The 107,055-nt window shown below is 44.1% G+C and overlaps 3 protein-coding genes and 1 long non-coding RNA gene across 8 annotated transcripts; 2 read left to right on the top strand and 2 right to left on the bottom strand.

Moving 5' to 3' along the window:
- Nucleotides 1–282: 282 nt before the first annotated feature.
- LOC110496785 (ras-associated and pleckstrin homology domains-containing protein 1) lies at nucleotides 283–75,120 on the top strand. 5 transcript variants are annotated; one of them, XM_036952458.1, is made up of 17 exons: nucleotides 284–626; nucleotides 26,556–26,640; nucleotides 50,725–50,847; nucleotides 53,374–53,479; nucleotides 53,712–54,331; nucleotides 55,472–55,561; nucleotides 55,922–55,996; nucleotides 60,858–60,935; nucleotides 65,366–65,525; nucleotides 66,021–66,142; nucleotides 66,427–66,492; nucleotides 66,595–66,738; nucleotides 69,800–69,910; nucleotides 71,375–71,473; nucleotides 71,759–71,885; nucleotides 72,479–72,615; nucleotides 73,166–75,120. In XM_036952458.1, exons 3-17 carry the CDS (start codon nucleotides 50,725–50,727, stop codon nucleotides 74,978–74,980), a joined length of 3,873 nt encoding a protein of 1,290 aa, XP_036808353.1. In that variant the 5' UTR covers nucleotides 284–626; nucleotides 26,556–26,640; the 3' UTR covers nucleotides 74,981–75,120. The 5 variants fall into 5 exon arrangements, with proteins under 5 accessions (XP_036808354.1, XP_036808353.1, XP_036808355.1 ...); XM_036952459.1 differs by lacking the exon at nucleotides 26,556–26,640 and having other exon boundaries at nucleotides 283–626; XM_036952460.1 differs by lacking the exon at nucleotides 55,922–55,996.
- A 7,864-nt stretch (nucleotides 75,121–82,984) lies between these two features.
- LOC110495952 lies at nucleotides 82,985–84,935 on the bottom strand. Its single transcript, XR_002469493.2, has 3 exons — nucleotides 84,552–84,935; nucleotides 84,057–84,115; nucleotides 82,985–83,919 (listed from the first exon to the last, which is right to left on the bottom strand). It is a non-coding gene; the product is annotated as an uncharacterized LOC110495952 (long non-coding RNA).
- A 612-nt stretch (nucleotides 84,936–85,547) lies between these two features.
- alg11 (ALG11 alpha-1,2-mannosyltransferase) lies at nucleotides 85,548–94,322 on the bottom strand. Its single transcript, XM_021571497.2, has 5 exons — nucleotides 94,173–94,322; nucleotides 89,684–89,905; nucleotides 88,519–88,890; nucleotides 87,470–88,047; nucleotides 85,548–87,063 (listed from the first exon to the last, which is right to left on the bottom strand). The coding sequence occupies exons 1-5, from the start codon at nucleotides 94,217–94,219 to the stop codon at nucleotides 86,780–86,782; spliced, it is 1,503 nt and encodes a 500-aa protein (XP_021427172.1). The 5' UTR covers nucleotides 94,220–94,322; the 3' UTR covers nucleotides 85,548–86,779.
- Nucleotides 94,323–95,068: 746 nt separating this feature from the next.
- Nucleotides 95,069–106,716, top strand: cpb2 (carboxypeptidase B2 (plasma)). Its single transcript, XM_021571501.2, has 11 exons — nucleotides 95,069–95,224; nucleotides 96,092–96,167; nucleotides 96,387–96,511; nucleotides 96,830–96,938; nucleotides 97,292–97,393; nucleotides 97,555–97,662; nucleotides 97,902–98,012; nucleotides 98,540–98,630; nucleotides 98,887–99,089; nucleotides 100,418–100,502; nucleotides 105,321–106,716. Exons 1-11 carry the CDS (start codon nucleotides 95,148–95,150, stop codon nucleotides 105,515–105,517), a joined length of 1,284 nt encoding a protein of 427 aa, XP_021427176.1. The 5' UTR covers nucleotides 95,069–95,147; the 3' UTR covers nucleotides 105,518–106,716.
- The last annotated feature ends 339 nt before the right edge of the window (nucleotides 106,717–107,055 follow it).

Below are 107,055 nucleotides of genomic sequence, written 5' to 3'. Positions count from 1 at the left end.
AACCAGGAGGCGTGGTCGAAAAAAACATATTTCCATTTTGACCCACATTCGAAAGCGCCACACGACATACCCAAGCATTAAGATGTCCTGCTTGGAGGGGGGCCTTCATACAGGAACCAATGGGTATACAAGGGGGGTGGGGAGGGCAGTCATGCAGAAACCAATGGGATGATCGAGGGGGGTTCGTGAAGGAACCAATGGGATGCTCGAGAGGAATGTTCCTGCAGATGCAGAAATGCCCGCATGCAGGAACGCCCCTATTTGCGTGCTGCAGTTGCACACCAGTACACTGGGTTGGAGAGGTACTTGCTCACTCCCAGGATAGCGCTGTTGATTAGTCGAGCCTAATTCTGGGCTGGACAGGAAACAGGAGACGCTTGGCGTGCCTCGCGCAACAATCCTGGGAAAGAGAATGAGGATGGGAATATGTATGTATTTTCACGACGAGCGGTTAGTTAAAAAAAGATGAGGACAACGGGCACTACAATTGTTTCAACTGTTTCACAGAAGCGTGTTATTTGGACCATTAAGTTTTTGGAACAAATACCGTGATTACTGCGTTTGGTTTTCATCAATCATTGGTGGGAATACAGAAGAGGAGCCGCTGTTAAAATCCCAATTTGACTGTAAGTGGGTTGTGAAATCAGCTTTTCTCACCTATAGATGTGTTTAGGATTTATTTATTGATTAAAAACTAACAATCTACTAAACAAAAAATACCACGAGTTATGGTGTACCAGCCTATGTGATCCTTATTGTAGAGTCTCCATGAAAAAAGGGCCGAGAGACGGGAATTGATAGCCTGCTGGGTGTGAATTGTTTGTGGAGGAAGGGTAGTTTGTTGTATAGGACCTCACATTTGAAATATGGCTATGTTTTTAGTTAAACATTTACCTTTTTATAAAGTCTATGATGTCAAAACTAGTGGTATGTTTGAAAGAGTTATGCTTTTGCGGTGCTCTTATGCGGCCATTGAACACTCCTTGGATAAAGGGTGTGTGTGGCTGGCCAGATTAGGGAACACCACGGGCTGACCATGACCTATTGAAAAATATTACTGGACAACTGTTGTTAGGTCGTCATACTAGTGAATGTTTTTTATGAACAGGCCGGGGATACAAAGTAGCACTGTCTGTGTGAATTACTCATGAATGTCAGTTGATGATGGTCTAGGATGGGTAAAATGTTTTAATGCAAATTTGCTGACATCGTCTCTCATCAAAGTCGATTTGTGTAACGGAGAACAGCCTATACTGCGCAATGTCATGCCATTTTCAGCGACATATTATGATAGGCCTAGTGCCTCGTTGAACAGCTATATTGCTGCCAGTGTCCCCACCCTGTTCTGACTGGTCTCGGACTAGACATAATAGTAAACGTAAATTTGGGACACCAAATTTGTATGTTCTCTGGATACGTGAGGTTGAATTGCATTAAATTATATGTCTGGCAGAAATGAGCGTTTGAATCCGGGAAGTTGCTCTCACGATTTCTCCAAGCCAGAATGTTTAATACAATTATATATTAACATACATTTACCGGTTCTTGTGGCTGGTCCTTTCGGTGGTAGGAATGTGAGATGATACATCCACAGGAAAGTATAATTACATGAACTTTTCAAAGCATTGGTAGTGCATTCTGATTTATATCACCTGAAGCATGATCAGTAGATACAAATACATGCACACTTGCTGAGTTTGTGCACGTGTTTACATGGTTCTGCACATGCTTCAGGTGATAGAAATCTGAAAGCACTAACAGCACTTTGAAAAGTTGATGTAATTATACTTTCCCTGTGGATATATTGTCTCCCAGTCCTGGACATATAACGCGAACGTCTAGCCACCCAAAGGTGGTGCACAAATCTCATCATGGACAATTAGCAACTACTTACATGTTTAGCTACTTCGCATGTTAGCTAACCCTAAACCTTTTAGCTAACCCTAACCATTTAACTTAGCTCTAGGGGTTAACGTTAGCCAGCTATCTAACGTTAGCCACCTAGTAAAAACCTATTTAATCCATTTTAGCATTAGGCTGTAACGTAGCAAAAAGTAGTTAAGTCAAGAGGTCTGAATACTTTCCGAAGGCTTGAATGCCAAGCGTCAAGTCTGGAGGAAACCTGGCACCGTCCCTACGGTGAAGCATGGTGGTGTCAGCACTCAGGACCTCAGACTGGGGTGAAGGTTCACCTTCCAACAGGACAAAGACCCTAAGCACACAGCCAACAGACAACACAGACAACGCAGGGGTGGCTTTGGCATAAGTCTCTGAATGTCCTTGAATGTTCTTCAATCTGACTTGAACCCGATCTAACATCTCTGGAGAGACCTGAAAATAGCTGTGCAGCGACGCTCCCCATCCAACCTGACAGAGCTTGAGAGGATCTGAGAATGGGAGAAACTCCCCAATACAGGTGTGCCAAGCTTGTAGCGTCATATACCTCAGAAGACTCAAGGTGGTAATCGCTGCCAAATGTGCTTCAACGAAGTACTGAGTTTAGGGTCTGTAAATGTGATATTTCATTTATTTTTGTTAGCTAGCACGCAGGGCTTTTGATTTTTATTTGTTTAGCACATTTTTGGTGACTACATAATTCCATATGTGTTATTTCATAGTTGTGATGTCTTCACAATGTAGAATATAGTAAAAATAAAGGAAAACCTTGGAATGAGTAAGTGTGTCATTGACTGGTACTGTATGTATACGAGTGTTTCTTGGCTAAGTAGACTCTGGCAATAGACCCCAAGACAAACACAGAATTGAGAGTATGACTGGGTTTCTCTGCTTATAGCTTCAGACAGACATTCACACTGTAAAGTTAATGACCCTTCATTGAATGTAGAGTTCATAGCTTATTTTGCAAAGAGGAGCAGAGTGCAAGGCCTCTCTCTGGATGCCATATGTACCCAGGTTCCCAATACCTGCTACAATATCAAAACAAACATGTGTTGGGTGGGCATTTGTTACTCTAGTAGGGTGTGGAAAGCAGAGGTTTCTTTTTGATGAGCTCCTCTTGTGAGGGGGCACAAGCACTGCTGGCACGCTGTAAGATTGATAGTGAAACGAGGCCTACTGGGTGAAGCTGACGAGAACTTATGACGCCTTTCTATCTGTCCAACATTTTATGACCATATGGTATTTTTTTAGGCAAGCATATAATGTAGCCTACCTTACCTCCATGAGGCACGGAAACACCGAAACTGCCACAGTAACCTTTCCACAGTAACCTTTCTATAGGCAGTGAAGTCCTATCACTTATATTGGACACATACAGGTAGGTCCCTCCCCATTTGGGACTGTTTGCTTTGGTTCTAGGTGAATACACCTAAGTTACGGGCCAGATGATAACAACCAACTATCACTAGGTGGTTTCATAGTTTTCTTGTGAAAGCTGTTTACATTTACAAGGACAGCAAGCAGCAGGAGTTGTGGTTTCACTTTTGACAGAGATTTCACTGTCATGCCAAAAGAACAGGGAAAATAATGGAAGGAAGCGCATAAGTGAAGTGTTGTGCATATCACAACAAAGACGTATGCAATCTTAAGCTGACCCCTACCTCCCGTTCACCTTTGGAGTTCTGAAAGAACTTCTAGTAGTTCCACCTTGCCTTTCAATAGGCTAGATTTAATTTTTGTTGTTATTGCGTGCTCCTATCCAGTCCTCACAGATCTCCACAAGTGTCTATCTAGGGCAGTTACTATTTTTTGTAAGGGGGCACAGATTGTTGTAATTTTTCAATATCTTTTGAGAGCAATTTCAGAGCAATGGAGCACATGCAATTGTTTTGTTTTCCAGCACTTTACAAATATATACATACATTAAATAGGCTACATCACATGTATTTGACACATATTAAGGGTTACCTCAGTAGTTGGATGAGTGAAGATGTCCCTTCTGTTCCCTGGCTGAATTCATTTTAAATGTATAGTCTGTTGCTATCCTTGTGAGGCAATCCAGGTGTGCATTGGTCAGTCTGTTTCTCTGTTTTTGTTTCACAATGTTCATTGAGTCCTTTCTCTTTCCCTCGCATGTTTGGGGCGCCGGAAGTGCACATAGATACCAGATTTGACCAGTCAATATTATTAGAAAAAAATTGAATATCCTCTCGTGTTTGTACCTGAAGGGGCAGTAAACATAAAAGTAACTCTCTGAATGACTCATTTTGAGGGAAGCAGACCCAAACACACAATTTGGCAATTTCACTTAAATCAGTGCTTTTATCAAGTGCAGTACTAAAACACTGCTCCATGGTTGTCAGTAATCAGTTGCTTGCTGATGTCTTCTCTGCCTATTGTTATGGTCGAGTCTCTGTGAGAGTTTCAGTCCCTTAATCTTAAGGATGTGACCCCCCTTTTTTCCCACTTTTCGCCTGAAATAACATACTGAAATCTAACTGCCTGTAGCTCAGGACCTGAAGCAAGGATATGCATATTCTTGATACCAATTAAAAGGAAACACTTTGAAGTTTGTGGAAATGTGAAAGTAATGTAGGTGAATTTAACACATTAGACCTACTACAAGATAATACAAAGAAACAAAACTTTTTTTTTTGTACCATCTTTGAAATGCAAGAGAAAATCCATAATGTATTATTCCAGCCCAAGCGCAATTTAGATTTCGGCCACTGATGGCAGCAGCGTATGTTTGAAGTTTTAGACTGATCCAATGAACCACTGCATATCTGTTCAAAATTGTTTACCAAGACTCCCCAAATGTGCCTAATATGGTTTATTAATCCAGTTTCAAGTTCATAATTGTGCACTCTCCTCAAACAATAGCATAGTATTATTTCACTGTAATAGCTACTGTAAATTGGACAGTGCTGTTAGATTAATAAGAATTTAAGCTTTCTGCCTATATCAGATATGTCTATATCCTGGGATGCAATGTTTTGTCTGAGGGCAAAAAACATTATTTGACAATCTCCACGTCTGAAGGCCTTCTTGTTTCTTGCGAGTATCCAAGCAATCTCATATGTTGTCTGATGTTTTCTCTGCAACAGTGCTAGTAGATCTGTCCATTTGTTGTTCTTTGACCTGTCCTTTTGAGTTGCACTATTTTGTTGCTTTGTGACAGATATGTTTTGTCCAAGTGGCCATGGTGTGACTGGAAATTTGCTCGTTTAAAACAATTGACTGTCTTCTGGCAAATAAGACATTGAGCTCGTCCCATCATGCAGTACAAGAATACTTGTCTGTCCATTTCTCTTGGAACTTTCTGTGTTCTTCTTGAATCGACCGTATCCCTGCCTTAGCCACCGGCGCTACGTTAGCTAGCTGCATTTTCCTGCTGCCATTTGCAGATACATTTTTGTTTTCTCCTGGTTCTCTGATGGTTGTTCGTTCACAGCTGCCACGTCGTTCTCCAGCTCTTCCCCCTCATTTTCCTTGTCAATAGATTTACGTTTCTTTTTTTACAATAAATCGACCCATGTCTACCAGACTGTAAAATTAGCTGGTCGCAAACTGATATAGGTCGGTAGCTGTGCAGTTGCGTTCTATTTCGGTAAATGTTCTATTTGGGGATTTGTTCAACAGCTGCGCTATACTTCCATCTATTTGCCATCCAGGGAACAATAGATATATTCAATGAAGTGATTCAGGCCTGCATTAAACACATTGATTTGAAATTGTATCATTGTTATGAATGGAAAATCACTGTGATCTGCAAATTAAGGGTACCACTGGTCTAGGGGGTAGGGGCTGGTTGACTTGAGATGGCGGCTTGATTGTCAGTCTTGACAATAAATGTTATTAGGGTAGCTGTGTGGTTTTGTTTATGAAGGATCGCATTGCAACTTACATCGGCAGGCAGCTGTGTGGCCACATTATTTTGAAAGCCAAAGGACTTTGTTAGCTGTGTTCTTTGGGGCTGATGTAGCCTGGGTTGTGTTCATTAGTTCAAAACGTTGTGCAACAAAAAATGTAAATGCACTTATTATTTGACAAATTCAGGTATTCCATTCCCGTTTTACTTCATTCCCCTTCCATTTGGTGCCTACTGAACACGACCCAGGCTTTGTGTATGTAAACAGCACAGTCATGGTTTAAGTTTTCCATTGATTGTGGGGGACCATCTGTCAGGAGGAGCTGGGCAGCGTCCCAAATGGCACCCTATTCCCCATGTAGTGCACTACTTTTGATCAGGGCCCATAGTGCTTTGATCAAAAGTAGTGCAATATATGGGCAATAGGACGCCATTTGGGATGCAAACCTGGTGTCATTTTAGTTTCTCTTTTTTGAAGGGCAGATGTAAGTGAGTTCAGTGTTCCACTTTTTCCCCGAGGCCAGGGAGGGAGAAGAGTGGGAAGAAAACAAGAGAGAGACTGCATGTCTGAGAGAACTGCAGAGCACAACAAAAACCACATCTTACAGCCACTGCATGGTTTTCCCATTCACTACTTTTGTTTAAAAAAAAGTTCTCTACCTTGTCTGCTCCCATATTTATCTCACCCTCTTCCCTTTCATTTCACAGTGAAAGTAGTTTTTAGTGGTAAAAAGGTACCACCTGTTTAAAAAAAATAAATCCCCCTACCCCTTTCAAATATACAAAAATAATGGAAAGGCCTCTGTGTGCAAGGCGCTATACAGCAGGGACAAGGAAGCCAAATATAACTCCCTCTTGATTTTCATGTTCCAGTGAAAGTAGTGAAGCACATGTAGAAGGCCCTCTGCTCTGCCACCCACCACATGTCCCTAGGCACAAAAGGCAGCCCTCGAGCCACACAAAGAGCAGCAATGCCACTGAGATGACGGGTGTAGGCTTACCCAGGATGTGTTACACCCAGAGGGGGTGTGGGGGGCACTTCAAAGATATTCATAACTTACTGTGATAAAGAGCTGGTGGGGGGAGGGCAGGGAAACCTGTGACGGGGCCTGCTGATAAAGGAGATATCCCTGCTGCCAGTGCCTTGGGCAGGGTTGGGGGTTTGGTAGTGGGCGTGGTAGGGGCCTGCGAAGGGCAGCTGGCGCCATGGTGCCCGACCGAGTGCTACCCTCAGACAAACCGGAGCCCACCCTGCTTTCCTAGGCGTGAGTTTCCCCTATTGTAGTTTGCCCTGGTACATGGCCTCTGTCTCTTAGGTCCCTTAGGGTTCATATAGCATTTTCTTGACCTTTTGAGGACAGCTGCAGCTGCTATTTTGGAACAAAGGCAGCCAGCCACCCGCCTGCCTGCCCTAGATCCCCTCCTATGGACAAAGATGGAGAAGGACATTTTCACTGACCAATTGTTCACAGAAATGAACAAAATCCAAATCTAGATGACTCAATGAAATGAACAAGAACATCAATATTTTTAATTTACATAGTGTTATTTGATTGATACTGTAATCCACGTGTGTCGTTTTTGATTTCTTTGCACTAAGAAATGAACAGGGGTTCTTATCTGGATGTTTTAAATGGATCGGCAGCACACATCTGTGGGTCCATGTCTAGATCATGTTTTCAGACTGTTAAAGCGCTGGTGTTCAGACTCTCTGTTCTGTCTGTCTGATTGGAACAGGCAGAAGGAGGGCACCCTTGCCCGTGTTGAGGGGAATGCAGGAATACATCTGGGTTCTCATTTAGCAGGAGCGCTCAAGCGATGCCATGCAGGCCGCACAGGAGTGATGAACAAAGTGAGGCAGAGGCAGTGTTGCCCCACAATGAAAGGAAATGCTCTCTCCCGCCTCTACCCTGTACATCTCTCTTCTCCCCCTCCCCCTCTCTCTACCTTCTCTTTCCCTTCCTCCCTCCCTCTCTCCATATAGTGTCATTATAAGCAGCTTGTGTAGTTATTAATCAGTCAATAGCATGAGCACAATGGTGGCTGATTTTTAAAGCTTCCGCATGCTTAGGTTTGGCTGGTCTGATGTTTCATGCGTTGAAATATAATATATTTTGCGTACCCACAAAAAGCTTATTTCTATCAAATGTTGTGCACAAATTTGTTTACATCCCTGTTAGTGAGCATTTCTCATTTGCCAAGATAATCCATCCACCTGACTGGTGTGGCATATCAAAAAGCTGATTTAAAAAGCATGATCATTACACAGATGCACCTTGTGCTGGGTACAAAAGACCCACTAAAATGTGCTGTTTTGTCACACAACACAATTCCACAGATGTTTTAAGGGAGCGTGCACTTGGCATGCTGACTGCAGGAATGTCCACCAGAGCTGTTGCCAGATCATTGATTTCTCTACCATAAACCCCCTCCAACGTTGTTTTAGAGAATTTGTCAGAACGTCCAACTGGCCTCACAACCGCAGACCACGTGTAACCAGTCCAGGACCTCCACATCTGGCTTCTTCACCTGCGGGATCGTCTTGAGACTAGCCACCCGGACAGCTGATAAAACTGTGGGTTTGCACAACCAAAGAATTTCTGGACAAACTGTCAGAAACCATCTTAGGGAAGCTCCTTTGTGTGCTTGTCGCCCTCACCAGGGTCGTGACCTGACTACATGTCGGTGTCATAGCCGACTTCAGTGGGCAAATGCTCCCCCCTCGATGGCCACTGGCACACTGGAGAAGTGCGCTTTTCACGGATGAATCCTGGTTTCAACTGTACTGTGCAGATGGCAAACAGTGCGTCGGCGAACATTTTGCTGATGTCAACGTTGTGAACCGAGTGCTCCATGGTGGCGGTGAGGTTATGGTATGGGCAGACATAAGCTACGGACAATGAACACAATTGCATTTTATCGATTGCAATTTGAATGCACAGAGATACCGTGACGAGATCCTGAGGCCCATTGTCGTGCTGTTCATCCGCTGCCATCTCCTCATGTTTCAGCATGATATTGCACAGACCTATGTCACCAGGATCTGTACAAATTTCCTGGAATCTGAAAATGTCCCAGTTCTTCCATGTCTGGTGAGTATGCAGGCCATGTCACACATTGAGCATGTTTGTGGTGCTCTGGACCGGTGTACGACAGCGGGTTCCATTTATCCAGCAACTTCGCACAGCCATTGAAGAAGAGTGGGACAACATTCCACAGGCCACAATCAACAGCCTGATCAACTCTGAAGGAGATGTCATGCTGCATGAGGCAAATGGTGGTCACACCAGATACTGACTGGTTTCTGATCCACACCCCTACTTAAAAAAAATGTTTAAGGTATCTCTGACCAACAGATGCATATCTGTATTCCCAGTCATGTGAAATCCATAGAATAGGGCCTAATGAATTTATTTCAATTAACTGATCCTTTTATTTTTGTTCAGTGTAAGATAACACAAGAAATCTGTCATTAATTTAGACATTTTTGCATAGATCTTAGTCACACAATTTTACATCTAACCAAGATGTTTGGTGCAGTACTTCTCAAGTGAAAAAATGTGCATGGAAACGAGTCATATAGTTGGATGACAACAAAACACTTAGTTGAAGAAGCCCTACTGTTGACCAATGAAGGGGCGTAGACTTCGGCTCTGAACTTCAGCTTGCCTCGAGAGGAAGAAAATGCTTGCAACCACCCAAAAAAAAACCTTACCGAAGACCAAAATGTCGTCATCATATACAGTTGAAGTCGGAGTTTACATACACCTTAGCCAAATAAATTTTTTAAAAAAATCACAATTCCTGACATTTAATCCTAGTAAAATTCCCGGTTTAGGTCAGTTAGGATCACCACTTTATTTTAAGAATGTGAAATGTCAGAATAATAGTTGAGAGAATGATTAATTTCAGCTTTTATTTATTTCATCACATTCCCAGTGGGTCAGAAGTTTACATACACTCAATTAGTATTTGGTAGCATTGCCTTTCAATTGTTTAACTTGGGTCAAATGTTTCGGGTAGTCTTCCACAAGCTTCCCACGATAAGTTGGGTGAATTTTGGCCCATTCTTCCTGACAGAGCTGGTGTAACGGAGTCAGGTTTGTAGGCCTCCTTGCTCGCACATGCTTTCTCAGTTCTGCCCACAAAGTTTCTATAGGATTGAGGTCAGGGCTTTGTGATGGCCACTCCAATACCTTGACTTTGTTGTTATGCTTGGGGTCATAGTCCATTTGGAAGACCGATTTGCGACCAAGCTTTAACTTCCTGACCGATGTCTTGAGATGTTTCTTCAATATGTCCACATAATTTTCCATCCTCATGATGCCATCTATTTTGTGGAGTGTACCAGTCCCAGAACATGATGCTGCCACCCCCGTGCTTCACGGTTGGGATGGTGTTCTTTGGCTTGAAAGCCTCCCCCTTTTTCCTCCAAACATAACGTTGGTCATTATGGCCAAACAGTTATATTTTTGTTTCTTCAGAACAGAGGACATTTCTCCCAAAAATATGATCTTTGTCCCCATGTGCAGTTGCAAACCGTAGTCTGGCTTTTTATGGCGGTTTTGGAGCAGTGGCTTCTTCCTTGCTGAGCGCCCTTTCAGGTTATGTCGATATAGGACTCGTTTTACTGTGGATATAGATACTTTTGTACCTGTTTCCTCCAGTGTCTTCACAAGGTCCTTTGCTGTTGTTCTGCGATTGATTTGCACTTTTCTCACCAAAATACGTTCATCTCTAGGAGACAGAACGAGTCTCCTTCCTGAGTGGTATGACAGCTGCGTGGTCCCATGGTGTTTATACTTGCGTACTATTGTTTGTACAGATGAACGTGGCACCTTCAGGCATTTGGAAATTGCTCCCAAGGATGAACCAGACTTGTGGGGGTCTACAATTCTTTTTTTTTTCTTTAGCTTTTGGCTGATTGCTTTTGATTTTCCCATGATGTCAAGCAAAGAGGCACTGACTTTGAAGGTAGGCCTTGAAATTCATCCACAGGTACACCTCCAATTGACTCATTATGTCAATTAGCCTATCAGAAGCTTCTAAAGCCATGACATCATTTTCTAGAATTTTTCAAGCTGTTTAATGCCACAGTCAACTTAGTGTATGTAAACTTCTGACCCACTGGAATTGTGATACAGTGAATTTAAAGTGAAATAATCTGTCTGTATTCAATTGTTGGAGAAAATTACTTCTCATGCACAAAGTAGATGTCCTAAACCACTTGCCAAAACTATAGTTTGTTCACAAGAAATTTGTGGAATGGTTGAAAAATGATTTCTAATGACTCCATACTAAGTGTATGTAAACTTCCGACGTCAACTGTATGCACAAACTGTTTCGGATAGGAAGCATGCCTTTAGCCTGTGTCCTCAAAGGCCCCCCTCTGTTAGCTACAGGCAGATGGCCTCTGCTTGCTCCTACTGTGGTCCAATCAGTGTTGCCATTAGTGTCATGTGACAGGATGTTGGAAATTGACTGTAACCTGAACTCCGTTTCCGTTGCAAAACATTTTGCTAGGCTTTGCTCTAACGAGTATGATCCAGGTCTGAAGTACAGAATGGCTGCATTCCAAAACTGAAAAGGTCTCTCCTATGGCCCATCTCTTTTACCTAAATGATTCTTCAAGGCACGGAAGCTCAAGAAGCAATGAAGCATTGACCCATGCCCAAGTCAAAGTCAGAGTAAGCATTATGACTGCTTTCCCACCATAACATAGGCCTAATAACCTGAAGGTTGCACTCTTCCATATTGCTTTCACCAATCCAGTCCGGGAAACGAGATCACGTTTTTATTTTTAGCCTAGTCAGTCTATTCTATTGGTTTCAATTGGCCGTTTTGATGCCAAAGGGCGTGGATGTAGCTTTTGATGGCCTTTAGATTAGTTTCGAGACAGAGCACAATCTAAGAAGACCCAACGGACCAAATCAGTGGTTTAGTTGAGGTGTTTGAGCCCAGCCTGTGCTGGGTTCTCCGATCTGGTTGTGTCCCAAATGAGATCTATGGTGCCCGCAGGAAAGGTAGTGGGAGTAAGGTGCCATTTTTGGGATGCAGTATGTCCTCTTTCCCTCCAGTGAGAAGTTCTGTTCTGAGTGACTTCCTATGACCCCTGTGATGTTTTCTTCGTTGCCATGGAAACAGGCTGTCTCCCATCAGCCAGGTGGAATAGACATCATTATCCTTCCCATCCTGTGTGCTCGCTGCTCTCCCCTCCCAGAGTTCAGCTGGTTCTCATGGAACACTGAGAGCAGCACTGATGTGTGTTTATGTATGGGGTGGTAGAGAGAAGCCAAGATTGACATTAGGAGGTGAGGGAGATGAGGAGAAAGACACACCCTGTGAGGTTCTGACTGTTTGTTGTGTTGATATGGAGTGGTAGAGAGGAGCCAGGATTTGCCTGAGATTTGCGTTTGTCTGTGTGTGTGTGAACTCTGTGAACTCTAGTATCAGGTCATTAGCGGTGCAGATTAAGCTAGCTCTTCCATTCACCCCACTGTGAAAGTCCTCCGCTATTTATCTTGCCCGTAGTTTTTTGTTTTCTCTGTTTCCCCTGAGTGGTCTCTTGGTCACATTCCTTTTAAATCCTCAGGGAACTGTTTTTGTCCTATGAATACATGCATTTTTGTAGATGTGTTTTTGTTATTCAAGAAAAAATGAGTGGGCAATTGTCTTTCTTTGCGACACTCTGCTCTTTTCTATTGGGGTTGTGTGTGTGTGTGTGTGTGTGTGTGTGTGTGTGTGTGTGTGTCTATGCTCAGCATGTATTTGTCTTGGAAGAGCTGAATGGCTGTAAACAGCCTTTTGTACTTTTGGCACTTGGATGATTCTCTCTTACCATAGAATCTAGACATTAGCTATATGGGTGGTGTTCAGTAAAGTTACACTTTAGCAAAACTTTTTGCAAAGGAAATTGATAAGTTCAGGTGGTACCCTTTTCCATTTAATTAACTTTTAACCAGATTCACAGATAACACATTACAAAGGTTGAAGAAGCCAGATTTCAAGCAGCAGCTCCATACTTCTTGCCAGACAGAGAACTGATACTGGTTGTAAGGGTGGGGTTGGCGAGGGGTGTGTGGGGTCTGTAGGTGGCTATTGATAATTTTATTGGATTCCTCATGTCTTACTCATTGTTGGGAAGAATTACATGCTGACCAGACCGGACACGTCGCGTGCGCGAGCGTCGCAAAATAAATTCAGACATCCATGTTATTCAATTATTGCACCCACTCTGCTCGCGCGCGCCAGTGAGCGTCTGCTATGCCAAGGGCTAAAATAGAATCAGTTCTATTTCTGACGCAGATCGCGCTGCAAGTCCTGCCTCTCCCATCTCCTCATTGGTTTATAGAAGCAGGTACCCACATGCCATCTCCTCATTGGTGATACCCACGTGGGTGACTGAAAGACGAACGAGGTCAGTGGCGGTAATGCACCTAATTTATGAAAGTTGCCAATCGCATTATAAAGTCAAGAGAAGAAAAAGCCTGGAAGGAGGAGAGACTACTAGAAACGATTCAGTTGACCGTTTTATGTGTGGATTAATTGTCGGAGTAGAGGACCTTGTGCATTTCAGGTAAAATAACAACTCAATGTTTTATATCCCAAGACAAATTAGCTAGCAACAGCAAGCTAGCTAAATAGGACAAATTAGCTAGCAACAGCAAGCTAGCTAAATAGGACAAATTAGCTAGCAAGCTAACTAGCTAAATTGCCGTACATGTTTCATGCTTTTCGACCTGTCCCCAAATTAATATAATTGGTTCAGAGTTTGTTTTGATATTTTGACCTGCGTGTTATGTTATGTACTGTATTTATTTTAGATTTGATGAATCCTATACATTTTAAAATGGGCAATTTGGGTGCAATCAATCAGCTTTAATTTCTCAGATCAAATTATATTTCAACCAAATAAGGTTTCAGGAATGATGGTCTCATCTGTTTCTAACTACAGAAACGGTTTCAGAATAATCTTAGATGGTGGGTGACAAAATCCTCTTCTCCTTTTTGAGGTGGAAGGACTCTGGTCTGTTGTACGTTTTAGTTTTTTCCACGGAGTCTCTTATAGCATTCTCTATATTATGAGCTGAGACTGGGCTCAGTCTAGAATAGAAAACCTCCATTATCCATTAAAGATGTACAACTTGCCTTCACTTTCTTGGCTTTCCAGGCCCAGGCAAATATGACCTATTTAAAACATGCAAGATGCATTACACACATTAATCTCTTCACATCCGTTGTGGAATAGAATTCACTTTACAGATGTGGCGAATGGCCATACGGATGGGAGTGATTTATATTTTGTTAGGATCCCCGTTAGCCGACGCCAATGGCCACAGTTAGTCCTACTGGGGTCCGACACGCAGCGAAAACAACATTAGACAGAAGACTTTACAATTGACATGCATTTAAAAACATGAACATGTAGTGTGTGTGTTTTGCATCTATCAGTTACACAGGTCAGTACGTACACACAAAAAGTAGATCACTTGTGCCGTGAGGTGTTGCTTTATTTGTCTTTTGAAACCAGGTTTGCTGTTCACTCACGCTGTTTGAGATGGGAGTTCCCTGCGCTCATGGCTCTTTTTAAAAATCACATTGTGTTGGTCACATACACATGGTTAGCAGATGTTATTGGAAGTGCAGCGAAATGCTTGTGCTTCCAGTTCCAACAGTGCAGTAATATTTAACAAGTCATCTAACAATTTCACAACTACCAAATACACACAATCTAAGTAAAGGAATGGAATAAGGAGATGTGTGTGTGTGTGTATATATATATATATATATATATATATATACAGTGCCTTGCGAAAGTATTCGGCCCCCTTGAACTTTGCGACCTTTTGCCACATTTCAGGCTTCAAACATAAAGATATAAAACTGTATTTTTTTGTGAAGAATCAACAACAAGTGGGACACAATCATGAAGTGGAACGACATTTATTGGATATTTCAAACTTTTTTAACAAATCAAAAACTGAAAAATTGGGCGTGCAAAATTATTCAGCCCCCTTAAGTTAATACTTTGTAGCGCCACCTTTTGCTGCGATTACAGCTGTAAGTCGCTTGGGGTATGTCTCTATCAGTTTTGCACATCGATAGACTGACATTTTTTCCCATTCCTCCTTGCAAAACAGCTCGAGCTCAGTGAGGTTGGATGGAGAGCATTTGTGAACAGCAGTTTTCAGTTCTTTCCACAGATTCTCGATTGGATTCAGGTCTGGACTTTGACTTGGCCATTCTAACACCTGGATATGTTTATTTTTGAACCATTCCATTGTAGATTTTGCTTTATGTTTTGGATCATTGTCTTGTTGGAAGACAAATCTCTGTCCCAGTCTCAGGTCTTTTGCAGACTCCATCAGGTTTTCTTCCAGAATGGTCCTGTATTTGGCTCCATCCATCTTCCCATCAATTTTAACCATCTTCCTTGTCCCTGCTGAAGAAAAGCAGACCCAAACCATGATGCTGCCACCACCATGTTTGACAGTGGGGATGGTGTGTTCAGCTGTGTTGCTTTTACGCCAAACATAATGTTTTGCATTGTTGCCAAAAAGTTCAATTTTGGTTTCATCTGAGCAGAGCACCTTCTTCCACATGTTTGGTGTGTCTCCCAGGTGGCTTGTGGCAAACTTTAAACGACACTTTTTATGGATATCTTTAAGAAATGGCTTTCTTCTTGCCACTCTTCCATAAAGGCCAGATTTGTGCAATATACGACTGATTGTTGTCCTATGGACAGAGTCTCCCACCTCAGCTGTAGATCTCTGCAGTTCATCCAGAGTGATCATGGGCCTCTTGGCTGCATCTCTGATCAGTCTTCTCCTTGTATGAGCTGAAAGTTTAGAGGGACGGCCAGGTCTTGGTAGATTTGCAGTGGTCTGATACTCCTTCCATTTCAATATTATCGCTTGCACAGTGCTCCTTGGGATGTTTAAAGCTTGGGAAATCTTTTTGTAACCAAATCCGGCTTTAAACTTCTTCACAACAGTATATCGGACCTGCCTGGTGTGTTCCTTGTTCTTCATGATGCTCTCTGCGCTTTTAACGGACCTCTGAGACTATCACAGTGCAGGTGCATTTATACGGAGACTTGATTACACACAGGTGGATTGTATTTATCATCATTAGTCATTTAGGTCAACATTGGATCATTCAGAGATCCTCACTGAACTTCTGGAGAGAGTTTGCTGCACTTAAAGTAAAGGGGCTGAATAATTTTGCACGCCCAATTTTTCAGTTTTTGATTTGTTAAAAAAGTTTGAAATATCCAATAAATGTTGTTCCACTTCATGATTCGTTCCACTCCACTTGTTGTTGATTCTTCACTTTATATCTTTATGTTTGAAGCCTGAAATGTGGCAAAAGGTCGCAAAGTTCAAGGGGGTCGAATACTTTCGCAAGGCACTGTATACACACACATATATATATATGGATGAGCAATAACCGAGCGACATGGGCAAGATGCAATAGATGGTATAAAATACAGTATATACATATGAGATGAGTAATGCAAGCTATGTAAACATTATTAAAGTGACTAGTGATCCATTTATTAAAGTGGCCAACGATTTCAAGTCTATGTAGGCAGCAACCTCACTGTTAGTGATGGCTGTTTTAACAGTCTGATGGCCTTGAGATAGAAGCTGTTTTTCAGTCTCTCGGTCCCTGCGTTGATGCACCTGTACTGACCTCGCCTTCTGGATGATAGCGGGGTGAACAGACAGTGGCTCGGGTGGTTGTTCTCCTTGATTATCTTTTTGGCCTTCCTGTGACATCGGGTGCTGTAGGTGTCCTGGAGGGCAGGTAATTTGCCCCCGGTGATGCGTTGTGCATACCACACCACCCCCCTGAAGAGCCCTGCAGTTATGAGCGGTGAAGTTGCCGTACCAGGCGGTGATGCAGCCTGACAGGATGCTCTCGATTGTCTGTCTGTAAAAGTTTCTTAGACCTCCTGAGGTTGAAGAGGCGCTGTTGCGCCGCCTTCACCACACTGTCTGTGTGGGTGGACCATTTCAGTTTGTCTGTGATGTGTATGCCGAGGAACAAAACTTTCCACCTGTCCCAAGGATAAGAGGGGTGCTCCCTCTGCTCTTTCCTGAAGTCCACAATCATCTCCTTTGTTTTGTTGACGTTGAGTGAGAAGTTATTTTCCTGACACCACACTCGGAGTGCCCTCACCTCCTCCCTATAGGCTGTATTGTCGTTGTTGGTACTCAAGCCTACTACTGTTGTTGTCTGCAAACTTGATGATTTGAATTGGAGGTGTGCATGGCCATGCAGTCATGGGTGAACAGGGAGTACAGGAGGGGGCTGAGCACGCAATGTTGCGGGTCCCCAGTGTTGAGGATCAGTGAAGTGAAGATGTTGTTTCCTACCTTCACCACCTGGGGGCGGCCTGTCAAGAAGTCCAGTTCCCAATTGCACAGGGCGGGGTTGAGAGCCAGGGCTTCAAGCTTAATGATGAGCTTGGAGGATACAATGGTGTTTGAAAGCTGAGCTGTAGTCAATGAACAGCATTCTTACAAATGTAGTCCTCTTGTCCAGGTGGGATAGGGCAATATGCAGTGTGATGGCGATTGCATCGTCTGTGGACCTATTCGGGCGGGACCCAATTTGAAGTGGGTCTAGGGTGACAGGTAAGGTGGAGGTGATATGATCCGTGACTAGTCTCTCAAAGCACTTCATGATGACAGAAGTGAGGGCTACTGGGCGATAGTAATTTAGTTATCTATCTAATTTAGTTATCTTGGGTACAGGAACAATCTTAACCACTAGCGTCGAGCAATCCCGTATCCGGGAGCGTAATCATAGCCTCAAGCTCTTTACCATAACGCACCGTTTCCTATTCATGAAAATCCCAAATGAAATAAATATATTGAAACACAAGCTTAGCCTTTTGTTAACACCACTGTCATCTCAGATTTTCAAAATATGCTTTTCAACCAAAGCTACACAAGCATTTGTGTAAGAGTATTGATAGCCTAGAATAGCATTAAGCCTAGCATTCAGCAGGCAACATTTTCACAAAAACAAGAATCATTCAAATAAAATAATTTACCTTTGAAGAACTTCGGATGTTTTCAATGATGAGACTCACAGTTAGATAGCAAATGTAAATTTTTTTCCAAAAATATTATTTGTGTAAGAGAAATAGCTCCGTTTTGTTCATCACGTTTGGCTAAGAAAAAAAAACGAAAATGCAGTCACTTACAACGCCAAACTTTTTTCAAAATTAGCTCCATAATATCGACAAACGTGGCAAACGTTTAGAATCAATCCTCAAGGTGTTTTTCACAATTCTATTCGGTGAAAAATCATTCCTGGCAGTCGGTTTCTCATCAGAGGCAAACGGAAAAATACTGCAGCTGGAGATTACGCAATAATTGCGACGGAGGACACCAAGCGACCACCTGGTAAATGTAGTCTCTTATGGTCAATCTTCCAATGATATGCCTACAAATACGTCACAATGCTGCAGACACCTTGGGGAAAACGTGGAAAAGGTAAGCTGACTCCTAGCTCCTTCACAGCCATATAAGGAGTCATTGCCATGAGGCGGTTTCAAAAAATGTGGCATTTCCTGATTGTATTTTTATCTGGGTTTTTTCTGTAACATCAGTTCTGTGGCACTCACAGACAATATCTTTGCAGTTTTGGAAACGTCAGTGTTTTCTTTCCAAAGCTGTCAATTATATGCATAGTCGAGCATCTTTTTGTGACAAAATATCTTGTTTAAAACGGGAACGTTTTTCATCCAAAAATTAAAAGAGCGCCCCCTATATCGAAGAAGTTAAAGCATGTGTGGACAACAGACTGGGATAGGGAGAGAGAATATATCTGTGAACTCCAGCCAGCTGGTCTGCGCATGCTCTGAGGACACGGCCAGGGATGCCGTCTGGGCCGCAGCCTTGCGAGGGTTAACACGTTTAAATGTCTTACTTACGTCGGCCACGGAGAAGGAGAGCCCACAGTCCTTGGTAGCGGGCTGTGTCGGTGGCACTGTATTATCCTCAGTGGGCAGAGAAGGTGTTTTTAGCTTGTCTGGAAGAAAGATGTCGGTGTCTGTGACTGGTTTTCTTTTTGCAGTCCATAATTGTCTGTAGACCCTGCCACCTATGTTTCTTGTCTGAGCTGTTTAATTGCGACTCCACTTTGCCTCGATATACTGACATTTCCCTTGCTTGATTGCCTTGCGGAGGGAATAACTACACTGTTTGTGTTCGGCCATATTCCCGGCCAACTTTCTATGGTTAAATGCGGTAGTTCGCGCTTTCAGTTTAGCGCGAATACTGCCATCTATCCACGGTTTCTGGTTAGGGTAGGTTTTATATAGGCTCTGTATAATACTGTATGTTTCCTTGAATTTGTTCTGGACCTGTGAGAAGAGTTGGAAGGCAAAACAGCGGCTTTGTCTCAATATTCCATGCCTTCAGCCTTAGTGTGCACATGCACACTCCCCATCATTGATCTAAATGCATTGCATTGGTGTAAGCATTGGCTGGAGGGAGTTTCCACCATTGTTAAATCCATGAGGAGAAGTGTGCAAGTGTATGGTTTAGGAGAAGGGTGGAGAATCGGGATGCAGACAGCATCTTCCTGTCACATTGCCCATTTTACAGCGAGCCAAGGGAGGAGGGTCCGACGCACATCATTGAGCCAATAACCTCACTAGGGGTTTTCCTCAACCTTCAGCTACCAAGTTGCCACCTCAGTAGTTAGAAGACAGTGGTTGGGAACTGGGTCATTTCCAGTAGGGCACACTGTCACATTTAAAAAAAAAAAACGTTTTGAAAAAGAAAAGGAAATTGAGCGTTTCCTATTGGACATGTCCAAGTGGTCCCTCCCTCCCTGTTTCAATCTGTTTCCTTCAGTTTGGTGCCTAGTGATAATGAAAATGACCCAAGTGATCAGATGGAGAGAAGAGAGAAAGAAATTAATAAAAGCGAGATGTCTGAGCAAGACCGTGCTACTCTTAGTGTAAGTGATGTCATCCGGAAATGCGTGCTTTTGAACTCTGAGGTCATTCTCATCATTTTTCCTCAAGTCATTTGATCAGTTTCACACAGTCAACATCTGGAACACTTGGCCGTGTAGCAGTTTCACTTTGTAATGCTTTACAGCTTTAATACCAGTGTTCATTATGTGGTGTTCATTAGGGAACACTGAACAAATAGCTTTTCAACAGAAAATGAGGGTTTCTTATTGAACAAGTTCAGGTAGTTCCTCCCTGTTTGTCTGTATTTTTTAAAAACATTTAGTCCCTAATGAATGTGACCCTGGTATACCACTGTAGTCCAAACTTCAGAGGGAGTTATATTGGTCAACGTCTGAATGTTAAATGTTATGCAACAGCGTGCTGTTCCCTTGCACAGGGATGTCACTGGGCTTTGAATAAAGGTGGACCAGGCCAATAATGTCATTTGAAAAGGTTTCAACTGCTTTGGCTAGCCTACTGTAGATATTTCACTTCACCTTACGCCCCTCTCTCCAGAAAAGAGATGGTGACTCGTATCAAACCAACACTTGTTGCTTTAGTCACTCACACTGGAGGCACTTTACCACTCACACACAGTCATCGTGCGTGTGCATGCACTCATTTGTTTCTCTGACGTGTGTGTGTGTGTGTGTGTGTGTGTGAGTGAACACCAGCTCATGTTAAGTGTTTGTGAGTGGCTCACTCTCACGCACTCTCATTGACTAATACTCTGCCTTACCGAGTCCAACTCCCTGACTCACCCGCTGGGCTGACTGGGCTAATCTCTTGGCTGGGTCCTGGTTTGTTGTGTAGTGATCCTGATTACACACTGTCGTGCCAAATGTAGTGCGGCCTGGTTCCAGATCAGCTGCCGAGCTTATCATCCCTATTGGTTATATGGGGCATCAGAGGGCCAGCCAACATGAATGAACCTGTTGCTGCAACAAGTGAAGTTTACAGAGAGTGAGAGAGTCAAGGCCCATATTCATTAAGTAGGAGTGCTGCTCTTGGATCAATTTAGCCTTTTCTGTCATAATGGACCGGGAGGGCCTGATCCTAGCGCTCCTAGTCTGAGGGGTCTTTAACACCAAATTGGTTTGGTTCAGATTTTCTGAACTCTGGTGCGTTTACCCCTTTAGTGTTTTCACACTGAACTATCTGCACTCAGGAGTGAACTAAACAACTCACACTTTTTTGATAAAAAAGGGTGGTCTCAAAACTAACTTAAGATTGACGCAACTTCACCCTAATCCAGTGATGGCCATGCATTTCTCTGGTTATGATGACTCGTGCTCTATGGTCACTTGTGATTTGCTCTTCTGAAAGACTTAACCTACTCGTCCTCTTAAGCCTCGTTCACAATACCCTTTACGTTTACACAACATGTGAAGTGTTACATCTAGCAACTTCGCACTGCCGTTGAAGAGGAGTGGGACAACACTCCACAGGCCACAATCAACAGCCTGATCAACTCTATGTGAAGGAAATGTCGCACTGCATTACCTTAAAAAAAAATAAAAGGATGAGTGACCAACTGATGCATATCTGTATTCCCAGTCATATGAAATCCATAGATTAGGGCCTAATTTATTTATTTAAATGGACTGATTTCCTTATGACTTGTAACCCAGGCTGTTGCGCTTGATCATATTACCGCCACACCATATAGTCACGGTAATTAGGCTTCTCCAAGCTCTGATGCTGCTGATGGTCATTAGTAGCCTACCAAACTTGCTAACTGCCTGGTACTCAGCACTGTATTGTCCCTCTAATCACACTGACATCAATGCAAATGTATTCAAAAATCTAATCAAACACTTCATGAGAGCTCATGTTGCGCAACATTTCTATAGGCTATGCAATTGTGTGAGAAAACAGTGATGGCCTCTACTGAATGGAGGAGGAGGATCCCATCAGCTGTTTATAGGTTTCCAATATTTATTTCTCAACTTCCCTAATATTAAGCACATTGCTTATATTTATAACAGGAGTATCGCCTCCCTGACTGGCATGAAAAGGAATCACGGGAAAAGAGTCCTCCTTCCCCTATTTAAGTGCATGAGTAATATGCATTCCCCGCTCCCCCTGTTTCGAGACTGGACCCTTATTATGTACCTTTCTAAATTAAAACAAACTTCACACATAATATTTAGTATATGCAAAGATGAGATTAAGTGAAGAATAGTCTGATGGGGAGCTATTAGCCTATCACTTGTGAATGATGCCCAGCATAAGCACAACTTTTTCTAATCATAGTTGCACACCTCATGTAATCTAGCCCATAGACCTACATGTTTTGTATCACAACTAAAGTGTCCAAAAAACAAATAAAAATGAAGCACATTGACCCGCTTTACAAGGGGTTTAGAGCCTAAAGCAGCAGCAGGTGAGTTTCAAGTTTGGGGAAGATAATGTTCACCATAAAAATGCACCGTTTTTTATAATAAAGGCATTACATGCTTAATTGTATTTGCGGTCACTTTTGATAATGGTGTTTTCCCGCTAATGTTACGCTTATAATGTGAAGAAATAGCCTAATACTTTATCTACATTTTTAATCTAAATGTTCTGATCTGTTGTCAACCACATTACATAAAGTTTTTTTTAATGCGAGTGGTTGTATTAATTTGGGATCTATCGCATCCCACAACTGTCCCATGCTTTGTTTGGAATATTTATTTATTGCACAGAATACAATAGGTTGGCTTTTGTGCTACGAGGATAGTAGATTGACATAGGCTAGTGCTTTTGCTGTTCGTTAGGGATAACCATCTTGTTGGCTGACGAAATGTAAAGGTGGACAGTTCTTCCAATACCTTCAATATGCACCTCGGAATTGGATAATATTGACAGGCGCAGTTGCGTCCCCGGTGTGTCGGTCTTCACTTGTTGTCTGTGAGAAAGACCCAATCACGTGATGGAGAGCGCGCAGCACTCCGGGAGTAGGGTACAACAAAAGCATACGGCCACAAAGGAGATTCCGCCGGGAAATTCGAGGCACTATCAATTTCTTGTCAAATTGTGAATGAGAGACTGATGAAGTGTGTACAGGCCTACACATAAAACGAAGCAGAGCTCATGCCTTTTTATGCAAGTTTTTTCAAATCATCATTAGTTGCATCATGCAGCCTTAAAATGTATTAAAATCAATAATAATTGTAGAACTAAGTTACATGAACTCTAAATTGAGCATATAAGAGTACCTATTTCTTTGTTAACTGTTCAACACAGAATAGCCGCACTCCCTCAAATTGTTTGGAAAAAATATGTATATTTTATTCAGCTTTGTTCAATTGTATTCTTCATACTATACAATAATGCCACTGAATTCTAAGCTAATCTTGTCTGCTAAATGAACTAGTGTAGCCCACAGCCATTTAGCATAGCCACATCAGGACCTAACATAAGAACAACTCAGAGTATGCTATTCTGTTCTTCTGAAATAGTCAACATTTTCTTCATATCCTGTTTCTTTAGACTTGTCTAAAATGTATTTATTGTGAAGGTGTAGGCTTTATTAAATGGATTTATTACACTTTTTAAAAATTTTGATGTTCCAAATGACTGCGTCAGTGTGGAAGCCAGGAGATGCTAAATGTGTTTATGTTAATTAAAGGTCAATTACCGTGGTGACTGACAGCTGGTGCTTGACAGTCACCAGCTGACTAAATTTCGTGACCACCCCAGCCTTAACTGTAACTCGGTAAAATCTTTGAAATTGTTGCATGTTTTTTATTATTGTTCAGTGTGTTTATCTTGTCTCATTTGAAAAGGTCATATTTTGCAATCTTCCAAAATAAATGTCATCTCTGACAAGCGGCGTGTTCTCCTCCATCTTGCGTTAAACTGTACAGTTGTCCGCTCACTAGCGGGGCAAGAGTCCATGTAATGAAATGCGGCACAATGTAAACGGAGCATTAGTTAGAGAATGCATGAGGCAGTGTGATGGATGTACTAACTACTGCGAATGCAATGTGATCTGTGGGGTGGAGGTCACCGGTTTGGACGTGTCACATGCACACACACACACATGTTTTTGCCTCCTACTGCTTTCGTGGTGGGTAATGTCCATTACTGTACACGCTCCCAATTTCTCTCTCACTTTCCTCTATGTAACAATACAAGTTTTTATTATCCTCTGACATCACCTCTGCATAGTGCCCTCTTTCCCGCTTCCTGCTCAGACAGGAAATGTGGGATTGTGCCAGAGCAGGAAGTATGGGTGGGAGAAGGAAACACCTGTATCCCAGGGAGATTTGAATATACAGTACAGGAAGTGGTGTTTTCCCTACATTTTGTTTTTTTGGTGGAGTGCAGAAGCCTACACCAACATCAACACTTGTCTGAATGGAAATCAACAGAGACAAGATGTGCAGCCTTAGGGGATAAATACTGATTGTTTTTTTAGATGTTTTTCAACCCTATCCCAAATAGAGGACTTGATTCTCTAACCTTGGCTTTGGCTCTTGAAACTCAACTCCTGCACTTAGAATACACCCAGTGTAAGAGATTGACGATTAAGGTCCTGCTCTTTTGGATCCTGGGAGAAATGTCCACTCCCTACGCACACATCCTCCCTCTCTAGCACCTGGGATAATGATGTCACACTTGTTTACTTCCTGTGTGCTGAGAGAGAAGCGGCAGCCGCACTGCTGCTACTGCAGCGCATACAGCTGTTCAAACCTACATGTCACCTCCAATACAATGTCAGTGTTGACAGACACGCATAATTGCTGGGCAGATATCACACAGAGAAGACTTGATCACTCACTGTAAGTCAAGCTGAGTGATAGTATCAAAAACAGACGCTAACACAGTGTGTGTGTGTGAGGTGTTTTCATGTCTGTGTGTGTATCAGACACACGCACCATGAAAGAACACACCCCCTGTGTTTTGAGTGGGAGCCACATGCTTCGTGTGGACAGTCCATCTGCACAGTTGTTCTACAAAGGGACAGCTGAGGCCAGCTGGGATAGCGAAGGCTAGAGTGTGTGTACTCCCCCGAGGCAAACAAACAACCACCGTGTGGCCCTGTTCACCACACGAGTCAGCTAATTTTCACACCAGCCTAATGGTCCATCTATGTGATTCATTTGAATCATGTTGAACATAAGGTTTAACATATGAGTCAGTATTAAAAACAAAAATGTATACAGTACCAGTAAAAAGTTTGGACACCTACTAATTCCAGGGTTTTTCTTTATTTTACTATTTTCTACATTGTAGAATAATAGTGGAGTCATCAAAACTATGAAATAACACTTATGGAATCATGTAGTAAACAAATCAAAATATATTTTACCTTTGCCTTGATGACAGCTTTTGACACTTTGCATTATCTCAACCAGCTTCACCTGGAATGATTTTCCAACAGTCTTGAAGGAGTTCCCACATGCTGAGCACTTGTTGGCTGCGTTTCCTTTACTCTGTAGTCCAACTCATCCCAAACCATCTCAATTGGGTTGAGGTCGGATGATTGTGGAGGCCAGGTCAACTCATGCAGCACTCCGTCACTCTCCTTCTTAGTCAAATAGCCCTTACACAGCCCGGAGGTGTGTTTTGGGTCATTGTCCTGTTGAAAAACAAATGGTATTCCCGCTAAGTGCAATCCAGATGGGATGGTGTATCTCTGCAGAATGCTGTGGTAGCCATGCTGGTTAAGTGTGCCTTGCATTCAAAATAAATCACTGACGGTGTCACCAGCAAAGCACCCCCACACCACCTCCATGCTTCACGGTGGGAAGCACACATGCGGAGACAAACCGTTCACCTACTCTGCGTCTCAAATACAGCGCTTTGAAAAATCTCACATTTTGACTAATCAGACCAAAGGACAGATTTCCACCGGTTTAATATCCATTCCTTGTTTCTTAGGCCAAGCAAATCTCTTATTCTTATTGGTGTCCTTTAGTAGTGCTTTCTTTCCTGATCCACACAGTCTCTTCTGAAAAGGTTGGCTACTTTGAAGAATCTCAATATAAAACACTTTTTTGGTTACTACATGATTCCATATGTGTTATTTCATAGTTTTGATGTATTCACTATTATTCTACAATGTAGAAATAAAGAACAGATAGAGGAAGACCATGGGGAAAGATAGAGGTTGTGTCAAAGGGCATTAGGCCAAATTCAAACCTATCCCAACACTGTAGATGTGTGCTAGAGGTTGACCAGCCAGGCCATGAGTCAGCATTTTTTTTTTACACGAGCCTAGTCTTCCATCTATATGATTCATTTGAATCATGTTTAACATATGGGTCGGCATTCTTTTTGGACACGAGACACATTCGTCTGAATCAGCATACGGGACAAAGCCTGGTGATTAGTGAATCATAATGTGTGTCAGGGTTTTGATTAGCATTGTAGTTTTTGGTATGTGACTGTGAATATCTGCCCGTGGAAGTGCGTTGCTCCTCATTTAAATGTGTGTGTGTGTGTGTGTGTTTGTCACAAGCTACCCTGCCACAGTGCATGTGTTAGTTTCTAAGCTTGATGCAATTGCTCAACCCAGTGTACCTTTCTATGAGCGCTCCACACCCAGGCTTGCTCTGAAGCTAATCCCTGTGGCGGTAAGATTGATCCCTCTCTCTGTGCGTGCGTGTGTGTGTGTGTGTGTACAGCGACAGTCCATGTGATTTCTCTACAGCACTATGAGAACAAGCATCATCGATCCACAATTTCCTTTTTTCTCTCAGTAATGGCCCTTGCTGAGCTGAATTTCAGCCAACCTTTCTGTCTCCACTTTAAAACAAAAATAGATGGTGAATCAAATCTGCTTGATATTCTTTCTTCTCTTCTCTCCAGGGCATAAAAGCTTGGTCCTGACTGTTGCGTTGGCTTCATTTGACCTTTTTGACCTGAGTGGGACAAAGGGAGAGAGACACCAGAGGTAAGATGCACTTTTAACGCCTTCCTTTAGCTTGATGTTTAGTCGGTTGCCAGCCACCGCCACATAGCTAGGTGGTCGTGGATGTTAGTTGATGACATGGCAAGACGACACAAACCAATCTGCAACTACCAGGCTAGCCAATAAATTGGCTCCTCTTGCAATTCTTTCGATACTTTCTGACCCCTGTTGTTATTGTATAATAATATGAACATTTTAGAAGATGGAACCCACAACCCTGGTGTTGCCAGCACCATGCTCTAGCTCAGTGAGCCATTGGAACCAGTCATGGACACTTTATCATGGCTGTACCAAGACTCTGACAGAACTCCACAGTGAGAGGCTCTTGCGCATAGAAATATAATTACTAGAATGGCCATTCCCATTCAAGTCAATGTTTTGTTATTCTATTCCAATGCTCTTGCCCCATGCTTGGCGATTTTTTTTCTGTAAGTTGAAGAGCAGACCCAGGAAAGATAGAGGCCAGACAGGGGAGGGAGTTGGGGGAGAGAGGGGCTGCGTTTCATCCCATGAACATGTTCCCTCCCTTCTGCCCTCCATACACTCCCCTTCACAGATCTAATAGGACTGTATATTTGAAAGCAATATGGTGGAAACTGGGTGGAGTCGTTTTCTCATTTAATTTATTGAACCTTTATTTAATTAGGCAAGTCAGTTAAGAACAAATTTTTATTTACATCGACGTCCTAACCCGGCCAAACCCGGACGATGCTGGGCCAATTGTGCGCCGCCATATGGGACTCCCAATCACAGATGTGATGTGATACAGCCTGTTTTCAAACCAGGGACTGTAGTGACACCTCTTGCACTGAGATTCAGAGCCTTAGACCGCTGCGCGACTCGGGAGCCACGAAGGGGAGTGAACGAGTGCAGAAAGGAGGGAACATCTTCCTGGAATGAAACACAGCCAGGGGGGCCCAGACGAGGGGAGCCTCCCTGAGCTAGCCTCGTAAATAAGGTCCCAAATGAAAAAGGAGTTAAGGCGAGGATCTTGTCTTTGGGCCTGGGATAATTCCAGTTAGGCTAAAGTGGAACCATGTGAAGGGGTGGACTCAAATGATGTTTGCTTGTGGCCCAAATGTCACCCCATTCCCTACATAGTTCACTACCAGGACTAAAGTAGTGCACTATGTAGGGAATAGGGTGCTATTTGGGATATAGTCTCTGTGGCTTCCTGAGGGGTGTAATGAACAAGTTTTCTCCCGTGCACTGGCCTGTTCCCGTAGAGTGGAGAAGTAGCGTTGAAGTAAATTGTCACGCGTGTTTTGAGAGTTTGTGTCCTGCACTGTCTTGTCCCCTCCACCGCCACTGTGGAGAACTTGCTCTCTCGTGTTTCCTGGCTGTCACGCTGTCTGCCCTTATAGTGGTGTGTGTGTGTCCCAATTCTGGTTCTCTAGGGGGGACCCAGAGGGGTGCACGTTTTTTTTGTTCTAGCCCCGCACTAACACACCCAACCAATCATTGAGCCTTTGATAAGTCAAATCAGATGTCCTAGTTCGAGATCGGCCGATTATGATTTTTCAATGTCGATTATTGGAGGATCAAAAAAGCCGATACTGATTAATCGGCCGAATAATGTTTAAAAATATATATATATATATTTTTTGTTTGTTGTTGTAATAATGACAATTACAACAATACTGAATGAACACTTGTTTTAACTTAATATAATACATCAATAAAATCAATTTAACCTCAAAAAATAATGAAACATGTTCAATTTGGTTTAAATAATGCAAGAACAGTGTTGAAGAAGAAAGTAAAAGTGCAATATGTACCATGTAAAAAAGCTAACGTTTAAGTTCCTTGCTCAGAACATGAGAACATATGAAAGTTGGTGGTTCCTTTTAACATGAGACTTCAATATTCCAAGGTAAGAGGTTTTAGGTTGTAGTTAATATAGTATTTATAGGACTATTTCCCTCTACCATTTGTATTTCATATACCTTTGACTATTGGATGTTCTTTTAGGCACTATAGTATTGCCAGTGTAACAGTAGCTTCTGTCCCTCTCCTCGCCCCTACCTGGGCTCGAACCAGGAACACATCGACAACAGCCACACTCAAAGCATCGTTACCCATCGCTCCACAAAAGTCGCGGCCCTTGCAGAGCAAGGGGAATAACTACTCAGTCTCAGAGCGAGTTACGTTTGAAACGCTATTAGCACACACCCAGCTAGCTAGCCATTTCACATCGATTATACCAGCCATCAAGCTGATAAGCTTGAAGTCATAAACAGCACTGTGCTTGCGAAGAAATGCTGGCAAAACGCACGAAAGTGCTGTTTGAATGAATGATTACGAGCCTGCTGCTGCTCAGTCAGACTGCTCTATCAAATCAGACCTAATTATAACATAATAACACGCAGAAATACGAGCCTTTGGTCATTAATATGGTCGAATCCAGAAACTATCATTTTGAAAACAAAGTGTTTATCATTTCAGTGAAATACGGAACCGTTCGGTATTTTATCTAACGGGTGGCTAAATATTCTAAATATTCTTGTTCCATTGCACAACCTTCAATGTTATGTCATAATTACGTGAAACTCTGGCAAATTAGTTTGCAATGAGCCAGGCTGCCCAAACTGTTGCATATACCCTGACTCTGCGTGCAATGAACGCAAGAGAAATGACACAATTTCACCTGGTTAATATTGCCTGCTAACCTGGATTAGTAGTTATTATGATTGATAGATTTTTTTTTTGTAAGATAAGTTTAATGCTAGCTAGCAACTTACCTTGGCTTCTACTGCATTCGCGTAACAGGCAGTCTACTTGTGGAGTGCAATGGTTAGTGTTGGACTAGGTAACTGTAAGGTTGCAAGATTGGATCCCCCGAGCCGACAAGGTGAAAATCGGTCGTTCTGCCCCTGAACAAGGCAGTTAACCCACCGTTCCTAGGCAGTCATTGAAAATAAGAATGTGTTCTTAACTGACTTGCCTAGTTAACTAAAGGTATAAATAAATAAAAAGATTCCCTTTGCGGTAAAGGTAAAATAAATAAAAAATAAAAAAGCTGGCCATGTTGATTGGCCCTGTTTGGGAGGTGACAAACGTTCCTCTACTATAGAGACTAAACTTGGGGGCATGTGCTAAGAAAAACGTCATCGATAATTATCTCCATTCTCTCCACTGTACATGTAATGGAATAAACATACAGACAACCTGTGCTAATTCCACAAAACCATATTTATTTAATATGTTCTGTACTTATCAGTATGAATCTTTTTATTTATGTTTTGTAAATACCTTTTCAGAAGACTGAACTGAACCAGGTGTGATCCGTAATGTTTGTCTAATCACATGTGCTCATTGGGGGGGGGGGGGGGGGGGGGAGTAGTGGTGTCAAGCCTACACTCTACCTGGAGAGACACAACCAGCTTTCTGACTAGGAGCTGTCCATTGGCCACCTCCTTAGCTTGCCTTGGCCTCCTGGGTGGTGCAGTGGTTAAGGGTCAGCTGCGCCACCAGAGACTCTGGGTTCGCGCCCAGGCTCTGTCGTAACCGGCCGCGACCGGGAGGTCTGTGGGGCGACGCACAATTGGCCTAGTGTCGTCCGGGTTAGGGAGGGCTTGGCCGGTAGGGAAATCCTTGTCTCATCGCGCACCAGCGACTCCTGTGGCGTGCCGGCGCAGTGCGCGCTAACCATGGTTGCCAGGTGCACAGTGTTTCCTCCGACACATTGGTGCGGCTGGCTTCCGGGTTGGATGGCGCTGTGTTAAGAAGCAGTGCGGCTTGGCTGGGTTGTGTATCGGAGGACGCATGACAACCTTCGTTTCTCCCGAGCCCGTACAGGAGTTGTAGCGATGAGACAAGATAGTAGCTACTAAACAATTGGATACCACGAAATTGGGGAGAAAAAAAGCCAAGGCAAGCTGGATCTCTGCAGATGTCAGAAATGTATTTTCTTCTGCAGTAGACTACATATTGCCGACATTTCCATTTGGAGATGTGCTCCTCCAGCATGCAGTGGTCGCTGACGTTGCCAACAGGCAGGCTGCCATGTTCTCATCCCTCAACTTTTTCATGGCATGCTTTCCCTACATTATCCCTGAGGGAGCCTCTGTTGATCTGGTGGAAGATGAGTTTAGACTCTATCAGGCTATATTATTGGTCATATATTGGTCATATTCCATAGCAATACGAACAAATATTCAGTCCTGTTTCCAAGAACAAAACCCAGTACAAAGCCTCCCTCAGTACAGACATGCTGAGTGCCCTCGTTACCAAAAAGGTTTCAATGATTGCCAGAGGAACTGTTTGCCACAGAGAAGTCTACCCTGATGCTCTGCTGCGTAAGGCTAAATCTGCTAGCTACCAGGCAAATCTGTCTAGGAAATGATTTCCTGAACATTTTGAAGGTCTCCAGAAGATTTGTTCTCACCCACTGTTTCCTGTCATAGCTTTTTCCTTTTCATTATGGATAACATGTTTATTTGATACGAAGGCTCTGCTTCAAACATTTGTTGTTCTTATCATATCAGACTTTAAAAAAAATTATTGTCGATAAGACATTTGTACATTTTGTGTCTAAACAATTAACTTATTAGCTCTTGTTAGTGACTTTTACCATATGTGTAAATGGAATGCTGTCAAATTATTCCAACCTTTTTTATAGACTTGATTTGGTACAATTGCGATCAGACTCACAAACCGTGTGAGCAGGGGGCTGGGAAAGAACCCCCCCAGTTCGTCAAGTATTATGTGCGCGAGTTGAGTCTCCAATTTGCCGCGTGTGTCTGGTACCCAAAAAATTTGGACAGGGTTAGCAGGTCTGCTTCTGACTGGCAGGATGCTGTTGTTGCTATGGTCTCCATGGAGATGATAAAAACCACATGTATTGTGTGCTATTGGAGGGTGTGTACTGTGTGTGCGTGACGTTGACTGTTTGTGTGTGTCCTTTAAAAGCTAACCACCCCTTTGGTGGTGAGGGAATCTGACTCTTGAAGATGGAGAGTAAGCCCCCTGGAGCTGAAAATGAACTAGTGGGGAACAGTATAGTTGTTTGACAGCTCTATACCCACTGTGCTCTTTGTTCCCAAATAGGTGTGTGTCATGCACAATCTGTCTACTATGGACACACCACGGTTTGACACTGATACTTAAATACTAGGATAACTAGTAAAAGAAACCGAATAGTACAAATATAAACGTACAGCAACGTTGTTATTGAGCCAATATCCTAAGTTGCCAAGTTAGTGTTACTCTGCAAGGAGATTGAGGACTTTTAACACATTAATGGGTTATGTCTGTGCTGGGTGACTGCACTTCTATTGTGTGTGTGTGACTGTGTTTTTTGTTACCCTAGTGAGTAGTCTCTTTCTCTGTCTAAATTGGCTTAATGATGATTGCCAAATTTGAAAATCAAACCCAGAAATTATACTTGCCCACGATGAACAAACTGATGGTTGTTATGAGCCTGGAAACTATGTGTTATTCATTACTCAAGGATATTAATGATACACTTTCAACTGTTCTGCCTGCTGTTATGGAACCCTGACCTGTTCACCGGACGTGCTTCCTGTCCCAGACCTTCTGTTTCCAACTCTCTAGAGACAGCAGGAGCCGTAGAGATACTCTGAATGATTGGCTATGAAAAGCCAGCTAACATTTACTCCTCAGGTGCTGACCTGTTGCACCCTCGACAACTACTGTGATTATTATTATTATTTGACCCTGCTGGTCATCTATGAACATTTGAACATCTTGGCCATGTTCTGTTTTATTCGCCACCCATTACAGCCAGAAGAGGACTGGCCACCCCTCAGAGCTTGGTTCCTCTCTAGGTTTCTTCCTAGGTTCCTGCCTTTCTAGGGAGTTTTTCCTAGCCACCGTGCTTCTACACCTGCATTGCTTGCTGTTTGGGGTTTCTGTACAGCACTTTGAGATATCCGCTGATGTAAAAAGGGCTTTATAAATGGATTTGATTGATATCAGATAGTCTATGGTTACAGAGCTAGTGGTTCTCATACATAAATGCCTATTTATTCCTGCATCATACATTTCCAAAGTAATTTGCATTTCCAAGGACCATGCACAACAGAAATGAATTGTATACTATGTGCCATTTTTAGCAGAGCTACATAACAGCTCAGTGGCACAGAGGTACACTATTTTCTTTTTGTTTTAATGGAAAATACAGCACTATCTTGATTTAGATAAGTATTCAACCCACTGAGTCAATACATGTTAGTATCCCCTATGACAGCGATTTACAGCTATGAGTCTTTCTGGGTAAGTTACTAGTAAGCTTTGAATGCCCGGGTTGTACAATATTTGCCCATTATTCTTAAACAAAGTTGTCAAGCTCGGTCAAGTTGGTTGTTGGTTGATTGTTTCTCGACAGCCATTTTCATGTTTTGACATATATTTTCAAGTAGATTTAAGTCAAAACATTCAATGTTGTCTTGGTAAGCAACTCCAGTGTATATTTAGCATTGTGTTTTAGGTTATCCTGCTGAAAGGTGAATTTGTCTGTTGGAAAGCAGACAACCAGGTTTTCCTCAAGGAATTTTAGCTCTATTCTGTTTATTGTAGCCCAAAAAACTCCCTAGAATACCCATAACATGATGCAGCCACCACCAATCTTGACAACATGAAGAGATTTGCCTCAAACGTAACGCTTTTATAAATGTTTTCGCCACATTTTTTGCAGTACTACTTCAGTGCCTTGATGCAAACAGGATTGTAGAGTAACTACAATGTTGATCCATCCTCAGTTACCTCCTATCACAGGTCTTTAAACTCTTTCAAATCATCATTGGCCTCACGGTGAACTCCCTTAGCTGTTTCCTTCGTCTCAAGCAACTGAGTTAGTAGGACGAGCACCTGTATCTTTGTAGTTACTGGGTGTATTGATACACCACCCAAATTGTAAAAGTAATAATAATAATGGCTATTAATAATAATACCCATCTACCAATAGGTGCCCCTTTTTACAATCCATATGAAAACCTCTCCTCCTGTCTTTTGTGGTTGAATCTGTGCTTGAAATTCACTGCTCCACTTAGGAACCTTACACTTATCTGCATGTGTGGGGAACAGAGATGGAGTAGTCGTTTAAAAATCACTTTAAACACTATTGCACCCACACAGTGAGTCCATGCAACTTATTATGTGACTTGTTAAAACCTCTTGGAACTCCCTCTCCCGGATCTGGGAGAATTGTCATCAACTGACACTAATTAGCATAACGCAACAGACAAAAAATATTACTAGAAAATATTCATATTCATGAAATCACAAGTGAAATATATTGAAACACAGCTTAGCCTTTTGTTAATCACCCTGTCATCTCAGATTTTGAAATGATGCTTTACAGCCAAAGCTAGACAAGCATTTGTGTAAGTTTAGCCTAGCATAGCATTATGCCTAGCTAGCAGCAGGCAGCTTGGTCACGAAAATCAGAAAAGCAATCAAATTAAATCGTTTACCTTTGATGAGCTTCAGATGTTTTCACTCACGAGACTCCCAGTTAGACAGCAAATGTTCATTTTGTCCCATAAAGATTATTTTTATAGCTGAAACACCTCTGTTTGTACTTCACGTTTGGTTGAGAAATCCACCGGAAACTGAGGTCACGACAACGGCGAAACATATTCCAAATTAGATCCATAATATCGATAGAAACATGGCAAAAAAATCAATCCTCAAGGTGTTTTTCAAATATCTATTCGATAATATATCAACCGGGACAGGTGGCTTCTTAGTAGGAAAGAGAGAAACAATGGCCGCATTTGTCTTTTACGCACAAAACACTCAGCGCCTCCAGCTGACCACTGACGCAATGTTGTCGTTCAGGCTCATTTTTCAAAATAAAATCCTGAAACTATGTATTGTGACACTAGACACATTAGGGAAGCCATAGAAAAAGGAATCTGGTTGATATCTCATTTACTGCTCAATAGGGACTCTGCGTAGAGCTTTCTAAATAAGAGTCCCTTTCTGATTGGATTTTTCTCAGGCTTTCGCCTGCAATATCAGTTCTGTTATACTCACAGACAATATTTGTACAGTTTTGGAAACTTTAGTGTCTTCTATCTTGTCCTGACAAAATAGCCCGTTTACTTTGGGAACGTTATTTTTCCAAAAATGAAAATAGTGCCCCCTAGTTTCAAGAGGTTAAGCAAATGTTTACTCCTGAACTTTTTTCTGCTTGCCATAATGAAATGATTGAATACTTATTGACATTTTTTAATTTTTTTTTTTTTTTTTTAATGTATTTGTAAACATAATTACACTTTGACATTATTGGGTATTTTGTATAGATTAGTAGCACAATCTTAATTGAATCCATTTTAAATTCAGGCTGTAACACAGAAAAATGTGGGATAGGTCCAGCGGTGTGAATACATTCTGAAGACACTGTATTTGCACAGTAAGACGGCTGCAATGGGGGTTGGGCTGTTGCTGTTACTATGGGCTGTTGCTGTTACTATGGAGAAACCTGCTGACCTCTAGCTGCTGACCTCTAGCTGCTGCCTCTGGATGGGAACATATCAGCTGGTCAGCTCCTCTCGCTCCTTATTTCTTTAGTCTTTCTTTCTTTTCCCGTATCCCTCTGTCTTTCTCATCTCTTTCTCTCTCCTCTATATCTCTGTTAGTTTGCTTTCTTGCTCTCTCCTTTCTCCCCCCCTGTTTTAATTGGCAGCGTATGCCAGAGTCACTCTGAGTGATCCTCTCCTCCTACTCTTTCCATTCTCCTCTTTTCCTCTGTCTGCTGGCTGTCAGTTGTGCTTGACTGATGCTGTTTTGTCAGTCTGGCCCTCCCCCTACACATATTACAATGGTCCATTCCCTCCCCCATCATCTCACCATCTCTGTCTTCCTCTCTCCCACTTGCCCATCCTTCCCTTTATCTGCTTATTGTAGGAAGTGCTGTGTTCTAGCTTTCTTTAATGGCACAAAGATGGCAAAATGTCTCTGGATTGGATCTCTGCTTCATTGTATGCATTTTGTTGATTTTATATCTAGGCTGTATGTAATTTTGTGCGGTTTTCCCATTGATGATATTACCAGGGGATGTTGATATACTGTATGATGTTGAATCAAAGCAAGGTCATGTTCATTAGGCACTAAACCTTCGGGTACCATCAGAACATGTCTACGGTGTGCCCTAATGAACACAACCTTGGCCTGGAGTGAGTTCCTCTCGAATTACTCTCCCGAGCACAAAGGTTCCAGGGCCTGTGTTCATAAAGTGTCTCAGACTAAGAGTGCTGATCTAGGATTAGGTCCTCACTGTCCACGTAATCGTATTCGTTATCATCTAAAAGGACAAACGGATCCTAGAACTGTACTCCTACGCCAAGACGCTTTTTGAATGCGGGGCCAGGAGTGATCCACACCCAAATTGACTTTAGACTTGTTGCCGTTGTCAATGGGTTTCTTTAATAGCCAGTGTGGAGACGATATTCTCCTTTTTGCATACCGTATGGGGTTGTAGCCTACTAGCCGTATACAGTAGTCTTACAGTTATGAACTGATGACGTTCTCAGCCTACGTTTAATGATCTCTTTGGCCCCTCCCTCAGTGTGCAAATGGCCCCTTTCATTGACTGACTGAGCATGATGGATGAGGCCTGTTTGCCCAGAGGGGATTCGGGAGAGAGGGTGAGAAGAGGGGATGGAGAGGGGTGAAAGAAAAGAAAATGAGCAGTGCGTTGTGCCCTGAAATAGCCGCTATTCATTCGTCCACGCTCACCCGCCTGCTTTGTCGCATAGGCGATCAAAGCACTTGAGAGCAGTAATACCAACTGTGTTTGGCCTACTCATATAACCCCCGCCCACCCCCTCCTACCATTTGGGAGAGTCCAGCCACACCCTTATCTATGTTCCTCTCCAGAACAGAACCCAAGGCCAGGGGTGACTCACCCACAGGAACAGTGGAGGGTATTGTGACATGGGGGGGGGGGGGGGGGGGGGGTTACGAGGTGTGTCGACAGCTGTTGAAGCAGACTTTCTAAATTTAGTCAGTGTTAAATGTTATAGACTAGACTCATGTGTGCATGGTAAGGGAAAAACAAGCCACTGTCTTCTATAGCAGCCTTAGTTTGAGATGCTCACACGCGCGCGCACACACTTCCCAGGGGACAATTTAGCGGTGCTGAGAATATGGGACCCACTCTATAATGAGCCATTACCTCACACACTGGAGTGCTATTCTTAACCCAGCAATCCTCCCTAAATGTTTTTTGTTCTTGGTGTTAATTTTTGTTCCACCCCCTCAGGAGACTACAGCTGAGCCCTACCAAACTCACAGGAATGTGCCCCCCCCTCTTTTTCATCTACCTCTCCAGAATGGAATAGTGGGGTTAAAGGGGAAATTCAGCATTTTACAACTTAATGTAAGACTGTTACTCATCCTGTATGGCTTAGTTGGTAGAGCATGACACTTTCAACTCCAGGATTATGGGTTTGATTCCGGGGGCCACCCGTAAGTAACGTGTACACACATGACTAAGTATTTTTGGATAAAAGCGCCTTCTACTTGGCATTTATTATTAACTTCCCCTGTAGCTGATTTTCCTAAAATGTTACCATTGTTGTAATAAGAGTGTTTTTCTCCTTTTGAGAATTCATTCATTGTGATGTGATGTTGATGTATTTTTGGACTTGAAAAGGCTCTCATCTACATTGGGGTCACGATGGAGTTTGTAGTTTGAGAGACAGAGAAAATGAGTTGCAGAGTGAGAAATAGTATTATGGGTTGGTCTGTGTGTTGTCTGGCTGTCATGTTTTTCTATGGAGGATGCTGTTGAGACGATGTGTCACTGCTGCCACTGTTTTATTAGCCCCTCTGTCATTCATGCATCAGACACACACACACACACACACACAAGGGAGTTGGTTGTGTGTGTGAGAGCATTGTGTGGGTGGGTGGGGTACGACACCAAAATTAGACTACATCCACGCCCATTTAGAAGTTTGGTTTATGGAAATGTCTATTCAGCCATTAGTCATGATGTGTTTTCATACAGCTTACGGCATAGTCACAAACTTTACAACTTCCACTTTCTGAATCATAAAAGGGTCATCAATCCTCTGTGTTGGAGATAGTGAAGCTAGTGTAGAAAGGTGAGGTGTGTGTGTGTGTGTGTGTGCACACTTGCATTCACCCTTACCATGGTCTTGTTCGGTGGGCACAAAGTCAGAGAGCGCTCCAAAACTAAGTGATGTTCTATCTGATTCTGAACTTGTTCAGTAAGAAACAAGAAACACTCTGTTTTCCTTGGCAAAACGTTCTGCTCCTGTAAGCTCTAATGAACAGGACCCAGGACGAGGCTGAGAACAAACCAAATAAACAAGTGTTCTGTTCCTACTCGGATGCAAAGTGAATTAATGAAGAGACTGCAGAGTTCCACTTAATCTTATCTATGATGTAATGGGCAATTCCACAGTAACAAAATGATGACACAAAGCACACAAAACGTCATCATGTTACCAAACTTTGCATCTGTACTGTTCTTCAAGTAAATGGGTTTTGTCAAATTCTCTGGAAATTGGAACTCTGGAACTCTGTGGCCTCTTCATTAATTCACTTTCAGTACATACACTACCATTCAAAAGTTTGGGGTCACTTAGAAATGTCCTTGTTTTTGAAAGAAAAACAACATTTTTGTCCATTTAAAATAACTCCAAATTGATCAGAAATACAGTGTAGATGTTGTAAATGACTATTGTAGCTGGAAATGGCGGATTTTTTATGGAATATCTACATAGGTGTACAGAGTAGAGGTCGACCGATTTTATGATTTTTCAACGCCGAAACCAATTATTGGAGGACCAAAAAAGCCGATACCGATTAATCGGCCTGTTTAAAAAAAAATATATATATATTTTTTTTTTTATAAACATTGTAATAATGACAATTACAACAATACTGAATGAACACTTATTTTAACTTAATATAATACATCAATAAAATCCATTTAGCCTCAAGTAAATACTGAAATATGTTCAATTTGCTTTAAATAATGCAAAAACAAAGTGTTGGAGAAGAAAGTAAAAGTGCAATATGTGCTATGTAAGAAAGCTAACGTTTCAGTTCCTTGCTCAGAACATGAAAACATATGAAAGCTGGTGGTTCCTTTTAACATGAGTCTTCCATATTCCCAGGTAAGAAGTTTTAGGTTGTAGTTATTATAGGAATTATAGGACTATTTCTCTCTATACCATTTTGTATTTCATTAACCTTTGACTATTGGATGTTCTTGTAGGCACTTTAGTATTGCCAGTGTAACAGTATAGCTTCCGTCCCTCTCCTCGCTCCTCCCTGGGCTCGAACCAGCAACACAACAACAACAGCCAAGCTCGAAGCAGCGTTGCCATGCAGAGCAGGGGGAACAACTACTAGAAGGCTCAGAGCGAGTGACGTTTCAAATGCTATTAGCGCATGCTAACTAGCTAGCCATTTCACTTCGGTTACACGAGCCTCATCTCGAGAGTTGATAGGCTTGACGCACAACTTTGAGCTGCTAGCAAAACACACGAAAGTGCTGTTTGAATTAATGTTTACGCGCCTGCTTCTGCCTACCACCGCTCAGTCAGATACTTAGATACTTGTATGCTCAGTCAGATTATATGCAACGCAAGACACGCTAGATAATATCTAGTAATATCATCAACCATGTGTAGTTAACTAGTGATTATGATTGTTTTTATAATATACGTTTAATGCTAGCTAGCAACTTACCTTGGCTTACTGCATTTGCGTAAAAGGCAATCTCCTTGTGAAGTGCAACGAGAGAGAGGCAGGTCGTTATTGCGTTGGACTAGTTAACTGTAAGGTTGCAAGATTTGCAATTGTTAGCACAGCTGAAAACTGTTGTGCTGATTTAAAGAACCAATAAAACTGTCCTTATTTAGACTAGTTGAGTATCTGGAGCATCAGCATTTGTGGGTTCAATTACAGGCTCAAAATGCCCAGAAACAAAGACCTTCCTTCTGATACTCATCAGTCTATTCTTTTTCTGAGAAATGAAGGTTATTCCATGCAAGAAATTGCCAAGAAACTGAAGATCTCGTACAACGCTGTGTACTACTCTCTTCGCAGAACAGCGCAAACTGTCTCTAACCAGAATAGAAAGCAATCCCCGGTGCACAACTGAGCAAGAGGACAAGTACATTAGAGTGTCTAGTTTAAGAAACCGACGCCTCAACAGGCAGCTTTATTAAATAGTACCCGCAAAAACCCCAGTCTTACCTTAAACAGTGAAGAGATGACTCCGGGATTCTGGCCTTGTAGGCAGAGTTGCAAAGAAAAAAACATATCAGACTGGCCAGTAAAAGATTAAGATGGGCAAAAGAACACAGACACTGGACAGGGGAACTCTGCCTAGAAGGCCAGCATCCCGGAGTCGCCTCTTCACTGTTGACGTTGAGACTGGTGTTTTGCGGGTACTATTTAATGAAGCTGCCAGTTTCATTCTATTAGTGTGGAGTTGTCCGAATGCCTTCTCCTGTTCTTTCCCCCCCCCCCACTCTCGTCCTCATTCTTTCTAGCTCCCTCCCTATTTCTCTCTCCCTCATGCTCCTTCCCTCTCTCTGCCTAACTCTCCTTCTATTCTCTCCATTTTTCTCTCTCCTCCCCTCCTCTCTCTGCCTTCCATTCCCCCTCTCTCCCTACTTTCTGCTCTATCAATCCTCATATCCTTGTTTTTCTCCATTCTTTTCGAAACGCTTCTTATCTCTCTCCTTCCCTCCCCCTCTCAAATATACTTATATAGGGTCAATTGGTTTGCATGAGTGGCTAGCTGATTTCCATTCAGATTACATGGAAGTCAACCAAACACCTAGGTTAAACACTGTTCTACTAGGCTACATGCTACATAACATCAGCCTGCATTTATCTCTGTCATTGAGATTTATGTAGTGTTTAAAATTCACATTTGGTGTGTGTGTGTGTGTGTGTGTGTGGTTATATACAGATGCATTGGCTACAGGTTAGGGTTCTACACCTCCTGACTTGACTGTCAGTGAGCATCCCATGTATGACCTTTAATGACACTGCCTGTTGACCCTCCATAGGCCAACATCGCATCCTTTCCCTTCTCTGTATGAAACACTCTTCGCCCTTGCCCAGCTTGAGCACTCAACAGTACATTGACAGTTTGTGTTCTGTTCTCTATTCCCAGCCTCATGGTTAAGAACTGGAAGCCAGCCATTACCTTCTTTAATTTAGAGAAGTGCTTTTCCAGAACAGTCCCCTCAATCTTTCTCCCCCTTTCTCTTTCTCTTCTCTCCCTCTATATCCCCCAGAAGGCCAACCCAAACTGGTGGCCTTCTGTGGGGCAGACGTGTGTGTGTGTTTCCTATGTACCCCTCCCTCTCTGGCAGAGGCTTAACACCACAACATCCCCAGTGGGGTGACCTCTGAACCCTGAGGTGGCCCCTTTGCTCTGACCCCGGTGGTGATGGGAGACAGATGAGTGAGTGTCATGCTCAGGCTTCTCATAGACACAGAAGCCTGGAGAGAGAGTGATGGAGGGAGAAAGATGGTGAGAGGGAGAGAAAGATGGTGAGAGGGAGTGAAGAAGGGATTGGTGTTTGTTTTTGTGATAACTCACATATAACTCACACACCCACACGCTGTCTGTTTCAGGTAGTGGTGATGTCCCCGGTTGTAAATCAATCATGCCCTTCGTAGCAGGTGTTCTAACCGTTTTAAGTGAATTATCACCTGGGACGCTGATTTAAACGGTGCGGCCAACTCTCACGTGTTGGACCTTGAGATGCATTTGACACTCTTCAGACACCACACCTTTTTATTTTTCACTTATTAAAAAAAGTACTACTTTTATTTTGTAATTAATCCAATTCAGTGTGTTTAACTTATCAACTGTGTTTGGAAATGAGATCATATTCATCTGCAATTCTATATCATGAGCATTCAAGGAGCGGGACACTAATCCGGATGCTTATAAGAAATCCCGCTATGCCCTCAGATAAACCATCAAACAAGCAAAGTGTCAATACAGGATTAAGATTGAATCCTACTACACCGGCTCTGATGCTCTTCGGATGTGGCAGGGCTTGAAAACTATTACACACTACAAAGGGAAACCCAGACGTGAGCTGCCCAGGGACGCAAGCCTACCAGACGAGCTAAATGCCTTTTATGCAAGCAACACTGAAGCATGCACGTGAGCACCAGCTGTTCTGGATGAATAAGTGATAACGCTCTCGGTAACCGATGTGAGCCAGACCTTTTAAACAGGTCAACATTCACAAAGCCGTGGGGCCAGACAGATTACCAAGACGTGTACTCAAAGCATGCCCGGACCAACTGGCAAGTGTCTTCACTGACATTTTCAACCTGACCAATTTTCTCCCTGACTGAGTCTGTAATACCTACATGTTTCAAGCAGACCACCATAGTCCCTGTGCCCAAGGAAGCGACGGTAATCTGCCTAATGATTACCGCCCAGTAGCACTCATATCGGTAGCCATGCTTTGAAAGGCTGGTCATGGCTCACATCAACATCATCCTGGATACCCTAGACCCACTCCAATTCGCATACCGCCATAACAGATCCACAGATGACGCAATCTCAATCGCACTCCACACTGCCCTTTCCCACCAGGACAAAAGGAACAGCTATGTGGGAATGCTGTTCATTGACTACAGCTCAGCGTTCAACACCATAGTGCCCACGAAGCTCATCACTAAGCTAAGGACTCTGGGACTAAACGCCTCCCTCTGCAACTGGATCCTGGACTTCCTGACGGGCCATCCCCAGGTGGTAAGGGTAGGCAACAACACGTCTGCTACACTGATCCTCAACACAGAGGCTCCTCGGGTGTGTACTTAGTCCCCTCCTGTACTCCCGGTTCACCCACAACTGCGTGGCCAAACAAGACTCCAACACCAAGTTCGCTGATGACACAACAGGGCCTGATTACCGACAATGATGAGACAGCCTATAGGAGGAGGTCAGGAGAACCACCTCTCCCTCAATGTGAGCAAGAAAGGAGCTGATCGTGGACTATAGGAAAAGCCGGGCCGAACAGGCCCCCATTAACATCGATGGGGCTGTAATGGAGCGGGTCGAGAGTTTCAAGTTCCTCGGTGTCCACATCACCAACGATCTATCATGGTCCAAACACATCAAGACAGTTGTGAAGAGGGCACGACAAAACCTTTTCCCCCTCAAGAGACTGAAAAGATTTGGCATGGGTCCCAAGATCCTCAAAGTTCTACAGCTGCACCATCGAGAGCATCCTGACCGGTTGCATCAATGCATGGCAACTGCTCGGCATCTGACTGCAAGGCGCTACAGAGGGTAGTGCGAATGGCCCAGTGCATCACTGGGGCCAAGATCCTGCCATCCAGGACCTATATACTAGGCAGTGTCAGAGGAAAGCCCATACAATTGTCAAGTCTAGGACCAAAAGGCTCCTTAACAGCTTCTACCCCCAAGCCTTAAGAATGCTGAACAATTAATCAAATGCCACCAGACTTATACACTGCTGCTACTCGCTGTTTTATTATCTATGCATAGTCGCTTCACCCCTACCTACATGTACAAATTACCTCGACTAACCAGTACCTCCGCACATACCCACATATATAGCCTCGTTATTGTTATTTTGTTACTTTTTGCTATTTTTTTTACTTTACTTTATTTGGTAAATATTTTCTTAACCAACAGTGCATTTCACGGTAAGTTCTACACTTGTTGTATTTGACAAATAAAGTTTGCTTTCTAACCGTGGCAGCTTCACCTGGGAGATCCATCATCTTCCTGCCACTGCACTGTGTACCCCGACAGATTGAAGGTTGTAATTGGTTTAGTAAGGGTCCGGGGCCAAGGCAATTGGATGTACATTTTATAAAGAACCGCCCCTCTATGCCGTGTCTGGTGTGCAGCCATAGCAGACAAGACGGGCATTTTATGAATTCAATTTCCAAAAGAGCAGCAAGGCAACTTGTAGCACTGTTTTGTACACAATTTTCAACAAATGAATTTGCTGTCGCTACTGTCCCTGTCGCAGAATGCTTCCTTATTACAGCATGTGATTATACAGCCTAGTTAGTTATTTAAATTAGTTTAATCCACCACTTGCATTAGCTACTGTTATAACTGTTATAATGCTCGTGGTGTAGAAAGGCGGACGCATATGCTCCGCATATGACTACGCATATGATTTTCAGGCACAGTTGATAAGATTCACCTGGTTAATGTATTTGGCCTTTCACAATAGCTGATGTCATAACATTTCCCATCCCCTACAATGGGCTAAAATAGACTGAGTGTGCTTATCTTAGCAAGAACACTACTGTTATTCCACCTACTTGTTATTATTTTCACTTACCAATTTTTCTGGTGTAGTTAGGCTATTTGAAATCGATTATGCCTGCTTGAGTCTTTTGCCCTCAGAACAGCCTCAATTCGTTGGGGCATATGGACTCTACAAGTTGTCGAAAGCATTCCATGGGGATGCTGGCTCATGTTGACTCCAGTGCTTCCCACTGTTGTCAAATTGGCTGGATGTCCTTTGGTGGGTGGACCATTCTTAAAACAGCGTTGCAGTTCTTGCCACAAACCACCTCCCCTTCATCTACACTGATTTTGAAGGGACGTCAGTAAGGGATCATAGCATTCACCTGGTCAGTCTGTCATGGAAAGAGGTGTTCATAATGTTTTGTACACTCGGCTAGATCATAGCTTTCACCTGGATTCAACTGCCAGTTTATTAGGTACACTCATCAAGTACCGGGTCGAACCCGCTTTGCCTCCATAACAGCCTGAATTCTTGCTGCAGATTGGACGGCGATACACCTAGTTAAATAAAGGTTAAATAAAATAACAATAGAAACACCACCGACACCAGCCAGTACCGTTGACACCAGGCAGGATGGGTTCATGGACTAATACTGCTTACGCCAAATCCTGACTGCCATTTAGCATGACACAACAGGAACCGGGATTCGTCGACCCAGGCAATGTTTTTCCACTCCTCCAATTGTCCAGTGTTGGTGATTGTGTGTCCACTGGAGCCGCTTCTCCTTGTTTTTAGCTGATAGCAGTGGAACTAGGTGTGGTCGTCCGTGACAATGATTGAAGATGCCATTCTGCACCCCACTGTTGTACGACGCCGCTATTTGTCTGTTTACAGCCCGCCTGTTAGCTTGCACCATTCTTGCCATTTCTCCTTTGACCTCTCTCATCAACGAGCTGTTTTCGCCCACAGGACTGGCACTGACTGGATGTTTTTTTGTTTGTCGCACCACTCTCAGGAAACCCTAGACACCTAGTCGTGTGTGATAAGCCCAGGAGGGCGGCCGTTTCTGAGATACTGGATCTGGAGCCATCATTAGTCGCTTATGTCACTCGTTTTGCCCATTCTAACGTTCAATCGAACAGTAACTACATGCCTGTCTGCCTGCTTTATATAGCAAGCCACGGCCACGTGACTCACTGTTGGAGCAATCCATTTTTTGTTAACGGGGTGGTGTACCTAATACACTGGCCAGGTAGTGTAGGTGAAGTCATGAGAATAGGCTATATTGAAACAGCCCTTGCCTAAAATATCCGGTCTTTAGTATTGTGCACAAGCTGCTAGGCAGAAACGGTATGCATAAATGCAACGTATCCTGCCTATGTAGAGTCAGATGGTGGCAACGTTTTGCCAGTCATCCTCACCCACTGAAGATTTATTTTCATGAGATTCTTCTTGAATGTGGGATAATTTTGTAGAAATCAAATGTCACGTGGACATATTCAAACCCCAAATATTTGGGAAGCTTAGATCAGGGGTGGCGAACCCTCTTAGAGAGCTACCTCCTATGCAGTATTTTCTATGGTCCTATTGGTTAGACTCTGCCACCAACTTTTAGTATTAGCATTTTCTAACCAAAAACCAATGTCATTTAATGACCCCCAATTAGCATACTCTAAATGTCATGCCCATATAATCTCAAAGTAATTGAAGCCAAGTCATGGAGAATCCTGACCTGTGATAATAAAAAAAAAAACATCTAAATCCACCCAGGTCATGGGCCTTAGCCATGTAAAAAATATGTAGAATTGCAGGAAATTTGCTTTAAAACTGAATTTTTGGGAACCACCAGACCACCGGTTAGGAGTGGAGCCAATGACAACAGCTTGGAGTGAGAATTCCTATCTTCAATAGTTGGCAGCACTGTTTAAAGCTTATGGTCAACAACCCAAAAAGTGTGCGTGTCTATAATTTTATTACAGCAAGGGGAGTGCTGTCAGACTATAGACGGTGGCTGATCGCTCATCTCTGTACTTGCTTCCCAAATGGCACCCTATTCCCTATATAGTGTCCTACTTTTGACCGGGGCCCATAGGGTGTCATTTCAGACACAGCAGTCTATATGATAGCACCACCAGTGTATTTGCAAACAGAAAGGAGGCTTATTTCATTCTGTTATTTTCCTGTCCTCCTCGGTTAGCCATGATGTCATGCTGTAAAGAAGCCCTGTCCCCGGCGCTGTAACAATGGCGATGCTGGGTTTTGATTGACTGCTGGGCTTGGGTGTTGTTATGGAACAGCCCGTGGGGGAAATTAGGCCATTTCCTGTTCTGGCCACCCTGTCCCCCCCCCACTTGCCGCGCGCACAGCTACTACATACACACGTGTGTGTGTGCCCTGTTCACTGTACATTGTGTATCTCACATATATGGTGGCCATGCCAACTGAATGGTTGACTGGGATGGCCAAGGGGCTTTAGGTAGGTGATGGTTGGGCAGCTGAAGTGACACCGTGTGGAAAGACTGTGTGCGTGTAACTGTCCATGCCTGTAAATTTGCACAGTCTCACACACACACACACACACACACACACACACACACACACACACACACAACAGTGGTTCTGTGTAAGCGTCCGCCCATGATCCGAAACAGACTCCTTTCCAGCTGCTGTGCGTATTTTGCACGCATTAACTTTTGTGTGTTGTGAGTGAGGGTATACGTGTCTGTCTGTGTGTTTATGGCCTGTGCCAGTGCCCACCAGGCCCACTCACACACACTCAGCCAAACTAGGCCCAAATCACAGGCTGTTTAACCACAGGATGCTAACTGCAACTTAGCACAGCAGGCCTTTTCTCCCTCCCTGCTCTCTCTTCTTTCCCTCACTCTGATCCCTCCCTGTTCACTCTTCTTTCCCTCACTCTGATCCCTCCCTGTTCACTCTTCTTTCCCTCACTCTGATCCCTCCCTGTTCACTCTTCTTTCCCTCACTCTGATCCTTCCCTGTTCTCTCTTCTTTCCCTCACTCTGATCCCTCCCTGTTCTCTCTTCTTTCCCTCACTCTGATCCCTCCCTGTTCTCTCTTATTTCCCTCACTCTGATCCCTCCCTGTTCTCCCTTCTTTCCCTCACTCTGATCCCTCCCTGTTCTCCCTTCTTTCCCTCACTCTGATCCCTCCCTGTTCTCTCTTCTTTCCCTCACTCTGATCCCTCCCTGTTCTCTCTTCTTTCCCTCACTCTGATCCCTCCCTGTTCTCTCTTCTTTCCCTCACTCTGATCCCTCCCTGTTCTCTCTTTTTTCCCTCACTCTGATCCTTCTCTGTTCTCTCTTCTTTCCCTCACTCTGATCCCTCCCTGTTCTCTCTTCTTTCCCTCACTCTGATCCCTCCCTGTTCTCTCTTCTTTCCCTCACTCTGATCCCTCCCTGTTCTCTCTTCTTTCCCTCACTCTGATCCCTCCCTGCTCTCTTCTTTCCCGCACTCTGATCCCTCCCTGTTCTCTCTTCTTGCCCTCACTCTGATCCCTCCCTGTTCTCTCTCTCTGCTCTCTGCTTTTCTTTCTCCCTTCCTCTCTCACTCTTCTGCTTCTTCCTCTCACTCTTTCTTTGAGCTGTTAACACAGAAGAAAATAAAGATTTGGAGGTAGAGAATGCAGCGAAGTATGTACGCTCTCTTTTCTTTCTGCTCTCTCTCAGGGGAATAAGAGGAGAGGGGATTTTCAAAGCAAGCCCTTCCTGCCTTTCCTCTCCACTGCTCCCTCCACACTTAAACACATTGCTCCTCTCTTTGAGACATTGCTATTACATTATACTACCTTCCACACACACACACTCCAACATAATGCTACAGAAAATTATACAGATACAATCTCAATTAAGCTCAATGCTGATCTTGGATCAGATTGCGGGTCACACACAGCTTTATTCTCGTGAAAGTACAAATGTTTGACCATTAACAATCCTATTTTTCCCTAACTCCTAAACCTTAACCCCAAAACCATAAACCTAACCCATAAGCTTTAAAATAGCATTTGAAAAAAAGTGTTTTTCTACACTAAAGATATTCGGGTGAATTATTAGGGCATTGGGGTCCTGTTAAGCTAGGAAAACAAGTGCGCACACACACACACAGTATCAAAAGCAGCGCTCAATTTGGGGTTTTCCCCCCTATGTACCTGTACAGTTCAGTCACCCATCAAGGGGCTCACAGCACGGTTAAGGGGAAGCACTATACCCCCCTGGAAGACCAATGAGATTACCTTAGGCCTGGCCAATGAGAGGCCTGAGCTTCTAAATAGTATGTTCATCTGAATGGGCTGCGATCAGACCTGGCTTCAAATACTTGATTGAGCTCAATGGAACCCATAGAATATACCCCAAACTGCAAACCTGCCTGCCTGGATTTCAAATAGTATTTGAACCCAGGTCTGGCTGTTGTAGGGGTTAATGTACTGTAGGAACACAGGGAAATATTGTGGGGATAACACTGTGCCTTTGTGTCTTTAGGCTACTTTGTCACACACTGCTGCCATGCCTGTGATACCATGTCGCCGTGTGTGTGCTTGTTTCTGTCTCACTTCTCACTAGTTGTGTGTGTGTGTGTGTGTGTGTGTGAAAAGAGAGAACGGGGGGGCGAGTCATTGAAATCTGTGGTTACAGTTTAGTGGTAGAGGGTGTGCGTCCGTGTGTGTGTACATTTGAAGTCGGAAGCTGCATACACTTAGGTTGGATTCATTAAAACTCGTTTTTCAACCACTCCACACATTTCTTGTAAACAAACTATAGTTTTGGCAAGTCGGTTAGGACATCTACTGTGTGCATGACACAAGTAATTTCTCCAACAATTGTTTACAGACCGATTATTTCACTTATGATTCACTGTATCACAATTCCAGTGGGTCAGAAGTTGACATACACAGTAAGCTGACTGTGTAATTAAACAGCTTGGAAAATTCCAGAAAATGATGTCATGGCTTTAGAAGCTTCTGATAGGCTAATTGACATCATTTGAGTAAATTTGAGGTGTACCGGTGGGTATATTTCAAGGCCTACATTCAAACTCAGTGCCTCTTTGCTTGACATCATGGGAAAATCAAAAGAAATCAGCCAAGACCTCAGAAGAATGTAGACCTCCACAAGTCTGGTTCATCCTTGGGAGCAATTTCCAAATGCCAAATTCCAAATGTATCACGTTCATCTGTACAAACAATAGTACGGAAGTATAAACACCATGGGACCACGCAGCCATCATACTGCTCAGGAAGGAGACGCGTTCTGTCTCCTAGAGATGAACGTACTTTGGTGCGAAAAGTGCAAATCAATCCCAGAACAACAGCAAAAGACCTTGTGAAGATGCTGGAGAAAACGGGTACAAGAGGATTTATATCCACAATAAAACGAGTTCTATATTGACATAACCTGAAAGGCCGCTCAGTAAGGAAGAAGTCACTGCTCCAAAACTGCCATAAAAAAGCCAGACTACGGCTTGCAACTGCACATGGGGGCAAAGATTTGTACTTTTTGGAGAAATGTCCTCTGGTCTGATGAAACAAATATAGCTCACCAAAAAAACTAAATTCACCCAACTTATTGTGGGAAGCTTGTGGAAGGCTACCCAAAATGTTTGAACCAAGTTAAAAAAAATTTAAAGGCAATGCTACCAAATACTAATTTAGTATATGTAAACTTCTGACCCACTGGGAATGTGATGAAAGAAAAAAAGCTAAAATAAATCATTCACTCTACAATTATTGATCCTAAGACGATCCTAAGACATGGAATTTTTACTAGGATTAAATGTGAATTTGGCTCAGGTGGATGTAAACTTCCAACTTCAACTGCATGTGACCATGTGTGAGGGAGTGTTTTCTTGTGTCCCACTGTGTGTGGCTGTGCCTCCCCATGTCCTCATGGAGCCTATCAGTAGATAAAGATAAGATAGCGTTCCCCTGACTGGATCCCGTGCTGTGTTTTCATTCCTAAGGTTGTGTGACACTAATACTCCACTAAACTGTTTCCCTCTCCAACCAGGAAGTGATGCAATAGGAACAGGATGTGAAGGGGTCAGCTATTACACCAATATGATTCTGTCTGCCCGAGGTTGGAGGGGATCAGAAAGGAATGTGGTCAGATTGGTTTAGTCACACAGATGTGGGTGGGGGTTAGGGGAAGTGGCTTCGGTGATGTGTGTCTGTGTGTGTGTGCCTTTAAAACCTCTAGGGGCTTTAAAGGCTTGTAGTGTCATTGGCTCAAGATCTACCGGTGTGGCATTTAGTCAGCAGTGTAAAAGGTGGGAAATAAATAATTAAATCACCTATTTTCTAATCTGTCCACAAGAGGGCGCTCTGTCATTGTCATTAGATGGCACAACGAGGCTTTGTGATACAGAATACCACGGCAACGTCCCAAGTGGCACCCCATTCCCTTCATAGTGCATTACAGAGCCCTAGTGCACAATAAGGGAATAGGGTGAAATTTGGGACACAGTTATTGACTAGATGTGGCTGACAGTCCACTTAGACTCTTATCGCCAATGTCTGAACATAGGTATGATGGCATCCAGCATGTGTTATACTGTATCTCTGGCAGACAACAGGGAATAGCCTCCTGCCGTTGCGCAGCCGTATCTATCCACATTATAGAGCTCTTTTTGGCGGTTGCCATGGTAACATGTAAGAAGGTTGAGCTGGTGAAGTTGTGGATTCATCGCGGCCACTGTGCGATGGAATTCTCTCTTAGTAAATGTGTCTGCGTATGCTTGTGTGCACGTGAATTGAAATGTTTTAATCCTTTCAATTGTAATGTGATTCCTGTATTCAAATGAGGTACTCTGTGTCTGCCTACAGATGGCGGATATGTCTGACGATGAGCTGGACCACGGGGCAGAGGAGGAGGACAGTGATAAGGAAGACCAGGATCTGGACAAAATGTTTGGAGCCTGGTTGGGAGAACTGGACAAACTCACACAGGTATTGCAGTAGGGGAGGATGGGCGTATCCTGGTAGCCGTGTCATGGATACCATATCTTGGCAATGGAATCCTAGCAAACCAAATCCAAGTAACCATATTCTAGTAACAATATCATAGTAATAGTATCCATGCAACCATGTCTTAGTAACTGTAACCTAGTAACCGTACCCTTGCAATCGTATCCTGGTAACCGTATCTCGCCAACTATATTATCCTAGTTTCCCACCCATTCGCTGAGTCATGTTAGCTTTCTTCCACTTCCTTCAAGCCTGTTAAAGGCTGGTATTGTTATGCATTAAAGACTTGCTCCTGTACTTTGTTTTATGTGTAGTAGCGGTCGACCGATTCTGATTTTTCAACGCCGATACCGATTTTAAAACAGCAAAATATGTTTATGGTTAAGTACATTTGTGCAATGATTGTGCTTTTTTTCGCGAATGCGCCTTTGTTAAATCATCACCCATTTGGCGAAGTAGGCTGTGATTCGATGATGAAATAACAGGCATCGCATTGATTATATGCAACTCAGGACAAGCTAGTGTCGTGTCTTTGGCTATGCCGGATTAAGTGATATGACATGCTATTCTATAAAATAATTTCTCCGTAATTAATATTACCTGATTGAGCTAATCATGTAAATGTAATTAACTAGAGAGTCGGGCACCACAAAATAATATTTATAGAGCTGTAATATAAGACCTAGTAATATTTTACATCAATAGCAGTCAATATCAATCGTCATCTTAATTCAGTCTCATCTGAAAGTTGTAAATTCTTGGTTATCTGCACGAACCCTGGCTAACAATTTGAATCAGCAATACAAAATTGGGTTTAATTATTTATTTACTAAATACCTAACTAATCACACAGAATTACACATAATTAAATCATAACTTGATTACAAATTATGTCATAAAGGAAACGTCCCTAGCGGGCGGAACAGATATGACAGCTGGTTACACAAAAGAAAAGGGCTTGGTTTGAGTGAAAGAGCGGGAAGACTGAGGGACACAGGGAGAAACTGTGCTATCGTAAATACAGTATCTGATGCATTCTAAATTACCATTTGGAAAAGGAAAATGCAATAAATATTTACTCTGAGCTGCGCTTTGGTAGGTTGGAGGTAGATGGAAGTCCGTGTTGCCAAACCAAGTCCTTTGAAGAATGTCTCTGGTTGTCAATTGGATACGTTGTAGTAACGTCGCTGGGTGATAGACGGAATACTCTGTCTGTTCCTTCCTAACCCTCGCTGCAGCTGCTGTTGCTAACTCAACGGCTAGGAGGTATCACCTCTGTAGTGAATAAGAGTGCAAATTCATACCATTCACAACCAAAGCTCACGTTGGCTTCGTTCTGTAGTTATTATCAGAACCATTCTGACATAGGACCGCCGTCCTACATCCTCGGAACAGGAGGTTATATTGTCGTCAAGGGCTTATATAGGAAGGAAGAGGAGGGCGTGTTTGAAAAGTTTCATAGCCCATGTCCCGTCACAGGGGCGGGCCACTGATTGAGCAGAGCCCTATCTTATGAAAACCCAAATCTCACATTTTAGAAGCTAAAATCACATTTCATCCCATCACGAATAATTTCATTTAAAACATTTAAATTGAACAACAATTCCATGTGAATCCGATAACTCTGATGTGTAGACTTTCCACTGTAGAGTTGATGTCATCTTATCATTGATGAGAATGTCTCAGATGACAACCGAACTGACATCATATTCATTAAGTACCACCGCATATGTTCAATTGGTCGGATTACCAGAATATAGTTCATTTCCCCCCACCTTCTGATGTTCCCAGAATCTCTGTTAACTTTGCAAATGTAACATCAGTAGGGTAGAGAGAGGAAAAAGGGGGGGAGAGGTATTTGACTGTCATAAACCTACCCCCAGGCCAACGTCATGACACTATTTAAACTAGTAATATCATCAACCATGTGTAGTTAACTAGTGATTATGTTAAGATTGATAGTTGTTTTATAAGATAAGTTTAATGCTAGCTAGCACCTTACCTTGGCTCCTTGCTGCACTCGCATAACAGGTGGTCAGCCTGCCACGCAGTTTCCTCGTGGATTGCAATGTAATCGGCCATAATCGGTGTCCAGAAATGCAGATTACCGATTGTTATGAAAAACTTGAAATCGGCCCTAATTAATCGGCCATGCTAATTAATCGGTCAACCTCTGTGTAGTTCATACATGCATAATCTATGAGAATGTCTTACCTCAATTAGCCATGGAATCCCTAGTTTGAACAGCGACTGTTTTCTGGAATCCGTGGGGTGCCATTTTCCCTACATTTGGGCCAGTCCCCTAGCAATTTGCATTTCAGCCAATGAGCTTCCGCCCCTCGCCATTTGAGTGACAGCTAGCAAGACGCACACACAGTAGAGCGAGAGGGCAATAATTTGTGAGGTAGTACGCAATATTCGGTGACTATTCAGAACGAGTGGCTAAAAAGTATCAGAGACCATCTTTAAGATGTTGGGGATTTTGATAGTGTGATTTGTCCTCTACAGAGTCTGGATGACGGGAAGCCACAGAAGTCGGTCCAGAAGGCCCCTCTCAGACAGGAAACCAACATGGCTAACTTTTCGTACCGCTTCTCCATGTACAACATCAACGGTAAGACACACACTCAGACCTATATGCCCTACCTACTTCCTGCAGAGCAATGGTGTCTGTGACATGCCTGTGTGACCCAGACAACCATTGCTTTACTGCTGTGCAAATGTACCTTTTCAACCGTCACACTTTCATGAAATCAATATTTTAGCTTCTATTTAGTGTGTGTGTACTAGCATGTGTGTATACAAAATAACATGGATTCACACTCCCCTTTTCCCCCTCCTTACAGAGGCTTTGAACCAGACGACAGAGACCGTAGACCTGGATGCCCTGATGGCTGACCTGTGTTCCATAGAACAGGAGCTCAGCACCATCGGCAAGCCCAACACCGGCACCGCCCGCCAGGCTAAATGTCAACAGCGATGCCCGGGGGGTCGCAGCGCCAGTGTCAAGCAAACTGGCAGTGGTGGGGGGAGTAGCAGCGGGGGCAGCACTAGCAGTAGTACCCGGGCCTCACCGGCCTCCACCGTCCGAGGGGGCAGCTCCAACTCCCACGGGCGCCCGTCGGCATCGAACCTCTCGCTGGACGACATCACGGCCCAGTTGGAGCAGGCGTCACTCAGCATGGATGAGGCGGCGCACCAGACTTCTTCCTCCTACTCCTCGACCACCCTCCGGCGCTCCTCGGCAGGTTCCTCGTCCTCGCAGCACCGGAGGACGGGCTCGGTGGGCACGGTTAGTGAACACGAGGCGGGGGGCCACTCCTCGAGGTCCAGTGTTAATTCTGCATCCGCGTCCAGCATGGACTCTCTGGATATCGACAAGGTGCTGTCTAAGACAGTAGGAGGGCCCGAGCAGGACGGGGGTTCACAAGGCCCCCAGCCGCCACAGGGCCCGGCCAGTACTGAGGTAAGGCACACACACTCATACATACACACACTCCAATCTTCACAATCCTCTTTTCCCAATTGTTTCCTAAAAACTAACTAAAATGTACCATGAATAGCAATATCTCTTCGTGAAACATTATTACCACTGATAGTTCATTTCTATCCTCTGTTGTCTGTATGAGAGTCAACCTGCAAACAAGGCCCAGTTATCTCAGCCTATCAAAAGCCCTTTTTCATGTGCAGGCTTTTAGTTCGGGCAGGGTAATGATTGCCGTTTATGGGGCATTGTGGGACTTCCTTTATTCAGACTAAAAGGGTGGGCTGGCTATCTGAGTTATGACAGTGAAAGGCTGTTTGGTTAGGGGGGAAAATAAACTGCTGCAGTGGTTTGTTTGTTCAAATATGATGAATGATGATGAATGGTATGATGATGAGTGTGTGTGTGTGTGTGTGTACGCACGTCCTCTCGAAACCACCCTCTCTAGTTCCTTGCATGGTACACTTCCACTTTCACGTCCCAACTGCATGTCAAGTGTGCACCGTACAACTCATTGTATTACATTTGTTTGCTATCCGTGTAACACGCAATGTTGTGTGTGTGTGTGTGTGTGTGTGTGTGTGTGTGTGTGTGTGTGTGTATACTACCCATTGGAAACATGGGTAATATACATTTACAGTACAGTGAATGCATTGTAATCATTGTAATCACTGAAGTCTGCATGTGTGATATGGATTACAATGTATCTACTGTACCCGTTTTGCTGTAAACTCAACCTGCTTGACTTAAGTACGGGAACTTAGTTTAGGTTTACAAGATGGAAAGGAGAAAATATATATGCCACTTAGCAGAGGCTTTTATCCGAAGCGACTAACAGAACAGTGCCTGCATACATACAGTATGTAGTATGTTGTCACTATTTGAACCCACACCCTGGCATTGCTAGCGCCACACATGACCACATATAGAATCAGTATGCGATGGAGAGATTGAATAAGTGGAAGGTAAGGTGTTGAAAGGATAATGTGAACATTTTAAATGGAGAAAGAGAGCTTAACGCCTACTTGAATAAAGTGCACCTTCCCCCGTCCCCTTGCATGTTTACTGTTTGTGTGTGTTTGCATCCTCTCTGCACCCATAATGCACCTCCCCATTTCCCAGCATGCCTCACTACTGCGACGGGCCAATGGTAAGCCGGCCAGACGGCAGCTTGACTTCACCTCACGGGAGGGTGAAGTGGATCTGGACACTGTAAGTGTGTGTGTGTGCGTGTGCGCGCGCTTGCGTGTGCTGGAGAAAAAGCAAGACCTGTATGTAGCATACAGTAGGTGTGTGATTGTGTACAGGTGGGTATTAGCAATCAACTTCAGTAATCACAGCAGTATAATCTTTAGAAAATGTGCTTTTGATAAATCGTCTCTCTTCCCCATCCACAGCGATCTAATATGACTACCACCACAAACAATGCTCCAACTTTTGGACCTCTCTTGCTTCCACACTTTAACCCCCCCCCCCCCCCCCCCCCCCTTTCAAAAGCATTTTTAATGAGCCATTGAGAATCATTGCCCTGACTGTCTTATCTGTTTCTCTCCTCACCTCTGCGCCACCCAGCACTCTTATCTGGACAGAGAAACGTCCCTCATTCTGAAAAGCATTGCAGGAAAGCCTTCTCACCTGCTGACCAAGGTGACGCCTCATTCGCTTGCTTATGCTTGCTTGTGATTGAACTACACTTCTTTACCATCTCCCTAAGCTCCTCCCACAGTGCCAACACCCACCCACAATGCTCGATTGACCTGATTTGGCTTGTTTCACTTCTCTCTCATCCTTCCGTAGCTTTCTTTTCTCGCCTTTCTCCTGTATGCAGCCCCCTGCTTATATCCCTCCTTTGTCCATTTTATTTTTCTCGTGTTCCTCCCTGTGCCGATGTGTCCATTTTATTACCTGCCCTCCTTTCCTCTAGTAGGGGGAAAGAAATGTAGGGTAGGTAACTGGCACTGCGGCTCAGTACAGTTTTGCACTCTATCTAACTTCACTGTCATGACAGTCTTGCAGACAGACCTGGGTCAATATACACTTATGTAAAAGACTTTCAAATGTTCTTGACTTGATTTGCCTGGGACAATAGAACCAACATAATCCCAAAAGTGCAAAACCAAGCACACCTACCGACCATACTTTTCCTGAGTTGAATTTGAAAGTACGTGACATGCGTTTGACCCAAATCTGGAGTGTTGTTTTATAATAACCCCATACATATGGGCTGTGTTCAGTTGCACTAGGTCTGGAGCATGACTGCATGCCTGTGTGCGTCGATGCTGGTTGATATGTGCCTGAGCTTAGAGAAATGGAGCTAGATGTGTGTGTGTGTGTGTGACTGAACGCTCCCTTTTATATTATGAAGTCTTTGATGTGTGAGCCACTAATGCTATGGTATAAACCAGTGTTCCTCAACCTGCGGTCCACGGGCCGGGTCTGGTCCTTAGGATGTTGCTTACCGGTCCCTCAGGCGGTTAGTTGTCGGACACTGATTCGGTCAACTTTCCAGTGCTCGGTTTAATGGAAGTGGTCAACCAGGGAAGAATGGTTATTTTACATACGTGAACAGTAGCTTGCAGCCCCCTGGTCCAAAAAAGGTTGAGAAACACTGGTATCAAGGTTGGTGTCGATTCCATTTCAATTAGATCAATCCAGGAAGTTAACAGAAATTCAAATTCCAATGTTCTTTATTGTTTCTTACTGAATTGAGACAATGTTCATGGAATTGACCCCAACCCTGTCTGGTATGGTAAGCATGATCCTGAAACCAACAGGAGCTGAGACTTTGACATTGTTACTTAGCTGAAAACGTCAATGGATTTGACCTGAGCCCTCCTCTCCAAAGCTAAAGAGAAATAACAAGCCCGGTCATTTTATAGATGACTGACTGGTCTGGTGCAGTGAAATGACAGGGAAATGTCCATGAAGAAAATAAGGAGCAGTGTAGTATGTTTAAGATATTTGTCTCAAATAGCTGGCCTGTTTCATTTGAATCGGCCTAATCCTCTTTCGGGTTAGAAAAGAGGGTCGCTCTCTCCCCCTCTCGGTGCTCCACTCTTCCTTCGCTCTCTTTTTCTCTCTCTCTCTCTATCATGTGTGTTTATTTATCCATCATCTTTAATCTAGAACCCCTTCTCCCCTCCCTCCCCACAGCTTTGCACAGTAAAGTACATTCTTGGCATTTGTTTGATGGTTGTGTGTCAGATGTTGACTTTGGTGGATTGTAAAAGTTGGCCACTTTCGATCATGATTTATTTTGCCTTCAAAACAAAAGCCGCTGAGCCAAGTGCTCGTCCTGGGATACACAGGGAGCAGTAGTGATAGATACTGTATTCCAGGGTGAAGAATGGAGATATACTGTATTTCTGTCAATGCTGTAAATGGCAAAAAAATACAATTTTACCCCCCTTTTCTCCCCAATTTCGTGGTATCCAATTGTTAGTAGTTACTATCTTGTACTATCATCGCTACAACTCCCGTACGGGCTCGGGAGAGACGAAGGTTGAAAGTAATGCGTCCTCCGATACACAACCCAACCAAGCCGCACTGCTTCTTAAATAAGCGCGCATCCAACCCGGAAGCCAGCCGCACCATGCACCTGGCAACCTTGGCTAGCGTGCACTGCGCCCGGCCCGCCACAGGAGTCGCTGGTACGCGATGAGACAAGGATATCCCTACCGGCCAAACCCTCCCTAACCCTGACGACGCTATGCCGATTGTGCATCACCCCATGGACCTCCCGGTCGCGGCCGGTTACGACAGAGCCTGGGCGCGAACCCAGGTGGCACAGCTGGCACTGCAGTACAGCGCCCTTAACCACTGCGCCACCCAGGAGGCAACATTTTGACAAATCTCTCTATTGTGATGCTTCAACATTGTTTTGGATGCACAGACCCAAGAGCGTTTGTTTTCAGCTTTCCTTTATTAGCGCAAACGCTAGCCAAGGCCATCTGACATATTAGTACATCTGTTAATAAACAATTATCTCTACACAAAAGACTCAAAACAAACTCGTCAAGCACTTTTTAATTTATACGGAAGGCCTAAATTATCATAATGTATGGGAACGTAATTATGCAGTCATTCTCGGGGGGACGCTAACTGTATTTCTGCTCATTCGAATATTTTGGATGCCAACACCTGGAGGATTGTGGGTAGGAGGAGACACACATCTGTATGTCTTCTGACATAGTATCTCAAATTATTAAACACACATGCAAACGCAAAATTTCATGGCTAGGACCTGGGGCCGTATGATTTAATAGACTAATTATGGACTAATTATGGAGTTATTATAGTCCCATGTTGCACAAGGCTATTTGTTTATGAGCTGTTTTCAAGCCGTCCGTCCATGTCTGTATTCAGAATGCCATGTAAATGGGTTTAGAGGGAGAGCGAGAGTGCCTGAGGTGTTTGTGGCAATGGGAGGGTTTGTATGTCAGTGTTACACTACACTTTTACACAGAGACGGCGAGAGAGCGAGGGAAAGAAAGGGTTGCCGTTTCACCACACTATCCCTTCTCCCCTGCTTCATGAGTCAGAATAGAACAACGAAGTACAGAGGGATGATGAGGGAGAGAGGGAGGGGAACAAGAGAAAGGGAAAGAGGGTCAAACTTCAAAGGGAAATAGCGAGACCGGCTTTTTATAGGCGCAGCAGAAAATCCTGTTTTGAATTCAGCCTCCATGGAATCCTGTGAAAATGCAGTAGGAAAGTGCCCACAGTAGAGACGGAGGGGTATCTAGTTTCCAGTATTTACCGAGGAGGATGCAGGAAGCAAAGTGCTGTAGAGGCGGGGGGGGGGGGGGGGGGGGGGGGGGGCGGCTTGGAGAAGAGGTTTTGCGGTCTCTCTGGATGGAAGTCCAAAAGCTAAATTAACAGTGTGACTGGGATTGACTCCATATTGTAATCCTCCATTGGTCCTTTGAACCCTTACACACACGCACACATACAAACACACTCCACACTGCGTGTTGGCCAAACAGTGCGTTTCTTGCATTACCCCTGCCTCTCATGCAGAAAGGTAGTCTGGGTCAAGGATGGGGTGCCCAGATAAGAGGCTTGGATCTTAATACCACAACACCCCCCCCCCCCCCCCCCCCCCCCCCCCCCCCCTCCAAATATTCACTGCCCCACTCCTCTAATACCCTGTTTACTGTTATCCGGGGGCGGGGGGTCAGCTACCCTGCACTGATTAGATAAGGGGGAAGAGGTTCTGGCGAATGGGTCCCCTTGGTTGGTGAGAGGAGAGCGGGTACACATTGTGATTGGGTGACGGGACAGAGGGGTCCTCTCTGTCGCCAGCCGGTGAAGGGGTTCTCCTGTTTGTATGGGGATTATGGCTCGGCGATTGGGCACGCTCCCAGGACTCCGCAGCTGTTCCACAGAGAGAGTGGGGAGACAGAGGGGGGGAAACAAGAGAATGTGGAAGGATGGAAGGGGGAGGGGCGTCTCGCCTCCCAGTCTCTCTGAGTTAGAGGGGTTAGTGGTGCTCATCCTGTGCGTAGAGTACGTGTGTGTATGCCAAGGAGCCTGTACTCTCACACTCCACTCCGGTCTTGCTTTCCTGGCTGTAGTCTGTGAGTGGAAGCAGGTTGAAGTCGCTTTGCATTGGTCTCAGTTACTCCCGAAGGACTTAAACAAATATCTCTCCTTCGCTCTTGTTCTTATTTCCTTTTCTTAAATACATTGCTTTCTGCCATTCATCTTGACTCGTTAGGGTCTTGGAAGGAGAAGATCGGGATTTTGGAATGGTGACATTCCAACATCGGGAAAATCAATTTGTTTTTGTAGTATCTAGGCTTTCTCTATATACTAAGTAAGTGTCTTTGGTTTTTTGTTTTGTTGTGGAGGAAACGCATACTTTTAGGACCCAACTTCATATCATCTGCAGATTCTTGCCGTTTGGGGAATCCTCCACTATTGTCTCCCATCCACCGTGTAGCGAGACCAAAGGGAAATCCACACCTCGGCTGCTGCTCTAGTAGAGAGAAAGAGCGAGAGGACGATAATGGGGAGAAAGAGATGAAAGAGCGGCCATCTTTGAGCGCTTTTTTCCCCCTCATCTTTTACCAATGGAGCACTGGTGATTTAGGGCAATCTACCGTTGGGTTGGAGTCGGAAGTGTTGGGCTGATCTGTGTGTGAGGACACACGCCTTCTGTGTTGTGGTGGCTACCAGAGATGGAGGTGATGGCGTCTTGCTGGAGGGGCCAGGTAAACGATTCCAGTGCCATTGATGGAATGCACAGTATGTATACGATTACGCATCTCTGGCTGACTGAGAGGTAGAAAGTGATATGTGAGGTGTTGGTCTCACTCTGTCAAATGGAGTTCAGAGGGCATCAACTGAACTGTCTGCCCTATGATGAGGAGAGGTATGGAACGAGTAGGAGAAGGTGATAGAGGAGGAGGTTGGCTCAGTATTGAAGGCTCCTGTTGGTTTTTGTGCATGTATGTGTTTGACCATTGCCTGTGTGTGTGTGTTAACTGTTGCTGTGTGTCTGTAGGAGGAGCAGGGTGCCAAAGTGAAGGCCGAGAAGATCCGAGTGGCCCTGGAGAAGATCAAGGAGGCGCAAGTCAAAAAGGTAAGGTTCTGACTAGGGTTGCAAAATTACTGGAACTTTCAATAAATTATCTGGTTTTTCCCAAAATACCGGTTGGAGGATTTCTGGAATCAGGAGGAAATAAGCAGGAAATCCGAAGACCTCCAACCAGGACTTCTGTAAAAGCAGGGAATTTATTGAAAGTGACCAGAATTTTGCAACCCTAAGTTCTGACCTAACCCACAGTATACACTGTTTTTCTACACCTGTTTTTCCACAGTATGTGCTTTACATTCCCATTGGGATACATAGTTCCCTAAGATCCTCTCCTCCATATCTGCTTCAGATTCACTGCGTGAACTGACTTCATTCAGAGAGCTGCAGTGAAGCGCTGTGAAAATAGGTCACTGCAGTGTGTGCCTCTGAAAGAGACGGAGAATGAGAGACAATCAGACATTTTGCACTGGCATCCGTAAGACTGCTTATTCTTTGGGTTGATTTAAACAAGTCTTGTTTTCGTGAACAACTGGGGTCCTTTGCATTGTGTTCCAGTCAGTGAATTGGTTCTGTGAGCCACACCAGGCACCATTTCAGCCCATCGGACCAGTTCACCAGTGTGAGTGAGCTTGAATGAAGTGCAACTGCTCTGAATGAAACAGCTCCATTGAACACAGTGGGTTTTTTTTTTCTCCCAGTACATTATGGAGAGAGCAGACCCACCATTTCAGCCCACACTGACTGATTGAGCCAGCTGTTTGAGCCCAACAAAATGCACAAGATATTAGCATGCAACAATTGTGCCCTTTTCAAATATGTTGGTGTTTTCACCACGGTAGATATAGTATGTTAAATGTATAGAACACAGAAAAATATGTGACATTTTGTGAATCTTGCTTTGAAACTGTGTGTGTTGTTGAATTTGCTCTACATTACCGTATTGCAATATAAAATGCAGCAAAGATTGAACGTTGTATTGAAACCGATTACACCTCCACTTTGCTAGAGGCTTGGATTTTAGATTTGTTTTTAGGAGGGCAGATTTTGGACTCCTATGATTTAGAATGGGAGGATTTTTTTAGGGTGGGGGGGTCTATGGAAGCATCCCTAATGGAACCCTATTCCCTATATAGTGCATGACTTTTGACCAAAAGTAGTGCACTATATAGGGAACAGGGTGCCATTTGGGACTAAACCCATGACTGTGGATGTAGGTCAAACTTAATGGATGCCCATGTCTAGGGCACAGTCGCTTCCTGGCTACAGTTTGGTTTAGCGATCTATTTGATCGGCTCTACTAACTTAGTGATTGGATGCTGTAGTCCCTGTGGAAGGGGATTACTGGGCACTTCCGTGGGTGCTTGCTGTTTTTTACTCCCTACCATGTCACACACGCTCATAAGCACGTACACACAACAACAAAAACATTTTTATTGTCACATACACCAGATTAGGTGCAGTGAAATGTTATTTTACAGGGTCAGCCATTAGAAGTACGGCGCCCCTGGAACAAATTAGGGTTAAGTGCCTTGCTCAAAGGCACATTGACAGATTTTTCACCTTGTTGGCTCTGATATTTGAACCAGCAACCTTTTTGATTACTAACCCACCTCTCTAACTGCTAGGCTACCTCAAATCAAAATCAAATCAAATTTATTTATATAGCCCTTCGTACATCAGCTGATATCTCAAAGTGCTGTACAGAAACCCAGCCTAAAACCCCAAACAGCAAGCAATGCAGGTGAAGAAGCACGGTGGTTAGGAAAAACTCCCTAGAAAGGCCAAAACCTAGGAAGAAACCTAGAGAGGAACCAGGCTATGTGGGGTGGCCAGTCCTCTTCTGGCTGTGCCGGGTGGAGATTATAACAGAACATGGCCAAGATGTTCAAATGTTCATAAATGATCAGCATGGTCGAATAATAATAAGGCAGAACAGTTGAAACTGGAGCAGCAGCACAGCCAGGTGGACTGGGGACAGCAAGGAGTCATCATGTCAGGTAGTCCTGGGGCATGGTCCTAGGGCTCAGGTCCTCCGAGAGAGAGAAAGAGAGAAGGAGAGAATTAGAGAACGCACACTTAGATTCACACAGGACACCGAATAGGACAGGAGAAGTACTCCAGATATAACAAACTGACCCTAGCTGCCGCCTAGACTCTCACTGCTGGGGCTATGGGAGCCCGGTTGTGTCACAAGGGGGATTTTGTCGCAGTAGTCTCAGATAAGGTTAAGCCTATGGGGTGCAGTCAATGGACCAAACCAGCGCTGGAGACTAGGACTGCAGCAGAACAGAGGCCTGAATTGGTTGAACATTGTATACTTTAGAAATGTTTTCTAGATGGCAGCATGGAGACAGGACTAAGTTCATTTGAAGACTGTTTCAGTCTTTGGAGCCATGACCTTTTTAGATCCACTTGGTAAATACACTGTGTCTGTATCCAAAATGGCACCCTATTCTCTGTATGAAGGCTCTGGTCAAAAGTAGTGCACTATATAGGGAATAGGGTGCCATTTCAGGTGCAGCCTGCATTTTAACCATCATGTCGTGACACCATACTCCACGCTGTGGCATATCTTCTACATGCTTCTACACCTGCATTGCTTGCTGTTTGGGGTTTTAGGCTGGGTTTCTGTACAGCACTTTGAGATATCAGCTGATGTACGAAGGGCTATATAAATAAATTTGATTTGATATCACTGGTTCAAATTACATCCTCAATAGTGGTCCTGGGGGCATGGAAACATCCCTCTTATTGATTTCATATCAACAATTATGTTATGAAGTAGCCTGGTCCAAGATCTGTTTATGCTCTTGCTGACCTCGTCCCCAGGCTCAAGTATCTGGTGCATAGAGCCTGGTAACACTGTGCAACAAAGTGTGACTTGAAAGGGGTGTGATTTTAAAAATTGAGGCAGGAGAGGGAGCGAGGCTGCTTCAGCTGTATTAGATGGGACTTGTATTAGATGTATTAGATGGGACTTGTATTAGATGGGACTTGTATTAGATGGGACTTGTATTAGATGGGACTTGTATTAGATGGGACTTGTATTAGATGGGACTTGTATTTGATGGGACTTGTATTTGATGGGACTTGTATTAGATGGGACTTGTATTAGATGTATTAGATGGGACTTGTATTAGATGGGACTTGTATTTGATGGGACTTGTATTTGATGGGACTTGTATTTGATGGGACTTGTATTAGATGGGACTTGTATTTGATGGGACTTGTATTTGATGGGACTTGTATTAGATGGGACTTGTATTTGATGGGACTTGTATTTGATGGGACTTGTATTTGATGGGACTTGTATTAGATGGGACTTGTATTAGATGGGACTTGTATTAGATGGGACTTGTATTCGATGAAAAATTGCAAATTGCCAATCAAAATAAACGTTTTATCACATTGACCATATTATTTGGGGGAAGACCCATTTGTTAGGGCGTATAACGTTGTTATGTGTGAACTATTTCTAAGGTATGTACTTTCAGACTTTCCAAACTCACGTCCTTTGAAGTCTACAATGTAGGGGGGAGTTAGGGGTTATGCTAGATGGTGATGGACTAATAGATCAGCCAATTCAAAACCAGCGGTTGTTTAGTCCGCTCCTGCCATAGACTTTCGGTCAAGTCCTGTTCTGAGGCGCTGTAAAACTCGACAGTTCAACCGAGAGGGAGCCAGCTGGTGGACGAGGTTAAGTTCTTGCTAACTCCATTGCCGTCATTCTCAAGCCAAAACATTCGTTATGACCAGAGGTTTGGCACGGTGGCACAAACAGCCTGGCACTCAGGCTAGTGTGAGAACTGTTCCATACAAAGAGCCTGGCACTCAGGCTAGTGTGAGAACTGTTCCATACAAAGAGCCTGGCACTCAGGCTAGTGTGAGAACTGTTCCATACAAAGAGCCTGGCACTCAGGCTAGTGTGAGAACTGTTCCATACAAATAGCCTGGCACTCAGGCTAGTGTGAGAACTGTTCCATACAAATAGCCTGGCACTCAGGCTAGTGTGAGAACTGTTCCTTACAAAGAGCCTGGCACTCGGGCTAGTGTGAGAACTGTTCCATACAAAGAGCCTGGCACTCAGGCTAGTGTGAGAACTGTTCCATACAAAGAGCCTGGCACTCAGGCTAGTGTGAGAACTGTTCCATACAAAGAGCCTGGCACTCAGGCTAGTGTGAGAACTGTTCCATACAAATAGCCTGGCACTCAGGCTAGTGTGAGAACTGTTCCATACAAATAGCCTGGCACTCAGGCTAGTGTGAGAACTGTTCCTTACAAAGAGCCTGGCACTCGGGCTAGTGTGAGAACTGTTCCATACAAAGAGCCTGGCACTCAGGCTAGTGTGAGAACTGTTCCATACAAAGAGCCTGGCACTCAGGCTAGTGTGAGAACCGTTCCATACAAAGAGCCTGAATGTTCTGCACCTCTTCCGCCGCCTCTTTCTCCTCATCCCTCTTCGTCGTCCTCCTCAGCTGGTGATCCGGGTGCACATGTCGGACGAGAGCTCCAAGACCGTGATGGTGGATGAGAGACAGACTGTCAGACAGGTGCTGGACAGCCTGCTGGACAAGTCCCACTGTGGCTACAGCCCCGACTGGGCACTGGTGGAGACCATCAACGAGCTGCAAATGGGTATGGATAAACTGTCAGACAGATACTGGGAATATACTGGGGGGGAGAGGTCAGATATTGGGGAGATACTTGAGAAGATACTGGAGGACCCTGGGGGCGAGTGCGATATTGAGGATGATACTGGTGGATATACTGGGGGGGGGGGAGTGAGGCATACTGGGGAAGTACTGTGCCACTGAGACAAACGTGGACACTCGGACAGTGTCGGCTTGTAGTGTTAGGTAGTCTAGGTAGTAGCTCGTATTGTATCCGTTTGTGTTTTCAAGACTGCCCTAGAGTGCCTCTGTAACTGTTGATCTGTCTGACGGCGTGAGGCAGGTATGGGCGCCCAGCCTTTATAATGCTAGACGAAGCACTCGTGTTTAGGCGCAGGCAGCGTGGTTATTTAAGCTGCGTCACACATAGCGCCATTTTCCTTCTATAGTGACCAGGGTATGCTTAGTCCGGATTGAATCATGTTTCACACACACACTCCCTCGCTCTTTCTGTCCTCAGAGCGGATCTTTGAGGACCATGAGAACTTGGTGGAGAACCTACTGAATTGGACCAGAGACAGCCATAACAAACTGATGTTCATCGAGCGCATCGAGAAATATGCCCTCTTCAAGAACCCCCAGGTAGGAACTAGGAAACCCTCCCAATGTGTTGTGTGTACACTACTCGCACAGCTTTAGTGTGGAGTATACACATTTCTTATGCCTGCTAAGAGCCCTTGAGTGTGTGTTTTTAAGAAGTAGGTCACAGCTCTGGCAATAAACGACTGAATAATGCATTGGACATGAGAAGGCTAGGTGAGCCAGCTTGCCTGGAGGAGTGTGTGTGATCTGCTGTTTTCAACTCGTGTCTAATTCTCCTTTGCTTTCCTTGCCTCGTTCTCTCTATTTTCCCCACTTATTTACAGAACTACTTGTTGGGGAGGAAGGAGACCTCTGAAATGGCCGATAGGAATAAAGAGGCCCTACTGGAGGTGAGACATACATGCTCACTCACACAGTCTCTCCCAATCTACCACCCACATCTCTCTCGCCCCCCGCCCTTTGATTACACTAATAATGATGTGTTTGTGCAGGAGTGTTTCTGTGGCAGCTCGGTTTCGGTACCAGAAATAGAGGGAATCCTATGGCTGAAGGATGACGGGAAGAAGTCGTGGAAGAAACGATACTTCCTGCTGCGCGCATCAGGGATCTACTACGTGCCCAAAGGCAAAGCTAAGGTTAGCCACCCACTGACTACGTCGATCATAACCACTTTGTGACAACTGCTGATGTAAAAAGTGTTTAAAATTAACCCTGTGTGTGTGTGTGTGTGTGTGTCCCTGATCGTGTGTATTCGGTTCACATGTTGTCAGTTAATGAGAAACAGATCTACACCATCTCTCTGGTATTTCCTGTTTCGGGATATGACTCCACCGGGATCGACCGAGCATGTGCCTCCTCTCCTATTGCATCATGGGTCATTGGTTACCCCCTGAGACCAATATTTCTCAACTGCAGCCCCGTGTTGTGTGTGTGTATATGCTTTAGCTTTTAACCCAGGGTTGTGTTCAGAAGTTAACCTTGGACTTGTATTTTTCAAAGCGTTTTCCCATTGTGTTGGGGTTAGTAGAGGTTCAAATCGTATTTTTTGTCCCACTCCCACACCGTTTCTGTATTCTCTTTCTTGTCCTCTCTGATTATCCCATCAGTTGTCTCCTTTTTTTATGTATATACAATGCCACCTTGTGGGGTGTTAATTCTGCAGTGAATGAACCAGAAATCTGATAAGATTTGGCACGTTGAGTTGTTGCAACAGACACACGCACAACACTAAAAGCCTGTCACTGTGTGTTGGCAAAACAGTGCGTATTTCAACCTCTACTTACATTAATACCTTAACAAACCAGTTTGGCCTCTAGACATGGGCCTTAGCCTGCCTGTAACCAATATCATATAATCAATTATATGTCAATATAAACTCAGCAAAAAATGAAACGTCCTCACTGTCAACTGAGTTTATTTTCAGCAAACTTAACATGTGTAAATATTTGTATGAACATAACAAGATTCAACAACTGAGACATAAACTGAAGTTCCACAGACATGTGACCAACAGAAATGGAATAATGTGTCCCTGAACAAAGGGTGGTCAAATCAAAATTAACTGTCTGTATCTGGTGTGGCCACCAGCTGCATTAAGTACTGCAGTGCATCTCCTCCTCATGGACTGCACCAGATTTTCCAGTTCTTGCTGTGAGATGTTACCCCACTCTTCCACCAAGGCACCTGCAAGTTTCCGGACATTTCTGGGGAGAATGGCCCTAGCCCTCACCCTCCTATCCAACAGGTCCCAGATGTGCTCAATGGGGTTGAGATCTGGGCTCTTCGCTGGCCATGGCAGAACACTGACATTCCTGTCTTGCAGGAAATCACACACAGAACGAGCAGTATGGCTGGTGGCATCGTCATACTGTAGGGTCATGTCAGGATGAGGGAGGAGGATGTCTTACCTGTAACGCACAGCGTTGCGACTGCCTGCAATGACAACAAGCTCAGTCTGATGATACTGTGACACACCGCCCCAGACCATGACAGACCCTCCACCTCCAAGTCGATCCCGCTCCAGAGTACAGGCCTCGGTGTAGCGCTCATTCCTTCGACGATAAACACGAATCCGACCGTCACCCCTGGTGAGACAAAACCACGACTCGTCAGAGAAAAGCACTTTTTGCCAGTCCTGTCTGGTCCAGCGACGGTGGGTTTGTGCAACATAGATGACGTTGTTGCCGGTGATGTCTGGTGAGGACCTTCCTTACCACAGGCCTACAAGCCCTCAGTCCAGCCTCTCTCAGCCTATTGCGGACAGTCTGAGCACTGATGGAGGGATTGTGCGCTCCTGGTGTACTTCGGGCAGTGGTTATTGCCATCCTGTACCTGTCCTGCAGGTGTGATGTTCGGATGTACTGATCCTGTGCAGGTGTTGTTACACGTGGTCTGCCACTGCGAGGACGGTCAGCTGTCTGTCCTGTCTCCCTGTAGCGCTGTCTTCGGCGTCTCATATTACGGACATTGCAATTTCTTGCCCTGGCCACATCTGCAGTCCTCATGCCTCCTTGCAGCATGCCTAAGGCACGTTCACGCAGATCAGCAGGGACCCTGTGCATCTTTCTTTAGGTGTTTTTGAGTCAGTAGAAAGGCCTCTTTAGTGCCCTAAGTTTTCATAACTGTGACCATAATTGCCTGTTAGTAAGCTGTTAGTGTCTTAACGACCGTTCCACAGGTGCATGTTCATTACTTGTTTATGGTTCATTGAACAAACATGAGAAACAGTGTTTAAACCCTTTACAATGATGAACTGTGAAGTTATTTGGATTTTTACGAATTATCTTTGAAAGACAAGGTCCTGAGAAAGGGATGTTTCTTTTTTTTGCTGAGTATATCTCTACTCACTCTCCTCTTTCTCCCTCCATACAGACTTCTCTAGTCTAAAGCCTCGGACAATTTATTTATTTAAAGTTTTTGCGAAAATCGGTCGGCCTTTTAACTTTAACTGCTGTTGAGAGTTACAATAGTAGACGGCACAAGAAGTATTTAGAAATGTGGTATTGCATGGGCAGTTTTCCTCTCGTCATTCACTGACAGACCTTAGAGCAGTTGTTCCCAAAATAAAAAAAGGAATTCAGTCCGGCTTTAAACTCGCTTGTAATAGTGGAATGCACAAGGTGCAATTTGGAAATTGGGTAGTGTATCATCACTTCCTCTTGTCATGTTAGTCATTATATACCTTAGAGAGCTAGAAATGTCCAGATCAACTAGCCCATGTCGGTTAACAATTTTATTTCGTTTTTGTAGCCCATAGATATTGTTGTAATTTTCATGTCACTAAATATCACATGAATACACATTAGACATGGCAAAATGTATAGAATTGCAAGAAAATGTGCTTTAAAACTGCAAAACTGTCTTTGCACCCCATGACATAATGTTTGAATTGCAGGAAATACGTTTTAACGTAGCAACATTCTCTCCACCAACAAGAGGGGTGTGAACCGTTTGTGTCATGAACGGTGCTTGTGCCAGTAGAAATAGATGCGCGGGGGGGGGGATGTTCCCCAATGTTGGAAGGTGGTCCGAGTGGGGGTTTGTTGCTATGCCGATAAACAACAATATCCATCCGGACCTTTGCCACCTAGGAAATTGTGTGACCGGACCTTATCAAATAGTATTTGAGTACCCTTGCAATTAATGATATAACCAATCATATCTAAAGATATGAATCCTGTCTCTCCTTCTATATAGGCCTCCCGGGACCTGGTATGCTTTCTACAGCTGGACCACGTTAATGTGTACTACGGCCAGGACTACCGCAGCAAGTACAAGGCCCCCACAGACTACTGCCTGGCCCTTAAGGTAAGCCAAACCCCCCTCCTCCCTTTCACCTAATGGAACACTCCACTTCTGCTTCTTGTGGAGAATTGATTAGGGACTCATTTTTAGACAAGGGGTGGCACATTTTTAGAGTAGAGATGTTGCGGTGAGCCTGGACAAGCCCATTAAGATGGATCTGCTGTGTGAGTGGATGTGGTCTGGGTAATGCCATCCTGTGAGGTCTTAACACCAATGCCCTGTCCACTTAATAGGACCATTACGATCTGCATACTGGAAAGATCGTTTGTCAAACTCATCAGTCACTTTCAGCCTGTCTCCACGCCACTTCTTTTTAAAATCACACAACCCCTGAAAAACACCAACAATAAGTTTTAAGGTGCCACTCTCCTATATTATTAATGTTGATCTGTCTTTAGCTGTAGTCAAACTAACAGGCACAAAGGCAATTATCAAGGATGGTTTTGGAATCAATATCTTTTCCCGGAACGATCATGGCTGCTCAGACACCTAGACAGAATATTTGCCGCACTCAGTAAAACTCAAATAGAACTAGAAAGGAAAATTACTTTGAGAAGACGTCTAAAATATGTGTGTTCCCGACGTTGAAGTTGGGTTCAATTTAGGTGCTGAATGAACGTTGTAAATATGTATTTTCTGGATGTTCAAATCGGTTCTGAATGAAAGTTGAACAGACGGAATTTATAGCCTGTCTATGTTTGGGCCAAATCAAGGCTGGTCTAGACCGGACAAAATCTGAACATAGACATCTATGATTGGTTCGATTTGTTCCGGACTGGACCAAAAACCAACGTACGTGGAAATCCAGACCGTTTTAAACTGCACAAAAAAAGGCGTCTGGACAGGACCAAAAAAACACATCCAAAAGGTGTCAGTGTTGGTCCCTGCTTATTGAGGTATAGACCACAGTGTCACCTGAAATTGAATTTTAGGATGCCCATCTATGTGGTGGGCCTACCGTTTGTAAAACACCCAAAAAAGACGTCCGGACAGATCCAAAAATACGTCAGTGTCGGTCCACGCTTACTGGGGTGTAGCCTACCGTGTGGCCCACAATGGAATTTTTAGGAATGCCCATTCATGTGGGTAGGCCCACCGTTTGTAAAAATAAATAAATAAACTGTCTGTTGCATTGTCTTTATTAGTCCTGATTCCTGTGAGTAATCAATTTGGCTATTTAAACTCTGAATATCAGCTACCCAACTTTTTCCGGGGGAGTTATCCTGAACCTATTTGCAATGTGTTTACACAGCGGGAAATGTAGATGTGTTTCCTTTTTCACTATGATCAGCTTGTAAAAAATACAAACTTAAAACCACTGATCAGGACAATTTAGCCCATGGGATCAAACTTCTGGACAGCAGAAGGACCTGATTGGCCATTCCATATTGTCCATTCCTCCAAAGAACGAAGTGAAACTACATTTGTTGTGTTGTCATGGTAACACGCATGTCTCTGTGTGTTCAGCACCCCCAGATCCAGAAAAAGTCCCAGTACATCAAGTATCTGTGCTGTGATGATGTCAGGACCCTCCACCAATGGTTCAACGGCATTCGCATCGCCAAGGTAAACCTTAACCTCCTCGTCACTCTCAAACATGACTATTAGAGGCTATATAGAACTTTTGCTCTTAAGCCAAAAGGGGTCCCCTAAACTTAAAGCTTTTATTTTAATTTTTTTAATTTCCCCGAAAACTAAAGATGGTGTGTTACAAGATTTGGTCAATATTAAATCCTATATTTACATGAAGCATGCAACCAAAATACACTGGGGGAAAAAAATATACACCATTCGATGTAAACAATTAGCAACTGTGACCTCTCTCTTTCCCCCACGATGGCGGTGGTGTAGTACGGGAAACAGCTGTATGTGAACTACCAGGAGGCCATGAAACGCACGGAGGCGGCCTACGACTGGTCCTCCCTCTCCACCTCCAGCATCCGCTCTGGCTCCAGCTCCGGGTCAGCCAGTCTGCCCGGTGAGTCAGTCTTCCAGGGCTTCCAACTGGTGTGGGATCAGCTGCTCATGTTCACGGTGGTCCACTGAGACCTAATGGTAGTGGCTGGGGGACTATGATAGACAAGCACAGATCCGGCATCAGCTTGGTTGTCATTTCGAATTCAGTCGATTCAGAAGAGATTGACATGCTATTAATCAATTGATATCCTATTATTTTCAAAGACTACTTTTTGATGGAATTGACCACAACCCCTGTCAAGCAGTAGGTAAATTGATTCTAGTTCTGATCTTGAATCAGTTGTTGTGGCTTTGAGTCTATCTATAGACACATGGATTCACCTTTTTTTTACACACTCACTCCCATTACTCAAATCTGCAAAATAGCGAGTACTAATATGGCAGTTCGGTGGCTTCAGAGCCCCTTGTTAGCTAATGCATAGGTCAGCAATCTAGTGTTTATATGCTCCGGGGTGAAGTTTCCCCCTAGGTACAGATCTAGGATCAGCTTCCCCTTGCCCAATCCTAACCTTAACCATTAGTGGGGAAATTCAACAATGACCCAAGATCAGCATCTAGCGGCTCTCTTCCATGGCTGTGTGTGTGTCCCCCTAGAGTCCCAGTCGAACCACTCGGGCCAGTCAGACAGTGGAGTGGACACGGCCTCCAGCCACGGGCGCTCCCAGAGCGTGGTCAGCTCCATCTTCTCTGAGGCCTGGAAGAGAGGAACGCAGATGGAGGAGAACACCAGGGTTAGTCCTTCTCCCCTTTGACCTCTTCACTCCAGCATATCCCTCCTTTGTATTTCCTCTCTTCTCTCTATATGTCTCTCCATTGCATCCCTCCTTTCTCCTCTTTGTCTCCATCAGATTTTTTTACTGAAATGGTTGATTTTTGTCTCGGTCGCAAGTTTTTCCTCTCTCTTTGCTTGAATTTTTCTTTCACTCACTGCTGGTTCTAGTAAGGTTCTACTTTAGGGTAACACTTTATTTTGATAGTCAGTCCATCTGTAGATGCTCTACAATCAGTAACATTTCAACCAGGGCCGGCGCCAGAACAAATCAGTTGGACGCCTTTGATTTCCATAGGGGGGTGGACAAGGAGGTACGGTAGGGCGGTCCAGGCCACCTAATGCCCACTCATAACGCCGGGGCTAATTTCACTATCTACTAACCCTTATCCTAAAGTTAACCCTAGCCCTAACCTTAAACCTTATCCTAACCCTTACCTGTAACTGTTGCGTATCAACAGATGGTCCATGGTGATCCTGTACTCATTGTGTGTACTTCTGTCCCCACACAGATGAGGGAGTCCACCAGAGGCGCCACCCTCCCCCACCCTGTCCTTGCGCACCGCCAGACCCCACAACTGGAGCCCCCTGCGTCGGCTACGCCGCCACAACAGCAGCCGCCTCCCCAGTCTCGCAGCAGCTACACCCATGCTGCACCCCCCCAGCCACAGGAGGGCACCTCCCCCCTGCTTCAACAGCAACTGCCCCCCCAGATCCGCAGCGGTTACACCCAGTCCATGTCCCCTCAGCCATCCCCTCCGCCACCCCAACAGCTGCCCCCCCAGATACGCAGCAGTTACACCCAGGTCCTGCCTTGCCTGCCCCGCCAGCCCTCCCCTCCACCACCCCAACAGCTTCCCCCCCAGATCCACAGCAGTTACACCCATGTCCTGCCTCCCCAGCCCTTCCCTCCACCACCCCAACAGCTGCCCCCCCAGATCCGCAGTAGTTACACCCAGGTCTTGCCCTCTCTGCCCTCCCCTACACCACCCTCCCTGCCCCCCCAACTTTCTCCACCAGCCCAACAGCTGCCCCCCCACATCCGTAGCAGTTACACCCAGGTCTTGCCCTCCCTGCCGCCACAGCCCTCTCCTGCACCACCCCAACAGCTGTCCCCACAGCCCTGCAGCAGCTACAACCAAGCTGTACCCCCTCCACCCCCACCTCCCCCGCCGCCCCCTCCCCCGCCCCCTCCTCCCCCGCCGCCCCTGCCTGCCAGCAGCACCCCCCACCACTCGGGCCCCACCGTGTTCGCCAAGTACAGCACCATCACCCGGCTGCAGAACCAGAACGCCGCCCACCAGGCCGCCAATCTCCATAGGGCGCAAAACAACCACCAGAGCCCACCAAGGGTGCTAGCTCAAGCCCCGCCTCCTCCCCATCAGACGGCTGTCAAACCGCTGGTCAACAACATCAATGTCCCGCCTCCCCCGCCTCCCCCTCCCCCACCATCCATGCCTGCCCTGGGGTCGGCCATGGCCGCACTCCGGCTCGGGCCCCCCACCCCGGCTGTCGTGCCCCAGTTCATCCCACCGCCGCCGCAGAGCAACGACATCCCCCCTCCCCCTCCTCTTCACCCAGACACCATGCCAGGTCTGTGTACATCGCGCTACGGCGCCAACACCCTCCAGCAGGCACTGGCCCAGAAGTTCCCCAGCGGTCCCCCCCAGGGCCCCTCTCCCTCCACTGCCAGACTGGTCGAGTCGCCCCTGGCAACGCCTCCGCCTCCCCAGCAGCTCTCGATGCCGACACCCCCTCCTCCTCCTCCCCCACCACCTCCCCCTCCTACCCCACCGCCTCCCCAGCAGGTCTCGGTGCTGACACCCCCTCCTCCTCCTCCGCCCCCCCCCACCTCCTCCCCCTCCTACCCCACTGCCTCCCCAGCAGCTCTCGGTGCTGACACCCCCTCCTCCCCCACCGCCTCCCCAGCAGCTCTCGGTGCAGACACCCCCTTTTCCTCCCCCACCTCCTCAGCAGCAGTACTCGCCCGCAGCTGCTCCCCCCACTGCCCTACCCAAAACCTTCTCCCCAGGCTTTCTGCTCCACCATGGTGCCCAGAAGCCTCCCTACCCAGTTTCCCCTCTCCCTCCCACCCCACCTGCTGCCCCAACTCCTCCCCCACCACCGCCTCCGCCGGTGTCAATGAAGAAGCAGCACAGCCTACAGATAGGCCACACCCCCAACCAGCCCCCTCCCACATTTCCCAAGCAGCACAGCCTCTCCAAGCCGCCACCCCTGTCCTTCATGGCTCCGCCCACCACCACCTCTCTGGTCAAACAGATGGCAGGCCAGTTCCCAGGGTCCACACTGTCTACCAATCACACTGAGAGCCCCAAAGCCCCCCTGTCTCCTCCTGCGGTGAAGGCCAAACCAAGATGGCAGCCAGGTGGTGGACAGGCCCAGCAACAGGCCCCAGAGTTCCCTCCACCCCCTTCTGAGAGCAGCCTGCCTTTCCCCCCTCCTCCCCCGCCTCCACCTGCTCCGGTCACCGGCCCTGCCCCTCCTGCTCCCCCTCCCCCTCCCATCACTGGCCCCACCCCTCCGCCTCCCCCTCTCCCCCCCGGCAACCTAGGCTCGCCCCTGAAGAGATCTCCATTGGGCTCCTCCACCTCCTCCTCGGGCTCCTCTGTCTGGGGGGGCAAGAAACCCCTGCCTGCCACCCCCCAGAAGGCCTCCAGCATCAAGTCTAACTCCTCTGCTGAATACCAGGAGTCCCGCAGGAACCTTCTCAGCAAGTTTGCCTCCCAGTCCTCTTCCCCCTCCACCTTCCCGTCCTCCCCTGCCGTACCCTTGGGTAGTTTTCCCTCTAAGGACCCCTCCCCGGCCGGCCCCGCGGCGCCCCCAAAGCCAGGCAAGCTGAACCTGGCCAACCTGGCCCTGCAGGCCAAAGTGGGTCAGCAGCGCCAGTCCACCGCTGACTTCCCCCCTCCCCCGCCGGCTTTTGATCTCTTCCCCCCTCCTCCGCTGCCCAGTGACGGCCACGTCGGGGCACCTAAGGTGGCAGTGGTCAACCCCCAGCCAAAAGTACCGCCCGCCCCCCCGGGTCCCCCTCCCCCCGCCACCATCAACTCCTCCTGGGGCAAGGGCTCCCTGAAGAAGGCCCCTCCCCCTACGCTGCAGCGGAACCAGCCATCTCCCCCGGCCCTGTCCCCACCTCCCAAGCTGCCCACCTCGCCCCCCAATGGGAACGGCAACAACGGTGTCCCCCAGCCAGGCAACTTCATGGACGACCTGAACCGGACTCTGAAGCGCAAGTCGGTGAGCCGGCAGGGTTCGCTCTCCTCGTCCCGCCTCTCCGGTCCCAACCTGGAACCCGCTGCGGGCACCATGGACGACATGGAGTTGGCGCTGCCCCCACCGCCACCCGAGTTGCTGTCGGGGGGGAACGTCTCAGGCTATGCAACGCTACGGCGGGGGCCCCCTCCGGCCCCACCCAAGAGGGGGGGCAACACCAAACTGACACACTGACCAGGGGAGTGGTAGAAAAGGAGACTGTTGGATGATGCCTACATTACCTCTCTTGGAGAGGAGCTTCTATCTATCACACAGGACCGTCAGTGGACATTGACAAACTGAACTCCTCGTGTTCCATGATTATGATGGTGAATACTTAACCATGTAAATAAGGAAACGCCAAACCATGTATCCGCTTCTTCTTTGCCATATGTTTGTGCCACGTAATCAGAAAACCATAATAACGACGTTAGGATTCATTCTGCATTGGTACTGCATGGACATGCTGTAAAACATGACGCTCTTTGGTGAGTGTGTGTGTATGTGGACCCGTTTGTGTGCGTGTATGTGTGCATGCGCGTGTTCACATGCATCCGTGTGTGAGAGCGAGAGATAGAAGGGGAAATGGGTTAACAGCCCATAATGGAAGGCCTCTGTAATAGGGATTGTTATTTTGCCTCTGTTTTTATATGAAATAATTTAATACATGAAAGGATTTTCTTATTTTTTTGTTAAGTTTTTAAAAGCTAGTTGGATAAATCAATTTGATTGGAAATCATGAGATCGAAAAACTTTAGAGTATAGGCTGAGAGGTTATTTTAATCAATGAGCTACGAATTCCCAACATTTCCTAAGTATTCCCTGAATGTTTTACAAGTGTCTCGCTCTTTGTGCTGTCATTCGGTGACACGTGAATCAGGACGCCTTTTTTTTCACAGACGATTGCCCTCTCGAAAGAATCTCCAAATGAAAAAAGGAAATTCCCTCCTCCTAAAGGCACGAAGCCATGACTGTGCAACTGGAAACATTTGTGACTTGGAATAATTTTTTTCATAAATGTTTTATTTAATGCGTAACAATTTTTTTGCTTAACTGAAGACTGAAATGGCACGAGGCATATTGTGTTTGTCTTCGAGGGCCCTGTGGGGTGTGTGCTGTGTTTGTTTGACCTGACCTGCATCTGGGTCGTGTTTATTAGGCACCAAGCAGAAGAAAACGGATTGTGAAACAGGGAGGAACTTACTGGATTGTCCAATAAACACACACATTCACTTTTCGTTGCTACATGTTCTAAAACGTTTGGTGCCTAATGAACATCTGCTTCTGTTTCTGTACAGTAACAGCCCTTGCTTCCCTCCCATTGCCCCCTGCTGCCTTTAAATTGTTACATGACATGGCCTAAAAATGATAGAAATATAATGTACAGAGTGGGGACAGCTGTGCTCCAGGTGCAGTTTACTATATACTCAGTTATTCTCAACATGGTGGCTAAAATTGAAGCAACACGTTGGTGCTTGAAGGTACTGAGCATTGAATTATGTTGTCATTAGCATTAGGCTAGACCTGACTGGCAAAATTAACCCACAAATTCCTGTCTGGCTCGCATTAAAATTGAATGTTGCTTTCTACTCTGTTGCTTTCTATATCCTGTTTTTATGGCCTAAACATTCCAGTGTAGTGCAATTTCCTGCTTCTCCTGCCAAAGTGCAGTTCAGAGAAAGGGGGCGGTGTTCTCGCAGCAATGCCTTCATTTCAAGGGTGCTAGTGCTTATTATCCTAATAAGCCTGGATATCAATGGGTAGACATCTTATGTTCAATGTAGGGTTTGTCCCAATTCTCCACTCTTCTCCCGAATTGTGAACATCCTGGATTGGATTGATATAAGCATTAGCTACGGTTCCCACCATTGTTAGCAATAGGTACAGTATAGCGACCATAACCACGAAGCTGAATTGCCCGTGCTGAACTCAAGTGGACCATGAATGTTGAGGGACCACTACTAGACACACAACATGCTGTCATATTAATCTTGCGTATCTACATTGCTCTGTATTGGTGAAGTTGGCTCTAGTTGCTGATCTTGGGTCGTTTTTGCCGCTAATGGTTGGGGGCAGGGAAGCTGATCCTAGATCTGTACCTAGGGGAAACTTCACCCCAGAGCCTGTGCATTTTCATGATTGAATATCATCCTTTTCAGGTTGTTGGTTTGCAGTATGTCAAACTGAAGTAGGCATTAAATTATTGAAGTGTTGTTTCTGATTTTGGGAGCCAAATGAAGAAAACGGGGGGAGATTGCAGACTAAATGTCTTTACTTGCATATAAACCGAAGATCACAATATAAATGTTCAAATCATACCTCGACCATGTCCCAGTGTCTTGTTTATCACCAACTCTATGGTTAATGTATTGGTTAACTTAAAGGGGCAATCTGGGACTCAAACAGCTTTTTTGTTGTTGTTGCTAAATAGCTAAGGAAATGGGACTGGAGCAATATAACCACTAAAACGATTAACCAGGGCTGGGATTCATTCTGCTTGTGCCTGTCAACGATGCACCATAAGGTAATTTACAATTTAACCGACATCTGCAGCATTTATCGTGAATGCAATGGAGTAAAACAAGCTTATATTTTGATTGTGGTAAGTGTTATTAAGCTCACAAGGCATTATTAAAAAATAATGGCTATATATAATTGATTTAGAAGTCGAATTGGATGTACCAATCTCAGATTGTCCCTTTAACCTTTGTCTACTGTTGTGAAAGAATGGAACTTAAAGATTGAGGCTGGAGCATCTAATGCTTCCTTCCTTGAAGTAGTCACTGATCTGACATACACTACATGACCAAAAGTATGTGGACACCTGCTCGTCAAACATCATTCCAAAATCCTGGGCATTGATATGAAGTTGGTCCACCTTTGCTGCTATAACTATCTACACTCTTCTGGGAAGGCTTTCCACTAGATGCTGGAATATTGCTGCTGGGACTTGCTTCCATTCAGCTACAACAGTATTAGCGAGGCCAGGCGATTAGGCGTGACTCGCAGCCAGCGTTCCAATTCATCCCAAAGGTGTTCAATGGGGTTGAGGTCAGGGCTCTGTGCAGGCCGGTCAAGTTCTTCCACACCGATCTCGACATGGACCTCGCTTTGTGCAAGGACGCATTGTCATGCTGAAACAGGAAGGGGCCTTCCCCAAACTGTTGCCACAAAGTTGGAAGCACAGAATCGTCTAGAATGTCATTGTATGCTGTAGCGTTATTTCCCTTCAATGGAACTAAAGGGCATAGCCCGAACCATGAAAAACAGCCCCAGATCATTATTACTCCTCCACCAAACTTTACAATTGGCACAGTATTGTGGCAGGTAGCGCTCTCCTGGCATCCGCCAAACCCAGATGGTGACGTGTGATTAATCACTCCAGAGAACACGTTTCCACTGCTCCAGAGTCCAATGGCGGAAAGCTTTACGCCTCTCCAGCTGACGCTTGGCATTGCGCATGGTGATCTTAGGCTTGTGTGCGGCTGCTGGGCCACGGAAATACATTTCATTAAGCTCCCGACGAACAGTTCTTGTGCTGATATTGCAACACTCGGTAGTGAGTGTTGCAACTGAGGACAGACTATTTTTACACGCTACATGCGTTAGCACTCGGTGGTCCCGTTCTGAGAGCCTGTGTGGCCTACCACTTCGTGGCTGAGACGTTTTTGCTCCTAGATGTTTCCACATCACAATAACAGCACTTACAGTTGACCAGGGCAGCTCTAGCAGGGCAGACATTTTACAAACTGACTTGACAGTGCCACGTTGAAAGTCACTAAGCTCTTCCTAAGGCCATTCTACTGCCAATATTTGCCTATGGATTTTTAAGCCTAGAGACAATTGAGATGTGGATTGTGTGCCATTCAGAGGATGCATGGCTGTGTGCTCGATTTTATACACCTGTCAGCAACAGGTGTGGCTGAAGTGGTCAACTCCACTCATTTGAAATGGTGTCCACATACTTTGTATATAGTGTAACCAATGCAATTGAGAGGTTGCTTATACAAATCCAGTGATGTTGGATCAGTGGTTACTTCAAGGAAAGAACGTTTAAAAAAAAATAGGCTTAGTGTCCTGTTGTATTCTAGAAGAGCTAATTTGTATACCCGTCACTGGTATGATAAGCATTGTGTACAAAACATTTAGGAACACTTGCTCTTTCTATGAAACGAACCAGGTGAAAGCTATGGTCCTTTATTGATGTCACTTGTTAAAAATCCACTTCAATCAATGTCGATAAAGGGGAGGAGACAGGTTAAAGAAGGATTTTTAAGCCTAGAGACAATTGAGATGTGGATTGTGTGCCATTCAGACAAAATACTTAAGTTCCTTTTAAACAGGTTATGGTAGTAGGTATCAGGGTGTCAAGAACTGCAACGCTGTTGGGTTTTTCACACTCAACCGTTTCATATCTAATATTATTTATTTTTATATAGCCCTTCGTACATCAGCTGATATCTCAAAGTGCTGTACAGAAACCCAGCCTAAAACCCCAAACAGCAAGCAATGCAGGTGTAGAAGCGCCTGTCTGCTGTGTGTATCAGGAATGGGCCACTACCCAAAGGACATCCAGTCAACTTGACACAACCGTGGGAAGCATTGGAGTCAACATGTGCCAGCATCCCTGTGGAACGCTTTCGACACCTTTGAGTCCATGCCCTGACGAATTGAGGGCAAAAGGGGTTGCAACTCAATATTAGAAAGGTGTTCCTAATGTTTTGTACACTCAGGCCATCCAATTCTTATTTTCCATTAATCGGTCTTTTGACTAGTCAAATGAGCTCTATTACCAATAATGGGGCAAAATATCATAATAGGGCTGCCTGTATAAACGAAGACAAACACTATCTTTGATAAGAGGGAATGTAGCTCTGGGTTGATGGGCTTTGAGTGCTCTCTTGTGGTCTGCATACACAGGATCACCCTGCATCCGTCTTTCAATCACGATGGACAGTGGATAATTTGTCATTCTTAGAAATTAAATCCCAGAGGCTTGTATGTCCCATTGACTGAACATGAAAATGAATGACGACTCACATTCAGACGAGTAATCAATTTAATTGGAAATTAGCTCATGTTCCATCGCCACCATCAGAACCTCCCTTCTTTCCAACGAGTACTGTCAGGGCCTGATCAGGAGAATGTCACGTTATAGAATTGTATGGTGTAGAACAGATATGGTTGTCTGTCAGAATTGTAATGTATAGAGCTGACAATTCACTATTCTATCTGCAACACTCGGAACGTTTCACATCACTGAATATACTCCAGGTGGTTGCCGAAGCTGATCCCAAGAGGCGACAGCAGAGGCTCCATTTCCTGTCTGGAGAAAGAGTGGCTGGGAAAGAGAGGGGCCTCAGATGCCAGGCACAGGCAGGGCAGGGCCTGCAGCAATACATTATTTTGGTTAGCACAGTGATTATTTTGAGTGTTCTATACATTGGTGTCAACTGAAGCAGATTTGCTTTAGCCTGGTCCCTAGATCTGTTTGTGCCATCTTGCCGACTGACCAAAGGAGATAAAGACCACAATAGCAGATCTGGGAACAGGCTAGGTTTGCTTACCCCTGTTCCCAAATTGTTACACATTCAACTGCTGCCTCTTACTCGTGAAGTTCTGTTGATAGAGAATCTGGATTTAGTTATTTTTCTGTATGCCCCAGCTAGACACTTTAGCTCTGTTTATACCTGGTGTAAACATGAATCCTTTGTCCTGGTCTTGTCTACATTCCGATTTTGCCCTCATTTCAAGAAATGCCTCTACAAGTAGCCCACGTTAACATAGTGGGGCAAAAAAGTATTTAGTCAGCCACCAATTGTGCAAGTTCTCCCACTTAAAAAGATGAGGCCTGTAATTTATCATAGGTACACTTCAACTATGAGACAAAATGAGAGAAAAAAATCCTGAAAATCACATTGTAGGATTTTTAATGAATTTATTTGCAAATTATGGTGGAAAATAAGTATTTGGTCAATAACAAGTTTCTCAATACCTTTATATACCCTTTGTTGGCAATGACAGAGGTCAAATGTTTTCTGTAAGTTTTCACAAGGTTTTCACACACTGTTGCTGGTATTTTGGCCCATTCCTCCATGCAGATCTCCTCTAGAGCAGTGATGTTTTGGGACTGTTGCTGGGCAACACGGACTTTCAACTCCCTCCAAAGATTTTCTATGGGGTTGAGATCTGGAGACTGGCTAGGCCACTCCAGGACGTTGAAATGCTTCTTACGAAGCCACTCCTTCGTTGCCCGGGCGGTGTGTTTGGGATCATTGTCATGCTGAAAGACCCAGCCACGTTTCATTTTCAATGCCCTTGCTGATGATAGGCTGTTACTTTGGTCCCAGCTCTCTGCAGGTCATTCACTAGGTCCCCCCGTGTGGTTCTGGGATTTTTGCTCACCGTTCTTGTGATCATTTTGACCCCACGAGGTGAGATCTTGCGTGGGGCCCCAGATCCAGGGAGATTATCAGTATGTCTTCCATTTCCTAATAATTGCTCCCACAGTTGATTTCTTCAAACCAAGCTGCTTACCTATTGCATATTCAGTCTTCCCAGCCTGGTGCAGGTCTACAATTTTGTTTCTGGTGTCCTTTGACAGCTCTTTGGTCTTGGCCATAGTGGAGTTTGACTGTTTGAGCTTGTGGACAGGTGTCTCCCTATGGGACACCGCCTGGATTCGAACCAGGGACTGAGATGCTGCGCCACCCGGGAGCCCAATTACAGCATTATTTAATCTGCAGTTATTGTTCTGCCATTTATCCTTTTACCAGTAATTTTTACATGTACATTTAATTTTGTAACTAAATGCAAACAACATTAACTTCCAAAATGTATGTAGGGAAACCCCTGGCTGTTCCATAACCGGTTCTGATGTTATGAGTACATTTTTGAAAAATCTTGGTTATTTTCTAAGCAAAAAGGACTCCCAAAGGAGCCGAGTCCTCATTCAAATCCCCAGAGCTCACTTTAAAGAGGACTGAGATGGATTATTTTAAAGAGGACTAATGTGAAAACACCCTTTATTTCTCTTAATCTGTTGGGCAACCCCCCCCCCCCCCCCTCTCACCTCTTCACTACTGGACTCGGCGGTGTCCTGGCCACAGTTCAGGGACACAACCTGAGTGAGCTCTGCACACACGTGTTGTGCAGGAGGTGGGAGGGAGGGGAGGATTAGTGGTAGTTAAGTAAATGGGCATACAATAAAGCACTTTGATCACTATGCTAGTACACAATGAAGGCTTCTTTATCTAAAAATCTATATCTTTAGCTTTTATAACAGGCACCAGTCCTGTTGGAATGATCAAGGCAGAGAAACTAATTTGGTGACATTCTGTTCTCCCCTGTCTGTCACAAACACAGCATCCCATGCCAAAATCAACAGTGTGTGGAGTCTGTCAACAGTTGAGAATGTCCTAAAAACCATCAGTTTATAGATGAACCTCACAAACCCTTTATCGGACTACCACAGTAGTCTACGACCAAACAATTTGCTCATATTGATGTAAAATACAGCTGTAGCTGTTTGTCTGGTCGAAGATTGAGAAAAGATATTCGATTTGTGGGTCAAGATTTTTTTTTTGCTAAAGAGATGTGGTCATGTATTTATCAGTCCCAATCCTTCATCAGCTGCGTATTGGGGAGAAATTATTTATGAACATTTCAGTCTCAAAGTAGTGTATAGAGAGTAGAGTGCTGATCTAGGATCAGGGCCTCCCTGTCCATAGTGTATTTTTATTAATTACGATCTGAAAGGGAAAACCGATCATCACTCTTATTCTGAGATGCTTGATAAGGCCAGGTTCTATTTCTTGTACTGAGTTCATAGGCTGCGATGACACGTAGCCCAATTCAGACAAATCAGATCTTTTCTTTGGCCAATAATCGAGGATCGGGTCTCACCACAAAGGTCCCACTCTGAAAGTACATCTCTGTGAGTCTTCTCCAGAGCTCTTCAGACAGTTTGTCTCCTTTATCCCAAATTAACTACCTGGAAGAGAAGATAGATCTTAATGCATGTGATGACGTGTATGAACAAAATCAAATGGACTGAGGCATGTGTAGAAGCCCTATTAGAACCAGCTGCAAAATTGAGTTCTACACCTGAAAGGATTGTATACCACTTACCTGAGCAGCACAAAGACTGCAGCAAGGCCAGCAGAACAACACACCACTTCATCTTCTGTCTATCATAAAACAAAGCACCTCGATCATCAACTCCCCCATTCCTTAAATACAGTACGATCAGACTCTACCCAGCACTGTTCCTTCCACTAACCTTAGTGCTTTGGGTTTATTTCAATGCCAACAGTATTGACCTACAGAAGGAAATCTCATTACTTTCAAGTGGTCTTCTTCCTGGAACTAAACTTGCCACATGTTCATTTACCAGATGCACTTTCAATCTTACAAATCAGTGCAAACAACTACCGTAATTGCTGGACTATTAAGCGCACCTGAATATAAACCGCACCCACTGAATTATTAAAAAAGATGTATGTTGTACATAAATAAGCCGCACATGTCTATAAGCCGCAGGTGCCTACCGGTACATTGAAACAAATTAACTTTACACAGCCTTTAAACGAAACACGGCTTGTAACAAAAATTAAAACAGCCTACCAAGAAAGTAATTGGTCACTATCTTTCTCCTCCTGTGCACTGAAACCACTGAAGTCATCTCCTTCGGTGTCGGAGTTGAATAGCCTCAGAATTGCTTCATCCGATGTTGGATCGTTTTCATTGTCGCTCTCGTCACTTTCATCCGGAGGCAAATTCCCCGCTGAGCTCATGCTGCCCCCTTCAACACACAGCAGTCCAGCCTTTCGAAACCCGTTGATGATAGTGGATTTTTTGACAATGCTCCACGCTGTCAGGACCCACTGGCAGACTTGACCATAAGATGCTATTCGCCTGCAGCCCGTTTTAGTGAAGGATTTCTCCCCACTTGTCATCCAAGCCTCCCACTGAACAAGGAGCGCCACCTTAAATGCACGATTTACACTGATGTCGAGTGGCTGCAAATACTTTGGGCCATCTGCTTTTCTTCCCTCTGAAAGCTTTTGTCTTTTTGCACTGAGTCAGTTCCTCACGCTGCCGTTTCCAACGTCTTATCATCGACTCATTAAGGCCAAGCTCCCATGCAGCAGCTCTATTTCCTTTTCCAACAGCCAGATCGATCGCTTGAAAGCTGAAAGCTGCATCATATGCATTTCTCCGTGTCTTTGCCATGATGAGGGTGACAAAATTACTACCGTAATCAGAATGATGAAGTTTGAGCGCCCTCGATTTACGTCACATTATGTGACGGTGCTCAGTTTTTTGGCGGCATGAATCTTGTGAATGCGGGAAAAATCCATAAATTAGCCGGGTCATTGTATAAACCGCGAGGTTCAAAGTGTGGGAATAAAGTAGCGGCTTATAGTCCGGAAATTACGATATATATATATAACAATTGCAAGTAAAACCTTCAAATAGCCGCCATGTGCGAAGGCAGTGCTAAAAAACACAAGTTTGCTTGCAAGAAGACCGCTACAACAGTTTTCTGATTGTCCTATTCATGTTTGCACTCAAATGTTTGAACAATTTATCATTGCACTAAAGATAACAAAACCAATGTATTTTATAAATGTTTTAATATAAAAAAAAAAAATACTTCCTACTTAGGATACAGAACGGCATTTCTAGTTATTTAAAAATGTTAAGTAACAATGTTAATTATCACAGCAGTCATCAGAATTGTAAAGTTAGTCTCTACAGGCTCATCACCACCCTCTCGCTGATGTCAGCGAACAGAGTTTGGTCATCATCAAAGACAGTCAGATACTGCTGTCATTCCAGGTAGTCTTTTTTTTGTAGTCACACTACACAAGAGATCAGATCTCACAATGCCTAGAGATGTTTCACATCCCAAGAACCACATTAAACACTATATGTAGCCTAGCGGTTAGGAGCGTTGGGCCAGTAAGAGGTCGCTGGTTCAAATCCCGAGCCAACTAGGTGAAAAAAATATGTTGACATGCCCGTGAGCGAGGCAACTGCTCCAGGGTTGCCGTCAATAACGGCTGATCCCTGACTGGGTGGGATATAAACAATTTCCAATTCACACGTGTGAAATAATACAAATGTAAGCACCCACCTAATTATCTTAATCTTCTGATATTTGTAGTTTGACTGAAAAAAAGACAACCTGGAATGCCATCAAAATCAGTTGTGTCCAGTCCTTGCTAGACGAGCACTAATCTAGTCTACCAGCCGGCTCTCTGTACGCGTTGACAATCGAGACGGGGAACTTGGGAGGCTAGACGAGCACTAATCTAGTCTACCAGCCGGCTCTCTGTACGCGTTGACAATCGAGACGGGGAACTTGGGAGGCTAGACGAGCACTAATCTAGTCTACCAGCCGGCTCTCTGTACGCGTTGACAATCGAGACGGGGAACTTGGGAGGCTAGACGAGCACTAATCTAGTCTACCAGCCGGCTCTCTGTACGCGTTGACAATCGAGACGGGGAACTTGGGAGGCTAGACGAGCACTAATCTAGTCTACCAGCCGGCTCTCTGTACGCGTTGACAATCGAGACGGGGAACTTGGGAGGCTAGACGAGCACTAATCTTATGCCTCAAGTACAAAATACAATGGTCTTGAAAACAAAACAAAAACAAAACATTTAAGACCCTCTAGAAAGAGAGTGGACGCCTGGACTGACATGTCAATAAATACATCTTTCATTTAAGTCAACGTATTCCTGGTGCATTTTAACACAAACTGTATCCTATGTCAACTAAAAGAATGGCTAGTATGCATGCACGCGCACACCCATGAGCGTGACACACTTCCACCCACCCCCCCTCATCGCTCCAGTGTCCCCATGAGAGGCTCCATGGCGGCCAGGAAGCAGGCCTCAAACTCCTGGTCGGAGAAGCGGGTGACCGAGAGGCGGGCGTTGCGTCGGATCTCCAGGCGGGCCGAGGGTGACAGGGCCAGGATGCGCTCAATGGCGTCTGCGTAGCCGTCCTCATCCTCGGCCAGGAAGCCCGTCTGGCGGCCCTCGTAGGGCACCACAATGTCCAGCCTGGGGCCTCCAGACTTGTGGGCCAGGACGACGGTCCCAGCCGCCATGCACTCCACCACCCCTGAGAGCAGAGGGTAAGTGTTGGCTTTAAAGTTAGACACATTACAGGGTGTATAATTGCATTACCTAAGACTGCATGTATATTGAACACTGAAAATAGCATTTTAGCATCCACAGCCACCTGGCTAGCAACCCAGCCATTTTGAGAAACTTGCTATGGGTGTTAAAAATGCCTGTATGCCTTCATCTTTTATTTTTATAAAGAGGAGGATTAACAAAAGCATATTGTAACAGAACAATGTACTACAATTTCAGAATGGGCTGTTGAATATAGGTGTATGAGAACTCCAGTCAGTACAGGATTATACAGTACTACATTTTCGGAATGTAGAGAATGAGCGCTTTGCTTTGGAATAATAGCCACTTCAGCTGTTGAATAATATGAATGATGGTAATTCTGTTTTTACCTATCCCGAAGTGTTCGTTCCACATGGTGTGCAGTCCCACCGTAGCTTCCCCCAACTCCCTCTTCAGCTCCTCAAACGGCACGTTGAGTTTAAACTCCACCCTGTCCGCCACGCCCAGCTCCTGGCACAGACCTCTCAGCATCAACACCCTATCCTCATCCTCTTGGTTCCGGCATCCACCAATCAGCACCAACCTCAGCGACTCCCTTCCTCCCGGCCCCGCAACTAGCCCCGCTTCTTTCTTCTGCAGCACCTTCCGGAAGGCGCGAATCTGAAGCCGATGGTCCTTCTCCGGTCGAAACTGACCAATGGAAACGATGGAATGGCACTTCCGGTCCGAGTCCTCGTCCAACGGGAGCTGGAGGAAGGCGCGGGTGTCGCAGGGCGGGAAGACTAGGCAGGTGCGGTTGGTCGCTCGCCATAGGGTCAGGATGTGGTTCAGGGTCCAGCTGGAGTTGACCATGACCACGTCGCTGCAGGAGCCGGCCAGACCATAGAGCAGCGCCAGCAGGCAGTAGTAGACAACCTTGACCGCGCTCAGGAACAGGTTGTTGGAGATGTAGTCTGCGTTGTTGAACCTGGAAACATAGGGGGGAGGTTGGTTAGGGAATGGTAAATGATAACATGATAGGATCAGGTGAAGGGAAGAATAAACAACAAGGGGAAGTCATGCCCTGATGTCAATGATATAGCGGAAAGTGTACCTAAGTTACAACACTGATTGATGCAGGATTGATGACAGTCAAAACAATGACAGCGGTGCTATGTGTTAGATAGTGCTTGTAAGTTTCCAGAGCATTCCCAATTTCCCATTAGCCTGATTTGATCTTGATCTTAGCCTAGTCCAGATCTGTAGGTGACTTTTTAGCTAACTTTTCTGACTAACATTGTCATGCCATGGTAGTCAGAGTGTGACATTGACAATAAATCGGCAGAGAGGCATTGGCTAAAGCGCATTCCGATATGGACCTGGCTATATTATCCTAGTTTGACTGTCTCGGGGGCCAGGGGTCTGTAGTGAGAAACAGGGTTCTGAGACGATTACCTACCTGGGGTTCCTCTCGCGCACCACCGACAGCATGTCTGTGCTGATGGTGGGGTAGTGCACGTAGCTAGCCACGTGACAACCCCCTAGGTATTTAAACACAGGCAGAGTGAAGGCGTAACCCATGGAGTCGATGTAGACATCTGGGACAAACTCCGTAAGGGCTTCCCAACCAAGGAAGATTGAGCCTACACTTTGACCAATCAGAGTGAAGTGGGGGAAGAGGCTGGCCTCGACCAACAGGCGGTGTTTGAGGAAGACAAACTGGACGGGTCGAGGTAAAAGGATGTTGAAGCGCCGCCGGGCGCCATCAAGAATCTGCTGGTTCGTCACACCCTGGTCGCCCGTGTACACCATGAAGTTGACATCTTGGTACCTATGACATGGAGAAGACCATATTTATTATTGCATACAGTAGCAAACCCTTTTGCAATGGATAACGTTTTGCAACGAAAACAAAAGTTTATTGGACAAGTTCAGGTTGTCCCCAGTTGGTTGTACTTCCCTTCCCTGTGGGTCTGTTTGCTTCCATTTGGTTCCTAGTGAATATGACCCAGGTGAGTGAATTAATGTGGAAGACTGGGAGATGTTCATTAGGGCACAATACAGAAAATGTTACGCAAGGAGAAATTAAAATGGGCGTTAAGTCCCTCCCTGTTCCAATCCTTTTTCTTCCCTTTGGTGCCTAATGAACATGGCAACGAATTACTGTTGGATATGGGTTTTTTCATACTGTGTGAACATTATAATCAACATAATGCTTAAGAAACAGGTAGCAAGCTGAGATTCGGTAGATAATCCACCAAAGTATATTATTCATGCTGAATGCACTGAGCAATATGTAGTAACATCCTATAGCTAGGAATATTATTATTAAGCAATAAGGCCCGAGGCTTTTCTTATGCACAACGCAACACGTCTCATACCCCCAAGGTGCCTTATTGCAATTATAAACTGGTTACCAACGTAATTAGTGCAGTAGAAATTAATGTTTTGTCATACCGGTGGTATACAGTCTGATACACCACAGCTGTCAGCCAATCAGCATTCAGGGCTCGAACCACCCAGTTTACAATAATAATATTATTAGTCACTGGTGATTATTAGCTGGTGTGGCTTAGCTTAGTCAAGGTGCAACGACATACATTGAAAGTGCAATTTTCCCTTACCTATTCTGCAAAGCTCTGAGGGCACACCACAGCACTCTCTCACCACCACCTCCCGCGTTGCAGTACGGGTGAAAGAAAGCCACCGTGGGACGCCCATCACGCGCTCGCCGTGCGTTCCTGTTTGCCTGCAGCCACACGCGCACCCCCATGACAAGCACGACCAGGGTGGCGGTCAGGAGCATGCACAGAAACACGCATGGCAGAAGCAATGTCCACAACAACCTGGGGTAATGAGAGAACTATAAGAGATAAGGTGACAGACCTGCTCTACAGAAAAGGTAAGGCCAATTCAGTAAGACAACGTTGTGTAACGTTCAGATAGAAATATATAATGTAGCAAGAACAATCACGCATCTCTGACTTGTAGAATGTGGAATCACATCAGCTGTATTTATGCCATTTCTATCTGCAACCATCTGTTATTTTCCCACTGAATGCTCAGATATGTAGCTAGCTAGAGCAAACATACCGCTCTGACATGTAGAAAAAGAGAGCCATATGAGCTATAGCAGCTCTATTCATGACATTTCTACCTGCAACGTTCCACAACGTTTGCCAAACGTTACTACTGAACAAGGCCCAGGAACCCTGTTAAACTGATAATCTACACTTAAGGTGGAAACTTTCCGTGGGAATATATGGGAATTTACGGAATCTAATGTAGATGTTTTTTGCATTGGATATATTTACAATATCATATGGAGACAGAAACATAAACCTTTTACCATATAAGTAGACCTAATTGCAAATTATAAAATCCTCCCAATAGAAATAAAACTATTTAGCTACGAATTGAACTTTAAATGAGTTGACTCTTCACATGGGATGATTTCACTGAACACCAAAAGAAAGGGATATTGAATGACCCCCAATGCCCAAAAATGTTTTCAACATACATCTGTAAAATGATAGTCTAGAAATGAAAGCTCTTCCTCTCAGGCTTCCATGCCTTTTCCCTGGACCTCCTCAATGTCCACCTCTTGAACATCAGACTCTGAGGCCTCATCTTCCCTGTCACTTTCCAACCTTGTTGAGGATGGCTCGTTGTCAGCCTAAAAAAAAAACTCAAATTTGCCCAGATGGCCACCAATTTTTCAAACCTTGTATTGGTCAGCCTGTTGCGTGCTTTGGTGGGTGTTCCCAAACAAAGACCAGTTGCGCTCTGAGGCACCTGATGTTGGTGGGATTTGGAGGATGGAGGCAACAGGGGAAAGATCCTCAGATCCACAAAGTCCCTTCCACCAAGTGGCTGATGAGATATGTTGGCACAACTACCATATTGTACATAGTGTACTTCGCCAGACTGCCAAGAACCTTGCCCTCATCCAGGCCAAGGTGGCGAGACACAGTAGTGATGACACCATAGGCCTTATTGATCTCTGCACCAGACAGGATGCTCTTGCCAGCATACTTGGGGTCCAACATGTACGCTGTGGCGTGTATGGGCTTCAGGCAGAAGTCTTCACGCTTTTTGATGGATTTCAGAACTGCAGTTTCCTCTGCTTGGAGGAACAGTGAAGTGGGCAGGGCAGTACGGATTTATTCTCTTACATCTGCAAGCAGAGTCTGAACATCAGACAGGATGGTATTGTCTCCCTCAATCCATGCAATGGCTACTGCCATAGGTTTCAGGAGTTTCAGGCTGCTTACCACTCTCCCAAAATACAAAATCCAGGAGGATCCTCTTGATGGGGCTGTCCTTATCGGCAGACTGTGATATGGACATTTCTTGGAGAGACTCCTTCCCCTCCAGGAGACTGTCAAACATAATGACAACACCACCCCAATGGGTGTTGCTGGGCAGCTTCAATGTGGTGCTCTTATGCTTCTCATATTACTGCTATAACTTGATGACCCTTTACATACTTTACCATTTCCTTGGCTCTCTTGTAGAGTGTATCCCATTGTTTTCAGTGCCACGAAGTCCTTGAGGAGCAGATTCAATGCATGAGCAGCACAGCCAATGTGTGTGATTTGAGGGTAGGACTCCTCCACTTTAGACCAAGCAGCCTTCATGTTCGCAGCATTGTCTGTCACCAGTGCAAATACCTTCTGTGGTCCAAGGTCATTGATGACTGCCTTAAGCTCATCTGCAACGTAGAGACAGGTGTGTCTGTTGTCCCGTGTGTCTGTGCTCTTGTAGAATACCGGTTGAGGGGAGGAGATTGTCGTTAATTATTCCATGGCCGAACATTCGACCACCCATCAAAGATGATTGCAATACATTCTGCTTTCTCTTCGATTTGATTGACCTTCACTTGAATACTGCATCCAGCAAATCAGTAGATAGAAAATGTCTGGTTGGAGGGGTGTATGCTGGGCGAAGAACATTCAGAAATCTATTCCAATACACATTGCCTGTGAGCATCAAGAGGTGAACCAGTTGCATACACAGCTCGAGCAAGACATTCATCAGCATTTCTCTGACTATGTTCCTCCATTGAGTCAAAATTCCAGGAGGACCATGAGCTGTTGCTATCGATAAGGTGTCGGATTCATCATTTTCACCTTGAATAAAAGTAGAGGGACTTTTGTCAGAGGTTGCTTGTTGAGAGCGCTGAGGGAACTTTATGCACTTGGCCAGATGATTCTGCATCTTTGATGCATTCTTCACATATGATTTGGCATAGTATTTTCAAATGTACACCACTTTTCTTTCTACATAAGCTGCAGTGAAATGTCTCTATCACATCAGATAGTGCCCGTGGCATTTTCCTGCAAAGAAAAAAATGAGTAAAAAACAAAACAAATACAATTCCATGTACAGATAGCTAGATTAAAACAACTCCTTTGTAAGATACATGTTTTAAAATTAAACATGTATGGAAACAGGTGAAGTAACACTCCTCAGCAAGCTCAAGCAAGCTAAAACCCACATGGTAGCAAAAACGAACTAGCAGAAATTGTTAATAAGTTAGTTCCAGGCTGTATTTACTAGTTAACAAAAAAATCATGCATGTCATAAAATATATTCACCCCACCCTGCATTGTAATTAAAACTTACCAGAAAGCTTGCAGTCCTTGGCTCAGACAGTGTAGTAGTGTGGGCTCAATAGCATCTCATTATTGTGCAAGATCTTGAGAATCAACTGTACATGTGATGGAAGAGTGCACTGCACATGTGATGGAAGAATACACTGTGCATGCAGAGGGTTGCAATTCCATTTAATTGGGGACAGTTTAACCAAAATATGCCACAAGACCTAGAATTGCCTCCTGTATCCCACAAAAAAAGGTTCACTGTTATATGCTAACTTTTTGGTTGAATTTAAGCTAAATTCCCAGACTTAACTTCCCATAGAACATTTCCGGGGGAAATCTGGAAATTTACTGGAAAGTTTCCGACCCTATCTATACCAAAAGTTTGCTTTAGAAAAACCTTCGCACGTAGGATTTCAGCGGTTACATTCGCCCACCATTGGCTCCAATTCCGACGCTGTGTATTAATGTTAGAAACGTAAATAATCATGGCTTTCAAACTGGTTTACAAAACATGTTCTGATATACCCTATTGATAGTATATTCTGGCCAGGGGAGGTTTGTTAAGATCCCCGACGATCATTCTGAATGCTTAAACACATTGCTTGCGGTACGGTTATGGAAACATAATGAACGTATCTTTCATATCAGAAATCATTTTCAAAAAACAAAATGGTTAAATTATTACACATCTTGATAGTGTTAGTGTTCTCACATGGCCATATCTCCATGTTACCTTTGTTTACAGAAGACTGAAGAAATAGGCAGACATCTGGTTGTCACTTACCACAAATACAAAGTCAAAATTGGCTATTGTAAAAATTCATGAAAATAAAAAATGAGCTTTGTGTTCTTAATTTATGGTTAGGTATAATGTTAATGGGGTTAAGGTTAGGTTTAAAATCAGATATTTAAGAAGATACATTGTAGAAATAGGCAGGGTTTATGACTTAACTAGTGTTAAGGGGATGGGGGATGTGGATTATGGATGTGTAAAACTACTACAGTAACTATTTTGTATGCATCTTTCTAGTTGACATGAAAGATAAGGGGTGGCATATCAGCGTGTTTCAAAAACCATTTTGCAAGCGATGATTGACGTTTCTAAACGTCAAAATACACAGCGTCGGAATTGTAGTTCATATGCAGCCACCCAAACTTACTGCGTGGGCGAAGCTAAGCGCTGAAAACCCTACGCCATGAATAAGAGTTTGACAGCTAGCTAGCTACATTCCATGAGCAACAAGACACGACTTAAGAAAAATGACACGAGTCGACATTGATAAACATAAGCTATGAATTACTTGTGATAAAATAATAGCTGGCTTAACGTTAGCTAACTAACGTAGGTGATGTACTGCTGTTGACAGCTAATTAGCTAGCCAGCTGGTTAGCGATAATGCCTAGCTAGCTGACTAAAACAATAAATAGCACAATGTTTTGTCTAGTTAGCTGGGCAAATATCTAACATCATTAGATAAAGATGTACATAAAATAAAAAAAATCCAACCTGATTAGATCACACAAACATTGAGCAAGTTGATCATGGACAGACATCTTGACAACACAACCTCCAAACCGGAAATGTTTGTGCTGCGAGTTCACTATTGGTTTTTATTTGAGGTTAGCGCGTCCGTTCTTATTATACCTCGGTGAGAGCATAGCGCCACCTGGTGTAGTGAATGATGTGTATAAAATCATTTTGGCACTCCTCAATTGTACCAAATATTTTGGAAGCTATAGAAAGTAATTTATGAATGTCTACATTCGTTTTTCACGTTTATTCTATTACAGACACCTTAATGCATACTTTTAAATTATATTCTGTGTGCTAAACATAAAATAAATAAAAAAGTATTAAAGTATTTTTTTAAGAGTACTAATATTAATGTCCCCACTACAAAAAAACAACAACTTAAAAACATGTAATATGTCCTTGAAACCTTGAAATTGAAATGCTGTAGAATACGGCCGACTGGTGGCCAACATGGCCGTCTGGTGGCTTCAAAGCCTCTCAATGGCCAATAAATAACAAATTGCAATCTATGATTTATACACGTCATTGGGTGTAGCACAGTGAATTTGTCTGTGAGCTGACAGATTTTGCATAATGAATATACAATATTCTGTAGACCTACCAAAGCAAATATTAGGCCTAGCTTAAGAAAATTATTTTCTGGCTAAAGGCAGTTCCAGGATAAAGTTTAACCCAAATAAATGACAATATATAATTTCAAGGTGTGGAAAGGTTTGAAAAGAAAGACCTATATTATTGAATCTTTTTTTTCCGGGGGGGGGGGGGGGGGGGTCATGGTGTAGTAAACAGCTCACTGTTATTGCAAAGCAGCCCAAAGCTCTCCTCGAAAAAGTAAAGTTTAACTTAGACTTTACTCTGGCTAAATCAACACAGATCTCTCTCTCTCTCTCTCTCTCTCTCTCTCTCATGTTAACCAAACATCTTGCATAAGTTTTGGACACATTAAACATGAAGGCTCTTCTAATATGGGCTGTTTTACTGAACTTTTACAAGCTCCCTAAGACGGGTGACTGCGCTTCAACACAGTAAGTTTCCCACAGTAAACATTATCATAATTGTTTAGGAAACTTTGCTTAACTTAAATGGAAAATAGATGCGCTTGATTGACAGATCCAGAAGGACCACCACATGATAATTTTTACTCTTTCCACTGTATATCCTCCTACATGTTTTCTGTATTTTATTTAAAGTAGAATGAAGTGATCATTGACATGAAGTTGACATCATTGATATGATTTAAGGAATTCACATTCACAAGAATTCATGAGATGACAGGATAAATATAAACCCATGTATTTGCTATAATACAGAACTGTAATGAATAACGAACTATATGAATCTGTGAAGGATAACACTTCAATTTGGTCAATTTGCCTTTGGCTCAACTTAGTCCACGCCAAACATTTTGACTATGTTAGCCCACACAGCTTCAAGGATGCACTTTCATGCTAGGTTTAAGACCTCATATTTAAGCTTATAGAGACCCCAACTGGTGTATAGAAAAATCTCAAAATTATCTACTTTGGTTTAGATACAAGCATCATGAAACCTGTAACCCAATAAATTATTTTGACTTGGTGAAAATCTTTTTTTTTTTTTTTTTATGAAATTGCTTAACACTTTTTCCATGTGGTTTATTCCTTCACAGACTCCATGAAATGATGACCTCTTCCTAAATATTTGGTCAAATTATTAATTTTGTGTTTGGTTTCCTAGAAACAAGGGTGGCTCAACTTACCCCTTTGGCTCAACTTACCTCACTCTCCTCTATATCTCAATAGTCTAGTGACCTCTCCTCATCTCCTTTCCTATGTGCAGATGAAGAGGAGACGAGGAAAGGAAGCCACATAGGACTATTGAGACCTAGCCTATTTTTCCTTTGTCTTTCGCAGTGACCAAGTTCTCTCAATCCAAGTCACAACACATCAACAAGCAGATATTGTGAAGAACATATCCAGCCAATATGAGGTACGATAATGATGTGATAATAAACTAATAATTATCTTGTTTTAAAAAAACGTTTCACTTAAACCAAAAACATTGTGCCAATTACTATTTTTGTTTCTGTACTAGGTTACGGTGTGTTGTTTTCAGACTTCATATTACGCACAATTAGGATATATTCTTTTAAAGTTTATTCATGCATTTGTGTGTGTATGAACATGTGTGTTTGTGTGTGTCTCCCAGACAGTTTTGTGGTCACCTACTTCACCTGAGTACATCGGAGCACACACTGAGGTGCACCTGTTTGTTCCTGCCAACAAATTGGGGACTGTCACAGACCTGCTGCAGACACACCACCTAACACACCAGTATGTCATGTGATCAATTGTCATATTTTAGTGACACTAGCAGCGTTAACACAACACCTAACTGCCTCATCAAGAAGTTCTGTTTTATTGGCTTAATGGCTAAGGTGTTGGGTTTGCAGTAGCAAGAGATTGAGTTCAAGCCCCGGTTTGGACTACCAGCTGACTTCGCTTTAACTTCAATATTGATTTTGTTGTGTTATGCCCATATTATGGTCATATCCATGACATTGAATAAGCTATCAGTATTATGAAATGCAGATAGAATGTTTTTAATAGTTCAGAGAAATCCCCAAGAGCAGGAATGTGTGTTTGTTTCAGAGTGCTACTGGACAACACAGAGGAACTGATCGAGATGCAGACCAGGAATGAATCGTCGGACCCTAGAAGCAGTGCATCTTATTATGAGAGATACCATTCTCTGGAGGACGTAAGATACCGGATTGTGTCATGTCATTTCCTAATGCTATTAACATAACTGTAATGTAATGTAACATTGACATAATCTCAATGTAACATCCCATTAACATTACTTTAAAGTCATAACCTTTTCTGGGCCCTTATTCATACAACGTCTCAGTGTAAGAGTGCTGATCTAGGATCATTATGATGCCTTTTAGATAATAATGAATAACTTTATATAGCCAGGGGCAGCTAGCCTTAGATCAGTTCTACTACTGTGAAACACTTTATGAATACAAGGCCCTGGTCATTGTGGTCCCAGCTGCTAGATATCAAGTTTGTATTTATTATGAAAATGTTTACATGCTGTCTATTTTATAGATCTACTATTGGATCAACAAGACTGCCCAGGACTACCCAGACATGGTCAAAGTCACCCTGATTGGCTCATCATATGAAAAACGCCCACTTTACGTTCTCAAGGTTCCCCAAGCTGCTTTTTTAGCAATGATTCGTACAATTATTATATTTGAAAGTAATGTCATTGTCATAGTCCGTTTATAAGTCCTAGTCATTTCATACAAGCAACAGTCACATCCAAATCATCTGATCAAATGATTGCATTTCTCTGTTGTCTTCATCAGTTGTCTGGACGACAAGAGAGAGCTGAAAAGAGAGCAATATGGATTGACTGTGGCATTCATGCTAGAGAGTGGATCTCCCCAGCTTTCTGCCTGTGGTTTGTGCAATATGTCAGTACCTTGTTCCTAAAATCCCGATTCCACACCAACTTATGCTCTATCTATTCTGATAGGCCCTACTGTATACATATTTGGTTATATAGCGTCTTCATAACTCATTGGTGATGAAGTTGGATTGAAAATGTTTATGATGGCTCTGGAATTGTATTAAATCGTATTGCTCACTATTTTGATTTGGAACATAGACAGCTATATTAAACTGTTGACTCTTCCTTGTGCTCTTTCCTCAGTCCTTGAACTTCTATAATCTAAACAATGACATCACTGAGATGCTGAACAGTATGGACATCTATGTGCTGCCTGTCATGAACCCGGATGGATACAAGTACACATGGACAACGGTAAAGAACAAGACGATTAATAAGAAATTGAGTCAGTGGTTGCGTTCCGGGACGACAACATTGCAGACGTGGTATTGACCAATAGTTGTGTGCCACCTCATCGACTGTGCAGTCATGTGTCAGATTGCTATGTGATGTGGTTAGCTCATATGTTAAACACCGATCCAGTGAGATCTGGCATGAGTCTGCAATGTCAGTCTGGAATGCTGCCAGTGCCTTCAAATATGTCAATCTGAGCTACACAAAAATGGTCATCTCTACGGGCACTGTGCATCATATGGACATACTTAGTGCATATGAATGATCTATGAGCCAAGATCCATGATCTAACACACAGATCCATTCCACTCACTCCTAAACAACTCAACTTTATTCTGCATAATGTATAAACAGAATGTCAGAGAGATTTTTTATTTTGTGAGTTTACGTCAGTGTACGTTTTATGAGTAGGCTATATGTTTTGAGTGGATACAGTATGTCAGTATTTGTTTTGTGATTATACTGTGTGTGCTCCTTTGTTTGACCAGAACCGAATGTGGAGAAAGAATCGTTCCATGAGCAAGGAAAGCAACTGTGTTGGAACCGACCTCAATAGAAACTTTGACGCAAACTGGTGCAGTAAGTCTGAAATGGAAACTGAACTGGCAGCTTGAGGGCTACTGGTCTCTGATCCCACAATCAAACTACTGCCGTTGTTCCCTTGGGCAAGCCTCTTATCCCTAAAATTGCTCTCCATCCAGGGGTGTTGCACAGCAACTGACTCTGTGTCGCTCAACGCATGTGTTTGTTTCTGGGGGTGTTGGGAAAAAGGCAGAAGACGACTTTGTGTTCTAACCAAATGGAAAATAAACGCTCTATTATATTCCCTCTGCAGCAAAGGGAGCCTCCAACAGGCCCTGTGATGAGATATACTGCGGCCAGTTCCCAGAGTCGGAGCCTGAGGCAGAAGCCGTGGCTAACTTCTTGCGCAGCCACAAAGACTCAGTAAAGCTCTATCTCTCCATCCATTCCTATGGTCAGATGCTGCTCTTCCCATACTCCTGCTCCAATGAGGAGGTGCCTAACCACGCCGAGTTGGTGAGTTGTTGGAAGAGATGAATGGGTGGATGAATCCTAGGGATCACATATTAGGCATTCATTTGCAGTTGATAAAGGTGTTTGTAGGCAGCTAATTAGGCCAATATTCTGTATAATTAGCCATTTATTAAGCCTTTTCAGTGTTTTTCTATTCACACAAACAATAAATGGCTAATAGTACCTGAAATGGCATAGGATGCTACTTATAAATGCCTATATGGTGATCCATATACTGGTTTTTGAACAGTCAGTAAATATCATTACCCCAAAAAATGCTAACCTCCCCTGGTATTGGTAATGGTGAGAGGTTAGCATGTCTTGTGGGTGTCTTTGTGCCTCTAACGTTCTCAATCATCATTATTCACAATTCATTCAGGCTTATCCGTAATTATGGTAATCAAGTGTTCAGAAATATATTATATTCTTATTTACAAGCAAAGTGACTCCAAAATGACACTACATTATTTACCATTAATTTCTATTTGGCACAAAATAATCTTTAACGCATCCAACAAGTTTGTAGAGTCTATAGCTTGACGAAGTCATTTCGTGCTGGGAATTTGGGACCAAATACTAAGCTTTTGTATAAGGGCACAAGGCGAGACCCAAATGCTGACACAGGCAGGAGGTTGAGCTCCGATACTTATTATACCAAAAGGGTTAGGCAAAAGGCAGGTCGGGGACAGGCGAGAGTTCATAAAACAGGTCAGAGTCCAAACAGGGCCATGCGATAGGCAGGCTCGAAGTCAGGACAGGCAGGGGTTCAGTGAACAGGTCCAAGTCCAAACAGTACCAGGGGATAAGCAGGCTCGAGGTCAGATCAGACAGAGTGGTCAGGCAGGCGAATACGGCGTCAGGACAGGCAAGCGTCAAAAAACCAGAGACTGGGAAGAATAGGAGCTAGGAGAATCCTGGTTGACTTGGCAAAACAAGACGAACTGGCACAGAGAAACAGGAAACACAGGGATAAATACACCGGGGACTAATGGGGAAAACAGGAGACACCTGGAGGTGGGTGGACACAATCACAGACAGGTGAAATAGATCAGGGCTTGACATTTTGACTACTTTAATACAATTTGTCCAAATACTTTTGGTTCCCTAAACTATGTACAAAAAGGGCTGTAACTACCCTCAAATTAAAGCTGACAGTCTGCACTTTGACATCATAGTGATTGTATCATTTCAAGTCCAAAGTGCTGGAGTACAGAGTTAAATAGCAAACAATGTGTCACTGTCCAAATACTTTTGGACCTCACTGTATATAATCAACAACAAAAAATGACTTTCTTTTTTATTAACTCTGTTCCATTGTTTTTTTTTAACAGTTTGAGCTTGTACAGGAGGCAGCCATGAAAGTCAGAAGATACTACAGGAACAACTACAAATACGGCGCATCAGCAAAAACAATATGTGAGTTGGTCTTCATCAGAGTTGGGGTCAATTCCATTTTACATTTTGCCAACTCAGGAAGCATTGGAATTAATTAATTGACCCCAACCCTAGTCTCCATCAAAAACAACATTGTGATACTCACAGCATTTTGTCTGCATCACATAGGTTGGTGAGGCAGGCAGCAAGGTTCAGACAAACCCCCACTGTTGCAAACCAAATGCTGGCTAGAAGCATGGGGATATAATGTTTAGATGCTTTTTTCCAGTGGAGATTATGTTTATGAATTGCCTGGCTGGGCGGTGGGACAGTGGATGCACATTGATAATTCAAATGGAAATGTTAACAGGTATTACCCGGGAATTATTGTGAATAACTCCTGGCTATCAGCATCCAGGATCCAAATATACCGTTTAATACAACCTGGTCTCAGAGCATTTAGTAGTATTCTGTACATAAATCCATTAGTATGATATGTTACTTTTCGTATAGTATGTATTAATTTGTGGATGTCCATCACCCAATTCATATAATATGTTACGAATTACAATTCGTATAACACTAAACAAAAATATAAACGCAACAATTTCAAAGATTTGACTCAGTTACAGTTTCAATAAGGAAATCAGTCATTGTAAATAAATGAATTAGGCCCTAGTCTATGGATGACTGGGAATACAGATATGCATCTGTTGGTCACAGATACCTTAAACAACAAAAAAGGTAGGGGCGTAGATCAGAAAACCAGTCAGTATCTGGTGTGACCACCATTTGCCTAATGCAGCGCAACACATCTCCTTCGCATAGAGTTGATTAGGCTATTGATTGTGGCCTGTGGAATATTGTCCCACTCCTCTTCAAAGGCTGTGCGAAGTTGCTGGATATTGGCAGGAACTGGAATGCACTGTCGTACAAGTCGATGGGGGACATGTCTGGTGAGTACGCAGGCCATGGAAAAACTGGGACATTTTCAGCTTCCAGGAATTGTGTACAGATCCTTCTGACATTGGTCCGTGCATTATCGTCCTGAAACTTCAGGTGATGCTGATGGATAAATGGCACAACAATGGGCCTCAGGATCTCGTCACGGTATCTCTGTGCATTCAAACTGCCATTGATAAAATGCAATTGTGTTCATAGTCCATAGCTTATGCCGGCCTATAGCATAACCCCACCACCATCATGGGGCACTCTGTTCACAACGTTGACATCAGCAAACCGCTCGCCCACACAACGCCATACACGCTGTCTGCCATCTGCCCGGTACAGTTGAAACCGGGATTCATCCGTGAAGAGCACACTTCTCCAGTGTGCCAGTGGCCATCGAAGGTGAACATTTGCCCACTGAAGTCAGTTAAGACGCCAAACTGCAGTCAGGTCAAGACCCTGGTGAGGACAACAAGCATACAGAAGAGCTTCCCTGAGATGGTTTCTGACACTTTGTCCAGAAATTCTTTGGTTGTGCAAACCCACAGTTTTATCAGCTGTCTGGGTGGCTGGTCTCAAACGATTCCGCAGGTGAAGAAGCTGGATGTGGTCTTGGGCAGACGTGGTTATATGTAGTCTGTGGTTGTGAGGCCGGTTGGACGTACTGCCAAATTCTCTAAAACGACATTGGAGGCTGCTTATGGTAGAGAAATTAACATTCAATTGTTTAGCAACAACTCTGGCGGACATTCCTGCAATCAGCATGCCAATTGCACGCTCCCTCAAAACTAAAGACAACTGTGGCATTGTTTGATGACAAAACTGCACATTTTAGAGTGGACTTTTATTGTCCCCAGCACAAGGTGCACCTTTGTAATGATTATGCTGTGTAATCAGCTTCTTGATATGCCACACATGTCAGGTGGATGGATTATCTTGGCAAAGGAAAATGCTAATTAACAGGGATACAAACATTAGTGCACCCAATTTTAGAGAAATAAGCTTTTTCTGCGTATGGAAAAATTCTGGGATCTTTTATTTCAGCTCATGAAACATAGGACGAATAGTTTAAATGTTGTGTTTATTTTTTGTTCAGTATATACAATACCAGTCAAAAGTTTGGACACACCTACTCATTCAAGGGTTTTTCTTTATTTTCACTATTTTCTGCATTGTATAATAATAATAGTGAAGACATCAAAACTATAAAATAACATGCATGGAATCATGTAGTAACCAAAAAACTATTCAACAAATCAAAATCTATTTTAGATTCTTCAAAGTAGCCACCCTTTGTCTTGATGACAGCTTTGTGCACTCTTGGCATTCTCTCAACCAGCTTCACCTGGAATGCTTTTCCAACAGTCTTGAAGGAGTTCTCACATATTCGGAACACTTGTTGGCTGCTTTTCCTTCACTCTGCAGTCCAACTCATCCCAAACCATCTCAATTAGGTTGAGGTCAGGTGATTGTGGAGGCCAGGTCATCTGATGCAGCACTCACTCTCCTTCTTGGTCAAATAGCCCTTACACAGCCTGGAGGTGTGTTGAGTCATTGTCCTATTGAAAAACAAATCATAGTCCCACTAAGCGCAAACCAGATGGGATGGCGTATCGCTGCAGAATGCTGTGGTAGCCATGCTGGTAAAGTGTGCCTTGAATTCTAAATAAATCAGAGTGTCACCAGCAAAGAACCATCACACCTCCTCCTCCATACTTCACCGTGGAACCACACATGCGGAGATCATCTGTTCACCTACTCTGTGTCTCACAAAGACACGGTGGTTGGAACCAAAAATCTCACATTTGGACTCATCAGACCAAAGGATGGATTTCCACCGGTCTAATGTCCATTGCTCATTTTTCTTAGCCCAAACAATTCTCTTCTTATTATTAGTGGCCTTTAATAGTGATTTCTTTGCAGCAATTCCACCCCGAAAGCCTGATTCACACAGTCGCCTCTGAACAGTTGATGTTGAGATGCGTTTGTTACTTGAACTCTGCAAAGCATTTATTTGGGCTGCAATCTGAGGTGCAGTTAACTCTAATGAACTTATCCTCTGCAGCTGCACCAGAGGTAACTCTGGGTCTTCCTTTCCAGTGCCGATCCTCATGAGAGCCAGTTTCATCATAGCGCTTGATGGTTTTTGCAACTGCACAACCTTCATGTCTCAAAGTAATGATGGACTTTTGTTTCTCTTTGCTTATTTGAGCTGTTCTTGCCATAATATGGACTTGGTATTTTACCAAATAGGACTGTCTTCTGTATACCACCCCTACCTTGTCACAGCACAACTGATTGGCTCAAACGCATTAAGAAGGAAAGAAATTCCACAATTTAACAAGGCACACCAGTTAATTGAAATGCATTCCAGATGACTACCTCATGAAGCTGGTTGAGAGAATGCCAAGAGTGTGCAAACCTGTCATCAAGGCTGGCTACTTTGAAGAATCTCAAATATAAAATAGATTTAGATTTGTTCAACACTTTTTGTTACTACATGATTCCATATGTTATTTCATGGTTTTGATGTCTTCACTATTATTCTGCAATGTAAAAAATAGTACAAATAAAGATAGACCCTTGAATGAGCAGGCGTGTCCAAACTTTTGACTGGTACTGTATGTTACAAATTTTCAAAAGGTACAATGTATCAAATCCAAATAAAATGTATTTGTCACATACACATGGTTAGCAGATGTTAGTACGAGTGTAGCGAAATGCTTGTGCTTCTAGTTCCGACAATGCAGTAATAACCAACGAGTAATCTAACCTAACAATTCCAAAACTACTACCTTATACACACAAGTGTAAAGGAATGAAGAATTTGTACATAAAGATATATGAATAAGTGATGGTACAGAACGGCATGGGCAAGACGGAGTAGATGGTATAGAGTACAGTATATACATATGAGATGAGAAATGTAGGGTATGTAAACAAAGTGGCATAGTTTAAAGTGGCTAGTGATACATGTATTACTCAGTCCCTGCTTTGATGCACCTGTACTGACCTCGCCTTCTGGATGATAGCGGGGTGAACAGGCAGTGGCTCGGGTGGTTTTTGTCCTTGATGATCCTTATAGCCTTCCTGTGACATCAGGTGGTGTAGATGTCCTGGAGGGCAGGTAGTTTTCCCCCGGTGATGCGTTGTGCAGACCTCACTACCCTCTGGAGAGCCTTACGGTTGTGGGTGGAGCAGTTGCCGTACCAGGCGGTGATACAGCCCGACAGGATGCTCTCGATTGTGCATCTGTAGAAGTTTGTGAGTGCTTTTGGTGACAAGCCGAGTTTCTTCAGCCTTCTGAGGTTGAAGAGGCGTTGCTGCGCCTTCTTCACGACGCTGTCTGTGTGGGTGGACCAATTCAGTTTGTCCGTGATGTGTACGCCGAGGAACTTAAAACTTACTACCCTCTCCACTACTGTCCTGTCGATGTGGATAGGGGGGTGCTCCCGGTATTACGAATGTGCAAATGTACAATGTTTTTTGATTTAGGTTGAGGTTAAGGTTAGAGTTAGGGGATGGGTTAGCTAACATGCTAAGTAGTTGCAAAGTAGCAAAACAGTAGTAAGTAGTTGAAAAGTTTCTCATTAGCTTAAAATGCTAAAGTTCCCCATGATGAGATTCAAACTCGCAACCATTGGGTTGCTAGATGTTCGCGTTACACGCCCACCAATCCACCTTGACCAACCATTCTACTTTCGTTTTTTCATTAAGCAACCATCACTCTTATGTAACCATACCAAATGCAACATATCATACTAATTTGAGTGTCCCAGATAGTCTATGAGACCAGGCTGTTTCATAATAAAATGCTGACAATTGCTTTGTAAAGCTGTTTTAAGTTATTTCTTTATAAACAGTCACTACAAAACCAGTTAAATTCCTTGTTCTTCCTTCGTCCTTCTACAGACTTAGCTCCTGGAGGTTCTGACGACTGGGCCTACAACCTGGGCATCCACTACTCCTTCACTTTTGAGCTGGAGGACCGTGGTCGATATGGTTTCCTCCTACCGCCATCATTAATCTCCAAGGCCTGCAATGAAGCCCTCCTCGCTCTTAAGAGTATCGCTCTCAGAGTCATTCAGAAAACACAACCCCAACCCTAACACGGAACGTGTGTGCGCCATCGTGCATAAATGTATTTTGTCCCCCCACACCAAACGCTATCACGACACACAGGTTAAAATATCAAAACAAACTCTGAACCATTGATATTAATTTGGGAACAGGTCGAAAGCATTAAACATGTATGGCAATTTAGCTAGCTAGCTTGCACTTACTAGTTAATTTGTCCTATTTAGCTAGCTTGCTGTTGCTACCTAATTTGTCCTAGGATATAAACATTGAGTTGTTATTTTACCTGAAATGCACAAGGTCCTCTACTCCGCCAATTAATCCACACATAAAACGGTCAACCGAATCGTTTCTAGTCATTTCTACACCTTCCAGGCCTTTTCTTCTCTTGACTTTATAATGCGATTGGCAACTTTCATAAATTAGGTGCATTACCGCCACTGACCTCGTTCGTCTTTCAGTCACCCACGTGGGTATCACCAATGAGGAGATGGCACGTGGGTACCTGCTTCTATAAACCAATGAGGAGATGGGAGAGGCAGGACTTGCAGCGCGATCTGCGTCAGAAATAGAACTGACTTCTATTTTAGCCCTTGGCAACGCAGACGCTCGTTGGCGGGCGCGAGCAGTGTGTGTGCAATAATTGAATAACATGGATTTCTACATTTATTTTGCAACGCTGGCGCACGCAACGAGAGCAGTGTAGTCAGCCTGCAACCCTTTATGCCCCTGAGAAGTTGTCTGTGAAAACCTGAGCAGTTTCACATCTGATTTTGTCCAAAGTAATCCCTTTTATCAAAGTATGTTTTGTGTGCGTGTCTGTCAAACATGATTGTAAATTGTATCATCATTTTGTGTTTTTAAGGAGTAGGGCAGTCCCAATCATGACATAATGAGTTGTTTGTTGGAGGAGAGGAGAGACGGGGGAGAGAGTGCTGAAATAGCAATGGGTCTGATGTGAACCCATGCAGCTGCAAGTGGTGTTCCATGGGCAGCGTCTTAGACCGCTAGGCCAGCCTAGTGTCACCCTAGCACAGCATTCATGTTTTTGTAGTAAGAAATCATAGACACTTTGTTTTATTCCAACTGTATATCCTCCTACAGCTTTGAAGCTTAAAACTATAATTGTGTTGACAGTTCTCTGTGTGTAGGCTTCTAATGGTGTAACAAGATGAATATTCCAACAGAAAACAATAATGAAATTAGATATTTAAATGTTGATGTTTTGGCCTTTCTGAGAATGTCAATTTTTTCCACTGGCTTCCCTTTAGTTTGAAGCATGGCTAGAAAACATACCATCATTGCACTGCTATGGTGACACACACATCTCAGAATAATCTTCACACAGATGTCATTGCCATATACAGACCGCATAGATAGAAAAAAGACCCCTTTATGGCCATTGTTGGCTGGTCACATGTGCAAGCCGAACTGTCAAAACCTTAGTCATTCTATATTGGTCACTTCACTGTGTCCTATTAATACATATTGACTTCAATTATTCAATTGCATGTTTTAAAACTACAATACACTGTGGGAAGCTAAGGTTGGCAGGAGTCACAAGGTGATC

Source organism: Oncorhynchus mykiss, chromosome 18 (assembly GCF_013265735.2).
Source record: "Oncorhynchus mykiss isolate Arlee chromosome 18, USDA_OmykA_1.1, whole genome shotgun sequence".
In the NCBI taxonomy this organism is placed as follows: Eukaryota; Metazoa; Chordata; class Actinopteri; order Salmoniformes; family Salmonidae; genus Oncorhynchus; species Oncorhynchus mykiss.
The sequence above is the reverse complement of the archived record's forward strand: the minus strand, read 5'-3'. Positions and strand labels throughout refer to the sequence as shown.

Excerpts from the sequence above, each read along its gene's own strand:
- cpb2 (XM_021571501.2), top strand. The coding sequence starts at position 95,148 with ATGAAGGCTCTTCTAATATGGGCTGTTTTACTGAACTTTTACAAGCTC. Across the intron at positions 96,168-96,386 it reads ACATATCCAGCCAATATGAG|ACAGTTTTGTGGTCACCTAC; the intron begins GTACGATAATGA and ends TGTGTCTCCCAG. Across the intron at positions 96,939-97,291 it reads GATACCATTCTCTGGAGGAC|ATCTACTATTGGATCAACAA; the intron begins GTAAGATACCGG and ends TCTATTTTATAG.
- LOC110496785 (XM_036952459.1), top strand. The coding sequence starts at position 50,725 with ATGGCGGATATGTCTGACGATGAGCTGGACCACGGGGCAGAGGAGGAG. Across the intron at positions 50,848-53,373 it reads AACTGGACAAACTCACACAG|AGTCTGGATGACGGGAAGCC; the intron begins GTATTGCAGTAG and ends TGTCCTCTACAG. Across the intron at positions 66,143-66,426 it reads CCCTCTTCAAGAACCCCCAG|AACTACTTGTTGGGGAGGAA; the intron begins GTAGGAACTAGG and ends ACTTATTTACAG.
- alg11 (XM_021571497.2), bottom strand. The coding sequence starts at position 94,219 with ATGTCTGTCCATGATCAACTTGCTCAATGTTTGTGTGATCTAATCAG. Across the intron at positions 89,906-94,172 it reads TGTTTGTGTGATCTAATCAG|GTTGTTGTGGACATTGCTTC; the intron begins GTTGGATTTTTT and ends TCATTACCCCAG. Across the intron at positions 87,064-87,469 it reads GAACGAACACTTCGGGATAG|GGGTGGTGGAGTGCATGGCG; the intron begins GTAAAAACAGAA and ends CTCTGCTCTCAG.